The sequence below is a fragment of the Temnothorax nylanderi genome, unplaced genomic scaffold (assembly GCF_030848795.1).
Source record: "Temnothorax nylanderi isolate EJ_2023f unplaced genomic scaffold, tnyl_v1.0 TNYL_tig0419_pilon, whole genome shotgun sequence".
In the NCBI taxonomy this organism is placed as follows: Eukaryota; Metazoa; Arthropoda; class Insecta; order Hymenoptera; family Formicidae; genus Temnothorax; species Temnothorax nylanderi.
The window spans coordinates 3,485-147,663 of NW_027249481.1; the positions used below are offsets into that span (position 1 = coordinate 3,485).

General features: G+C 35.7%; 7 protein-coding genes and 3 long non-coding RNA genes across 22 annotated transcripts; 4 read left to right on the forward strand and 6 right to left on the reverse strand.

Annotated features, from left to right (window-relative positions):
- Positions 1–6,003: 6,003 nt before the first annotated feature.
- Positions 6,004–19,254, reverse strand: LOC139782514 (uncharacterized). The gene is made up of 2 exons (XR_011720909.1): positions 17,366–19,254; positions 6,004–14,410 (listed from the first exon to the last, which is right to left on the reverse strand). It is a non-coding gene; the product is annotated as an uncharacterized lncRNA (long non-coding RNA).
- Positions 10,308–14,433, forward strand: LOC139782513 (uncharacterized). Of its 5 annotated transcripts, none has more exons than XR_011720906.1 (10): positions 10,308–10,725; positions 10,982–11,104; positions 11,361–11,481; positions 11,792–12,156; positions 12,256–12,380; positions 12,636–12,756; positions 13,067–13,429; positions 13,529–13,653; positions 13,909–14,030; positions 14,309–14,433. It is a non-coding gene; the product is annotated as an uncharacterized lncRNA (long non-coding RNA). The 5 variants fall into 5 exon arrangements; XR_011720905.1 differs by lacking the exon at positions 10,308–10,725 and having other exon boundaries at positions 10,774–11,104; positions 13,067–13,118; positions 13,186–13,429; XR_011720907.1 differs by lacking the exon at positions 10,308–10,725 and having other exon boundaries at positions 10,774–11,104; positions 13,067–13,118; positions 13,210–13,429.
- An 8-nt stretch (positions 19,255–19,262) lies between the features above and the next one.
- On the reverse strand, positions 19,263–22,844 carry LOC139782512 (aminopeptidase N-like). The gene is made up of 5 exons (XM_071721544.1): positions 22,685–22,844; positions 21,462–21,979; positions 20,845–21,306; positions 19,837–20,020; positions 19,263–19,473 (listed from the first exon to the last, which is right to left on the reverse strand). The coding sequence occupies exons 2-5, from the start codon at positions 21,809–21,811 to the stop codon at positions 19,294–19,296; spliced, it is 1,176 nt and encodes a 391-aa protein (XP_071577645.1). The 5' UTR covers positions 21,812–21,979; positions 22,685–22,844; the 3' UTR covers positions 19,263–19,293.
- A 2,179-nt stretch (positions 22,845–25,023) lies between these two features.
- LOC139782504 (probable G-protein coupled receptor No18) lies at positions 25,024–70,768 on the reverse strand. Of its 5 annotated transcripts, XM_071721535.1 has the most exons (9): positions 70,321–70,768; positions 69,481–69,870; positions 33,058–33,168; positions 31,399–31,648; positions 30,973–31,110; positions 30,510–30,622; positions 29,039–29,375; positions 26,948–27,248; positions 25,024–26,589 (listed from the first exon to the last, which is right to left on the reverse strand). In XM_071721535.1, the coding sequence occupies exons 3-9, from the start codon at positions 33,063–33,065 to the stop codon at positions 26,414–26,416; spliced, it is 1,323 nt and encodes a 440-aa protein (XP_071577636.1). In that variant the 5' UTR covers positions 33,066–33,168; positions 69,481–69,870; positions 70,321–70,768; the 3' UTR covers positions 25,024–26,413. The 5 variants fall into 5 exon arrangements, with proteins under 5 accessions (XP_071577636.1, XP_071577638.1, XP_071577635.1 ...); XM_071721537.1 differs by lacking the exon at positions 33,058–33,168 and having other exon boundaries at positions 69,481–69,509; XM_071721534.1 differs by having other exon boundaries at positions 69,481–70,768.
- Positions 70,769–74,862: 4,094 nt separating this feature from the next.
- LOC139782510 (uncharacterized) lies at positions 74,863–77,910 on the forward strand. 4 transcript variants are annotated; one of them, XR_011720901.1, is made up of 3 exons: positions 74,863–75,156; positions 76,336–76,835; positions 76,982–77,910. It is a non-coding gene; the product is annotated as an uncharacterized lncRNA (long non-coding RNA). The 4 variants fall into 4 exon arrangements; XR_011720900.1 differs by lacking the exon at positions 74,863–75,156 and adding an exon at positions 75,164–75,370; XR_011720902.1 differs by lacking the exon at positions 74,863–75,156 and adding an exon at positions 75,378–76,187.
- A 185-nt stretch (positions 77,911–78,095) lies between these two features.
- Positions 78,096–81,152, reverse strand: Gen (XPG-like endonuclease). The gene is made up of 6 exons (XM_071721539.1): positions 80,814–81,152; positions 80,344–80,620; positions 79,982–80,262; positions 79,736–79,897; positions 79,493–79,658; positions 78,096–79,410 (listed from the first exon to the last, which is right to left on the reverse strand). Exons 1-6 carry the CDS (start codon positions 80,969–80,971, stop codon positions 78,181–78,183), a joined length of 2,274 nt encoding a protein of 757 aa, XP_071577640.1. The 5' UTR covers positions 80,972–81,152; the 3' UTR covers positions 78,096–78,180.
- Positions 81,153–81,268: 116 nt separating this feature from the next.
- Positions 81,269–85,642, forward strand: LOC139782507 (ELMO domain-containing protein 2). The gene is made up of 2 exons (XM_071721540.1): positions 81,269–81,500; positions 81,566–85,642. Exon 2 carries the CDS (start codon positions 81,697–81,699, stop codon positions 82,633–82,635), a length of 939 nt encoding a protein of 312 aa, XP_071577641.1. The 5' UTR covers positions 81,269–81,500; positions 81,566–81,696; the 3' UTR covers positions 82,636–85,642.
- LOC139782509 (uncharacterized) lies at positions 83,387–86,645 on the reverse strand. Its single transcript, XM_071721543.1, has 6 exons — positions 86,299–86,645; positions 85,673–85,858; positions 85,346–85,484; positions 85,090–85,251; positions 84,844–84,969; positions 83,387–84,753 (listed from the first exon to the last, which is right to left on the reverse strand). Exons 1-6 carry the CDS (start codon positions 86,420–86,422, stop codon positions 84,603–84,605), a joined length of 888 nt encoding a protein of 295 aa, XP_071577644.1. The 5' UTR covers positions 86,423–86,645; the 3' UTR covers positions 83,387–84,602.
- A 4,253-nt stretch (positions 86,646–90,898) lies between these two features.
- Positions 90,899–116,759, forward strand: LOC139782508 (uncharacterized). Of its 2 annotated transcripts, XM_071721541.1 has the most exons (8): positions 90,899–91,014; positions 92,731–93,183; positions 95,345–95,476; positions 101,183–101,275; positions 106,011–106,113; positions 106,197–106,383; positions 109,625–109,706; positions 110,440–116,759. In XM_071721541.1, the coding sequence occupies exons 2-8, from the start codon at positions 93,031–93,033 to the stop codon at positions 110,584–110,586; spliced, it is 897 nt and encodes a 298-aa protein (XP_071577642.1). In that variant the 5' UTR covers positions 90,899–91,014; positions 92,731–93,030; the 3' UTR covers positions 110,587–116,759. The 2 variants fall into 2 exon arrangements, with proteins under 2 accessions (XP_071577642.1, XP_071577643.1); XM_071721542.1 differs by lacking the exon at positions 90,899–91,014 and having other exon boundaries at positions 92,026–93,183.
- Positions 116,760–128,857: 12,098 nt separating this feature from the next.
- Positions 128,858–138,142, reverse strand: LOC139782503 (uncharacterized). The gene is made up of 4 exons (XM_071721533.1): positions 137,711–138,142; positions 133,862–136,954; positions 132,715–133,052; positions 128,858–132,060 (listed from the first exon to the last, which is right to left on the reverse strand). The coding sequence occupies exons 1-4, from the start codon at positions 138,012–138,014 to the stop codon at positions 131,500–131,502; spliced, it is 4,296 nt and encodes a 1,431-aa protein (XP_071577634.1). The 5' UTR covers positions 138,015–138,142; the 3' UTR covers positions 128,858–131,499.
- Between the last annotated feature and the right edge of the window lie 6,037 nt (positions 138,143–144,179).

Sequence of the window (144,179 nt, forward strand, 5' to 3'; positions counted from 1 at the left end):
TGTATATAACGTTACGCCATAAAAATTTTTTTGCTTTTTTATTTATGCTGTACGTTTGCATATACTTTTAGATATTGTATTTGTATTATACACAGATTAAATTTAAAGTAACACAATGTACTTACTTTATTATATTTATAAATCCTAGCTTCCAAGCGTAGACAATCTTTTAAAACGCTTTCTTTGTTAATATTTATAAACAAATGTTATAAATATTTATAAATATTAGCAAAGAAAACGTTTTAAAAAATTGTCTTACACGATTGATGATGATAATCGTAAATTGGAAGCTAGGACTATTAATAAAATAAATTGTGTACACAAACAATGTGTTACTTTAACTTCAATCTGTGAATAATACAAATATTTAATACATAAAAGTATATGCAAACGTAGAGGATATATAAAGAAGAAAAAAGTTTTCATCAACAAAGTAAAGTCACATTTGTGTTTGACTCCTTCAATGTAACGACAAAAAGCTGGACCTGCCAGGTAAACTATTATACATTTCAATTTATTTTTAACAAAATTTTTGCTTTTTCTGGGCATACCAATTGTATTATATAAATTAATGCGTTTAACAGTTCCTCATAGACTAATTAAATATTACTGAAGACATAACGTTATACACAATCATCTATGCTTAGGAGCTAGGATTCATATATATAATGAAATAGTGAACATATAAAATTGTATTATTTTAATCTCAATATTTGCGTAATACGAATACTATTTCTAAAATAATATGTCAGAAATACATCATAAATACGAAACAAGAAATTAATTCAGAAATTTCCATCAATAACGTAACGTCACATACGGGGTCCAATTTCTTCAATGTAATAACAAAAATCAGGACCGGGCAATTGAATTATTGCTTTATTAAATTTGACCGAGTTTTAAGCCCCTTGCACAATGCCAGGAAATAGGCAATAGGAACAGGAAATAACCAAAAAATCGTTAATTACAACCTAAAAAATTTGAATGCTATGATTGGTTGGCAACCGGCAATAGGCACAGAATTTTCAACGTGTCGGAAACTCTGTGTCTCTATTGCCTGTGTCACTGTTTATTCTGCATTTATACATGATTTCTGATTTCTATTCCCTGTTCCTATTGCCTGTTGCCTGGCATTGTGCAAGGGGCTTTATAGGTACGTCTCATGAACATGTCGCTCTCATTGTCAAAATTGGAGCGTTTATCATCTGTTCGTAGGCTAGCTAAAAATTTTGCAGAGTCAACATTTTTCGTGCAAATTTTTAAAATCTTTTCTTCATATTTTCAACAAGCCTACGAACAGATAATAAACTCTTTAATTTATATAATGAGAACGATATGCTCACGAAACTCATAAATCTTGGTAAGATTTAATAATAGTAATAGTTTAATTGGCCGGTCCTGATTTTTGTCATTACATCGAAGAAATTGGACCCTATATGTGACGTTACGTCGTTGATGAAAATTTCTGAATTAATTTCTTGCTTCTATATGTATGATGTATTCTGACATATATTTTTAAACATAGTATTTATAGTTATTAGATATGGAGATTAAAATAACACAATGCTCATATATACATTGTTTTAATATATTTATGAATCCTTGCTTCCAAGCATAGATATAATCATTTGAAACGTTGTCTTCGATATTATTTAATTAGCCTAAAAGGAGCTGATAAATGCTTTAATTAACAAACATATATTTGTGAATCCTAGCTTCTGCAAAGGTATATAGCATATGTAAAAGAAGAAAAACGTTTTTATCAATCACATAATGTCAAATATGGGGTCCGATTTCTTTGATGTAACGACAAAAAACAGATCCGGCAGATTAAACTATTATGTTTAGATAATTTTTAATAAAATTTATAAGTTTCATTGGCATATCATTTTTATTACGTAAATTAAAGCATTTATCAGCTCTTCGTAGGCTAATTAAATATTATCGAAGACAACGTTTCAAATGATTATCTATGCTTGGAAGCAAGGATTCATAAATCTATTAAAACAATAAATATATGAGAATTGTGTTATTTTAATCTCCATATCTAATGACTTCAAATACTATGTCTAAAAATATATGTCAGAAATACATCTAAATACGAAACAAGAAATTAATTCAGAATTTTCCATCAATAACGTAACGTCAAATACGCGGTCCAATTTCTTCAATGTAATGACAAAAATCGGGACCGGCAAATTTAATTATTGCTTTTATTAAATTTGACCGAGATTTCACCTACCCCGTATGTGACGTTATTGATGGAATCCCCCGGATGTTACGTTATTGATGGAAATTTCTGAATTAATTTCTTGTTTCGTATTTATGATGTATTTCTGACATATTATTTTAGAAATAGTATTCGTATTACGCAAATATTGAGATTAAAATAATACAATTTTATATATTCACTATTTCATTATATATATGAATCCTAGCTCCTAAGCATAGATGATTGTGTATAACGTTATGTCTTCAGTAATATTTAATTAGTCTATGAGGAACTGTTAAACGCATTAATTTATATAATACAATTGGTATGCCCAGAAAAAGCAAATATTTTGTTAAAAATAAATTGAAATGTATAATAGTTTACCTGGCAGGTCCAGCTTTTTGTCGTTACATTGAAGGAGTCAAACACAAATGTGACTTTACTTTGTTGATGAAAACTTTTTTCTTCTTTATATATCCTCTACGTTTGCATATACTTTTATGTATTAAATATTTGTATTATTCACAGATTGAAGTTAAAGTAACACATTGTTTGTGTACACAATTTATTTTATTAATAGTCCTAGCTTCCAATTTACGATTATCATCATCAATCGTATAAGACAATCTTTTAAAACGTTTTCTTTGTTAATATTTATAAATATTTATAACATTTGTTTATAAATATTAACAAAGAAAGCGTTTTAAAAGATTGTCTACGCTTGGAAGCTAGGATTTATAAATATAATAAAGTAAGTACATTGTGTTACTTTAAATTCAATCTGTGTATAATACAAATACAATATCTAAAAGTATATGCAAACGTACAGCATAAATAAAAAAGCAAAAAAATTTTCATGACGTAACGTTACATACAGAGTCCGACTCCTTCGACGTAATGATAAAAAGCAGGACCGGCCAGTTTAACTATTACTTTTAGATAATTTTCAACAAAATTCATGCTTTTTCTGGGTATACCATTTTCATTATATAAATTAAAGCGTTTATTAGCTTCTCGCGTAGGCTAATATTGTCGAAAATATTGTCGAAAACAACATTTTAAAAGACGATTAATCTATGCTTGAAAGAGCATGCTAAGATTCACAAATAATAACGAAATAATAAACATATAAAACAGTGTGTTATTTTAATCTCGATATTTGTGTAATACGAATACTATTTCTTAAGTAATATATCAGAATTACGTCATAAATACGAAGTAAGAAATTAATTCAGAAATTTCCATCAACGACGTCACATGTGGGGTCCAATTTCTTCGATATAATGACAAAAATCAGGAACGGCCAATTAAATTATTACTATTATTAAATGTTGCCATGATTTATGCGTTTCATGAGCATATCGTTGTCATTATATAAATTAAACTATTCATTATCTGGTTCATAGGTTAGATAAAAATTTGCGAAGACAACATTTTTCGTACGAACTTTTAAAATGTTATCTTCAAATTTTTAAGTAGTCTACGAATAGGTAATGAACTCTTCAATTTATATAATGAGAAAGATATGCTCATGAAACGCATAAATCTTGGTAATATTTAATAATAGTAATAGTTCAATTGGCTGATCTCGATTTTTGTCATTACAGCGAAGAAATTGGACCCCATATGTGTCGTTACGTAGTTGATATTTCTAAATTAAGTTCATGCTTCCATATTTATGCTATATTTTTACTTTTTCTTTAAAAATAATGTTTGTATTATTTATAAATTGCGATTAAAGAAGTAACAATATATTTATTAATGATATAGCTACATTTTTTATTTATATAGTATCTAATTATAAATATAATCCAATAGTAACTGTCCTCATGTTAATTGTATGAAAACAAGAATAGATCATGCAAGAATAGATCATTATTAATCTGAGACAGAGATTAGTCTAATGAGAAATGTACAAATTAACAGAAATTGTATGATTTAATGCAATGAAGCAAATTATATAGAGAGGACCCTTTTTCTTACAAAGCATATATTTAAAATACTGGTACCGGTCCTCCTAATGTGTAATATATAAAAAGAAATTTGGTTCTCTGGTTTTATACATTACATATCTTTAAACAAATTGGTACCGGTCTCGGCAAATATAAAAAAATACCGGGTCGGACCCAATATGTGACAAATGTCCCGATATGTATCACTACGTCTCCGAAATGGTACTGACATCTACCGAACCATAAAGATATATATATATATATATATATATCGCATAATATATTTCATTAAATTTATTGATCTAGCTTTTTCATAAAGGTACATGCTTACATTAACTATTATTACTTATTTTAACGCATTTACTTTAGCCTAAACTGTTGTAGCTTATTCATATATAGTGATTGATAACTGGATTTTATACCAGTTAAAGTAGTAATGTAATTGGCGTGAGATCCAATATATATGTTGTTATAAAATAGAAGATTTTTTTTAGTAATAATTTTTGAGTCAATCAGTTCATATCACTTAAAATAATTGTAAAATAATATATTATACGAAAAATAATTTTAATAATTTACAAACTATATGATATTTTTATCAATTCTAATTGTGTAGGGAAATTTATTACCCTTTCCGGATCTTACGTCATTTATCTAAATTTCTCATCTCTGCATGCTTTTGAGATGAGATTCAGCAACGAATCGTTCGAATCGATGAAAATCTCTGTTGAATGGCGCGTCTAGCAATTTTCATTCATTTATTTTTAAATTAAAATTTTATTGTTCTTATTATACAGTTTATATAGTTAAAAGTTTAATATACATATATTTTATAATCGCGATCGAATTAAAACATTGTGGACGTAAAAAATTTTTTCAAATTTAAATTTGTTTCCAATCAGATACTTATTTTAATTACCGGATATATATTTATAAATGCAAAAATTAATTCATGTGCTAATGAAATTATTATTGTTGTTGTTAATTGTTAATTTCGTATTTAATTGATTTAATTATTGTGATGGCCTCTTCGCGACGCGTTCGTGTTTCGCGCATCGTACAAAAGCGTAAATCCTTACGCTTATAGTGCCGGCGATGATTAGCCGGCAGCAGAATTAAGGAGTATTCCTCCTTGCGATATCTGACTGTATGAAGTCAAAATACGGCCAAGTGCTACAAAAGGTGAGTCCACTCTGGCCAGAAGAAAGAAGACGAAGAGGATCAAGGTAGGTTGGTGTATAACACCAATCAATTTGTAAAAGGTACATGGTAATGGTAAGGTTTTCTTGTATACGTGCGATTGCGCGTAATCAGAGACGGAAAAATGCCGTCTAGAACTAAATCTGACTTAAATCCGAATTAATTTCGCGTAAATTAAAAATTAAACTCCCCATAAAAACTCCTAAACGGTTCTGATTTAAAACGATATTCGCGCGCACTTTTCTAATTTTCGATAATCGCGATCGTGATTATAGGAATACTAGATAAAGACACGGGTAGGTAGGAATATTATTCATGTAGGTAGGTAGAAATACTGGTAAAAACTAGATAAAAATCGGGTAGGTAAGGATATGGATAGGTAAGGATGCGGGAGGGATGATTTGACGACAAAAAGAAATTAATGTATTTTATAATTTTAAGAAATTTAAATTTATTTCTATAAAAGTGCAATAATATAAACTTAAGACATATGTACAAAGCATTACATTTTATTGTATATAAAATTGTATAAAATGTAATTGTATACAAAATTGTAAGTCTAATTTGTGTAATCTGGGTTACACGAAATGGAAACGCGTATATAACACAAATTTTTCTAAATTAAAACGTTATTAAATATATATTTTTAAAATTTTTTATTTTATTCTTCTTTAATAGCGAAATTATCGCCAATTTTTTATAATGTACAATAAGAATTATTTATCTAAATAAAAATACAAAGATTTGATTGAAAGATGCTAAGCTAGTGATCGAATATTAACTTTCTACTCGTGAAATTTGACATCTGCGTTTTACTGAGTCGCGAATGTATTCGAGAAAATAGTTCCGATTTAGGAGTTATATCCTCAAGAGCATTATATCGTCAGCTACGAGTCAAAAGTCGCGAAATTGCTTGTTCCTAAATTTAGGAAATTAATTTAGAACTAAATTAATTTCCAAAATTTCTTTCCGCGGTAAATATTTGTGAAAGGCTATGCGAACACCGTGTTTTTTCCACGTTCGTGATCGCGATTGCTGCCTCGGCGATGGGCCTTATCGCTGTCCCTCACGTCAGATGATTGTGATGAGTAATTTCTCGTCGGTTTTCGTGAGATCTGTCCGCGACGTCTAATTCGGCGTCTAGTTGAAAGTTGGGAGCTACCGTTGCAGGAACGAAATTAATCCCAGGTTTTCTTAGCAGTTTCCGGAACCAGTGGTTTTGGCAGTAAGTCCATAACGATTACCACATGTTTCATATATAACCGCCGAATTAATTACTATATTCTTAGAGAAGATTTTATTTTTCTCATTAAATATGTTCTCTCATTAATAGTAATACTAATATTATTTTTCTATTAATGAAACTTGTTAATAGTAAAATGTGCATGGATACAACGATAAATTTATAGTATTTATAATTTAAGAAAATAAATTCAAATCAAGAAACAGTTTGCATGCTCTTGTCGCACTGAGAAAAAGGATTTGCTGTATTAGCAAATATTTGTCATTATAGTGACAACAAACATTTTGATTAGCTGCGGGTAGCGAACTTTTTGCTATTGCAACAAAAGGTTTGCTACCCGCAGCAAATCAAAATGTTTGTTGTCACTAATTTCTCTCAGTGCGATATATTCGAATCATGCTTAAGAATGTAGTTACAAACGTGTATTCTTTTCTTTAATTTTTGGTCTCTTTAGAGATCATTTCCAGGTACGTGGGAGTTAGCTGATTCAAAGATTAATTTTTAAGCATTTAAATAATATAGATACATTTTCATAATGAAATACATGCATAAACACATGGTGACATTTTATTCGATAAATTTTAATTTTTATTAAAATTTTGAGAAAAGATTTTAATTTTTCTTTGTCGTACATTCATGAATGTAATAAAAAATGTGCGGATACTTAAAAAATTCGATGCAAGTCGAATGGGTACCCTGATATTAGATTATGAAATATCGATAACTTGAATTTAAACGTAATTGGTAAATGATAAGATATATATTGTAAAATATTCCTATATAAAATTTTTCAGAATCTATTATTGGGTTCGACTTGTCTCGGATTAAGTTGGTACCCCAGAATTATTTGTACCCGCATATATTAAAATTAAGATAAAGGCGCATGTACTTCATTATTCTTAAATGTACTCGTTTGTAATCACATTTTCAGTAAAAACTGTTCTATCCATGTATTTTTAACTAGAAAGTTGTTTACATATATATCTTGTAATAATGGGAGAACATTATATTTTCTCGCACGAATTTTGATTTCGCATAAAACAGAATGATGAATATCGATTAAAATAAATATTCAGAAATTGTATAATTGTATAAGTCAATAAGCTCATACGATTAAATCAGTCAGGAAGAAAAGAGCAATTGAGCCGCAACAGGATGTAAGTGTTGAAAACTATATTATAAATAATTGGCAAACGTTTCGGCCCTTCATGGGACCATCTTCAGTGTCGGTACATATTCTTAAAAACTAACGCGACAGAACTTAACGTAACTAATCCGCAACAGTGTTGATTGCAAAGAGGACCACTGCAAAGATAGTGATATATATGTGAAAAAAATTACAAAAGGTATTATAGAGAGAGTATCAAAAACGTACATTAGGAATATGTTTCCTTATATTGCGGAGTCATTTCGATGCTGATGTGTTACAATAGAGTTAAACCGACAAATTACTCAGCGACGAGAAATCGGGCTCGTATATATATACAAAAGGAAGGAGCGGGAGGGAAAAACGGAAAGGAAGGGGAAGTACGAAATTACCTGGGCGGGAACATATCTCCGAGATGTTATATATAAAACGACAGACATCTCCTTTGAATAAACAGAAGGACACGGAATCTATATCGGCAGAATATCTCCCTGTTCTTAGTTTGTCCAATCGCGCACGTTAAAACTCTCAATTCTACGTTTCCCAAATCTCAAGTGATCACTTTGAGGTATGGATTAACAAATACTAAATTGTAATACGGGTAGGTAGGACAACGGATAAAGTTAAGCGTGTAAAAAATGTCCCTCTCGTGGTGTGCCACCTTGCCCGTGGTGAGAGGGCTCCCTGTATCAACGATCCACTGGGGCAGTACCTTCGGCTTTACCGAAGGGAGGGCCCGGTGGGGAGGTACAGGGTCTAAGAGCACACCGTACCCTCCTCCCAGTTCGCTGGGAGTGAAGGGTACAATGGGGTCCGGCGCTCCCGTCGCGTTGTCTGCGTAGCGACACCCCACGCTTAGAAAGTTAGGCGTGTAAGTAATCGCGTCGCGTCGTGTCTGCTTATGCCCGTATCAGACTACGGATTGGGATTGAGATTGGATTGAAATTTGACCAATCAGAGCAAAGTTTACTAAACTTGAGATTAGTTTTCTCTGTTCTGATTGATTAAATTTCAATCCAATCTCAATCCCAATCCATAGTCTGATACGGGCTTTAGCGACACCCACGGGCTAGTTAGGCTAATATTAAGTAATCGCGTCGCGTCGCATCGTGTCTGCTTAGCGACACCCACGGGCTAGTTAGGCTAATATTAAGTAATCGCGTCGCGTCGCATCGTGTCTGCTTAGCGACACCCACGGGCTAGTTAGGCTAATATTAAGTAATCGCGTCGCGTCGCATCGTGTCTGCTTAGCGACACCCACGGGCTAGTTAGGCTAATATTAAGTAATCGCGTCGCGTCGCATCGTGTCTGCTTAGCGACACCCACGGGCTAGTTAGGCTAATATTAAGTAATCGCGTCGCGTCGCATCGTGTCTGCTTAGCGACACCCACGGGCTAGTTAGGCTAATATTAAGTAATCGCGTCGCGTCGCATCGTGTCTGCTTAGCGACACCCACGGGCTAGTTAGGCTAATATTAAGTAATCGCGTCGCGTCGCATCGTGTCTGCTTAGCGACACCCACGGGCTAGTTAGGCTAATATTAAGTAATCGCGTCGCGTCGCATCGTGTCTGCTTAGCGACACCCACGGGCTAGTTAGGCTAATATTAAGTAATCGCGTCGCGTCGCATCGTGTCTGCTTAGCGACACCCACGGGCTAGTTAGGCTAATATTAAGTAATCGCGTCGCGTCGCATCGTGTCTGCTTAGCGACACCCACGGGCTAGTTAGGCTAATATTAAGTAATCGCGTCGCGTCGCATCGTGTCTGCTTAGCGACACCCACGGGCTAGTTAGGCTAATATTAAGTAATCGCGTCGCGTCGCATCGTGTCTGCTTAGCGACACCCACGGGCTAGTTAGGCTAATATTAAGTAATCGCGTCGCGTCGCATCGTGTCTGCTTAGCGACACCCACGGGCTAGTTAGGCTAATATTAAGTAATCGCGTCGCGTCGCATCGTGTCTGCTTAGCGACACCCACGGGCTAGTTAGGCTAATATTAAGTAATCGCGTCGCGTCGCATCGTGTCTGCTTAGCGACACCCACGGGCTAGTTAGGCTAATATTAAGTAATCGCGTCGCGTCGCATCGTGTCTGCTTAGCGACACCCACGGGCTAGTTAGGCTAATATTAAGTAATCGCGTCGCGTCGCATCGTGTCTGCTTAGCGACACCCACGGGCTAGTTAGGCTAATATTAAGTAATCGCGTCGCGTCGCATCGTGTCTGCTTAGCGACACCCACGGGCTAGTTAGGCTAATATTAAGTAATCGCGTCGCGTCGCATCGTGTCTGCTTAGCGACACCCACGGGCTAGTTAGGCTAATATTAAGTAATCGCGTCGCGTCGCATCGTGTCTGCTTAGCGACACCCACGGGCTAGTTAGGCTAATATTAAGTAATCGCGTCGCGTCGCATCGTGTCTGCTTAGCGACACCCACGGGCTAGTTAGGCTAATATTAAGTAATCGCGTCGCGTCGCATCGTGTCTGCTTAGCGACACCCACGGGCTAGTTAGGCTAATATTAAGTAATCGCGTCGCGTCGCATCGTGTCTGCTTAGCGACACCCACGGGCTTCGAAAGTTAGTTAGGCTACAAACTTATCGCGTCGCGTTATTGTCTGCTTAGCGACACCCCCGGCTTCGAAAGTTAGTTAGGCTACAAACTTATCGCGTCGCGTTGTCTGCGGAACGACACCACGCTTACAAAGTTACTTACGGGGAGCGCGCTTTTAGCGCTATAAGCGTGCTCTGTCTTTGTTCAACTTTCAGTAAGTAACAGAGATAGAATGACGTTGTCAGCGCTGATAGCGTCTCCCCGAACGCTTTAATCGAATCGTTCATTTGAATGTTTCAGAAAATAACGACGCAGAAGATGACATCGGAGCAGCGAGGGAATCCTGCGAAGCTGACATCCCAAGCAGCCTGAGAGGAGGAGGAGGCCTAGGATAGGCATCGGGCATCAGCGTACCAACACTTCTGGTAAGTGTTACTTTTTATTTTTTTTTTAAGATATTATAGAATCCCTCTTTGTGCTTATTCAGTTCCTACATTAAACCATGTTTTAAAATATAAATTAGTAAAAAGAAATATTTTGAAAAATTTGATTCAAGTTGATTCTAACGTAGAAACCTTTTTCGAAGGTGTAATTTAAAATATAATATTAATCTGAATAACGAATAAGATGTTCGATGCGCGTGACACGTATTTAATCGATTCGATTATTTTTATGTTACAGAAAATATCCGCGCTGGAAGGAGCATCATCTTCGCATCGAGGAACCACGAGTGACATCCCGAGCAGCCTGAGAGGAGGAGGAGGCCTAGGATAGGCATCGGGCATCAGCGTACCAACACTTCTGGTAAGTGTTACTTTTTATTTTTTTTTTAAGATATTATAGAATCCCTCTTTGTGCTTATTCAGTTCCTACATTAAACCATGTTTTAAAATATAAATTAGTAAAAAGAAATATTTTGAAAAATTTGATTCAAGTTGATTCTAACGTAGAAACCTTTTTCGAAGGTGTAATTTAAAATATAATATTAATCTGAATAACGAATAAGATGTTCGATGCGCGTGACACGTATTTAATCGATTCGATTATTTTTATGTTACAGAAAATATCCGCGCTGGAAGGAGCATCATCTTCGCATCGAGGAACCACGAGTGACATCCCGAGCAGCCTGAGAGGAGGTGGAGGCCTGGAAGAGGCATCAGGCGCCGGCGGAACAACATGCGGTAAATATAATTGGTTTATACATATTGTGTCTTTCGCGGAAAGTTTAACCAATCGGTTTTTCAATCGAATAGTAAAGATAGTCAGAGAGTAGAAATTAAAAAAGAGTTTAATTTTTTAAATTCTATTTTGAATTCTTGTGTTCAATAAATAGAGTATACTTTCAAGAAATTAAACGTTATATTTTTATTAAATTGATTTAACGAAATAAAATATAGAATTCCGTGTTTTACGTTCGGTAATTATTTTTTAAATACAGACTGTCTCTTTTCTTCCCTGCTCTAATCTGGATTATATGTTTGATTGTTACAGAATCATCGTAGCGACGTTGCAGATACAGCTCCGCTGCTGCGCATCGGTGTCGGTGAGTTTTAGCGTAGGGAAGTGTGGAGAAATAAGCGTAGGTAGGGACTTAGTTAAAACGTAGGTAGGGAATAATTTTTAATTATTTTCAGTAATTACATTCCCATTAAGCGAGAAAGGTCAAGAAACATTTCGACTATATTGCAACAACGTCGTAAAATTAATGCAATATAGCCGAAATGGTTTCTTGATTTTTCTTGCTTAATGGCAATGAAATCACACTGCATTGCCACGAGTCTCAATGTGGCTCGAGACTCCTAGCTGACCCGGAGATGGAAGTGGATTTTGTGGCCTGAAGCGCTTAAAAGAAAGTGGTGAGTGTAATTCATTTTCACGTACTATGTCACTTATGTCATAAAATTTTCTATCTCTTCTGTCTTTACTTAATCGAATCCTTCATTTGAATGTTTCAGAAAATAACGACGCAGAAGATGACATCGGAGCAGCGAGGGAATCCTGCGAAGCTGACATCCCGAGCAGCCTGAGAGGAGGAGGAGGCCTAGGATAGGCATCGGGCATCGGCGTACCAACACTTCTGGTAAGTGTTACTTTTCATTTTTTTTAAAGATATTATAGAATCCCTCTTTGTGCTTATTCAGTTCCTACATTAAACCGTGTTTCGGAATTTAAATTAGTAAAAAAAGATATTTTGAAAAATTTGATTCAAGTTGATTCTAACGTAGAAACCTTTTTCGAAGAAGTAATTTAAAATATAATATTAATCTGAATAACGAATAAGATGTTCGATGCGCGTGACACGTATTTAATCGATTCGATTATTTTTATGTTACAGAAAATATCCGCGCTGGAAGGAGCATCATCTTTGCATCGAGGGAACACGAGTGACATCCCGAGCAGCCTGAGAGGAGGTGGAGGCCTGGAAGAGGCATCAGGCGCCGGCGGAACAACATGCGGTAAATATAATTGGTTTATACATTTTGTGTCTTTCGCGGAAAGTTTAACCAATCGGTTTTTCAATCGAATAGTAAAGATAGTCAGAGAGTAGAAATTAAAAAAAAGTTTAATTTTTTAAATTCTATTTTGAATTCTTGTGTTCAGTAAATAGATTATACTTTCAAGAAATTAAACGTGTTTTTTTATTAAATTTATTTAATTAAAAGAAATATAGAATTCCGTGTTTTACCTTCGGTAATTATTTTTCGAAATACAAACTGTCTCTTTTCTTCCCTGCTCTAATCTGGATTATATGTTTGATTGTTACAGAATCATCGTAGCGACGTTGCAGATACAGCTCCGCTGCTGCGCATTGGTGTCGGTGAGTTTTAGCGTAGGGAAGTGTGGAGAAATAAGCGTAGGTAGGGACATAGTTAAAACGTAGGTAGGGAATAATTTTTAATTATTTTCAGTAATTACATTCCCATTAAGCGAGAAAGGTCAAGAAACATTTCGACTATATTGCAACAACGTCGTAAAATTAATGCAATATAGCCGAAATGGCTTCTTGATTTTTCTTGCTTAATGGATGAAGTCACACTGCATTGCCACGAGTCTCAATGTGGCTCGAGACTCCTATCTGACCCGGAGGTGGAGGTGGATTTTGCGGCCGGAACAGCAGGAAAGAAAGTGGTGAGTGTAATTGATTTTTACGTACTATGTTACTTATGTCCAAAAATGTTCTATCTCTTCTGTCTTTACTTAATCGAATCGTTCATTTGAATATTTCAGAAAATAACGACGTAGAAGGTGACATCGGAGCAGCGAGGGAATCCTGCGAAGCTGACATCCCGAGCAGCCTGAGAGGAGGAGGAGGCCTAGGATAGGCATCGGGCATCGGCGTACCAACACTTCTGGTAAGTGTTACTTTTCATTTTTTTTAAAGATATTATAGAATCCCTCTTTGTGCTTATTCAGTTCCTACATTAAACCGTGTTTCGGAATTTAAATTAGTAAAAAAAGATATTTTGAAAAATTTGATTCAAGTTGATTCTAACGTAGAAACCTTTTTCGAAGAAGTAATTTAAAATATAATATTAATCTGAATAACGAATAAGATGTTCGATGCGCGTGACACGTATTTAATCGATTCGATTATTTTTATGTTACAGAAAATATCCGCGCTGGAAGGAGCATCATCTTTGCATCGAGGGAACACGAGTGACATCCCGAGCAGCCTGAGAGGAGGAGGAGGCCTGGGAGAGGCATCGGGCGCCAGCGGAACAACTTTGCGGTAAATATTATTTTTTATTTCGTGTAAAAGTAAATTTTTCCTGTTTATTCTCGAGTTGTTTTATTTCCCCGTGATTTAGAAATAATAATTAGAAGAAAAGAAGTAATTTAATATTGTAGAAATTTATCCTTGTAAAGATCCTTTTCGTAAAATGTTTCCTTATTTAAATTAATATCTAATTGAATAATAAAAAGTTTGATCCACATAGGAATTATGTTTCAAAACATTAGGTTTTTTGAACACCATTTTAATATGAATTTTATGTTTGTATATTACAGATACAACGTAGCTACGTGGCAGATGTAATTCCGCTGTTGCGCATCGGGGTCGGTGAGTAATGAATTAACATATTTTTTGAGGTAACGGGGATGTGTGGCAACCTATGAAATATATACCACGAAAAATGTATTCCACATAAATGTATACCTTAAATGTATACCACATATCTAGATAAACGTATGCAATTTGATGATAACATAAGTTTATAGCATTCCATACATCTGTTGCCTTAAAATGAATCAGTTAAAACAGATTAGGATAAGTTTAATCTTGGATGTCTTTTTATTATTATATTTATTGATTAATTTAGGATGTATACGAGAATGTACTCGTATGCATACACTGTGTATAAAGACAGAATTTTTCGGAAAATTGTGAATACCATGAGGATCAAATATTATTTATTAATAATTATATTAATTAATAATGTTATTTGGTTAATATTTAGAATCAAATAATATAATTTTTAATTATATATATATGTACATAACATAATTTTTTTAACAAATATAAAAAATAAAGAAAGTAAAGTAGAATACAAATAAAGATTTAAAAATTAAAATCTTTTTAATTTAATGCTCTTATTTAAGTTTACTCATGATATTCATATCTCGGGATCAACAAATAGAAAGAATAAAATATTTATATTGTTTCATACATGCAATAAGAAAAATGAAAAAATATAATAAAATAAAAAATAATTAAAGTAAACAATATTGTAATCATAATACTGAAAAATATTTATTACAAATATTGTATTATAAAAGTGTAATATTGTATTATTCCTTTTCTCATCTACCTCTTTCCTATTATATCCTATTAAATATTTATCCAAGATTAAACTTTATATAAGTTAGTGCAAAGGAGCGATACATATATGTATACATATCACGTAACATTTTATATAAGTTATTAATCTCGCTTTTTTATATAAAAGACATGCTTCCAGTTATTAATTATTATTACCTTTTTTTATGCATTGACTTTAGCCTAATCTGGTTATAGCTTATTCATATGTAGTGATTGATAACTGGATTTTATACCAGTTAAAGTAGTAAAGTGACGTGAGATCCGATATCTTTTTTATTATAAAATAAAAGATTTTTAAAATAATTATCTTATGTATAGAATCTATCAGTTTCATCTCGCTTAAAAATTATTTTGAAACAATATATTGTATAAAAAGTAATTTTAATAATTTACAAAGTACAAAGTGATTATTATTATCAACAATAGAAATATTAATCGACTCTACTGGCCATTATAATCGCCAAGACAATACGACCACAATTTGGTTCGATTATCGTCAAGACGCTCTTTTAACCAATATAAGCTGCTCTAATCTTTGATACTTATATATAAGCATCTCATTTAAATAATTAAATTTATTGCGAAAGATATATATTACCTCAGCCAGAGTTCGAATCTGGTGTCGTCACCCATCACGGAATGAGGGAGGTTCCAGGTTCGAACCCTGGCTGAGGTAATATTTTTCGCAATAAATTTAATTATTTAAATGAGATGCTTATATATAAGTATCAAAGATTAGAGCAGCTTATATTGGTTAAAAGAGCGTCTTGACGATAATAATCGAACCAAATTGTGGTCGTATTGTCTTGGCGATTATAATGGCCAGTAGAGTCGATTAATATTTCCTTAGGTAGCAAGGTGACGTCTATTTAACGTCATTTTTTGGTCATGTTCTGACGATTGCGACGTTATGAAATGACGTCAAAGTGCCGTAAAAATGACGTACTTTTGTCTCATCTCCGTGACGTCATATATTGACGTCACTAATACGTAATTAATGACGTCGCCGGGACGAAATAAAAGTACGTCAGATTTTGAACATTTGGACGTCATCTTGGAGTGGCAGTCACAAGACTGACCATAAAATGTCGTCAAATAGACGACAACTTTTTAATCTACATTATTTTTTATGAAATTAAAATGTTAAAATGTCCACTTGATAAACGTTTATAAAAAAACGTTTTTCTTCTTTATCTATGAAAAAAAAACGCTTTTTTAACTGTTTCTTTACGTATCATGTGCATATAGCCCCGCTCTCTCAAGGCGGTCACCCATCCTAGTACAGTACCGCGCCCGTGTTGCTTGACTTCGATGATCCAGTGAACAGTGACGATCTTCTGACCCTGATGCTTCCTTAGTAACTGTACTTGTCTATAACAAGTACATTTTTAAAGTGTTCAAAAATCTTGTAATGATATCTTCTTGATAGCTATAACACTGCATGAAATAGTTATCATTGTCTTATAAACGTCCATTATTAGTCGCCGACGTCATAGACCAAAAATGACTAAAAATAGACGTTATTATGTCGATGTCGTCTTCTGACGTCACTTTGCTCCTTGTGTTGGGTACTGGTCTACAAACTGACGAACCAGATACGTCGTGTTAAAGTCAGTCAACTAACATCATTTATTGGTCTATAATCTGACGAACCAGGAACGTCGTATTAAAGCGATTTAACTAACGTCTTTTATTGGTCGAAATTCTGATGTCTCAGGTACGTCGTGTTAACGTCAGTTAAAACTAACATCTTTTATTAGTCTAAAGTCTGACGTCTCAGGTACGGCGTATTAACGTCAGTTAACTAACATCTTTTATTAGTCTAAAGTCTTACGTCTCAGGTACGTCGTATTAACGTCAGTTAACTAACATCATTTATTGGTATACAATCTGACGAACCAGGAACGTTGTATTAAAGTGATTTAACTAACGTCTTTTATTGGTCGAAATTCTGACGTCTCAGATACGTCGTACAATTGATAAATAACTAACGTCATTAAATGGGCACTAATCTAACGTTACTTGGACGTTATAGTTTGGTTAAATTGTCGAAGTGTTTTTATGGTTATACAAATGACGTCAATGGTACGTTATAATGAGGTCATTCTACGATTAGTTATTATTTCGTCAAAAAAGTCACGACATTTATACGTCTTAAGTTGGTAAAATGACGTCGTACCCAAACAATGACGAATTATTGACGTCATATTAACGTCACCTTGCTACCTGGGTCTATTATTACTTACTACGCCTTTAAATGTGACTTGACACCATACCAAAACACATCATCGGTAAGCACATGCTGCAGCATGCGCAATATTGAAGACGCTACAACAATTTATATCATAACATCCCGGGAAAAAATGGAAGAGATCTGAACAGACTTGAGCAGATCTCATCAGATCCAATCCACTCAGATCTGGTTTGATCAAAATATTGGCCCTATCTGATCAGATCCAATCAGACATGAGTAGATCTGATCCGATCCTAGCGGATAGAGTCAGATATGTAACGAGAATAATCTATTATATCTGCTCAGATCCAATCAGACATGAGTAGATCTGATCCGATCCGGTGTCCATCCACTGCAGAAAATTGTTGTTTTCAAATGTTATTTTTTAAATGTGTCACTTTATTATAAAAGTGGACTCCACGATACAAAAGTTGTGCCGTTCCACGATTTACATAACTTGGCGCAACTTAGCACGACACTGCTGTGTCTGATACCGTTCTTATACCATTGTTCATCAATTTTTAAATACGAGAATCAGATTCCGTCGGATGCCATCTATCGGATACTTTGAGATGCAACATTATGATCTGATCATATATAATCTTATATGACTATATAAGTTTATATGTGATTATATTATTTTATCAGTTTAAATTATAAGGTATATATGTTTGCAAAATAATTTAAAAAATTTATGTTTTATATATACATATACACATTAATCTTTTATATTTATCTATTATTAATTAATTTTGCACGGTACTTTTTTAATGGAATATTTATGATAAATTCTAAATATGGTGTCGAAATTAACAATTATTATCAAATTGGCAGAGACTATATTTATTATATATGTTAATGTTTCAAAATTCAGAAAACTGTTTTTAATATAAAAATTAATTGATTTTTTGACCAAAAATCATTTAAGCTTCCCCTTTACAGAGTTAATATTATATTTGATATAATGTCCAACATTGGGTGTAAAAATTAATAATGGACGATTTGAGAACGAAATTTTTATAAGTTCTATACTGGCGAGATCTGCTCAGATCCGGCAAGATCGGAAGAGATCTGATTGGATCAGCAACACAACTTTGTAAGCCAAGATTGGACTTATCTGGTGAGATCAAGATATGTCTGACTAGGTCTGCTCAGATCCGGCAAGATCGGAAGAGATCTGATTGAATCAGCAACACAACTTTGTAAGCCAAGATTGGTCTTATCTGGTGAGATCAAGATATGTCTGACTAGGTCTGCTTAGATCCAGCAAGATCGGAAGAGATCTGATTGGATCAGCAACACAACTTTGTAAGCCAAGATTGGTCTTATCTGGTGAGATCGAGATATGTCTGGCTAGGTCTGCTCAGATCCGACAAGATCTGAGGCATAATGTCTGCTCGTACTTCAGGAGATCTGAAGCAATCAGATAATGTCCGATTAGATCGGAAGAGATCCGATTGGATCTGCGATTCAATATCGAACGGCAGCAATGGTCAGATCTGGTGAGATCGGATTATAGTTCAGCATATCTGGCTGCATGTGATCAGATATGGCCATGCAGATCTGGCGAGATAAAATTGTATCCAATCAGATCTGACTTTACTTGAATTTCAGATCTCGTTGTATCTCATTTTATCAAATCAGACATGGTCAGATCTCCTCCATTTTTTCCCGGGATATAATTTAATATATTTAAAATAAATTAATTTTTCTTTATTCTTATTCGTAAGTTTATAAACATAACTTTTTGTTGAGAAAGAATAAAGATTAATTTAAAAAAGATCCTAACTTTATATTTAATTTAAATGTGATCCTAACATTTATTTTCTTCTTGTTGTAATAAAATTTATACATAAATAAACCACAGATATAAATTTAGCGCTAAATTTCCTTATTTGATTTATGTTCAGAAATTTATAGATAATAATTGTTTAATTATATTTATACCATTTTAATCTTACCTTTGATGTAACGGGAAAAAGAGAAGAGTGAATTAATTTCTGTGGGACTCTCAATATTTAATTTATAGTAGAGAGGTTGCATAGCAAAAGAATCTAAATGGAGAGATTCATGTAGAATCTGAACTACGAACAAATCCAATATTCGAAAATTTGGATAGATCTAGAAAAGATTTAATAAAATCGAATAAATATTCAATTAAGAGAGATGTTCATATTATATGCACCAGCGCTACTGTTTATTATTAAAAATTGCTTTAGCATTTCTTATCATTAATTATAAAAATATAAAATAACATTTGATTAAATTAAGCTTAGATGTGTAAATTTAAAATGATTAAAAACAATCTAAAAATGATTAGGTTTAAAATTTTTTAAAAATTGAAAAGAATTATTTGATTAGCATTTTGATTTTAACAGACACAAGAGATGTACATAAATTATAACATTATTATAATAATAACAGGTTTTTTTTACTGCGTAAGAAAATTAGCTTTAAAAAGATTTAAAAATATAAGAAAACAACCTTATCAATAGCATGCATTCCAAGCAGCATAGCAATACCATCGTTTAGCCAAAAATTATTCCACCAGGATGGGCTAATATAATTGCCATACCAATGATGTGCCATTTCACGCGCTACTAAGCTCGCCACTCTTATTTTTTGCATAGCAGGATCTAATCCTTTATCATAAACAATATCTGTTTCCCTGAAAATTCATTATATGAGTATGTAATGCGATTATGCTGAATCCTTATTATACAATATACAGTATATAATCATGCCTACTAAATTATTTAATTATTTTTTACACATAAACTATGTTGTATGTACTATACGTATTAGATTCAACTATTAACTGAAAAATATGCAAATAAAAGTAATAAACAATTTATTATTAAGTAAACTAGCTCTTGTCTTTAATAAATATGAATACAAAATTTGATATACTAGACACCACAGACGCGCGCTTCGCGCGCGCTATTTAGCTTTAACATTATGCTATTACTATTACACTATTAACTTCTTGATACACAACTGTCAAAATATACGATGACAGCTGCAAATGAAGTAAGCGCAGCGAGAGAACCAATTGGCATCGCGGAAAAGCGGCAACAATAAACTTCGAGATATGCGAGTATCGACTTAACATGCCTTTTTTTAGAAAGGATCTCAGTAATAAAAGATATAAATATTTAAGCAGTTTTTTTTCTAAAACATATCATATAATACATAAATCTTATTGTTAATTATTTCGTAAAGATTATGTGCAAAGGTAAAAATAATATACCATGTTGTATATATGTTTAACTTATTGTTTAAATATTTTTACGTATCTATATGAAAACAATGTGAAAGAAAAATGTATTTTCAACAAATACAGATGACATGATAAAATGTAAATTCTTCTATAAATCTATTGGAGTAAATCAACCTAGCCAAAAGATAAATTTATCTTCTGTCCCAAAATATATAAGACTTAAAGTTACACTTGATTATAAATTAATGTATTTTTCTGATTAGATATATTACCTATACAAAATGAGTCCCCAATTCGCGATGCCATTGTCTGGAAGAGCTGGAATTACAACAATATCTAACGATTGTGGATTCATTTTTACGATTTCAAATTTCTCATGAAAATATTCTGCGACTTGTGCAGCAAACGTTTCTGTGAAGTTACTGATATATGACACAATACGTCTGCGCCATATGTTGCCGACTTTATTATCAATTTTGAGTTGGAAATTGGGTTCGATATTAATTGTAATTGCTACGAGATAAGTAGGTATCGCAGGAGTTGTACTGAATCGCGACCACACTTTTTCCACATCTTTATCCAGAACTGTCATTAGTTTCGGCATGTTTGATAAAACCGTGTGTTCTTTGTGGTGTTTTATGGAGATGTTAAAGGTAGCTCTTATTCCCGGCTCGTCCCAACATGGAAATATTTTTCGAGCTCCAATCCCCAGGAAATGCGTTCCGGAAACGAATCTGATACATATCAACGATATATTTAATAACAGAAAACTGCATATTTAAATAATATTTTATTTTGTTAGTGTTATTGGAAATTATTTATGGCAAAACATAATAAACAGTATTTATAGAATCGTATAACATTGCAGTTTGTTTTAATATTTACTCACGTTATCATTCCTTTCGTATCGCGATAAAGTGTCTTGAAAAAACTGTTTGCTTTATCATTTGCATCATACATAGTATAAAAATGTATTATTAAATTGTAATTGCCTGGTAATATCTCAGTATTAAAATAAAAAGTCCTAGTGTTCGATATATTATGATAGCCATATTCCACCGCTTGTACACTTGTTTTTTTTTCCATATGTTCTTTAACCAGCATAGACTTTAGTATAAGTACGTAAGGTTTTTCTGCGTGCAGACTTATACTATATGTTTTCCGAACAACACTAATATTGACAACCATTTTGCCATAGAAATCAGAAACGGTACTGTTGACTTCTTCTTGTATATACATGTATAGCTCAAGTTCAATGTCATAGTGCTGCGGTATTACGTGGTTCGGTAAACGAAAATCATCTGTAATGCTGCTAGAATCGATTTCTTAAGTTGTAGCGCCGACGAATAGTAAGCCACTATTTAATAATAGCGTTAGAAATGCCATACCAATTTTCATACTGAGTCTCTGTAAGAATATCTTTTTGAGATATATGAATTTGAATTTACAGCATAAACAGTCTACAGTAAATCATAATAAAACCAGAATAAATTTATCTCGAAGAAAAGGAGTAAAAGAAGAGAGAATAAATTTTCTTGATGAATAAATGTTCTTGAGATAAATAAATTTGAATATAAAAATAAAGTTGCATTTAATACAGACATTGCACAAGACATTTTACCAGAAATAAAACGCTTGAATATCTTTCTTGGAGTTAAAAATCGAACATATGTGGAACATAATTTAAATGAGTTCAAGCGACGAATATAACGCACATAATAAGTGTTATTTGTTTAAGCTCGTTTTTCACTGCCTTATTTTTAATTATTTTAATGTTAAATATATGTTTCTGTAATGTTTAATATAAATTAAATATAATAACTTTAATCTTTTCAAAGAGAGTTCTTTATTTAATTAAAACTTTCTAAGTTTAAGTTTACACTTCAACACGATGTATATCATAATACCCGAGATTGTTAAATTATAATACTCTGAATTGTCTATATTAAAGTCGTTTATGTTACTTTAACGATTTTAATAATTCCAAAAAGAACAGAGTAGGTGAAATGGAATTAATCTCATCATACTCGTACTTCAAAACCATTTAAATTATATTCTACAGATATTTTCTGTTTTCAAAGAGAGATATGTAAGTATTTTCTAGTGACTCACTGTATGCATTTAAATTGCGTGCCGATTAAAATTAAACTCTTTGTTACAATTAATTGTACTTGTAGCACATAATCACTATAAATCGAAAATATATTTTGCACAGTAACGACTTAATCTGTCGAGAGATCCTCGAAGACTAACGGCTGAGACTAACGAATGTGACCGGTAAAAGCAGAAAGTATGTGATGTAAACAGTTCTTAAGATCACACATGATAAATATTCCGTTAGATTATTGAACACTCTTTGTGATATTAAATACAATCTGAAACTAATATAATTTTCTTTTCTTATATCATATTACATCAAAATTATCAAACTACACAGTTTTAAATATAAAGGTTTTTAAAACATTTATGATCACCAAATAATTATTTGAGCTTTTAGTAATTGAATTAGAAAAACATTAAGCTTTAATTTGATATAACATAAGTATTTAAATTCTAATAAAATCAACAAAAAAATAATTATTTTTAAAAATTAAAATAAACTCCCATTATCCCAGGCATCGGGCAATGAGAACCACCTTATGAGTAATCAGATCTATTGCCTACGCAGAACATTTAAGTGAGTAACAAAGTATTTATTTGTGAAAACAGTAATTACATAGATAAAACTAGGTTTTTTCTTATATAAAATGTTTCTTAAAATCTGAAGAGAGATTGTGTAAATTGTATTCCTCTTTTTATTTACGCGCGTAGTCGTTCGCATGCCAATGTACTTGCGTAGCTGTAATAATTACATACAAATATCAATTTACTATATGAGTGATTTGTATTTTATAAATAAAATCATTGATTAATTAAAAAGTATTGATTAATTTTTCTGCACATTGTTTTACACGTAATAAAAGTATGTCAATGATTAAAATCATTGACATACTTTATTATGTGAAACAAACTCATACTTGATTTTATGGAAACAGCTCTTGTACACGTCAATGTCCGTTAATGATATTTCGATTATAATAAACGTAAATTAATTACAGTCACTTCAACAGCAGGAACAAGTTTGAAATTATATAAAGAGAATTTTGCGTCCTATATTTTTTTCTTTTTGTTAATCGTTACGGTTAATATCTGATTCGTGCCAAATATGTTCGTCAAACATTTCCGACATTGCCAAAAAATAGTGTCAGAGTTTAAGTAAAATATGTAAAGACAAATCATATTAATTTAATTTATGTAACTTTTGATAAATATGTATAATATAAATATTAAAAATATAAATAATAAGATATAATCAGAGCACAAATATTGCATATGCAGACACATAATTACGAAGAAATATGTAAAAAAATTCCATTAATATGTTTTTATACATTCGAACAACTCGTATCTGTAACAGTAAGTCTAATAAATATTAGTAACTTATCATTATATAATCTCACATCTGCATGACATTTTTACACCATTCTTGACCTCACAACTCTAATCTACGTACATAGTTGCTGCTGATAGAAATACATTTATTTGCTTTTGTAAAGTTCTCTAATGCATTTACAAAAAAATGATATAATTATATAGAAATTTATAATTAAAAAATAAAGACATTCATGTTCTATGTTTGCGCTCTCACTCTTGTTGTATTTTTGAAAAACTTAAACGCGTATAGATATTAAGTTTAATTTCGATGATATAATTTCGTGTTTTTAATTTAGAGTAGATATGAACTGTATGAGTAATTTAACATGTTTTGCATAGACTGCCGTTCTTATCATTTACGTAATCGTTTTTATCGTGTTGCTTGTGTAGCAAAACATTTCCATCATTACAAATGCACAGCTTGCATAATAATGAAATTTTTCTTAAACTTAATTATGCACTTTATCTTGTAAACATCGCATCCTTAATTTGAACATTTTTAAAAATAAAATATTGTAATGTACCTATAAATATAAATTTTTGGTAATATGATATATTCTATACATATAACAAACTACAAGTATTTTTATTTTAGTAAAGAATAACAAATAATATCTATAATAGAGTAGTAAACAACCGAAGGTTGGCAGCAGTCGGGAGAAAAAGCTTTATATATTTTGATATTAACACATCATAAAGCATACATAACATATTTTAATAAATAATAAACGCGAAATTTGTTGATTTCGGCTCGTTTATATATTTATAGTTCTCCAATTTATAGCACAATCGTTTATTGATTAAAATCAGTAATATATATTAAGTAGTGATATATAAGAATTTATATACATCCGGTAAATCAGATCGTATATATGTATGTATCTGTTGTGTGTACACACACACGTGTGTGTTTGACAAAATAATTGATAAGATACATTGATAGTTTAAAATTAGATATATTAATAACGAATTAAAAATGGACATCACACATCAGCTTTTTATTTTCCAGCAAAACTATTATGTACAATATCTACACAGTCTTTTCAACAATTGATAAAGTTACATAATGTATGAAATTTATGCAGCAGTGTCTACCATCTCAATTAACTAATATCTATTTGAATAATAGTATCTATAGTATATATAAGTTTGTTCTAGATCTATTATATATAAGTTATTCTAGATTATAATAATTTTTTACTTAATATTCTTGAAATATAATTGGATATTTTCTAAAATATATTTATAAATTTCTATTCTACACTCACATTTATATAAATCCGCATAACTAAGTATGTATTACGTTTTGCTATTATTTTACGCTGTCTATAAATAATCATAAATAAATTATTATATTAGAATAATATCACATATTAACGATACTAAAGTGTTAGTATGAAGCATTCGATGCATGTAGCAAGTTTTCCTCGAAGACATAAAATATAAAAGATAAAGTACATGCGTAAAGTTTCATATTCACATTATTCGCATAATATTTATAAATAGATAAATATTATAAGGAGATATAGAATATCCTTATAAGGAGATATAGAAAGAGAGTGTACGTACATCAACACGATTAAGCATAGATATTTTTAATCTTTTATTTCTCGTATACAAATATCACGAATGAATGCAATAATGAAATTTCGATATTGATCACAGATTAAATGTCAGTCATACATTATTTTTCCTACGACTAACTACTAATTGTAATACTATTCGTAAACTGTTCATAAATTTTCTATTTTTATTTTTATTTTTTAATTGTTATATATGCTTATCAGAAGAGTTCGCTACATGCTTCGTTCATTTCTTCAGTCAGTTATTTACACATTTTTATATAAACGTAAATACTCAACCTGAATGTAATGTTAAATTACTTTTAATATTGCTTTGACGAACTGCATTATACTCACGTAAAAAACGCATAAAAATATATATCATTGTAATATATTTATTCTACGATGAAATTTATTGGAAAAGTTGCAAAAGCTTGTAAAATTTTGTAAAATACAATTTAATTGAGCATAATTCCAAAACTGATAAGCATTTAACGCGAAACCATAATGTCCAATTGTATTGCACGTCATATACAAAGAGAATGACTATTTATGTGAATCTCGAATTTGCGCGTATCCGAAAGTAGATATTGTGCGTATATGCATAGTGAAATATTTATATCTTATAAAACCGCATAAGAACTATTGATTGGTTATAAGCTCGTACTAAGAACATACGTATATAGTTCTCACACATGTCATTCTTCATTAATAAACTGCGATTGCGAATGAACTCGAGTCAACCGCACTCATTCTAATACCGGACGTCACATAATTGGATAAGTTCGTAACTGTACGGAGAACTTCACGTCCTCGACGTATCTTTCTTCCAGTTAACCGAAGCAGGTAATTTCCGATTCGTGCCATCCAAGTTTGGTCTACTCTTCGAACATTTCCTACATGTTAGTCGCCAGAAAGCGAGTCTGAAGTCTGCCGAATAGAAAGCGTAAATGAACGGGTTGATGGCCGAATTAATCCATCCTAAACACATAAAATCACTTTTGATCAGTTTCGTAAAAAGTATTTAATAATAATATATCATGCAACTGTAATTTTGAAAGACATTATAATGACATAAATTGAAAACTATAAATATTGATACAAGATAAATAAATTTGTCACATTTTTTAATTTAATTTATTAATATTTATTCTCTATTGTACAACAATAAAAAATAAACTTCTGCATTTAATCAATGCAGCATAGCATTTAATCATATCAAATATATTTTAAATATTCGTTACAGTTCGCATAAATTCATCAATCAATAAAAAAAGGCAAGCATATTTGGAAACATTATGTAATTGGGAACATCATATGTAAAAGAGACTACACACACCTAGCCATGTCAAGGCTGGCATGAGAACATCCGGCGGTTGCACGGGCACGAAGGGTGTTACCAGATACAGAATGAAAAATGGCAGCCAGCATGCGACGAAACCACCTACAACCACCGCCAGGGTACCCGCAGTTTTCGTCTCCCTGGCGACTCTGTTGATGCAGCTTTGCTGATTACCCCGAATTGTGCCCAACTTTTTGCACATATTCGTTAGTTCGGTATCCTCGGAGGGCCTGTCGCACGTCATACCGCTCTCAGCATAATCTGTACGTTGCGCCTTGATACTCCTGCCACGCTCAATCTGCAGAAAAATGGTTTCATATATTTCGTACATTGATATCGCGATACATTGGCAATTACATATTTGTTAAATCAATTTCAGCTCTTTTTTTTGCCAATTTAAGTTTTGTCAAGCTTAAACAGTTCGAAAGTTAATAACGTCGCCAAGAAAGTTACCTAATTAAATTATAGAGCTTTGTAACTTTTCAGAATTTTCAATATCCCCAATGTAAGAAAAGCGTGTTAGTAATGAGATTTTCTTTTACAAACAGCAACGTTTGTTTCTCCTGGCTCTTTCAAAGCGTTTCTTATTCTGTCACCGTAATAAATTGCTCAATGTCTCCTTGTATTGTTCTTATTTGTAACCGAAAGAATCAATTTCTAAACTACTTTTATTCAGTTTCTTAGTATAAAACAGTGTTACTTTTATAGGCCAATAAAAAACGTGTTACTTAAAAAAATCATATTTATTGTAAATAAAATTATATAATCCGCATGGCGTACTTTTAATTATTGAGTTTTATTATTGATAGATAACAAAAAGAAAATTCTTTGAGTGATTTCCGCTACTTTTCTTTGTTTTTTATTAAAATCATTTTTACGGCTACGTAGCTAAACCAAATCCGACAAAGCTCACAAGACATATTGCGCAAAATGATTGATAATATAAAGTAAATGATTGATTATATAAAGTCGGATAATGTGGATTATGATGAGAAATCCATGTCTCTCATCATGGTGCTAATACCTATGCTATTCTACGTCCGTCGTTTACGAGAGAGCCGTTGATTTCACTAATCTCCTTTCCATTGAAACTACGAGAACAGTTTCGTTATCTTTAATCGATGGTGCCATTGGAATTACGGTAGAGTTTGCATTACAGCATTAGTTTGTTTCTGTCCAATTGGACAGAAACAAACTAATGCTGTGTGCGCGCTTGCTTTAAACTCGGAATAGGTCGTAGTCATATATTTTTATTAACTGCTGCTTTGTTGTTATGAACAATTTCCCTGATTATTCTTTGTGCTTGTGCTTTTTCATCATGTCCCTGTACGCATTGGAATGTCAGTTTTATAATTATAGAAATGGACATTATATTCTGTCTGTGAAATTAATTTCGTGGGGAAACATTTCGTCCAACGAAACTCTATCTGAAAATGTCTATTTCGAAGAAAGTTTTTTGAAGAAATGAAGAGATGGTTTCCGATTCTTTATTATAAATCTGCAGATTTCAATGTTACGCACATTTTTACAAATTTTGATAATTATCTATTATTAACGAGATATAATCGCAAATCAGAGTATTGATCGAGTAGACTTTCAACAACGAGTCATTAATAATCGAGTCATTAATCTCGTTAGAACTATAGTTCACAATATCATCTATACCGGAATAAACAAAGCATAAAATAGAAGATTAATGTATAGGTAGTTGTAAGCAATAGAAAAAAGTGACATGTAATCGTAATAAATCATATTAAAATTTTACTTTTATAATACAGAGCTTAAAGCTTATTTAAATAAATGAAATTATAAAGCATACAAACAACAACACAAGATAAATGTAATTTAAAACGCGCGAACTTTCGTATAATATTAATGTTTAGAATCTTTAAATGCATTTTTTTATGTAAAAAATCTTGTTTATTTATAACAAACACGATACAGTTGTATTATTAGATTTTATCGAATTACGTAGCAAGGTAAATATCTAATAAAAGCGAATTGTGTAACAAGGAAGACAACTGCACCGGTCGCAGCGGAGATAAACGTGTCGTGTGTCTGGGGAAAGCTAAATCAAATAATTCTCACCGTGATTTTACGACGTGATCGGACGTTCTCTCCCTCGTTGGTCTTCTCCAGATTTCTGTGCCTGCTCGCTATGACGCACGAAATTCTGCCGTACACGTACAGCATTACCAGCATGGGCAGGAAGAAGCTGCCCATCGCCGAGAATATTACATAAGAAGAATCCATATTGTAGGAGCACTTTTTGATATCGCGGTTCGTCGCACGCGGGAAACAGCCCAGTAAAGGCGGGCTCGTTATAGCGCCGGCCATCACCCATACCGCGACGATCATCAACCCAGCCAGTCGTTTGCTTCTGCGTCGACGGCTGTATATCAGCGGCTGAGTTACGGCCAGATACCTTGAACAAGGAATACCGACAACGACGCGATAAATTCCGCACGATTTTACCTCTGTACGTGCTGAATCGCCGCAAAGCGTAGGATGTCGAATGCTTCTGTGGAATGGGTGGGATCCCTTACAGAAATTTAATACTGTAAGTGATTATTTGGCTAGTGATTAATTACTTATTTTGAGTATTAAAAGTACTGTTTTTAATGATTTTAATACTCAAAATAAGTAATTAATTACTAGCCAAATAATCACTTACAGTATTAAATTTCTATAAGGGATATCGGAAAAATAGATAGACAACAGCATGCTGAACGAATTGTATCAGGATTTTCGGAGTACCCTTATCTCGAAAGTTAACTACATTGAATAAGACGGTGTACGTGTTACCAAAATTTCTGAAATGCAAGGAATCGCGTAACTTTAACCTATTTACGAAACAAGTTCGCGCGTCTGTGCATAGTCAATGTGATAAGTTAGAAGATTTTCACTGCAGTGTAAAGAAAACATTTTCTTTTAACTGAAATGAAAATTGGACTTGTATATGTATTACAGACTACAGTAAAAACCAAGAACTACCATTGTTAGGCAGTTTCTTTGCTTTCAGAATTCTCTATTAAATTATAAACCTTTATTTTGTACAACTGCTTTCTTACCAAGTTAAAATAACAATAAATATAATTAAATAATAATTTTAAAAAATAATTATTTTATATTATAATAATATTTTAAATATTTATTATATGTGTAACTTACAAAAAATAAAAGAAAGATTATACACGATACAAGAAAGAACTGCTTTTATATTAAATAATAACTGATTTATGTTGATTTATTTAATCATAATAAAATCAACACAATAGAATTTACAATTAGATTTTTATTTCCTCCGATTACAATTGGCAAACTACAATAGAATTTTACTGAAATGAACTTTCTAATTGGAAAATTCACCCGCTTTTGCTGCTATTTTTCATCAAAAATCTGTAAAACCCGTATGTTGAAAATTTTACGTCGCACGAAATCTCTTTTTTAATAATGGAATAATCTATCATTTTACGAAAGATTAAACGGATGGCGGGACGACTTCCCGCTAATTTCGTTATCTACGTGACGAGATTTGGAATTGCGTGATCGGATTTACCTGTCTATAGAAATGGCGCATAACGAGAGAATGCTAGCTGTGCAAAGTAGAATGTCGAGGGAGACCCAGAAATCGCACAGCATTTCGCCCAACTCCCAAGTTCCTCCTGTAAGCTTCAATGAATATCCCATTTGATAAGACGCATGAAAATGCAGTTTATACGAGGTAGGAAGGAACATCTCTCTTTGCATAACGATGTTGACTAGAACTCATGACTTACGATATCTACTATACGAGTCCGTCTGCAAGACTATTAAATGCCGGCACTAATTAAATGCCGCTTTAAATATCGTCCCGCAATTTATTTTTCCAGGCGTGAAAAACGCATGATAATTAAATAAGATTCTACTGATTCTCTCTCTATAACGTGCTTACGCGAAAGCTCGTAACTTAGTACGAAGGATGAATTGAACATTTCGCGCTCGTTTATTGCATTTTATCCCCTTGACGAACATATGCATACCTGTAACAGCACAGCTGGTGGCATCACCGCTAGACCGACTAGTAAATCCGCAGCAGCCAAGCTAGACACGAAACAATTAGTCACGGACCGTAATCTCCTTGTAGTAATTACAGCCGCGATCACTAGGGTATTGCCGACCTGTAATAATAATGCGAGGAAGGAGTTACAATCGTAGAAAATATATACGAACGTACGAACTTAGACGGGCACATTAAAATTAATCTTACAATTAGATGTTATGTATTATGAGAAAGTACTTTTTTTGAATATGTGAGACTGCTGTTTTTTATATTTAAAAATGCAATACTAATACCACTTAAGGCATCGTGCTTTTGTAAGATATTTATGCGCTCAGAGCGCCATTAAAGCGGATAGTCTGATATAAAAAAATGCTGGAAATTGCAGTTACCGGATGCTATTGCTTACTATAGTAACAATAATCAGCATCGTGAACAATCCTGCTAGAATAAGATCGGTCCAATTAGGTAGATAATATTCCGTCTCTGTATCTCCTTCATCCGCCGATACCGTATGGTTCCATTGGTAAATGTCCTCATGGTGATCAGCCGTTTGATTAGCCATGTCGCTTACCCTCGATCCATAAATGATAATTTCTGTTTCGCCGTCCGCGGTATGTTGTAAGACATTGTGATGATTTCTAAGAGGAGTCCATATCCTAAATGATACACATAAGATAATTTGTGCAACCTTGCTATTTGATCAAGTTTACAATTTAATTTCGCATCTCTGTAAATTATTCAACCTACTCTACCACATTTTTCTCTTACTTTAATTGCCATAGTAATAAAAAATAATTAAGGATTTTACTTTTTATTTAATTTACATTGTCACAACGTATGAATAATAATTACAAATGCACATAATGTAAAATGGTTATATATTATATATGTATATAAATCTTTATATATAAAGCCATTACGTACTCATACACAAGTGCCATAACTCCTAACAATACATCATTCATTACGACATGACAGATAAAATTCTAAAAAAAAAAGATTTTAAATACTTATTTATCTCAGTTATAATTTTTTTTTTCATATATATATAAACAGCTTAATTACAAAGACACAAATGCCTAGATTTTTTTATTTAAATTGTCATGAAAAGTGCGGAGAATATGCAAAACGTTTGTAGGACATATTAAATCGAGGTGCGAATCCTGCGGACGATGAAGCGCATATGAATTGAATTTGAAATTGATTAAAAATCACGACATGTGCACGTGGAAATATGAATATAGATAAAAATGATCGGGGGTGGAACGTTTAAAACTTTCTATGGTCATGCGAATATGCGGGCGAAATTGTCCAACGCCTAACATTTCTGCGAAATATGGAAATGGAAAGAGAGGCAAACGCGAGAGTTTGCTAAAATTGGATGAGAAAAGTCAGACTATGGAAATAAGACAGTGCAGGAGAGATCGATCGTGCTATTAAAAAGAGAAATCATATACCGAAGTATATGAAAAGAGACGCGCATCGAACGAGACAAATCCTTCGAGTTGATATTTTATCACTGCCAAGAGTGCCAAGTATATAAGAAGGTATAATAAAGGATTTTATCGAACAAGCCTATGTTTTCAGCAGACTATTTATTTTAATGGTATTAAATATATTTTATACACACACACACACACACACACATTTTATATATTTTGTAAGATAAAATGTTTTGACTTATTATTAAAGTCTTTATAAATTATGTAGTAATATACAAACAATAAATTACCAGTATTACATAGTTATTCTGCAATGTAAAGAACGAATTTACAGAATTATATATAATAAAGCACATAATATTAACATAAATATATTTCTGCATCAATTAAATATTTCAAAGAATTAAAGATAATATTTATTTGTAGAAATAAGGAGCAAGCAAATTATAATTTCGTTTATGATGAGACTGTTAACATAAAATAGAACTTAAACATATTGCGATTACAGTCAAAATATAGATACAGTAATAAAAAATATTAAATATTTTATTCGTTACGATAATTTGATCATTTAATTCGCGGTTCCCCTAACTTGCATGGTGACTTTTTACAACCAACCGTACCAGTCCATTATCGGTTTCAGCAGCAAATGGATTTTCCTCCGGCTCGCCGAATTAAGTGAATTACGGCGTTGTTTCCGCTTTCACTGCGCGACTGAATAATGGCAACCTGAACTGAGAAGTAGTTTAAAGAGAGCGGAATTCCGAGCACGTACTTAATTCTAATAACTATCAGCAATGAACATAATGTCAGATTATAAGGTGTCGTCTAAACGAGCATTGACTGTAATTTCCCTTTATTAAGATTGTAACTCTTAACTGCACTTCTCAACTTTAAGCACAAGCTCCCACTTTCTTTATCTTTCTCTAGTATTTCGAATTATCAAACACTTTTTGAACGTTTTTTAAAAAAATCATAGAAAGCGTACAAAAAAAACTTTCTTATGCATCAATATAAAGCGGATTGTGAGACCGTATATTTTCTTCTTAGAGAATATATTTTCTTCTTAAATAACGATAATTTACAGTCTTTCTATTCTCATCATAAAAATTAAATAGCGATTCAAAAAGATGTAATGTTAGAAAGAAACATGTTGAATTCATATCTTTTATTTGCATTTTAATGATCTTTTTATGCCAATTTTACTTTGTTATATGCATATAAACAAATTCTTAAATATAACAAAAATTTTTCATATGAGAATGCCATTACTTGCGATAAATTTAAATCAGTTATCTCGAGTATGAAACAAAGTTTTAATTAATTTTGATTGATATGCAATTTTACGTTTTATGCGTGCTTCTAATATCGCTACATTTATCCACGTATTCCACACAGTATTCGACTCACACTGCAAGAAGCGCATTCCACGTAGAAAGATATTGGATTCTTTTTAATGGCTTCGTGAAAATCAGGGGTTACATTATCCCACGGGAAACTCGTATCTATAGTGAGAAACTGTATGTGTGAGAATCAAACCATATATGTATTAAGGAAACAGTTAAAAACAGTAGTGGGTCGATCGATAAACATTTGATAAAGATATTCCCACTTGGAACCACGGTAGACTCCCCCGATCAGCTATAAATAATCACCAGTAGCGCACCAGGAGACTGGTTTATAATGTATAAAAACTGGGCGGATACTACCGTGAGGTATGAATGTCGGATAAGACGAATGGACCAACGAGATCGCGCGCGATCGTTATCGACTCTGCAGGATGAAATAGAACGGATTGTGGCGAGAGAGTTGCTGGGTCCATCCTGTTATCTTGGGTAATAAAATATTTGGAAAACCGGGATTATGCATAGCGCAAAGAAGAACAAAGACAAAATGCATTGTTTTTATAAAAAGAAGGTAACAATTTTGAACAAAATTTATTTTTTTAATATTACTTTTTATTCTATATTACAATTCTATATATTACACACATTAAAAATTTCTCTCTCAGATCTATTTATAGTATAGTTTTACTTTATTATCTTAATAAAATATTAAATATTATACAATAATAATTAATAGAACTATGTACGATAATGAAACAGTGCGAGATTGTATCTAAAAAATTAGAAATTAGCATAAAAAACATTTCACGTGATGTAAATAAAGTAAAAATTAAATCTTTACTTTAATATATTTTACTATTCTCAATTATTATTAAAAAGATAATGCACAAATATTACAAACGTTTCTTTAAATTGTCATATCTTTTGTAGAATACCAGCTTTAATATTTCAACATGTTGCGATCAGACGCGTTTATCCTTTCAATAAAAGGGAATTGATTTCTGAGTATCACGAGTACATTTTATTTCTCTACTTTTTCCCTCCTAAAAAGATATATATACTACATATATATATATATATATATATATATATATATATATATATATATATGGTTGAAAGCATTACTTTTTTAATCCTATTCATACACGCGCTCGTTCAAAAAAAGATATTCGATATTCATTGCTGCGATTAAAACTTACACCGTATTAATTGCGAATAGAATCATTTCAAACGGTTTTAATTAATCACAATTGCACAATCTGCACGCGAATCGTCCGAATCGGTTACTCTCAGGCTTCACTCTGGCAGCTTACACATAGATAACGTACAAAAATGCGCAGTGAAAAGATAGAATGTAACGTAGCAACGAAAATAAATGTGTCCACAAATTTCCGAACCGTAGGTTCAAGTAGAGCATCCATGAGCATAATAATTCACGTACACTCTACCGGCAGGAATGCCTGGACATAATACATATATATATATACATGTACATATATGTCATATACATATCAAATGTCCAGGCATTCCTGCCGGTCAGGGTACCAGTAACATTTAAATGTGTCCTATAAATGAATAATCATAGATGTAAAAATGTAGTGCTATATTTCGTGTAAAAATTTCTGACGAAAGAAGTAAATTTGACTGCTTCGACAGAGTTTACCGCAACTTTTTTGCTCAACAGGATTCAGAAGGTATAATAAAAGCAAAAAATTTCCATCCAGTTTTCGCTGCAACGATTTTCATGTATAAATAGAGTTCTCCGAGAATTTTGTTTATTAAAAAGGAAGCATAAAAATATATACAGAAAAATGCTGAAAATACTGCTTATTATCTATATACTTAAGATCCCCATCGTAAATATATTTCTCTTTATTTATAAATGCAAATGTGTAATAATATTAACTAATGGTATTCCGATTATGGACATATTTGATTGAATCTTATTTGATTAAATATTTAGCGAATAATTTTCTTTTTCTCTTAGGTTATTATTTGATTTAAATGGCAGTTGCTCAAAGTTTTTATCTTTTATCTTTGAGTATGCCTGCATTAAAAAAAAAACATATTTAAGAATGTGTGAATATAGATAGATTCAACAATATAAATATTAATTTTCTTGTTATATTATTTTAACATATATTTACTGATTCTAAATATTTCAATTTTATGAATTTCTAAAAGATTTAAAATACCGTCATTTTAAAACGGAAAGAGATAAGGATCCGTAATTGTTTCAGCGCAATCCGTTCGTTCTGGTGTTTGATTTCTTTTTTAGATATGGGTCGCTATAATCGATTTCGCCATATCTGTGTCTACATCTGCCATGCTCATGCATACATGTAGAAAATAATTACGTTCAAAATAAGCATATTGGTTGGGACAGAACTATAAATTCTTTTAAAACTTTGTTACATTAATTTTAACACGGAGAAAATTGCTACGGTTGTTACAACAACATTCTCTATGATTGCAAAAGAAATGTATGTGAATTCAAGTTATATTAATATTACATTAAATGTAGCTGTTAAGATATGCTCATCTGTCCCTTTTGTATTGATGAGCGAAAAATAACATTATTATTCTGTTGTAGCAACCTTAACTTTTTCTCCGAGAAATAATTTTTTAACTAGACTCCATAACATTAATTTAATAGTGTTGAAAAGTATATAATATGCAAAAATCACATTTCTCTCTATTAAATATATTTAAAACGTAAACCGTCTAAAATGTTCAAAACTCAATGACAATTTGAATTATTAATGTAAATTAATGTAAATTAATATACTTAAAATAATATAACATATACATATGTACGTATAAAACTTTAGAGAATAAAATATCATAAACGTTATTTTTTGATAGTTATTTACACGGTTGCTGCAAAAAAGCGGGACCTTTTCCACTAGATATACAAACAAATATAGGAAATTCTTTGAATAACAGTCGAGCCATCAAATAAAGCAGATAGAGTCCTCGTGTACAAGTTGAAATAGATATCGCGAAAACGGAATTTTCAATATATTTCTCACGTTACAGATAAGCAAAACGTATTTTGTACCATTAATACAATTTCCTTGTTATTAATAAAGATAAATATATAAATACAGATAAAATCCTTTTTCCTTCGCCAGTGAGTAATAAATGAATAAAGTCCTTTACTTCGACCGAACTGACAGTCTTTATTTAAAAAGCACAACGCGTTTCAACCGAGATTCCGGTCCTTATTAAGTGCGTATATTACATTTAAAAGCTTGCAAAACACTTCATTGTACACAGTGTGGCAGCAATGAGTCTACGAACTAAACCAAAAAGAGTATAATAATGAGTTTACGAACTAAAGTATAATACAAAAAGGGCATGATAAAAAGAATTATAATAAAGGAGCAAAGAGAACACCGCTTACGTGTTTTGTGTGTCGAATGGTAATAAACGATTGAAGAGTCATATTCATGTGGTGTTCGGTGGTGCGATCATCTCAGATTACAACGGACGACTGAGTGAAAAACAAAGGCAGAGGTAACCGAAAGCGCTTACATTAAATTTATTATTTTGTCATATATCACCGGTCATATATTATATATTTTGTCATATATAAACACGTAAGCGGTGTTCTCTTTGCTCCTTTATTATAATTCTTTTTATCATACCCTTTCTGTATTATACTTTAGTTCGTAAACTCATTATTATACTCTTTTTGGTTTAGTTCGTAGACTCATTGCTGCCACACTGTGTACAATGAAGTGTTTTGCAAGCGTTTAAATGTAATATACGCACTTGATAAGGACCGGAATCTCGGTTGAAACGCGTTGTGCTTTTTAAATAAAGACTGCCAGTTCGGTCGAAGTAAAGGACTTTATTCATAAATATATAAATATTCATCGAAATCACATCCAGCTTTTGAATTAAAATAAATAAATACAAATATGATATCTAAACATTCATCGAAATTACACATATCCATCAACTTTCGAGTTAAAAATAGATAAATATAATAAACGACAAAGTTTCTCTTTGACATTACCTTTAAGCGAGAAACATTTAAACTCTCTAATTACTTCTTCTTCAGTAAATACATATATTTATAAATATCTTGTATTTGCAAAAAGTTACCGTTTTTATTATAAAATAACAAGCTAAACTAAAAGCAGGCACACATGCAGATACTTATTTTATACTATTGTGGTAATTATTATATTATTTATTATCTAATTCAAATCAATTGCGCGATGCTCAAGAGCAAAAAAAAATTTTATTATAATCACATCAAGATATATTGATCCTTTAACCAAAACTGATAACATACAGCATCGTGTAAAATTTTACACACGGAAAGAACGGTTTTGCTGAAGTATCTAAAAATTTAGCTAGATATACAGATCTAAAAATAATTGTGTTGCACCATCAAAATAATTATAGTAAGTCGCTGAAATATGATGATAATGCTGTAAAAATTTTTGAAATTTTAGCAATCAGTTTAAGTGTTCTACATTATAATAATTATTTTGATGGTCCAACAAAATTATTTTCAGATCTGTATCCAGCTAAATTTTTAAATACTTCAGCAAAACCATTCTTTCTGTGCAGTCATATGAATGCATGAGCAGCGTTCCTAGGATACATTTCGAAGATTTGTTTTTAGATTCTGGATAATATCGAACAGCGTTAATAACAAAAATGGTAGCTGCATTGTGCGCATGTGATAACGATCGGACGCAGCTACGTGGAATCGAACTCGACAACGAATTTTCCGTAAATGTGCAAGACTGAAGGGTTCTCGTCAAGACTCTTTGTTTTGAGAAAACTGCTTTTGAAAACATGGCAGCGAGTATAATGAGTATTGTACCCTCAAATAATAGTCGTCCTTCGTAGCTGCGCTTTGAGATCATTAGGATTTATTGGATTTCTCTGAATGAGCAAATTCAATACACACTTATAATTCTATCTCAAGTCGTTCAATCCGCGTAGAGACAAAGATATTCCGAACAGTTATAAGTAATATAACGGCGACTTTTATTTACAATCAACTATATATTTTTATGTTTCATTGCGACATATTTAAGCTGATTTTACTTTTATAATTATAATAAATTGTAATTGATTACATATTTATAATTAATGTATGGAAATTACATTATCTTCAAGTGCATTTACAGAAAAAAACTGTATTTTTTTCTTAATGTGTTACATTTTTGAAATGTAACAATTCAATTAATATTAAGGATTACAGTTTCTTTCAATTGGATAACGTTTCTTACGATATTGTAGATCGTTTGTTTAAGAGACAAAGAAATATGCGCATATGGGCTACAGGCTATTTATATACGTAGTTTTCTACTTTGACGGCATGGTATTATAAAATTCAGTATTACGATATAACTCTCTTCTAGAATATCACACTGTCGCTACAATATATATATTCTGGTATATTTTCAGTATGCAACAAAGAGTGAGACATCTCAGCATTGCTAACGGAAATTTTTTTGACTAGATGAGAATAATATACAGTATAGCAAAATAAATCTTTTTTAGTTAAGACTATGTTGTTGCCAGTTGCAACCGGCGAAACAAAAACAAGATAAAAAGTACCATGACATTTTCCCAACGAAGATGTTCATGTGCTTCGCAAACAATATATGAAATGATTTGCGTAACTAAAGAATTGGAATCTTAAAGTTCATATGTTATATATGAGCATTCATTATCCATGAAATTTCATACACTGTCTGTATGAAGCGTTAACTCAAATCCGAGATCAGTTTTAAACATATGTAAATTTAATCAGATTTGATAAGACCCTGCTACGTCTTAAGATAATAACATGGCTTTAGATTCCAACACCAAACTACGACAAATTCTCGGCATGCACCCCGAATCCCCGATATACTATTGTAGCTTGGAGAATTCTAAACCCGTCGGCGTCGTCACTTCACGTACGCGAGCTACCTTTACAGTAAATCTATACATATACTATTCAGTTAATATGAAATGTGAGAAATTTTGCTTCTCACGTTTGTGTATCTTCAAAAGCGTCTATTTGATTGACGTTATTTTTCTGCAATTTTACAAATAATAAATCTAAAAATAATAGTTTATTAAAATTAAAGCAATATATAATTAATTTAATTTTAAATATAAAAACTACTGCTATCGCTCTCTTCAAAAACAAACTATCACCATAAATCACTAAATAAGACCAGTCAAAGTAAAATTCAACATCAACTATTAAGAACTGTCTCCTAACTGCAAGCTTCCGAGGGTATATAGCAACAAAATTAACATAACAAAACATAAACAGAATAAATTAGAGAGAAAAACTCCATTTACGGTCCGTATCCTGGAAAGTTGATAATAATATTGTGTGTATGAATTTTGTATACTTTTTCCAAACTTAATAAACTGTGCGCCGATTTTTTGTCGGCCTTTAAAACACAGCTCTTTGTTGGAACAGTAAATCTATATACTTAAATTGATAATCGATTTAAATTTTGATGTTAATAAGCATCCTTATTAAATCACTGTAAAGAATTTATTACGAAAAATATCACCCCAGTCAGGATTCGAACTTTTGGATCTTCCTACATTCCGCGACGGGCGTTTTTATTCGTAGAATAAATTGATTTAGACGAAGTCTCACAGAAATTGGATGATAGATCAGTGAAGTAGAATTCTTTGGAATGGCAAATCCAAATTCCAAATATTTAATTCAAACAGAGGAATATTTGTCCAATGTTCGAAAAATAGGAGAGCATTGAAGGAGTGCACAGTCAAACATGGAACAAGAAACATAATGGTTTGGTGATGTTTTAGAAATAATAAACTAGAAAACTTATATGATCAAAATTGAAGGAAAACTCAATAAAGAAGCTTATTTTAGATCCTATAGAAGCATGTCCTACGGAACCAACCTAACTTTATTTTTCAGCGAGATAATAATTCAAAGCACTTCTCTAAATTTTATCAATATTATTTAAACAAAAAAAATAAGATAAAGTGAGAGAAAATTATGGCTTGACCATCTCAATATCTAGATCTTTCTCTCATTAAATTGTGATGTAGGACGAATTAAACAAGAGTCAAAAATCGCTCACTAAACTATGTTAGTCAGTTGTGAGCATATCTCCAAGAAGAACGGAGTACTTTAAATAATAAATATATGTTAAGAAATTAATAAATAAAATACCTGTTTGTATAATTGTAATTAAAAATAAAAATGGATATTTTAATAAATCAAAAATATAATTAAAATTTAGATACTAAAAATTAATTTTAGTAGTTAAAAGTTATAAAATGCAATTTTATGATAAATAAAGCTTTGTAATTGTCTTTTTACTGTATTTTCTTGTCAATTTTCAATTGTTTCCAAACTTTTGAACGATAGTGTTTAGTATAAGGAATGTAAAAGCAAGAATATATGTAGTAACATACATGTGATGCATTCTGCCTGTTACTCGAGAAGTTACAATATAAAAGCCAAATGCTTTAATCGGCTTTGGCATTTCTCGTGCTATCATTTCTAAACTTTACACCACGATGCTCCGGTCGTTTCGATATCGTAGAGAACGAAACTTGTTGAAAGCACATACAACTGATACCGCTGCACTTTGTTCCGCCGCAAATCGGACCATAGATAACGTAACTTTGACTGCGGCTTTGACCGCAACGGGAAAGTAATAACTCGTGTCGATAGATATCACATAGTTAGTAAATTTCATACAAATTTTATTTACACCTTGTCCAGTTTTAACAACGAACGCTGTAAAAACGTGTTAAAAATTTTAATTTTTATACGCGTTGTGTAAATAGTTTTATATTTTAAAACGCGAAGTTTAGTTCAAAACAAGGCAAATACATCCACACAATTAAAACCTCAAATGAATATAGTGCCATTACAACAATAATATTGCAAGAACGAGTTATTGTAGAAAAAATTATTTGCTTATATGGTTAAATGGCAGCAAGATAATTGTAAGTCAGCAGAAATAATTCTTAACCCAATTCTTTAAGTACCAGGTGAATTATCTCGCTGGCGCTGGCTTTTAAAGTCCGCAATTCTCACTGCAACCCGTAATTTTTCCGCAAGGTGGGCGGCGGAGTGGGAGATTAATCTAAAACGAATATTTCTCGTTAAGCGATTCTGCTTCCAGTCAGTGCCGGCAGCAAACCGGATATTAGTTAGATGGTTATTAGTTTCTCCGATCGAAAAGTCATAACCGCCTGGAATGTTGCTATTAAATGAGCTTTAATCCATTTAATAAATTCTCCGCACGTGCAATTCATATTATTTAGTTTACGCACGAGAAATTTTATCGACACCGTACCAAACGTTTTCAATAATGTTATCGAATCCGCTGACCCATTACTGCCAATAAATTCTACAATAGAGTGCTACCTTTAGTATTTAGAGCCATATTGTAAAACGAGTTTACGAAATAAAGTGCAATGTAATAATATAAATTAAAATAAGAAAAGTTCAAGCAGAGATAACATATGTAAAACGGCAATATAGTGATAGCGTGAGTGATAAGCATAAGCCAATAATACGAACTAATTAATGGTGAAACTGTATTACCTGCATTGCTAATAATAATTTATTATAAATAACAACAGTGATTAGTATTGTGACTATGGTTAGCCTTTGTCTATATAGTCTCTGACACATGCTGCTCTATACGTTGTCAACTCTGCTCAACCACTACAATTATTATCTCTATTAACTAGGAAGTAGTTGTTTTACGAGGAAGGATGTATAGCATCCTGCAAAGATATAAACTTATTCTATACATATAACAGGCGTTAACACAAATTCGAGAGAGACGTGTTAAGTTTGTCTGTCGTCTTTTAGAGAAAAATGTTGTAAAAATAATTAAAATGATACATATAAAAAATTAATAAATACTAGTTCTTAACGTTTACTAACATCTATTAATAAATTTAGGCACTATAATTGAATACGAATAAATACGACTTTTTGCATGCCTTTTTTAAGAGTCGGCATGTTATTTTCATCCTTAACACAATATAACAATACTTGAAATCTGAAGCGCGTGATTACCTACTTGCGACGACTTCCGTGACTTGGAGAGAGAAATTTCAATATTTTAAAATTGCGACTGTGCAACCCATATTTTCCTGGTATTTGATACAAATGGAAACATGATATCATATATTCCAAAATTTAATCTGTAGATATATATGGCATTTCATTCAATGTTTAAGAATAGCTTCTTTATTGTAAAATGAGTAGCTATATTAATGTATTAATAATAAATAGTGTAGCTGTATTAATAACAAATAATTTATATGCTCCAATAATATTATACGATTGTAAAACTCTACTACGCTATCTGCACGTAGTAGAAAAAAAATGTAATTTGGATAAACCCAGGGAGTCAGATATATGTTGTATGGAATGGGGGAAGCAGGTGCAATGCCACTCTTGAATATTGGGCTAGCTCCGCAGTTAAGTAATACATCCTCGCGTGGGTTATGAATATATGATCTGGCTAAACACCATTTAAGGTGGCAGTCTAATCTCCCATATTCGAGCAAAATTATAACTGTCTCATAGCTCAGGTTGTCAAATCACGCATTGTTAAAGAAATAATACAAATAGTATCGAGCAAAGTAGATAAATTTTTAATAGATATTTTTAAAATTTTTTACTGTTGCATTTATTCAAATGTTTGATAACCGCTTTAATTCAGTCTTCTTTGTGTGCGGAAATTCTTTTCTTTAGAAAAATCGTGTAATCCTACCATAGCGTCAAGAATAATAGGCTCATAAATTTCAGTGATTTACAAAGTACATAGGATGTGATACATGAGCGATATACAATACAATCAAGGTTCTATAGAATTATTTATGAAATTTTGATAGTGCGCATTACTCTGCGTGCACAGTATAAAACGTTATGTGTGTATCTAAGCATAAAAAACTGTATACTGCTTATATTTATATTATTAAGTACCTGAAGCATGTACTTAATAGAAAAACTTTAATCCCAAGTCTAAAAGATTGAAATAGAAATAAAAATTGAACAATTTAATACCTAAAAACTGAAAAAGCTTGGAATACAGACCAGGACAATTCTCAATTATTTATGCTTTAATATAACACTGTTCAACAAAAAATTACTTTTTTTCGAGCACAAGAACGAGAATAATCTTACAGATTTTTAGACGCTAAAAACAATCTTGTTTGCCAAACTGCTCTATCACGTTACAATTTTAAGAAATTTGCAATTAAAGTTGCAAAAAAGAACTATTTTAATGTATTTTGGCATATTATAATTACTATATGTGACGTGTTATAGAAATTTTATTGCAATCAAGATTAAATATGTTGTTAATAGACTTTCCGCCCTTAAAAGGAATTTATTTTGTCGATTATGGTCACATATTATAGTTGTAATATGCCAAAATATATTTAAAAAATAGCTCTTTCTTGCAACTGTAACTACAAATTTCTCAAAATTGTGACGTGATAGAACTATTTGGCAAACGGGATCGTTTTCTGCGTCCAAAGAGCTATAAGAAACGCTCATTCTCCTTCTTGTACATTCTTTTTTGTTGAACAGTGTTAATCAATCTTTATGTCTAATCTGACAGTATTCTTAGAATTCAACGATGAAAATCGTGCCAAATAGTCCATGCAATATGATACTCGTGTGTCGTGTGTGGGTTACGTTAGTTTACGTCCAGCCATGGGAATAATTTCATGGCCGGCATAATCTCCCAAGCGTATAAGTGTCAAGTGGCTGGCATCCCCAAGCTTTACAGTCGTTAAGGGTAGCGTTCATCACAAACGTAATTGGACATACGCTGCAAAACGCATTTACATATACCGCCGGAGGATGTTTCGTAGACGTTACAGCGACGCAACTGCTCGGAATAGATATGAAATACCAAGGAAATACCAAGGAAATACAGTCTACTATACCGAGGTCGCATTGCATTGCTAAATCGTCTGTCGTTTCTGCATGTCGCGTGTTCACGGATATGCAATATGCACGTGTATATGAGAAAGCAATAGACTTGTATGTAATCGGTGAGGGTGCCAACGAATATTACTGGTGTTAGCGTATACATTATCTTTTAGAAAGAACAAGTTATTTGTATATTTATCAGATTGGACATGTCAGTCGTGGCCCAGAATGGATAAAGATGTTTAAAACTACCTCTCAGATTTTTCTGTCAAGACAATTTTGAGATATCATGAAAATAAAACGATAATAATATCGCGCGTATCTTTAAAGACCAATCTATATGCAACTATGCAAAGTGATATAAGTATTTTTAATTCTATCTCCAATTCTTATTTTGGTGGTTTATTTTTATCAATTGCTTTTTAATAACTGCAATTTTTTGCACCTATAAGTAAGAATTTACTTTAAAATGTGTTGTAATATTGATTCATACTACGTTTAAATATAAATCATTTATAATACAAAAGTTCGGTGCACAATGACACCGTTATTGGACGTTATTGGAAGATCAAATAAATCGATGCAAAACTGTCGAAAATGGGGCAGTAGGTGAAGCGATAGTATATCGTGCCTGTATTCTGCATACATGCATTTATTATGAGATGAGATCGGTGGTATGCTAGGAAGAGAAAGTGATGAAGAATTTTCTGCTGCCATTGAATGAGAAATCGATATTTCTTCCTAAAGGAGACCTCGACTTTTCAGATCTAATCGAAAATATGTACGGAGAGTTTATAGTCAGGCTAAAGTATAAAGTGTTAATTCAAAACAAGTGCACTTTTATACGCTAGCAAATTTACACATAGGTATTGTACGTGCTAGCCGTGTAATAAATTCTGTGCCGTTTTTATAAAACAATTCTTTTTATAAAATCATTATTTATAAAACAATCATTATAATATTGCATCGTATTTCGTCATATTTATTTGGCATCATTACAATTCACTGCTGACCTGTAAAATAATATTTTGAATAAAAAACATATCGAATATAAAATAAATATTTTGTTCAGTAAAATATATTGCATAAAAAGAACAAAAAAATTATATAAAGAATTATATAAAAAATATTATATAAAAAATATATATTGTGCAATATATGTACAGTACCTATGTATTTAATGACAGAAGAATTTAACGAAAACGAACTTTGTGCAACACCAAGTATTAAATATGAATCGCAAAGGTCGACTTGTAGTTCTTCTAACAATATATGCGCATACGTAAAAAGAATTAATATTCGAGCTTTAATATCAAAAGTTTCGAGTAAAATGCTTTATTATATTATCTACGCGGAAACATTGTTACATTATAATATTACTGTCACTGTTATACAAAAGAAGTTCTACAAAAGAAGAAGATTCTTTAATTTCAGTTTCTATGTTGAAATGCAGCGCATTTAGCTAATCAGAAATAAAAATTAGGAGAACCTAATACGACATAACGGGACCACAGGGCATAATGGGATATGATCAATATCTCTTTTAGAGATGCTGCCACGTAATGAAATGTTTTGAAATTATTACTGTTATAGATGTCTCTAACCGCGCGCTGTTATCAGTTTTCATATTATTTTTAGCTGAAAGATGCTATAAATTGTTTAATGCGTATTCGCTGTGCTCTCCGCGACTGAGTTGCAGTTTCTTTGACACATTTGCATAAGTAAATGTAGTAGTACAAAGTAAAACAATGATAAAATTCTACTTTTTATTACTGTAAGTATATTTACGTACATTAAACGATCTCTTCTTGTCAATTTAGTAAAGTATTTTTGTGTAAATATCGATTGTCTGTGATGATTTATATTACCTAAAGTAAATTTATACTTTTCGGGGCATAAAGGGGCATTAATCCACGAGGCATAATGCCATGTGTTTTTAAAATGTTTTATTTTTTTCATACGCTATCAGTAAATATCTTTGTTATGTTGCGCAATATTGATGACAAAGATTATTAAGTCAAATTTTGATCTTTATTTATATTTTAATAAGAAAAATGTATACTGTAATAAGAAAAGTGTTATTAGTAAATAATTATTATTAATTAAAAATGTAATAATACATTCCTACATATATTGCGTGTTCTAATAAATCACTTTTAAGAAGACTAATATAAAAGACTTGAACATTAATAAACAAGTTTTGTGAGGTATCCCGAAATGCCCCGCATAAAATGCATAATAAAGAAAAAAACTCACGCTTTCAATAAAACAATAATTTCGCCCTTTTAAACTATTCTTTCGCAGTAAAACTCGTGTTTTTCTTGTAGTAGATATTTCAAAGAATATTTTTGTGCAAGACCAAAATCATTTATTTATTTTTAATATATGTTTTAAACTTGTTTAAACCTTAACGTTCTCATTGCGCTCCGGGTTCCCCTACTTACATTTCAGATATTTATAAATAGAATATTCGTTAAGAAGAACGGTATGCAAATTGCGGTCGCAATTAAAGTTGCGTTCTCTTACAATAAGAGCTGCATATTTTCTTTGTTCGGTTTCAGTCAGATTGAATGCGTACATTCAAAATATACAGAACTAATATTATAGCTACGCTTTTCTATAAGAGTTTTTAATATAAAATCTAAAGTTCAATTCACTCTGGTTGATTAACATCTGTTGATGGAGCAGTATGAGAAAACTTTTTCTCTAGGAAAGTTGCGGTATTTCCAACCAAATAAAGCTGCTCATATACAAACTCTCTCAGTATTGATATTTTTTTAAAAATCCAATAACATGCTCAGATGATGAAAACTCACACACAAATTCTAAATAACAATATAATATTATACGTAGGCGATGAATAATTTAATTCAATAATTTTAATTAAGTTATTCATGAAAATATTACAATATATTAATTAAGAATATTATATTAATTTGCTTATATTAATGCTTGTAGAATATGCATTAAAATCATACTACATATTCTTAGACATGTATGTACATAAATCATCCACAAGAGTTATGTATAATCGCTTGAAAGTCGATTATAAGCCGGGTCACTACGGCGAATGGAACCTGAAGACTGACAAGCGCATGAAATGTCAGACGTGATCTATATATTTCTGGTAGGTACCATCATTGTCGGGTACTAACTCGACGCATATTCTCGCATATGCAGCAGCGATACGCGATGCTGGGACGCACGTTCAACCGATAGTGCCAGGTACGAAGTAGTATGCGAGTATTGAAGTCTGATCACCGCATGATTGACGCATGGCAGGCTGCAAATGAATAGCAGTTAACTGCCAGGTTCGCATAGGATGCGGAGACTCTCTGCCTGCATAACTGCACAAAAGGAGACGCGTACCATTTCAGCCTCTGCAGAGAGTTGTAACAAATCTGCGGCTTCATATAGTGAGATTCCTTGAATAATTCAGAGCGTTTGCTTGCACTCGCTGACCGCGCTTAACATCTAATACAAAGTCCATTCTTCTTACAATTAAACAAGCCATGCGTAATATCCGTACAATGACTCATATTATAATACTATATATAGTTTGTTTTAATGACCCTTTTTTATTAATTACACTATTATTAATTTTAATTAATATTGTATCGGATATTTTAATTATAATATTTTTACAATATTATAAATTTTATTATATTATAGAAAACATTTTGCTAACGATAATTTAACTGAAAGCGCTTTATTATTTTTACATCTCTTTATATTAAATTAATAGATATTAAAATTACATTAAATTAATATTAATATTAAATTTCTATATATCAGTAACTAAACATACATTATTATTTAAGAAAAATTTAACTTAAAATTAACTTAATAATATTGTAGTATTTATTTTGACTTTAAACCATTCTCTCTCAAAAAATATTTTTCTTATAAAGTTTGAATGCTCTCTTGGATATTTATTGTGATGCTACACTTTTTTTCGTATAAAATACGAGGTAAAGTCAAAAACATTTTATCTGCTTTAGAGACTCACAAGATCGGATAATATAATTCCATCTTAATCTATATCGTTAGATAGAGAAATAGAACACGGAATAGAACGTAAACAAGATGATACATGATTATTTGTCACCATCGACATAGAAAATCTCGTACAAAACTGATCAATAATCGAGTTTATCGAGTGCATCGATTTAACGAATGCCATGCATTTAATGTTAAAGGGAAAAAAATACTCTTAAAAGTATTATAAATTCACTGCCACAAAAACAAATAAGCTTTATAGACATCACATGTTTGTATATTTGTATATTATATATATAATAATTATTGTAATTAATAATTGTAGTTACATATTTGTATATATAATAATTGTTATAATAAATTATTAATTGTTATTAATTGCATTTTAGATCTTTACTACTTTAAATTGATTTTAAATTGTACTCTATTTTTAATTGTTTAGAATGTTTAGATGTAATTAAACTTTTATTAGCTTTTTGGATAAGAGAATAACTTCTTATAAGAGTTATCTCTCTTCAACTATAGTTTAAATAAATCCGCATGTATCACGACACTTACTACGCTTTCGTCTTCAATCTGACGCTCATTTAATATTCCTTCCTCGTCGCGAGTTGTATTTGCACAATTTCCGACGTGAAGATAGATTGCCACCTTTTACTCTGCACGCTATAGTATTTCCTTTTCTTTTTTAGTTTGAAAGTTTGTTCGGTTTACATTCTATTGTGTATGCTACTACCACACTCATCATATGTCACAGAATATATACAATTTTTTCAACAATTATAATCCTTGGTAATTATCACCATATTATTAATATGGTTCATTCCCATTACGCAACAACTTATATATGTTATAAATATTAAATGTTTACGAAAAGAAATAAGAAAAGGGGAAGCTTTTAAAAAGAAGTAAATAATAAACTAAGGTCTGACTCGTATTTGCAAAGCAAAGTAGAAAGATCGTGGGACAATAAACCTCTGCTCGGGAAGCTTCTATCGGAGTTCCTGATCCGGATGCGCTTCTCGCGTCGAATCGATTCTTTCGTACAGAATCTTTGTCAGCCAAAAAAAATACAAGTAATAATATAAAAAGAGATTAGCTCATGACTAATAGAATATATAAAAATAAATAACGTACGTAATGACTTTATTTGCCCGTTTATTGTTCGACGATTTTTACAAAAAGAACTAAGCAGAACTTTAATATAAAAAATATAGTTATCTGGATAATACCTTGTTAGTTAATGCTCTCATAACTTTGTACTGCGAAAAGAATGATAGTATATGCACGCGATGAAACTAATATTCCTTTTTTCCTACAAAAAAGAAGGACTACTGAAGACCTTGGTCTTACATTCTTTTTTATCTGCTTATTAACAAAGTCAGCATTTTTACTTCAAAGGGATGCCTTGTTTTAAAACACTAGAATGAGTTATGTATGCAAAGACTTTTAAAGAGATATTTCGAAGATGTTTTAGAGAAATAGTTAATATAACGTTATTTCATAAATTACTCTGAAACTATGGTGGTTTTTTTTAAACTTGATCATGTCTAGATGTTTTATCGGCACACTACAATTTAAGCAATTTTTTTACTTTTGTCACGTAATATCGTATATTTTGCAAGCCGCTAGAAAATAATAATATTTTTAAGTTTTCGCAAACGGCAAATTTCTCAGGAAAGAAACGCTTGTTAAGCTTATTTTTCAGAACATTATAGAGAAAAGAGAGAGCCTGTAATATACAAAATATGAAACGTCGTACAACATAAAAAGATCGTAATGAAGGGTCCATAATAATGTCACGCCATTCATTTGTGATTTTATGCCATAAACAGCAAAGGCGCATAATATACACCATGCAAGATTAAAATTCCTTCCTTACAGCAATGAGGAATATCTTCAGTAATTACACAGTTTCGCGTTTTTTTTATTCACAGGCCATTTTTTAAGATATCGAAGAGATATTTAATTCGAGAATGTTAAAATGCGCTGTGTAGAAGAAAGTAAATGGGGATAGAAAATAGAATGGATATCTCAAAAACCGTAGGAAGGCGTTTTTTTACAAGAGTATGAAAGTAGAAAATTGCTGTTCTATACGAGTCGCAAGGGCCGTAGCTTTCAGAAACCGATCGGACGTTCTACGCGTTGCGAGTTAATTAGTTTTTCACTTTTGTCACGTATCGCATCTGTTCGCGTAGCGAAGCGAGTTTGAATTTCACTTAACTCGAATTCACGCCCGCGCCGAGGAAAAGGTTTAAATTACGTCGTACGTGATACTGTTGCAAGATAACTTCCAGCAACGCTAAATTACATACTCATGACAAGTACCGCATATTTCTTTACGCCGGCCGTCCGAAATACCACCGTTACGAAATTATAAAGACCGTTGAATTATAGGAACCATCCCGAAGATTGCTTTCCAAACTACCGAAGTTCAGTGCCAAAAAATCCATGGATCTGTTTCAAAAGACTCCGAATGGAACTCGGCGGTTTGTACCACTAAACTTTTTGTTCGTGAGAGTCTCTCTTCATGTGAAGTTAGCGGAGTGTCTAATTGACCGACTTTTAGACTAGCCACGATTCACAAGATCTTGCACCTACAAAGAACCATGTATAATCTCTTCCTTGCTGTGGGAATGACTAATTATACAGAACATCTTGTCACTATCTTATCATTTATATTTTGTATATATAATGTTTAACAAATCTAAAATCAATTTTATCTTACAATTAAATCATTAGCAATTAAAATTGGAATAAATAATATTCTTCGCTAAATATATCAATTTTATTCCAGTTTTACATAAATTCTAATTTTAAAATAATTAGATTGTATAATATTAAAAAATTGCGATAAAAGTGGTATTTAATTCAACAAAATCTATTAATTTGCAATAAAAGGAAATTGAATAAAAATTAGTGAAAGAAGTTGTAGCTTAAAAAATATATTTAACGAAAACATTCTATAGGTATGACATGTAATTCACATCACGTTTGAAACCGAATAACGCTATTCTCTGCCATTTTATTTACCGTTGTAGCATGTAAACTCGCATGATAGCCAATGCATACCAGACTATATCTCTTCTATACACACATAGTCGGATCTATTGCCAGCTTACTCGACAAAGCTTTATACGTGCGCAAGGTAAAAACGTTCGTTTACCACGATCCCTACACATATGCATTTTAAAAAAAGATAGAAATAAATAAAAATGAAAAGAAAGAGAATGTCCGTATATCTTTAAATAAGATTAAGATTTTAATAAGTAGAATATTATCCGTAAAGAATATCCATTATTTATATATTTTCAGACTAATTTTGATGTGAAATTATTACATTAAAATTTATCATCAATGATAACAGATATTTTATACAAATTTACGTATATTCGTGTACCTATTCGTGAAAGAGAGACGATTATGAATACATCACATTATTACGTAGTTAATGTAATGATAGCGTAATATTGACAAATTATGAACTTTGCTAATATGCTAATACATTGCAATTAAATTGACGCATGGTACGAGGAATTCATAAATTATGTAAATTTTCCGTAACAACAAATCCAATATAAAGCAGTGGTAGTTTTGGATTTGCGGATTTGCCGTATCGGGATATGTGTATATAAGTTCGTGTTGGCGGATGTACAAATAGATTACTATGGAGCATACTTATACGAACACGTATAATGGGTGATAACAGCTATCTATGCTTTAACGTTGTAACATCATCTAAATTAGCATATAGAGTAAAATGCAAAACTGCTTTCTTCACATGGAATCAAATTTATGGCGGATACGGTAATACGTAAGCTTCCGTAAGTGAAATATTACAGATGCAAAATGAATGTGGGATGTCAATTTTCGAAAAGCGCATGGAAGCTGACATTTATTTTTTATCAATACGGAAACAATTGCAATATTGCAATCTTAATATTGTTTTTCAATTTTGACGACCTATAGCTGTATTATATATAAACAGTAAAAGATTAATATAAAGAAATTGTAAGTGTTTTAACGTTTTAATAATACATTTGTTAATTTAAAAGATAAACATTTTTGCCACTTTAAAATTTACTGATACAACATTTCAAATCGTATTTATAGATATTGAACATACTTGTCAGTAATTGATCGTTGCTTCTATATTCCCTATTTAGCATTACTTACTATTCTCGGTATAAGATGTTTAATGCATATGACAACACTCCACTTAAACAATACAAGGTATGCCACGTGTAATCGACGGAAACTGGTTTGTAGCGAATTGGAGGCGACGAAAGAGGTAAGGCAAAATGGTTACGGCGAAACGGAAGCGACGAAGGGGCCGCATTGACTCAAATGTTATTTCTAGGTAACACGTGTCTTGAGGAAGTGTCTTCATGTTATCGTCATAGGATAGTGCATATAAATTTAAATTATTTCTTTATTCCTGACTCTATCGTGTCGTCATCTACGAAGTGTTTTAAGGATAACAAATTTTACAAGAAGTTTGTGAATGACCAATGATAATAAACTTAAAACTTTCCGAGATGATGGAAGTGATATAAGCTTTAATAATCCCTCCTCATTTATCAAACTATATATGCCTTTTTACAGTGCTTCGCACGAAGAATATAATATATTGTTCTTTCATTTTTATACAATTATTTCCATTCTTTATTTTGTTCAATCAATCATTTCTTCTTTCATATACATATATGATGTTATTAATATTGAAACTTTTTATCGATCAAAACTTGTAAACAAGATTATACAAATTATATGATTGGCAATCAATTAAAATAGAGAGAAAGCAAATTAAGTATTTATAAGATTTATGAATATCTTATTTTTAATTTCTTTTATCGTTTTTTTGTAACCGGATTTGGATTTATATTTAGCCATTGAATATTAAACTGTCAATATCAATTTGGTAGACTCAATATCAATTTGGGATTCAGTGCTGACACTAATTATATTCGCAATACGTGATAGGATTAACAAACGGCAAATCAGCCAATCACCAAATTACCAATCAACGTAAAATATTACTTGACAGATATATCCGAATAATTCCTTTTCAATTGAATATGTTATTCTCTTATCTTTTAGTTGCTGTTTTCTGACATTACATTTACATTTTCTTTTTCCACGTTTTGTTTTTTAATTTCTCTTCTATATCAATCATTTTTTTAAATGCACGTCAAACCGATAAATATCAAACTGCCAATACAAAATCTATCATTAATTCAAAGTCGATTCATCACACGATAAAGCTCAACAACAATGCTCATGAGATATCTTGGTCGTGTTCCTTCAAAATACGATTAGTCTTTGCATTCTAAAATATATCGTTATATAACATTTCGATTATTTCTTAATTATTAACAAATTTGCTTTTGTAATATACATTCATGTTACTCTCACTTGTAAAATATAACAATCACTTAATATATATATTCAGTAATGAATAAACTTTCTTGACTATATCTGGCATATATATTCAGATTCCTTTAAATCTCTTTTAAAACTTTTAAAAATAATTAATGTACCCAACATTTAGAAGGATTGTATTCTAAATAAAATTCTAACAATAAGTAACTTCTTCACTTCTCGTTGTCAGGTATCCGCAAACATTTTAATATATCTTACCGCGCTGCCAGAGTTTCTTAGCAGAAAATTACTTCTTTGAGGGTATTAACTAAAGAAACTCTCAGGGACGAGGAAAATTTGCGCGAAAATCTAATAACGAGCAATCTTTCGCGCTTACCCTTTGTGTGTGAAACGGTCGATGTAGTTATAATTTTTAAAACTTTTGAACGTCCTACAGTAGCCTCTCCTAGATTTCGATGGAAGCGACGCAATCAGAATTCGAAATATGGGAAAACACCAGTAGAAGCATTTTACGTCCTTTCCGCCGCTAAATGAATATTCGTTCACATTCGCGAAATATCTTCTCTTTTAATTCAAAAAGTATATATACGCGACATATACGGGTTTATGTATTTCACCGTGAAATTCGTCGAATTTTTACACATCGCATTATAATTTGTCGCTGGACAGAATAACTAGACTTATATTTAATCTGAAAGTTACCTCCTTTGCGCATCCAGTCAAACATGGTATATGAACCGCATAGCGCGGGGACATTTTGGTGAAAAGACTGATATACCGAAAGCGTCAAATGCAACGTTTGGTTGCCGCACGTTCCTGCAGATCAGCATATAAAAATTGCGCAGAGGAAAACTACAAAATCCCCGCAGGCTTTCGTTCACGTCCGGTGATAGAAATTCTGACTGCGCGATGTCACCGTGCGATTATTTTCATATAGGAAACGATTTAAAAGAATGGTTATTTATACTATAGCAATTCTTATATATATATATATATGGTAAACGCGCAACTAATTCTTTGTCATACTTTAGATTTATGCCTACAGTTATTTTTAGTTTTAATATGTTTATCACTGTTGTTACTATTTAATATGTAATCATAAGGTTTTGTCATAAAGGTTACAAAAAAGATATCTAAAGAGACTTTTAGGTACGTGGATCTTTATAATACATCATGAGTTGCCTTATGCATTCAAATAGCTTGTTTCTTTTTTGTATCAACTGATATCTTTTAACCTTTAATAAAGATTTGATAACATCAAAGAAAGATAATATAGTAATATAATATTTTAGATATAGATAATTAAGAATAAGTTTCTGTACTACTTACAGTGTTAATAATCTTTCGATTTTTTAATATACTTTCTAATATAATTTTTTAAATACTTAATATTTTTAAATATAAATTAAAATATTATTATATAAACAATGTCGCCTTTTCAATTATTAGTTTATTATTAAATTAAACATATTATACGCATTGAATAATTGTTAATTAAAATGTTATTCTTTTAAAATCAGTAAAATGATACGGCTTCACAAATCGATATTTTTATTTAAAATCTTTGAGTGTCGCGGCCGATAATTTAATTAAAAAGAAAATGATAGATATATTACCATCCCTCTCTCAAATAATTAATTAAAATGTTATCCATTCAAACAATGGCTTCGCAAAACGATCTTTGTCATTAAAAAGAAACCCTTGAATGTCTCACGTTCGACAGCGAAACAAAATACAGGTAACGTCGATAATGGGTATCACGTATGCAGGGTGAGTCCGTACGTACATGTATAAATTTACTATATAAATCCTATATACCCAATTACGACATGAATAAAGCATAGAAACGTGCGAGAACGGCAATTCTGCATTCAACAGTAAGACAATTATTATGCTTTTTATATGCGATCTTCTTCGTGTCTTCCTTTAAAGTAAAATACAACCATATCAAAGATTAATACCATAAATTGTTCCACAATCAGTATACTTATACAGTATAGTAAAGATTATATAGCATAACGATAGTTATGATTCATAGCTGCATTATTATTGACATTTTTCGTACAATATATGGGCTATAGGTAATAAAATTTTCTTATCTCGTTATTTTGAAATTTTTATTAATGTTTCTTTCTAAAAAAAGGCATGTATTATAAAAAAGCCAATAACTGATAACCTGTTTTTTATGTTATACGCAACTTTTTAAAAAATCGAAAAATATTATATGAAAGACTATAAACTCTATAATTTTATTAAAATAAAAATGAAAATATTTGATGCATAATTAATAGAAAAGTATTAATTACAATAAAAAGATATAAACAAAAATAGAAATATAATTTTAATATATGCCTCCTTATATGATAAAAGTCAGAGTTATGTTAGAAAACAACTTAAATTAAATAAAGCATACTTTGTTAAGGCACTATCATTAAATTACAATTTATCTGTATCATATAACTAATTACATTAATATATATCACAAACTGGTGTAGTCACATATTTTCAATTGATTATAAATATAGCAAACTTTTTAAAGATGCTAATCAAAACAACATTATTTCAATCTTTTCAATTAGGCAATCACATAATGTTTGCAAGAACATAAACTGATTCTCTCTTATTGCAACACTATATCAAAATTAGTACGCGCAATCGCGTTTATAATTACAACTTTAATTTGTAAAATAGATATTTGTTAGCCTTTAATCCAAAAGTATCGTAGAGCTAAACGACTAATTTCCGGAAATATTACAACATGTGTGAGCTTCGTAATTAACAATTTTAATTAGTAATTACTTATTTGCTAAAACGCGGCAAGTTATACATCACGCTTTTGTACGCCGCAACAGCTATCAGTAGTCACAATTAACTTGCCGAAAATGTCTGTTATCGCGGCAAATACATGATTATGTAATTGTACGTGGTCATTGCACATTGTGCCTAAATACGTACAATGCCAGGAAAATTTGTAAGGGAACACTGGTAAAGCGACATTTTTAATGCTGTACTTTGGTCCATAAATGAGGACAATTACATTCGTCCGCCAACGTTTCTAGAATTTTTATGAGAGTTTCATTAACGCTCGTTTCTCATTGGCATTTTTGTTCCGCAATGCAGACGCAAGTAAAAAAAGAAAGAGCCTGCTTAAAGAATTACAAAGCGCTGCATTCGATTTAATCTTCGAGCCACAATTAAGCGCGCTAAAATCAGAGCATTTACTGCATATCGAAGTCGAGGGATTAAGAAATGCTTCGCCCATTCTCGATCAAGTTTTCAGCTAACTCTGCGAAAAGTCAGCGCAATATATATATATATATATATATAATATATTATATATAAAACATTTTATTGATTTTATTCTTATTACTTCCACTAGTATTTTCTACGCAAATAGAAATAGTAAAAAGACACTGCAATATATTGTCAAAAAGTAAATGGCAAAAATATACATAGAGTTTATAATTTATCGTAATTTTGTGATTACATATATGCATACGTATATCAGATACGTTTTATAGAAGAAATAAAGTAAAGTTTATAATCATACTGATGTTTTTTAAAATTATAAAATTATATTGTAATGTTGTATTTGTAGGAGAATATCATCTCATTACGACAAACACTTTTACTCTGTTTTCACTTTATAATATCAAACGTATTTTAATTTAATACTAAAAACATCAGAATAAATGGAAACATTCAGAAACGAGAAGATGTTACATTTTAATTGATAGGAAAAGCAACTGGTATAAATACGACGTATATTAAATGCGAAGTACGATTCAATAGCAGAAAATTGCATAATTTATAGGCAAAACAGAAATTTTTAAAATTTGTGTGCGAATATAGGACAAGAGGCGCAAGAAATTCAACAATAAATAACTTAAAAATATTAAAATATGTTTACATATGACACGATCGCATCTGTCCATAAATGTATTAATAATTCGTCATCTCTAAACTTTAGTCAAGCATATCCAAAGTAATAAATGTCAAATAGTCACTTGTGCTTATAAATAATACGGTACAATTTCGACTAAAATTTTACAATTTGAAATAAACTTGGATGTACTCTCTTTCGAGAAAAATTGTTTTTTATAATTTATAAATTAAAAGAATTTGTCTCAAATTAAACATAAAAGCGGATAATAAATGCAAATTTTTATTATTTTGTACAGTAAACATTTAATACATAGATATAAATATTCATATAATATTAATTTTTTTATTTAATTTTATTTTAAAACCACATTTATCGGATGCACGAAAGAACTGTGTGAAAAAGTTTACAATTAATTTTATATTGTGCTTGTGTAAAATTTGATATTAAACACACATATTTTCACTAATACTTTCAGTGAATCAAAAGTTATTGAAGAAATCTCATTTTCTATTTTTTACTCTTTGTTATTTTATACTAACAAAATTTCATATTATAATAAATTTCATATTATATTTCATGTTTTATGGAATCTGTGATTTTAAATTTCCTCTTTTTAGACATTTTTCCCCAGAAAACATATTTCGCGGTTTTCCTTTTTTTCACCTTATATCTGATAGAACTTTTTTCTTTACGTATGTTACCCCATTTTCTCCATCTCATCAACTCGCGGTGCGGTTGGAACGAGATAAAAAATTGGGTGCAAGCTATTTTACGAAAAATGAAAGAAGATTTATTATTCATCAGATAATTGCTTCTTTCATCAGATTGGATATATAGTCTCAAATATTATCGAAGCAAACAATTTGATGATTCAGTATCGTATATTCATCATGCTCTCCTTACATATAATAAAATGAGGATTAATAGGTAAAACAACTATTGATAGTAAATAGGAAAGAATAGTATACAATAAAATACGAGGAAGAGTCAATAATTATCCGCACTCTATTTCTATAATTCATTAGAACAACAGTAGAGAACATACATATACATCATTTTTTAACATAGTCTCTTTGCTTTTCAATGCAATTATTCCAGCGTTCCACAAGCTTGTACGTACCTTCGGGAAAAAATTTTTTTGATTTATCCCTCAGCCATGTATGCATCGCTTCTTGCACATGTTGGTTGTTGTTGCATGACAATGCATGCCCAAATACTGTTGTCCGCGCTGTTCAAATGCTATACATATAGTCCAGATCTCGCTCTCTCGGATTACCATTTGTTTAGTCCAGCTATTATAAATTCATTAAGACTTAAGAGATCGTTAATTTTCCACAGATCAACATTTGCAAGATGCTATGCATACATGCCTGAGAGACAAACCAAAAACTTTCTTTTTCGAGGGTATATGCAATAAGTTGAAAAATAATGTAATTGTACGTTCTCTATTATACTGTTGTTCTAATAAATTATAGAAATAAAATGAGAATAATTTATTGACTCACCCTCGTATAATGTATACAATAAGTAAATTATTAAATTTTGATTTGCAAAAAAATTATTCACAAAAAATGAGTTTTCTGTTTTACTATACCGCTATAATTCTTTATAAAAAATTGTAATACATACAATGAGACTTTTTGGGCGGTATTCATAGTCGGATCTTATATTTAAGATCGTCTTAAGTACGATCTTAAGATGTTATGAACCAATCACAGAGCCGTATTAGCATCTTAAGATATTACTTAAGCCGATCTTGAAATAAGATCCGACTATGAATACCGGCCTTTATTTCAAGACATAAACCACATAGAATGTATGCAAGTGACTATAGGTGGCATATACATATCCGTAGGTGTATTCATGCCGTATAACTTCGTAAACTCTTCTTTATGCCGTATTAAACTTGCTATCGACAAAGCAATTGTCACGCACAACACATTAATTCACAGCACCTAAACGATGCAGAGAAATGATTTCCACGTACACAATACACCGCGCGACGAAACTTGGTGCGCATGTGTTACGTCAAACTTATCTAATTTGCATGTGCTTTTCAAAGTTACGATGGAAATTATGTGTTAAGCGAAAATTGAATGGGAAGGCGCATAACTTCCGCGCGCTCGTAAGCATGTGTACAATCAATTGATGCATAATTGTTGATAATGTGACCTTTTAGCTCTCCGCCGAACTTACGATCATGTCATAATTTCATATAAATATTCAACTCAAGGAATACATATCGTTCATTTACTACAGCAACGACATAACTCAAAAATTGTCATTTTTGAACTGTTTGCAAAAGAAATTTGAAAATTCAATACACTGATCGAATAAAGAGCTAATATATAGCTAGATATTTTTGTTCCTCTACAATCAGTTATTGCACCAAAATCGTATTTAAAAGTAATATTACCAAATTTTAATGATTCAAAATATTTAAACTTATTTTTTGGAAAAATTTGTTTTCTGAGTTATGTCATTGTTATAGTAAATGATATGTTATTTCAATTGCGACCAGCAAAGCAATGGACGTTATTTTAGCGAAGAATAAACATTTAGTATTAAAATTTATGAAATACCTCGGCACATACTTATAAAAAGCGAACGAGATTTTCCGATACATATACAACATGATCATGTATCAATAATTCAGTATAGATACGATGGAAATTACGTTTGCTGCAGCAAAACTCGCTGCCTGTCGATTTCTATCGAGAGAAATGATGTCATGTGGTGTTGAATTATAAATTATATTATCCGACAAGGGACTAAAAAATTGACATAAGAAGAAGCGTCTGCAAATTTTTTGGAAGTTATAATAAGAAAATCACAATTTCTTTCTTTTTAGTGACACTTTTTCGAATTATTAATTAGGATTATATACCAGTTCTTTACTGTGTTGACTTTGAAGGACAGTTTTTGAAGTTATTAAAGTTGAGCTTTTCAACAATTAAAGAAAATAATAATATAAAAATCTATAAGAATAAAATAAAAATAGTAAGTTTGTAAAAATAATACTTTATTATATTTTCACATTTCTATTAATCATCATATATAATTTTTTTTGCATTGCATAAAATTTCCACCTTTTTTTGGATACAATTATAAAAAAATGGTGCAATAAAGTTATCACTTTTTACATCAAGTATTTCTACAAATTTTTTAGGTGTGTCAAAAAAATGCTTCATATCTATATATGATATCTATACATGATTGATAAACCGTCAACCTGGATATAGAAAGATGGAGATACGAATAGAGAAGATATAATAAAATCTTATATTTTACATAATTTTATATCATTTTTAATTTGGAATAAATATATTTTTGAGGAGATATTTTCAGATACGCAATATTACAAATTAAAGTTACGAAAACAGATGGGATTTAATTCATCCCGCCACTAGGGGAAATTTACCTTTACTCTTGCCAAAAGCTTTTTAATCAAGAGATGATGCCCTTTTAGCTCAATGGAAAACGAGATATTTTAAATATCGTATTCCTTGAAGTTCTTCATTCTATGAGTGCCTGACTTTGTATGCCACTTGATAATCTTTGAATATGAAAGACCTCAATATATTTATGAAATATATTAGTTGCAACGTGCTCGGAATTTTGTGGATTCTGACACAAAAGCCTACTTTTTTAAGCAAAGGTATACATTATTAGTATTTTCTACACTCTCTAAATCTGAATCAGTAAATAGTACTGCTGAATCAGTGAATAGTCACTGATGTCAGTGACTATTCACTAATTCAGATTTAGAGAGCAGCATGTGCCTCTGCAATATCTGGCGCAGGAAGCGAAACGTAAAACGCACACGTTCTACATCAAAATGTACTTTAGCTCTTTAGTACGAGTGACGTATACGCATAGACGACACCGATCATAATATAAAATAAATATAACATTGCAATGTATTTTTATTCTATTTGAAAGAAAAACACTTGCTGTATCGCGTAATTTGCTGAATAACATTAAAGATTGACCTGTTTCAATTCAATAAAGCTTATTATTATTTAACACCATGTAGCATGTCAATTATCATGTAAACACATGTTATGACGCATCGTAAATTTTCATTATAATCATATAGCGATCGATTAAATCCTAACTTTACGTTCTCATGGAAAGTAAATCGATACATAAATTATTAAACAGCTAATCAAAATGAAAATCAAAATATTACAGTCATGATAGTACTCCTCATTATAATGCCAAACGTTTGTCACATAATTACGAAACTCATTCTATTACGTTAAATTATATCATAGTTCAGAATTAAAATAGTAAGATAAGGTGAATTAATTAAGTGTGAAGATAACACGCTTTATTTCTTATAACCGTACATTTTCTTCCCTCCTTCACACGGCTAACTTACTTTCATAAAGATACACATAACTATGCAAAATTGCAATTTTTTATTCCGGTGCATAATAACTCTATCACACTATTTTTATTAATATTAATTATAAATCTCATTCATAAATGCAAAAAGGTATTTAAAAATGCAAAAGATTTCGGATTTTTTTTACATTAGTATCGAGTGTTGAATGATTAAATATAAAGCATTTAATTGTTTATTACTTGTAATAAAATGCTCTACGAATTAAATAATTATTACCATCGAATAACGTATATACAATAATCTTGATTCTGATGATCTAAAGAACAATAATGACAATGATGACTTAATTTCCCATAATTGCGATTACTTGATCAAAGTCAATCAAGAAGATTTTTCGAGTATTTTTATATAATTTTTAGTTTTCTGAGAAAAGATGTTCTACTACTTCTAGTATTATATTTCTTATTGCTAGCTCTTGACGAGTTATACGAGCGACTCGTATGAAATTCTAGGACTTCGCTTCTAGTTACTTCTTTTTCTGTAACTTTTCACGTGCACTTGTAACTTTATATACCAATATATGGTACGTATAGTACATACCCGCACCGCTTCAAATATCGAACTAATTTTTCTGCACTTTAATCATTTTATTTTACCTACTCAACTGTAAAGTGAAGTCTGTATAATATTGAATCTTTTTTAAATAATTAATTCTTTACTATTTTAATCATTTTAATAATTTTTTGAATCTAAATAGAAAATAAAATATCCAAGTTGATAAAGCATTATGTGTACAATTTTATACTTACATTGTATATATTAATTATATGTATATATGTTATTATATGTATACGTAATCTATATAATAAAATAATAGACATAAATAAATATCTCTTTTAATAAGTACACATTTGTATTGTGTATATATATTTCCATATACAAAATACGAAGTATTTCTTATTTTCCCGATTTCGTTTATGACAAAAAATAAAAAGAAATTTTATTAATAATTCATGAGTCATGCAGAAAAGGTCGATGCGATATCGACGATGCGTATAATAATTTGCGATGAGTCAGATAGAGAATTGTTAAAGAATTTTAATGAACAGTCAAAGCTTCTTATTTGTCTCTTTTGTGACAAGCGCTATTTTCATTTAAGTCGACTTTTCTACTACCGCAAAGTACATAGTTTACACTTGAGTGAAAAGAACTCCTTCTATTGTCTATTGTCCTCATTTATTTGTCTTTATTCTTCGCTTGTTGCATTCTCCACTGTATCATATCGTTTTATCTTATCGTCCTTCCGATTCAGCTACGATAATGAATATCTTGCTATTCTTGCTTGCTTTACAATGAATATATATATATGTCGTTCGTAAGTCACTGTTATTTTTATTTATAGATCGTATTTTATCCGCAATGTTACAGATTGTTATAGATTGTAATCAGCTTGGACATTTCGTAGCTGCTATTATTTTTCTCATTTTCTAGAAACATAAATATTGTTAAAACTTGTTAAAAACAAGTTCTTGTATAAAATGTTATGAACATTATATATTTGGGTGTGAATATCAGCTGCTCTTTTTAATATATTGTAATTAAATGCAAGCAACAATCGTTGTTTGCATGGAAAATTTTGTTTATTAAACTTCTTTCACAAGTATTATCAAAAGTCGGGCCATGACCGCACATAAAATTAATTTAATTTAAAAAATGACAGATTTATCTGGCTTTAATAATTGGCAAACAACTACTGTATATAGAATTTTCGCATTGTAATCATTAATTTCGATTGATAATAATGTATTCTTTGTTTAAGTTATTTATTATACAATTTAGTAAATAATTATGTAACGTATATTTTAAAACAAAATCTTGTTGCTACGTACCTATAATGTCTCTTATTAGCTTTAGAAAGTAAAAATTTAATACAAAGTAAATAGGAAGAGTACGATTTACGATACATTCAAAAATATGTATTGAAATTACTACTAATTATTTTATGCTTCTTGAACAATGCATACAAATTATCAAAATCTTGAACGTGTCGACTTTATGTGCGTGTGTATTAAAACTTTCACCAAGACTTCGCGCAATTAAAACTATATTGATTGTTGATAAAGTACCCGAACCAACCATCAATAACTTTCCAGCAAATTGCCACCTACACCAGCATTTCATGTACTTATCACAGGAAATCGATTGAAGAGCTTTATCGACAGAATAATTGCACTTAGCAACATTCCGTTCCTGGCACAGCACCATCTCTATCAATTTTCTAATTTCTATTACAATGATTACAGCCGAGCCTTTCAAACTTATCGAGTCTATTGTCGTAAAGTTAATAAGATGTGGATAGCATTTTTGATCCCGATTGAGTTCATATAAAAACTTTAGAAATTACTGGATGATATTTAAGGAGCATCCGCAATTAATACTCATTTAATGTTATCGAATTTCCTTTGTAACTTTTTTTATTTAAGACATTTAAAATTGTAGTAAACCTTAATTGGTAGAAGATTGTGTGAAATTATTTAACTTTGCGATTATGAGAAGCACAGAGCGCCCCCGACAAAATACCGAAATGTTTCTAAATCTCTGAGAAATCAATACTGTTTTTATAAAATTTGTTATTTTATTAAAAGCTTTTATATTTCGTTTTGACACAGATTGAATTTCTCAATCAAGAATTTATTGTTTTATTTAGTTGTCTAATTGCGAATGTATTTTAATTAATTGGCGTTTAATTTTACCAAAAAAGAACCCAATGTTATTATATTTACATGAACCAAAATAGATTAATAACGTAATGTCTTAATTAAATTATTATCATATTTCTTTAAATATAATTTAAATAAAATTTCTTTAAATCTAATTACTGACATTTTGTCGGAGAATAGTATAGATAACAACAATACAAATGTCAAATTTTTTATATTGTTTCGATCAACTTTAAATTATTTTTATATTAAAATGAATCAAGTATCATCCTATTGATAAAAAATTTATTATAAAATTGATTTTGCTCTAAAATGCCAGAGGAGCACATCTTCAATGCTTCAGAATAATAAATCACAAAACCCTTCTTAAGGATAAGGAACTTCTTGCTTATTCTTATCACACGTCAACTTTGTACTTTAATATATTCGAAAAAAGTAATGCTTTTTAGAAAACTTATAAATGCATTAGAAGCATGCACATATCTGCCATGTGTCAAACGAGATAACGGGGTACTTCGAAAGAATATCGTCACCGGATCTTAAAGTAAGATTTTTCTTAAAACAATGTACAGCGCGAACCGCATGCGCCCTGCGAGACACGAGATTCTCTTCTTGTGCAGTGAGAAATGTGCAACGGCCGCGCGAATAAAAACCAGTGTCACAATATAAAAAAAACCAGGCATCAGCATTAAAATGTCAAAGAGCGAATAAGTATGCTCTGCGAGATTACTTCGGTATAACAAAAGATCAGCACGGCGAAGTGGAACCTATAATGCAACTGCTCTTGACTGTGAAACGAAGCTGAACGTGTTTAATCAATTAACATCTACTAATACAGCAATACTTCGACATGTCCTTATTCTGCTTACTCGATCCTCACGTAAGCTTACATTCACTAGAACATCAAAAAAAAATCGTCGCTATAACAAATATGTACATATGTACATATCATAAAAATTTGAGATCTACTTGAATTGGAAAAGAATAATTGGAGAAGAATAATAATCGTAACAAATAGATCACTACAAGAGACATGAGAGATAAAAATCGTCACCCTATTCCAGAGTGCAAGAGTATCCGAAGTTCTTGTTCTTGAAATCGATATCTGATAGAGTTGACGTAAAACTCGTGTCGATTTATAACTCATACTTCATACAAAGTCGATTTTTCCTTGACAAAGAACAAACAACTTTTAAAGTATAAACTATTAACAAAGAAGAATTCTTCAGAAAATTCAAATATCAAACCCATGCGTTAGTTCTTCATCTTTACAATTTTAACAGAAACAGATAGTTCACTACATACTTTATCTTTATTGATGTAAGATTAATTATAACAAAATTTTTAATCTTATAATTAAGCTAGCTTTTTATTATTGCAAACTCTAATTATTATATTTCTCTTATACAATTTTATTGGTTCATTTCTCTCTCAACAGTAATTTAATTTGCTGGTACAAAAATATTAATTTTAACTTCATAAAAAAAAACGAAAAGTTACTCTTTTTTATCCAGCTTTTATTAGAAAATTAAATTTATAAATAAAAAGGAATATAACGTAATATGCACGAGATACTTGATATAATGTTAAAATATTTAATAAAATAATATTTAAATATTAAATACTGGACATCTTATGCTCCGCATCGAATACTTCCACGTGATTTAAAAGAATGATATGCAATGTGCGCTTCGTTGTCTTATGTTACACGAAAAAAATAACAACAAAAATTCTTAACATAGAGTATCTTTCCGTGTCAACTATTCAAGCTTGTATCTGGCATGTGTTATGCGCCAACACGCAAGCTAAAAATGCATGACAACTATAAAAACATGACATGGTCTCGTATAACAAAAAACAACGCAAACCCGATGCGTAAAATCATTTCTTTTTACTTCGCGTTTTTAAGTATTTATTATAGCGTTACTAGGTATATATGTGTATAAGAAAACACTCTTTTTAAATTATGCTCTGTGAAGACTGTGCTCCATGAAAGATAAACTTTTTCGTAACGGAAAAAAAATATACTGGAAAATGTATATTATATAATACGAGGTGAGAGATACTCAAATGAGTATGATGCAAATGAGTATGATGTCTAATGAGTACGATGCTGTGTCTGGAAATAAAAACCAGCCCAGCGTGAAAGTAATACTTATTACGTACGGTCGGCTCATATTTTTACCGAATATATCTTTCTTCCGATTTCAAATTATCAAACACATTATTTCTATAAAAATTAAATTTTATGAAAAAATATTTGTTAAAAACTTTTTTACAACTTAAATATTTTTAGAGATTGTAAGACAGTTGGTTCTCAAAGAGATAAATTACAAGTCTAATGAGAGTAATAACCAGAGCGCACAAATTACCTTACAATTAATAGTGTAATTTAAACAGATAAAATTAGTAATCAAATCGAACATATTTCTTTCTTACTATCTCTAACAGAGAAAATGATATGCCATATAATTTAACGAAGTCAAAGCGATAAGAATCCTAGTTTCTGAGCAGAAGAAAAATTCTTGTGAGTTGAATACTTATAAAGTAACTTTCACTTTTTTTTAAATTGCATTTCTTATATTTTGACAAAACATTAGCGATCAAGATTTCGTATATATTGCATTATCTTTCTAAAATTATATGTTATATTATTTTTAATCGATTTTCGCTTGAGGAGAGTTCAAAATTACAAATTAAAACGATTCGATTGGCATAAAATGTAATTAATTCATTTAAACCATGCTGTCAGTTACAACGTTGTTTACGCGCACCATTATTTGCGCTTTGGCTTTATTTTAGCACAATAATTTATTTCATTAAAACTGTCTCAAATCAAATAATTTAATAGTTTTAGCAAATTTGATCGTATTTTTTCTGTTAAAAAATATTTTTTTATTTATTTCCATTCGTTATTATAGTCTCTGTTCTTCTACTTTAATTTTTTTATTAACATATATAATTATATAACACATGTTCCGCAACGTAATTATTGAATAATATTTAATTTCTGCTAGCACAAGTTTTTAGTCAATTACTGGCCAAGATCTGCACTGAGATTTTCTGTAAATAAAACGAAGATAAATAAGGACGACGGGATTAAATAGTGGAGAAACAAGGCAAATTTAGGAGCACGAAGAAGCGAAGAATAGAAGTAACAAATTTAGTTGTTTGCGCGGTTGTGGTCCAAGTTCGTGAAAACACTCTGTTCAAACAGCGTCGGACATTATGGAGGTGACGGTAATAAATTTACAGTAATTCTTCAAAAACCCGATGAGCATGCGATGAGCGATTTTGCATAAAAGTACGCGCAATTCATGTAAATGCGTCGGTCTTTCGCGCTCAAGTTTCTTGCATATTGATTTTAATTCAAAACTCGCTCGCAAAATTGTGTCATTAATGATAAATTGTTCGCGAGACTGATGATCTCTCGTAGAATTTTGAATGCATTTTATAATTAAACCGATTATTCTAAGAATAATTGTAATTAATAATTATTGTAATTGTGCGATTCGCTCACAGCAGATGAATCATTGATTCACGAAACACATTCATTTATTACATTCATTGATTATACGCACTTGTGAATAATGACTGAGCCAATTTGTAACAGCAATTATTTTTGCGAAACAATTTTGCTTGAAGTCTGTTTACTGTACAGCACCGACGCGCCTCGACTACTAGTATTCCGATTCTTCTTAAGTAAACGGAATGCCAGCGCCAGGGCCTCTGATAATAGATTAGGGATTCCTCGAATACTAGAATGCAATCTCATTTCAAAATCGCGTAAAAGCAATCGAGATTACAACACTCAATTTCATTTCGCGACACCTGTTACACTCCAGCCATAAAATTGTTTATTATAGACTTAAATCTCCTAGTCGCGCTGTGCTTTTGATGCTAGGACAGTGAAATTTGCATTTACAATCTGTCAGCGTAGCAACTGCTAACACAGAAAATATGAAAATTGCATTACGGCATAATATTCTAACATGATAATTTTCCCACGGGTTACTCGGGTTATCCGATTAATTACACACAAGCCGTAACTAATTCAATTTATGTAGTAATAAAGGGCACGTGCAAACTGTATAACCGGAACACATCAATGTTCGTTATATGTGTTTAGTTTGAGTCGATATATTTCAATTTTTTTTAGTAGAAAGCAAAAGGACTTAAACATTTTAATGTTATCTAGAAAGCGATAAGAAAGTATCAGCATCTTTTGTATGTCAAACTGACTTTTTAATCTGTGTAAGATTTTTTAATATCTCTCTTTCAAAATTTTAAAACAATTTATACACACATATTATTGTTTTAAAAACTTTTAAACATATAAAAGCCTGACAATATAGTACTAAACTAGATACAGATTTCAACTATATAGCTTATGAATATTATAATAATATTAAATATGTATACGTATACAACTTACCAGATGATAGAGAGCCAGATTCACATATACTGATCACAATTCATTAAATATGATAACTCAATTTGAAATTAATTAATTACGTTATTGACATTAAATGAATAGCTTCATGTGATTAAATAATCTATTCAATATGTGTCATAACATTTATTGCCGCAATAAATGACGCGTGAATATTATAGATATTACAACATAAACGTCAACGTGTACCGCCGCGTTAATTGTCCGTATGCTTTCGCCTTACAAGACTTCATTAATTAAAGTGTTCGCGATATATCATGGTGATGAGTCGACATCAAACGCACCGTATGTCGTCCGTAAAATATAGTCTCATACAATATCGCATATTTCGCAACATAAGCACGTAATATGTAATATCCGAGGCGCCGGCACCTTCAATGCGAGAATCAGTGCGGAAAGATAAGTGCACATTTAAACGTAAGCATTATATAATTGTGATTAACATAACTTTGTGATTTATAAAAAATTAATTTTGCACGAAAAATATTTAATTTTTAATTAGCGCGATACATTTTTACGTGTTATTAAATTTTTTATACAAACTAAACATTAATTTGCGTTTGCGCGCGCATTAAAAATTAAGTTAAATATCATTTAGATCTTTGACGCACTTTCTATCCACCGTTTATTATCAACTTTACGTCCTATGTAAAATACTCAATGTTTATCTCAATGTAAAATATTATTCTTATTTGTAACGTATACCGTCTTTAATATTACAAAATATTATCTAATGATTCATTTTATTATTAATTTATCAGGCATTTATCCTTAATTATCTGCGATAAATTTATCTATTTATGTGTTATCTATTTACGTTACCATTATCTTATCATCTGCTAGCGAATAGTTGAATTAATAACAGCGTTTAAACAGATACTGTCGGCATAATTAATTCACTAGCATGTAGATATGCGGCTAATTGTCTTCTGATGAGCATTCGAAATTCACAATCCGTCGTTTGCATTACATCCCGGTTGAGCATACATTTGTCGCGATACGAGTGAAAATTAACATAAATATTTATTGCCGAATTCTTATTTTAACTCGCCGTCTTCGTCTTACGTTTTAATTTAGAACAATTATTAAAATTATCTTTGTTTTGATTTAGACTTTTTTGCACTTTTGCAACAATAAATTGTTAAATGTATCATGTAATCATCAATAGTGATTTTCTGTATAATTTTACAGTGACTGATTTCTCATGGAAGATCGCACGAACTTGAAATTTATATTCGGGACATTCGGAAGAAACGTGTTTTCGGCACGGAGATCGCGCGCGTACTGAAAATCCCAGCAACCACCCCATCGACCCTCACTATCTGCCCTCGTTCCAATACAGACAACGACGTACATGTAATGCGCGTACGTATAAAACGCATAAGCTATATATTTGGTGTTGATAAAAGTAAGAATCTAAGAATGCATTTGCAAAGTCGAATGTATCCCCCTTACAAATTTATATTATTTATTATTCTCTTATTTATATCGTTTCTCTCGATTGTAATAACGAACGGGAAACATTATCTTTGTACCATACAAACAATAAATATATGATTACAATAATAACCACGTACAAAATGACCGATTATCCGATTGCAATTATTAAAATCATTAATTATATATCAAGTATGTAATCCAACTTATAAAAATTTCATATTTTCACAATCAAATAATTTGTATATATTATATAAAAAGAATTAAAATAATAAAATAATTTTGCTATTATAATAATATAACTCTCTCTTCTATTTATTATTACAATAATAGAATTAATCATGCTATATTTTCAGTTAAACATACAAGTTTATGATATACAATTCGAATCATTTTTCTAGAGTCGATTGTTCAATTAAATGTGAGACACTTTGGAAACTTACTCGTGCTGTGCATTTAGTTATCAACCGCGACTGTAACAATTTTGTATTCGCTTTACGACAATTATATTATCTGTTGCCTATTCAAAAGATCGTGTTACCCATGTTAGTTTAACTACGTTGATTAAGTTGAAGAAATAATTCGAATATCAATGCATCAAAACAAACACTAATACATAGATAGACAGATAGATTGACATTATAAACTACAGATAACAAAAACAAATTATTTTGTGTAATTTGATTTGATAATAAATGAAAGAAAACGGAGAAATATTACTAAATTTAACAACCATTAATCTCATAGCATTTTATGCAAAACATTACAATAGTTAAGGAAATAAAGACTCTCTTTATTTTTAGTTTACAAGAATCTCTGCATTATATAATAGCTATTTTATTTTCTAAACTAAGTTCTACAGTGCAATCATGATATTACTAATATAAAGTACAAACGAGAGAAATATAATATCATCTTAGCCTCAATAAGACGGTTAATGTATTTTAAACGATGATCGGAGCCAGATATAGCGCAGGTAGTCGAATAGTCGGAAATCAATACGAAGTCTACTTAAGGACTTCGTAAAATCCGATTACCACATTGGATGTTCCATACTTTCTTATAAATGAATTATATTAAGGTCCATCTCTCTGAGTGATCTTATAAACGTTTTGGAATCGTATTTCAGGCTCACTTGAACCGTTCAGTCCGCTTTAGTGTGATCTTTCTTCGTTATTTCGTTACTCTCTCAAACGGTCATTGTCGCGTCCACATTTAATAACGCTTTGGGTCGAGAATAAAAAGGATATGATATCGGAAAAGTGTCATGTTATCACTCGTAATTCTTCAGATCGGATTATCGTTTAACAGCATGTGTACCAACAAGTAATACTGATCGAGACTTAATTTCACCTTTGCTATCTTTTTCAGTCTATGCAAATGTAAAACGTTTTGTCGAGATTCCGAATCCATTTGCTTGACCCTTTCAATGCTAAATTAGGATGCGGCCATCGCTGTGTGCTGACTTAAGAAAGGCAATTTCAAGCACTTCAGAGCGATTGGTCCACAAATAGATATAGACACGGAAGAATATTAAAAGTTTAATAATGCCTTCCAGATATCATATATAATCAACTTTTCAGTCAGATCAATGTTCTTTTACATACTAACTCAAAGATAATAATTTCCTCGTAATAAAGTTTCGTTGTTTGTACGGTACATAAAAAATAGATTTATGATCACTGTCACATGAAAGTTTCAAATGGCGATAACTAAAACAACAAAAACTTTAATAGAATTGTTGAAACAGTAAATCACGAAGAATCCAGTAGACTATATACACGAAGCACGATATTAGCAAACACTGAAGTAAAATTTGTTTGTAGTATAGTACGATCGATAAACTTCTCAGCAGTCTGACATCAACTGATTTTGTATACTGACAGCCCCATTTCCTTTCTTAATACGCGAAACATGAAATTTGTATATAAATGTATACAGCAGGAGGAAATTCATAATTGACTGTCGAACTGTCGAAAGAATTGATAAATTGATAGAAATTCCATTAATATTATTATTACAGTCGACTTAAGAATTCAGTCTCATTCGAGGTCTCATTAGACAGTCTCATTAATATCTATCACTATAAGAAATCACCCACAAAATGAAGCTCTAACATACCTATCAAATCAGGATTAGAAAATTGCACAGCACTATTATAAGTTGTAGGATGTAGAAAGTGATTTGCGAGATTTGTACCTCCTGGTACTTGCTATTGATCCACGGTTTTTCAATAATTCGCACTTCGTATAAAATATATTAACAACACATATAAATATCACGTATTTAAAACGAGGTATAAACTAATAATAAATATTTTATTTCCCTGTTTATCATTTAATTCACGTAGATTCAAAGAAGTTTATGAAGAATCAATTTACTTGTTCGTATTATAGCAATCAGTATTAATATTCTGTATCTTTTACATATTCTGTATGCTATTAAATATATTCGTGATATAGATATGTGAGTTTTATTACGAAAAAATTGCATACATATATGAAAACGATATAATCTTTTATATTTTGCTTTAATTGCATTTGCAGCTAAAAGAGATTTTGTATAATTATGTTGGAACAAATGTTGAGTAAAAAAGTACCACATGTATGCACTGCCGACAATATCGCTTTTAATGAAATATTTTTTTTTATTACACGATATTGTCCTGTGTGCTGTGCACTGATACTTGAAAATTACATCAAATTTTATATTCATAGTTTTTCCGACTTAAAGAAATTGTGCTAAAACAATTTTCTTTGCATATATGTATGTATATACAGGGCATAACTTTAAACAATCTGTTAAATTCAAAATTCAATAATATTCACTAAACTTGCAAATCCGTCTCAATAACAACTATCTTTCTCTTTCATTTGTTATAAGAAGAACAAATTCTACAATACATACAAATAAAATTCGAAATTCAGTAATTTCTATGTGGAATCGCTTTTGATATATCGATGCTCGAGATTACCATTTTGAATACTTGCGAGAACATTGTATATTTATGATAATAAATAAACGTTCAATCTTTTTGTCAATCCATCAACGTTGACTCCACAATCCTGGGTGGGTTTTGGCCTGTTCTAAAGATTCGATCTTCTTTGTGAAGATTCACAACAATAAATGTTTCACGTGAAGTGGTTGTTAGCCACTCCTAATTAGGAGAATCACAGAGATTTCTGTCAGAGTCTCTTAGTCTTTGTTTGTGTGAATTAAAATAAATTTAAAAATCCTATAAATTGAGGAATCGAATCCGAAACCGCCACAATTACAAATCTGCCACTTTTACACATAGCCAAGCGGCATCCCGTTTGATCTCTTTGTTAAAATACATTTTTTTCCTGACTTTTAACTGACTTTGAATGGTCTTGAACGATGCATAATTGTATACGTCTTAAAATACTATATTAACAAGTAAATAAAAATATATAATTCCAATTTTTAAAAAAGTTGATCTTAAAATGTTCTTGTCCTTATAAACAAAATTATATCTTCTCTAAGATGTTTCTCTTAAAATCAAACAAGTTTAAAGCTTTTTTTTCTGTTACTAAAAATGAAAGAGTTATTCAGGTGACTTATTTTAAAAATGGGGCCCGATTCTCTAACGAGAAACGCATACGCAAACTCTGCTCTAACAGAAAGGCTGCAAATTGATTGGCTATCGCACAGTTTTTAGCCAATAAGCTTGCAGCTTTTCTGTTAGTGCAGATTTTAAGCCTTGTGTACACGATACTAGAAATCGGTCCGAGTTTCGGTTTAAGCCAATCAACTTGCAGCTCTTACAGAAAAGCAGCAGTTTCATTGGCTTAAACCGAAACTCGGACCGATTTCTAGTATCGTGTACACAAGGCTTAAGCCAATGAAACTGCTGCTTTTCTGTAAGAGCTGCAAGTTGATTGGCTTAAACCGAAACTCGGACCGATTTCTAGTATCGTGTACACAAGGCTTTACGCATACGTTTGTCGTTAGAGAATCGGGCCCGTATCCACGATGCTAGAAATTGCTCCGAGATCTCGGACGGAGAAAGAATTAAGCAATGACATTTGAACAATTCGGCCAATTGACCAATGCGATTGGTCAATTCTTTTTCCGTCTGAGATCTCGGAGCGATTTCTAGCATCGTGGACACGAGGCTTTAAGGTGCTTTTTCATGCTGACGCTCGACCGGACCGGTGGTCCCGGTTTGTCGATACGGAACGTCAGATATGAGTTTTCTCGGTACTTTTTTTTCTTTCTCTTATTTCGTTCGCGTTAATATCAAATATATCAGGCGAGCGGCAAGTGGTGTTTTCCACACAGGAAAAAATAGCGTCGCTAAGAATAACAGTTAAAATTCATTCTTACATATTTTTTGCTCGCTAATACACCACGCGCTTGTCGACATTGTATTCGACAAGTACTTACCGCACACACATTTGTGCAGTTTCATCCGGTAAACAAAAAGCTACTGTCCGTAGTGTCCACAGTATGTCAGCAAACTCGATCGGAAATATTCGGAAATCTCTGGAAAATTGGCGTCAATTGTATCTATATAACGGCTCTTGCCACGTGCGCCTCACGTGGCCTCACGCATGAATCCGCCATGATCCCACGTTGAACTTTCCATTCAGGCTATTTGATATCTTCGTTACTACGTGTAATATCATAAAATATTTCATAAAAATCATTACCATACAATATTTTATAAAAATATTTCAAAATTATGTATTAATGTTTAAATATTATGTATAATGTAGGTACCATTGTCGTGGAAACATTGTTACACCTTTTTCTCAAGTATTATTTTCTATGATAATAAATTTATAGTCTTGTGTATATATATATATATATATATATATATGTTGTAAGCAAAATTATTAGTTTCGACGATATGAGGCGGTCCACGCAGCCTGTACCGAAAGTTTAACGTAGGACAGGCGACGTTAAGTATTTTGCCAACATAATCTGATTATTGGCAGACGCAAACGCAGATTCTACTCAATTTTTGCTGCCACTCTGCGTCAAATAGTATAACAAGTGTATGTCAGTCTGTTTGATTTTTGCCATCATATTTGGTTGACAAACTTTGCTATATATCTGCCAGCGTGTATTACCATCAATATCATATATGTCAGATTCTGTTTCAAATTTGTGGCCATTCTGCTGACAAAATTTGTAGCAAAGACTTTACAGGAATCTGTTCCTGACAAGCTACCTGGCTCTGTCCAGACATGTTTGTTAAAACAAGATACTCCGATATTGCCTAATATGTATGCTGGATATTGAATTAAATATTAATTAAATGATAATGTATTTATTATTTATATCGTTTGTTAAGTATACATTGAGTAAAATTGTTGACAAATTGTTATTTCATTTAAATTTAAGCATCTATTGATATTTATTTCTTCTTTACAGGTTTATAATGGAATCTTTATAAAAACATATTAAGAGAGAAAATGACTGAATGCAACGAACACTTAAACTGCGCGAGAGGAGTGGATGTATGTGGAATATATACAGAGGCTTACTTAAAAGAAAGAGTGAATTGTAAATTAAGAGGGATAGCCTCAAGACCGAAGCATCCCGAACATGTCAGTTTTGCTGCGAGAATAGCGAGAGGGATGGCCTCAGACCCGAAGCATCCCGAATATACCAGTTATGCTGCAAGATTAGCCTCGTTCGACAGATGGCCTAAAGCAATGACGCAAACTAAACAGACACTAGCAACTGCTGGTTTTTATTACACGGGCGATCAAACATTGTGCTATTACTGTGGTGGAGGATTAAGGTATTGGGAGCCAGAAGATGATCCGTGGGTAAAGCATGCTAAGTGGTTCGCATATTGTCCTTATGTGATTTTAACTAAAGGGACGGAATTTGTAAGCAGCATTGCTTCGAGAACGGATATCGGAGCAGTGAGTATTTAACCAAATATATTATTAGAATTGTACAACTTGTATATTCGTAATAAATATTCCCATCTATTTAAAAAATAATGAAATAATTGTGTTGAATATAATAACATTAATTTTAAGTTATTTATTTATTTATTTTTTTTTAGGAAAACATATTATTTGCAATTAAAAAATTGGACGAGAAAATTGGAGAAAAATATTGATGCTGAGAGTATTGCTAGCGGAAGCTCTCAAAACTCGATCTATTCTGAAGAAGCTAATACTGCAGAAGTGCCGTATCAGGAGAAGCTAGCAGCGAACAACAATCTGTTTAATAGCGAATTCGGGCGCTTGCACTAGTGCACACTGAGTGCGCACTAAGGCTTGTTTATAATCTATTCTTATATTTAAAGTCGCTTAAATACACATTTAAAAACTTTTTAGCCAATAAAACAATCTGTAATATCTATACGGATGCTGTACAAATCATTTTATAGACTAAGAAGTATTTAAGATGATCTGTAAATATAACAATTGATTAAGAACAAGCCTTAGTGCGCACTCAGTGTACACTAGTGCAAGCGCCCGAATTCGCTATAAGGTAACAAGCCATGCAACATGGAGCCATGCAAAATTTGCTACAGTAGAGAAGTACGGATCTTATTCATGCCGTACGGACATTTATTGGCGTGTGCGGAGTGTGCGAAAAATATGAAAATATGTAGCGTAATAATCATGTCATAAGCCTGTTGAACATACTATACAAGTGTACACATCTAATAGTGTCTTTATCCATGTGATAAATAATCCGCGGATTCTGCTATAAAATTTTTTACTTATTACCATTATAAAGACTGATAAAATTAAGATTTAAAAAAAAGACTGATAAAAGATTCCGCGTGTATGTATGTACGCTACGCGTCAACGATCTGTCCTTTCCTGAGATAAGGGGGGAACATAGAAGCCTAGAGACGCTGTTGATTACTTCTATTAAAATCACTAGAACTTTGGTGTGTTTCCCCCCTTACCTCAGGAAACACCAAAGGAAAACTTTTGTAAAATATGGGAAAGAACTGAATATAGAAAATTTCTATAAGTCATAAGATAATATTTATTATAAAAAAAATAGGAAATATAAGAAAATAGGTGGCATACCAACCTAAGATAATTTAATTTAAATATCAAATATAAAAAAAAATGTGTGTAATATTGAAGTATCCTATCTGTATTGAGAGACTGGAGTACACATTATATTTTAAAAACCAGAATTTAACATAGATATAATACGAAATAGTTATTTTTATATATTTAAAAACTTTCTTAAAAATTAAAAACTTTGATTAAAAAGTACATGCTTTATATAATATCACGTATCTAAACATATGCTTTCGTTTTCGGTTTGATCCATAATACTTTCAAAATCGTTATTAGTTTGGTCCATAATATTTTCAAAATCAAAGCTAAGTTTCTTTTTTATTTGATTGCTCGTCGATAAAAACCTTTGGCTTTGTCCTATCTGTATTCTTTGATTAATAGGAATATATGATTCATTAATATCGCCAAATTCATCATCAGAGCCTGATTTCTGTTTTTCATTCTGTGTATGAACATAATCTTCTCTAGTGTATGTCACAGGTTCAAATTCATCAATTTTTGTACATCCTTCTATAACGTTTTCTGTAGACTGGCTAGTAGATTCTATAGATTGGCAGTTTGTTATACTAAATTGGAAAGTTTGTTTGCCACATATATTTTCTATTACATGTGTTACATCTATATCATTATCTTCATTTTCGCTCATAAAGTCATCAGGAGAGAGTTCATTAAACATCTTGTCATATGTGTTATTTAGCTTTAAATTTAACTTTTCTACCTCTAGAACTCTTTTAAATTGTGGCCCACGTTTCATTTGTTTTATGTTCATGATTGCAGCATCTTCAGGTACATCACTTATTTTTAACTCGTTCACTCTGCTCGAAATATTTTCTCGCTTTGATCTTTTTGGTGTAATATTTGGTGTAATATTCATTTTTTCAAAGGACTCCTCTAGGGACATTGCATGGTTTCCAGGTATAAATTCATCAATCTTCCTATTATTTTTTTCTGATATTTTCTTCTTTACTTTCTTTTGCTTTAATTTTGTAGTATCTCTTGTTTCAATATCTTTATTATTATCAGTTGTTGTAACCTTTTTTCTCCGAGAGTTTGCAGGTTTTCTTTTCGTTTTTGCGTTCCTAGTATTTTCATATACCTCAACCAATTCTGGATAACACTTTAGAACCAAGTCTTGTGGTTCAATACTTGTTAGTAAACTATCATCTACAGCATCATCATCATTATTCTCTTTTGTTTGCTCTTTATATTCATTTAGCATTTCAATTACAGTATGCTCTTTCTTCCATATAATTTCATAACTGGCTGTAGATTTAATATTACGTATCTTTTTTATATTGTCAGGAATAAATAAATCTGTCATGGAGAAACGTTCATCAGGTGTAAGATCTGATAGATGTAAGAGCTGCCATCTAGTGGTTAATGTAAATATTTTTTCGAACGCATATTGTGGTTCCCAACAGACATATTTGTTCATAAAGTCCTGATAAAATAGAAAGTTTAGACAGATTGACAAAGTAATTTTTATAATTTTAACATTATAGCACGTGTAGTAATAAACTTACAATAAATTGTTTGGTTTGAGGTTGTTTCCATTTCATATCTAATTTAGTTGGAACTGAATCCTTCCTGATAAGAAATTCATCTATCAATTCCTGGTTTGGAAAATTTTCATCATGGAGTGCCTTCTTTCTTAACGATACCTCATTTAGTATCAATGCCCTCTTTTCCCTGTACATATAAAAAATTATAAATTATTATTCCTAAATATACGTAATACTTAAATCTTGTAATTATGTAATTTTTACCTGAAATCATCATTACATTTCCTAATAGTTCCACAATCAGCACAACCCGATTTTGTGTGCTTTTGCAATTTTCCTGGGTGACCACACGATGTACATAAATTTGGATTTAACAAATTTGACTCAGCTCTGTCCAAACTTCTGTCAGTTCTCCAATCTTGAATCCTGAAAACAAAAAGAAAAAAGAAAAATAGTTCACTTACAATCACAAAATTTGATAAATTCTATAAACATGCAATATACTCAAACCTTTGTAAGACATCTTTCTCTCTCACAGTCTTGAAAAATTTTAAAGCAGCTTCCTTTCCAACACCCTTTACTCCCTCATCATAGTCGCAGCCACATAGCAAAGCTAAAGCTATCATTTTACTTCGTCCTATGTTCAACGTATTCTCTATTTTTTCCATACTGTACACGTCTACAGAACCACCTGTACAATTTCCTTGGGCAGTCATACAAAATTGTCTGTACACTACTTTCGCCCCGTATAAGAAACAGTCACTGTCTTGACTTATACATCCATCCACGAGCTAAAAGTACATCTTTTCTTTATCTAATTTGTCTAATAATTTGTTTATAAAAAAAGTAGTATATAGTATATATAGACGTACCCCATCTTCATTTAAGTAAGCACACATAGCTTCCGCTTCCCCTTCGCTCTGTATACAAGCAATACCCATGTATCTTAACAATTCTTTGCACTCGTTTAGAACTCGATTAAACTGGGTTCTTCCTCCTTTCTTAATGGTCTTCTTCTCCTGAAATCCATTACGAACGTTGTTTCTTCGTGCAATAGTTTTGTGTTTTATGGTAGGTGCTTTTCCTTCTAATACAAATACTGGAAATATCCCATGCATAAGAAGGAACACCGTACGGAAGTACAAGTTCCTGCAACAAACAATTTTAATCATATAAATATTATAAATTATCAACAATGATATGTGCATTTAAAAAAAAATGTATATTGTATGTCGATAGAGTATTATCCACTGTACTAATCCATTATTTTGCTCTAACGTTATTTAATTAAATATATTTTAACAAATAGGAATAAATGAAATCAAGAGAAGAGCAGATTTACCTGAGATACATCCTCGGTTGAACCGCATTATCGGTGATCGTTTGGGTTTCCACGACCCATCCGCTTAAATCGATCGCGATGGTTTTTCCCTGCAGCTCGTACAGCGGCTTCCTCTCGCACAAAGGCGACAAAATATTCCACAGATCCTTGACGCCCATCTCGCGTCATTGTACTTATTTCAAATCAAATCCCCCAACGTTTACTTTCGCAATCACCTGCGAACGACAGCCATAAATTTTTATGATTATGGAAGATTCACACTGCGTCCGATGTCCGACGCCCAACGGCCCAATAGGAAAGTTTGTTTTCTAGAAATTCTACCTAGTGACATTTTTGTCTCTAGACAGTAAATTCGCTTATTGGATGTCGGACGACGTAACTACAAAGATCAAAAATGGACGCGAGCATGAAAATCCCAAATATTTATAATTTCAAGTGCTAAGTAAACAATTATACGTATATATTAGTTATAATTAATTCCATGAATTTTTTTCATTTTTTTTTTCTTTTTGATAAAGATAGAAAGCTTCTTTCATATATGTAGGAAGATATACAGTAATTATACACACATATATCGACGACAATCGACGTCAAGCGCATAATGCAATATTGATATAAATTACACTGCCTGTGCGTTTATTCGGAGGGTGAAACGTTCGGGACTCTCGGGAGGAGGAGAGAAAGAAGGTAGCGACACGTTGGCGAGGTTATTGGATTCTCTACCCGGTATTTGCATAACGTTATTTACACAGCGAGATGAAAACGAATCGTCGGGATGAGACGACGACCGGCCACGGTGGTACAGGTTAACACGGCGGTGATACGGCGCTTTTAGAGAGACGCTTCTTGACAGACAATCGTCGCGAACCTCGTCCGGGCAGGCATGTTCAGGTACTTCTGGGCTCTGGTGTGCTGGTACTTCAGGCCCCTGATAAAATGGTTCTTGCGCCACACCACGCAGATGTGCGAGCTGCAGAGGATCTGCTACGGACAGCCGTCCGGGGCGCCGCGCGCTTTTGCCGTCGAGGAGACCCTCGGGCAGTCGCGCGACGCGAACATCAGGACCCTCGTCGCGTACCTCAACGACATCGCTGATCACCGTGGAATAACGACGAGAACCGAGCGTAAGATTCTCGAGGATGCCATCAGGACCGTGCTGGTGACCAAGAAGATCAATCCCACGGCGCATCCGGACTTCGCCAAGTCGTTCGGCAAGTGCGTGGAGCTGATCTGGGGCTACCGTCAGCTCTGCGTCGAGTGCGAGGAGCTCAGGAAGATGCCGTACAGCGCGGATAATCCGGAGCACGAGCAGAAGCTGCTGAAACTGTGGAACCTCCTGATGCCGTACGAGCCCCTGGACGCGAGGGTGACCAAGCAGTGGCAGGAGATCGGCTTCCAGGGGGACGATCCCAAGACGGATTTTCGCGGGATGGGAATCCTGGGATTGGAGAATCTCGTTTATTTTGCTCAAGAGTATCCTAGCATGGCCACGCACGTATTGTCCCATTCGAATCATCCGCGTTACGGATACGCATTCGCTATAGTCGGTATAAATCTCACGAGCATGGCTTTGAAATTGCTGAGGGACGGCAGCGCTAAGACTCATATATATAATTCCTCCAAGACCCTGCCAACGATTCGTGCCTTTCATCAGTTTTACTGTTATCTATTTTATGAATTTGACGGATTTTGGATCGAGTCCAAGCCTAGTAATATGATGGAATTCTCGTCGATACAAGAAAAGTTTGAAAACAGTATCAGAATGGCGTTAGCTAATCCATCAACGGTTTTCAGGATAAATATGGCGGTTGACAATATTTAATACGAAATACAAATTGCCTTTTATTTGTAAGAAACAAGACCAAAATGGCTATATAAGGAATAAGTACAATTTTTAGACTAGCATATAGGGAACTTATTTTTCGTTGTATATTTTCACAATATTGGCTTTGTTGTGATAATTTAAGTAAACAATTGACTTCTACGTTATAGATATATTTGCTTTTTTTTTTTAAGTAATGTGAGTAGTATCTTGATGTAATATGTGTTTTATTATAGTTCCATTTAATAGATGGCTATACGTTCCTATACGTTTAGCTGTTTCCTTAAATTTTTGTGTATTTATATGTAGAGTACACGCTTGTCACATATGTGATGCGTTAAGTTGCTTAACGAAATTAGAGCTACTGTGTATAACATGTAATTTATATTGATTTGAATAATTTTATTTCAAATATTGTCAACTAAGAGAGAAAGAGAGCAAATCTACATTACACTAATGAAGTTTGAACTTCAGTCCCAAAAATAGATTTGCTATTGAATAATTTACGAGGTCATCAGGTCATCGCAATATCGTGCCTCATGAATTTTATTCTTTAAATAATTCGAAGCATATTTAGAATATTATAAAACTTAAAGAAAAGATATTGAGCTTGACAAGTCATTGTATCACGGAAGAACAATGATGCTTTTAGAAAGTCACAACACTAGAATTTATTATATACGCGCAAATTACATAGGTAAGGTTTAGAATATCACTTTTAAATAATTATGAAAGTAAATTGTCAGATGTGTTCGATATAGAATTGTGTTTTTAATTTATATCGTTATTGCACATTAAAAGTGGCTTATACAAAAATTGGAATCTGAAGATTAGTTTACAATTTTTAGCATCAAAGATATATTTATGTACAAAATTTGTAACAGATATTCTTGTACAATTTGATTATATGTTTTTCTCTCTTCTTTTTAATAAAACATAATCTAAAGATTGCTCATAAAAATTTGTATATGAAAAAAGCAATAAAATCCAAAGTAACAGATATAATAATGTACAATGGACATAACGTAATATCATACAATTAATGGAATGTGGCCGTCTTGACAATAAAAGTCTTTTCTTAACAAAACAGATATAGACTATGTTTACACGTCATCATTAATCGAGTTTAATAACATCAGTAATTATAACTGCTGACATAAAATGTATAGTTAAATCGCTAGTTAAATCCGGTTTTATAATATCAATTGTTATTACATCCGTTGACGAAGAGAAATGTGTAAACGTTGAGTTATGATTGCATTGCCAACTTAAGATAAAATTGCAAAAATGTATCTGCTGCATTTCGTTGACAAGATCAAAATTTCAAAATTTCTTTGAGTAGAAATAAAATAACATTTCTTCGTGTAAACTAGCACGCGTTTCAAAGTTATAATTACAGATGTTATTAAACTCGGTTAATAGTGACGTGTAAACGTAGTCATAAATCCGCTTAAAGCTAAATTCTTAAATTTAATGATATCGCTTTGCCTTTCTTAAATTTGCTGCTGTTATAGACATTGTCTCTGTACATTACATACTATATAACTTTTTGGATATATTTCTAGTAAAAAAATATATTTTTTGTGAATCAATGCAAATATTTGTGTACATTAGATTATTATGCAGAAAAACACATTTATCTTCTCTTAATCTTCAAGATAATTTCAATTATTAAATATATTCTTAATTTTATATCATTGCACGTATACTAAATGTTGTAATTATACTTTCGCGCGATGAGATAATCGAATTTCTCAATTATTTCACCAAATTTGCAATTTAATAAATATTTTTAAAATATTTTCGAAAAAGACATAGATTTATAAAAATATTATAAAACTTAAAATTATACTTTTCACATATGTGCAATAACTTAATGTACAATCAAAAATTATTTTCAGCACTAGACAATAGTCTGTACAGAGAAACATTCGTAATATATTTTTGGCAGATCAAATGCAATAGATTTAGTCTTCTTTTTCCTCTGGAGTTTCATCCGATTGCATACATTTAATAGCTGCTAGAACAATAACTAGTACCCCAATGCAAATGCTAGTTAGCTTGAGTATCCACGGGTTTTCGTAGAGAAAGGTTAGAATTATTTTTGTGTATTCATCACTGGAAAACAATATGATACATTAATGTGCAAACTTACAAATAAGTTAAAACAACAAATTTATAAGTAACTAAACGGGTCTTTAAACTTACAAGAAGCTTGGAAGTGGAGGTACTTCTTCTGGTCTTATATCTTTGTACCATTCTTTAGCAAATGCTATTAAGGAAGCAATATCGTATGTCGTCGAATCGTACCGATACATTTTGCCATGCCTAAATCTGTACAAGTAAAATGCATTAATCTATGTCATCTTTCAATTTGTGCTTATCCCACAATGCATTTATATAATATAAATATCGTTCAAGATATCAAACATTAATTTATATCTATATGCTTACAGCATAAATTGTGGAGTATTATAAACATTAAATCTCCTGGCTGTGGAAACCCCAGTTGTGGCTTTATTAACAAGTGCTACATTTAATCTGTGTTTAAGTTTGGCACCGACCGTTTCCCACTTTGCCATCATGCGCAAGCATTGTACACAGTCCGTGCTGTAACTGATATTATAAACCGTGATTAGAATGTACTGCCGTTAGTTATAAAATGAATGAAATAATTTCTGTAGATGTAGACATAAGGCCCGAGACTTACAACATAACGAACCAATCGCCAGTCGTGGCACCACTGCTTGCTTGAGTTAAATGCTCAAATGTGTCGTCCGTAAGTTCCTTTACTGTGGGTGCTTTATTGTCCGTAAACGTATTTATTATGTCCTCGTCCTCCAAAGGTCCTGTGGAAGAAGATGCAACATAAAAATCTATAGTGCAACTGCAGATTTACGAGCACAGAAATAAGAATATACGTAGCGACATATCATAAATGTATACGGGATAATAAAGCATGTACTATCACAGAGCACAATTAAATGATTAAAAAATCTAATTGTAATCCAAGTGTAATTTCTTGTTAAATCCGTACCATCGTATAACAAGGGAATCCCATGTCGGAAAAACAGTAGAACAGGTTCTCTAGCATTGCTATATAATTGAAGTAATTGACTATCAACAGTCTTAACAACCCATGCGGACATGGCATCGACGAGATCCTCCCGCAAGTGAGCCAGCTTTCTTTCATACGTATTGCAGTCTTCACAGTCATTGGTTGCTGCAAATAAAAGCATCGCCATTAGTAATTGTAAGATTTGTAATATTAAAGGCAAGTCAAAGTTGTTATCATGTATTCACGGTTAGGAGGATCGTAGCGTTTCGCGGCTTACATAATATTAATAAAATATAAATGATTGAGAAAATTGCGTGCCTTTTCGAGAGATTAACTATAGCAAACATTTTCTTTCAGGATCATTAGCTGAAGCGAAAATTACGAACTACAACATTCCTGAGGGATAAGATCATGGAGCCTTGTGTCAACTCCAATTTGCAACATAAGAATATAATAATTGGGAAGTAATATACATAAATAAAATACAAATGACATATAATTAGTATCTCGCCGAGCAATATTTTCCTCTTTTCGCCTGAAAAGCTGCTTGAGAACGACAACAAAGCAGAAAGCAAAGGGGAAAAAAAAGAAAGAAACAAACTTACTAAATAGAACGATCACGTATTTTTCGACTTTTATGAGATTCAGGAGTTCCTCGTCGTGCACCCGCTCGAGGTGCGCGGCGTGCGCGCCGGATAGGATGCATATCGCAATTAGGAGCACTAACATCGTTAGCTCGTGTGTGGAGCACGACGGTTTACGTATTTACGTACAGATGAGACACGTTCACGCCACGCCGGCGAACTCGTGGTTCCGTGTTCCGTGTGCCGTCTCCCGCAGTCTCCCGTCCCGCGTCCCGTGGCCGGCGCCTACGCTGGCCTACGCCGTCTACGGTCGTAGTCGTAAAACAAACGAGAGGGATGCTGGCAAAGAGGGAACGCCGATCCGTCGGTCTCTATCGGTCACGTGATACCCGCCGGCGGCCATATTGCGGATCCGATTGGAGAGAGTTGGGGACGTTGCCGAATGTGTCTCGGATGGAAACCGGTGACCGACGGCGACGGCGACGCGGTAAGCGTCTTATATCGAATATAATAGCGATGTATAATAACCTCACGATACAATTTTCGACTTTACTCTATTTAATTATAACTTTCACAACTTTTACCTCATTACAAGATGCTTCTAAACGGCGTTTTTATCAGCTTTGTGTCACAAATCTGTAAGTACGGTATAATTAACGAACGTAGGTATATGGTAGCGTGCGATACAAAAAATCGCCCTGTAGACGATATTTGTTGCAAATAAAACATGTCCCGTGTACGCGTCATTCTTTAGTTAACGAAAAGGTAGGATAGTCACATAACGACAGAATTATTTTCACGTTCGTATCGTGGTCGTAACAAATCGGTGGCGAGATACGGTTATTTATACCCGGGGGAAAAATAAAATGAAAAAATATACCGTAGCGGCAGATTGAAGAGATTAATAAAATTGGAAATAGAGGTTTCGTTGGGCGCGAGCGGCGTATAACGTTTTGTATGCTGATGAATCAATAGTCCGCTGAACTTTGGCATGGGGAGAGAAAAAAGGGCGCCGCGCCAATGATATGTAGTCGATAGATTTTGATAACCATCTCCCGTGCAGAATCCTATGGACCGTCCGAGAAGAGAGGGGGAGGGAGATGTAAAAATAAAAACAAATGTTTGCTACAGCACTAACAGCACCGAGAATCTTATACGGTTGACTCATGTAATATCAGTTTCGCAATTTTTAATATTACCTCGTTTCATGGATATATGTACATATATCTGCGGCATATTTGATTTTTATAAAAAAATTGCACTTCTATTGTTATCCCTCATGTTCCATGTATGAATAATAACTATGAAAAAAATGCAGTATTGCAGTAACATACTGGATATTTTCATATTTCTTTGACAAATCTTTGGAGTAAATAAAAAATTTTATAAAGCTATGTTTGAAAATGTGTGAGAAGTTGTCATTTAAAGATTAGATTCAATAACAAAATTTTTAATTGATTAATATCAAGTTGTAATTCTCAAGAAATGTTCAAAGTGTCCTACATCTGGTTGAATGTACACATCGAACTCACTACACGATTCAGCGACAAGAGACATTTTATGTATAAAATTATTCCATATTATACTTAAAATTTGAGGAACGTAATTGATAAGTACGTAATTTTCAACTTGGAATATTGACGAAATAATTCAAATTGCAGGCTGTTCGGCGCCAGTTTTTATAATAGCCGGATCGCGCCTCACTCTTACTCCGCTTCACTCATCGAGGAGTGCTTCCGACATCTTCGGATTATGGACTGCCTTACCCTTTCGAAAGTTCTAAGAAAGTTACAGAATGGTTTCATAAGTATGAAAAATATGTTGATGCAGCATTTCTTCCCTTTTGAATTATACATACAATTGTATAATATAATTAAATATACAAGAAATTTTAAGTATTCCTGCAGATAAAAGTCTAAAGGATTTAATTAGATGGAAGACACATCTCTTGTTAATTGTGACTTAATCTGATTTTGTTACTTCAAAATTTTGTTGGTAAATTTAATTTTCTATAAATGATAACTTTTCACACATTTTTTGACATAAATTTAGGAACTTCTTTGCTCATTGCAATATTGTTCTTTGCATATGAAAAATTTACTCTAGAAGTTTGTCAAAGGAATTAAAAAACATCTTATTTTTTAGTATATTGACATTATTACATCGTAAACATATATATCCTTTATAAAGCGTCTGTAAAATAATAGCACAATTAATAAATTTAATTACTACATACATAAGATATTTATATCAAATAATGTCGATAATGTATACATATACTCTTCAATTATTCCGGGTTTACCGCTCGATAGTCACGAAAAATTCAAATCTGACTATCTTTAACAGTATCTCATCGATAACAGCAGTAACATTTATCTTTTCGGTGTAAAGTTTCATTTTACGACTCATGAAACTTTTAAAAAGGAAACATGTAATCGCTCGAGTCATTGAACAGGTAATTTTTTACACATAATATAATAGGTATTCGAGAGCGGCGCTTGAATGGGTTTCGACAAAAAAATTTTCGACAGTAAACAACATGAGAGAATTTATGTTTCTCTCACGTCTCTTTTTTTATAATTGATTTTTCTGAAGATACATGCGTCACCGGCGTGATAAATGCAAAATCAGATAGTTCGCTATCAGTGGAAGTTTTGTACGTTGCTTTCGTATCTTTTTCCAAGCATTTTTGCTCGTTTTATTTTATGCATGTGTACGCATGTACATATAGTAACTGCGAGTGTCGACATCAATCGCATACAATATCGAGGAAAAGTTTCTTGACAGAAATGTGTACTTGTTAAAAGTACGGAGTTGGTAGTAATCGATAATGTTAGAAATTATTGATACAATTATCTCGTGCACTCGTGCAATAGATTACGTAAAGTCGCTTGGAATATATATCGTTCTCGAGGAACTACCAACGATCACAGCACAATATTATGTAAGGATGATAACAGAAAATTCATCTGCATATACAGGATGTCTGCTAATTACCGGGGCATTTCTCGTGAACAAGTAGCCTGGGTTAAACTGAATAAAAAAGTTCTTTACTGAATTACTCAATTGTTAATGAGAAATTAATTAATATAAATCTGCGAGTAAGAGTGCATCCGCACGATTCAGCGACAAGAGATTTTGTACATAAAATTATTTCATATTATACTTAAAATTTGAAGAACATAGTCGATAAATACATAATTTTAAACTTGGAATATTAGGGAAATAATTCAAATTGCAGGTTGTGGATCAGCGTCAGTCCTTAATAGCCGGTGATTACGCCTCACCCCTCGCTCCGCTTCGCGCATCGAGGAGCACTTCCGGCATCCTCGCGCGTCGATTGTTCGCGGGCGAGTCCGCGGCCGCTACGCTCCTGATTAAGGGGGGTCGGAAGTCGAAGGTTGAAAGGTAAGCGTAGATAACAACGGCGGCACACGGCAACGCGTGCATGTCCGTAGCGAAAATCGTGCGCCGGTATGCCGGCGAACGTCGGGACGTCGGCGACTACCGCAACTCCCCTTGGATCGCACGAGGGTAGTCGGCAGTCGCGTGTACCCGTAGTCGCGAGGGGATGGCCGACCGCGTTTGAAGCGCCCGTATACGTAAGAATGTAATCGGCTTGGCGAGAACTACTCCGGCCGACGCTCGCACGTCCCGTGGAATTCATCGTTTCTGCCGCGGTGGCACGCGAGAAATCGTAATAATCATAGTCGCGGGAGGGGGGCACACGTCGCCACCGATTCGCGCGCGAGAAGTACGTCTCCGTCTCACCCCTTAAACGAGGGGAAAGAGTGCCGTCGAGGACGAAGACGGTACCGCCGAACCCCGAGATCGATCCCCCTCGTTTACGCGCATCCCGGACCGCATTTACAGTACAATCGTGCTGTCAGCTTCGGTTATTATTGACCGTAAGACGAGGTATTGATCGGCTTGTTCCCTTGAGTGACGTGCAACGTGGTATCGAATCGGTGCTCGACAGCGAATTCGGCACTAAAATCGATAGTCTACGCGAGCCTGTCTGTCTCTCCGATTTCGCCACCCGCGTCTGCCGCGAGCAGCGGTATAAAATTTATATTTGATCGCTACGTGACTTGGTGACTGGAATCCGCCTATCTCTCCCCGCTGCTTGTTCGATTGAATAGTATTACTGCAATGGTATTACTTGCGCGCCGAGCTTATATCGGGCTCTAATGGCAGGCGATCGGCTCCACGGAACGAAACCGGGTATTCATTGATGTCGGTAATGCACGCGGCTCGACTGTACGAGCCACGGTAACGCTTTTAGCGATCTTGCACTTCTTCACTTGACACCTTGCATGTTTAATTCCACTACGTGCCATCGCGCGTTTGCACGTGCAAGCGAAAAGGGAAAAGCGATTTGCAAAGCTTAAGTAGAACTTCTGGCTTTTAACTCGATCCTAATCGTAAAACTCAGACGTCTTTTTTTTCATCGCTGCCAGAGAAAATAGCGTTATACCATGTCGCCTTGTACGACGGAAATGCTTCTCGCTAATAGAAGGCTGATAAGAGCAAGGTGCGATAAGCAGAAACGTTACAAACTCGCGTCGCGATATGCGATCCGGAATAGTTTTAATCGGTACGATATGTAGGATAATGTGTCGCATCGTCAGTATAAGTACTGCTATTTGCGGAGAAACACTCGCCCTGGGTTTTTCCTCACTTCTGTGATTTTCCTTTTTGTATTTTGACCCCTCGGACACAATCAGCAACTCGGAGGTTCGCATCAGGGAGTCGGTTTTATGGTCAATTGTACCGTTGAGTACATTTGCGGCTTATTTATGGATCGCGGGAAGTGTTATTGTTTGTGGTGCATCGCATTTGTTCGTAAATCCGTATCTGAATGTAGAGATCAGAATAAAGCACGTTTATTTTCTCCATTCTGTATATACACAAGTACCCAGCTAGATCATTGAATATCTATTTAAACTGGATTTTAAGCAACTAAAAATAATTTTCGAGTATTTATAGTCAGCTGCATCAGAACTCTTCTGTATTTTACATAAAAAGAAGCAAAAACTCACATTTTGCTTATATTTAGGCTATATTTATTTATTGCTTATATTTAGAGCAATAGATCTTTTATTTTAAATTTTGTAACTTTGATCTCAGGTTCATATAATTATTTGAAAAACCTATAAATACTAAGTCTAATATAAATCGATGCAAAAATTATCTACTTGATGGTCGTCATATTGAATCCGCTTTTTGAATTTCATAATTTTAACCTCAGATTCGTAATCAGACCACAAAAACCTATAAATATACTATTTTTACCTAATTCAATAACATTCTACAAAATTCTATTCGTACAAAATCACGAGACGTCATAACATCTCGAAGTCATACATCTGGTTATGTGTTAAACATATATTTTAGAGCAAAATTTTCGTGATTTAAGAAAAAAAAACTATGCCTTCTAAGTGCTAAAGACTAGACAAGCTGATAAATATAGTTCTAATTATAATGGCAAAATATTAGATATTTCTTTTGAAGCATTCTGTTTAATAATATAGAATATAGATGACTTTCTCTTCGAGAAATTATATCTTTCTTATTAGAAAATGTTTATGTTTCACAAACCTTAAATATATAATTGAAAATAACTCTTTTATATGTCATATTATACGTACAATTATAGCCTGACCACAGTGTGTGTAACTCAATATTAATCTAAAATAATAATATAATTAGATTAACAATGAAGCACGAATATATTGTGTATGAATATTGATCGAAGTTTTCAGCATTTTAAGATTTTAGTATTTTTGCAGACGGCTAATCGTTATGATTTAATCTTAATTATGGTTGATTAAGTTTCTTCAGTTTTCATGACACACGAAATTCTAGGGGATGACGTCTTATTTAAAAAAATACAGAAGCAAGAGAAAATACAAAATATTTTGTTACAGTGTAGATACCAATCTGATGCACGACAAAGCAATAAAGTATACAATAGAAGTTATATAACAGTTGTTTTCGCGTGACAGATAAAAGTGATTTATTAAACGTGATCGGAATATAAAGTCGGCGACGCCATTATTTATAGCGGTCGAATTCAATAAGCCTGCGCTTTTCAATCGCATGTTCTACACATCTTCCTACACATTTTTCTCTCCTCTCTTTTCTAAATAATAAAAAAAATCTCAAAACGCGTAGGCATACCGTCGCATGCGGAAAAGTCCCGCGAGAAACATGAAATATAGCGCAATGCTCGTAATTTAAATGTCGGCATCCTAATCCAATTACGCAATTGTTTCGTGCACGCCGGGTTTGCAGTGTCGGGACACGTGGAATTAAATCGTAGCTCAAGCGTTCGAATGAATGAACAAAGCTTCGGGGGCTTCGTGCAGACGGAGAGCAGAGGGGTGGATTTGCACGACTCGTTTTTTATATCGAGAAACGATATATAAAACCCGGATGTCTCGATTACAGCGCGGTGTCCTGGCATCGGCACACCTATTACACCGTCGACTACGTACAACGGCATCGTATCTCCCGCGGGAAGAGCGATATTCTGTTAAATCGATAACGAATGATGACAGAACCACGTGCTGCGGCATGCGACTTGTACCAAGTCGCTCCTGGCCCTATTTTGGCATTCGATATTCGAAGCTGGCATGCCTGAAGAGTATACGCGTCACGTTGCGTCGGGATACAGCCGCGCTGTACGATCCTTTGTTTCTTTTTCCCTCCTCCCCCGCCCGTCGGGTGGCCGGGATAGGATATACGTAAATGGCGCAGGAAGTTCCTGAGACAACGTACGAGCCGGAAGTCGAAGAAGACGCGAGGAGAAAGCGCGAGCGCCGTGTTGTTCAGGAGGGCACGGCGTTATGGAGGCGACGGAAGGAGGAGCTGCAACGTCAAAAGCACCGCGAGCAACGTGAAGTATGTGTCACACAAATGGGCGTTTCTGGTTTGGCCACGTTGCTGCCGTTTATACCACTTGCCCTACGGCCTCGACCCCCCCCCCCCCCTTAACGTCATTGTCTCGCCTTGCTATTGTTACCGATCGGATAAGGGTCTACTGCGAGAGATACGGCCTCGGGATATATTCGTTGAACCGGAACGTCATTAGGGCGAAGACGGGCGCGGACTTTGGAAATTAATCCTTCGCCAGGGTCTGCAAACGGTCGGAGACATTAAAATTCAACAGCGTCACTTTGAATTCGGGGATGGTTAAAAATTCGAAATCATATATTTTTCTGATATCATATCACGGGATAAGTGGCACAAATCTTTATAATTTGTTCATAAATAAACTATATCTAGTCTATACTAACATTCAAGCGAATAAAAGAATTAGCAGCAAATGGGGACACTTGAAATGAGATCAATATTACTCGATGAGAATAATACTTCCGAAATGGAAAATTGAGAATACTCAATTATGACAGATATCAAATAAATCAAGTAACCTTTTCGCTTATTCCCATTATAGACGTGTTTTGAAAATGTCGCTGTAATTCCAGTACGTGTCTGACCCAGTTGCGTTTATTTCTACGTTTCACGGGGCGTGTCGTTGAATTCGGAGAGCGGGAAATTACGTGCGAGCGAACGGTAATAAAGCCATCCCATTAAAGTGGATTTGCATAATCTCCGTCTCTAACTGTCTTAAGAAACAAGCCGCGAAAGATAACCCAATAATCTATCACGGTCTCTCCTTTACACAAACTGCACGTCTCGTCCCGCGTGCTCGTTACAAACTTATAACAAACGCTGCACAGCGCTCGTTAAGTGTTGGGGTCGCGTTAATAGTAATCTACGAACTGATCGCCGGCGCAAACTGTAATTAGAAATAAAATCGATGCCTTACGTTGAATGTTCAGGGAAGCGTCCACGCAGGTCGCAGACTCCTGGAAAATCTACAAGCGCGATCGAGTTCGGGATAATTTATAAATTACGCCCCTTTAAATCGTTTTATCAATATTTGATTTTCTTCAATTCCGTAGAGGGACTGTAAAACTAACATTTCCGGATTGTTTCTTTCCGATAATTTTTTTATATTTTATACGCCAATTATATCCAGCGTTTAAAATCTCACGTTTTTATTCTCTTTCATTTTATTTTAGTATTGATGCAGCATAATGATGATGCGCAATCATCACCGGGGCGGTCCTAAATATTTGCAGAACACGCGCTCGTTACATTCATTACCATCCCCCTGTGAAAATAACAATCCGCACGGAATATATTGTAAAAATGCATACGCGTACACGCGCGCATACATATATATGAATATATGTATATGCGCACGGGTGTATCCAGTGTTCACCGTAATACCTGTCGCGTACACTTTGTCCGCCGTTTCAATCACTCAAAATACATGTCGAAATTATGCCGATGAAAATCCCAGCGTAATTATTGCTTCGGTGATTATTTCGTATCGTTAATGCAACACGTCGACCGTATTAAATTGTATTTACTGCATACGGAGGGAGGGGGAGGTGGTGGTCGGAATTTATCGTGTAACCGGTATGCTAATAAAGACAGGCCGAGGGATTACTCGCGGTCCCATCCCTCTTATTACTCGGGAATCTGGTGCGGCCGCGGTCTGGTGCAAGTGCACGCGGTCGAATGCAAGTGCGTTAGCAATGCTGCCGGGAAGGGCTGATACGCTCAGGGTTAATCCTATCTGCCCGCAGGGTTCTCCGTATGATCACACCGACGCCAAACGCTTCTAAGTTAAACCTCGAACGACTTCCCTTCCAAGCGCAGAAGCTGTCTTTAATTTGCGGCGTCGTGCTAGACGTTGCATTTCGATCTATTACGAGCGCGATAGCAGCTTATTTCACGCATACCGGTCACACGCGGTGCCCTATCGCGCATTTAAACGAATTTCCTGAGAACTAGTAAGAATTTAATTTAAAGAAATGCTTCGTTTTATTGCAGCTTTTATTTGTGCAACGGAAAAATTCAACAGACACGCGAAATGCGTGATTACCGCGCAAGATGTGACTGCAGTCGCGCCGGCTGACGTTCGCGTAGTTCAGCCGCGACGAGTTTACGTAATTAGAAATTAGATTCCTAATTTCTTTTTCCCTTGCAGCTACAGGAAATTCTGGCCAATTACTCGCCGTGGGGTAAACCAGGTGGCGGCGCGCCCTGCGCGGCCACTCTGAGAAAGAAAAACGTGCCTCTGGAGCCGCTCGAGCCGCCGGGATATCACAGTTTCGGTCAGGTAAAACTAGAGAGGCCCGTAGCTGTCATTTTTCTTTTCGCTCGCACCCTCGTCGCGAAACTTTCGTCTCCGTAAATCCGACCCGGCCGGCACGATCGCATGCACGTTACTCGTCTCTGAAAACTTTCGGGCTCGCTTACGCACGTCGTCACGCTGATGCACGCGAAAACGGCGTTACCCGCGCGAATAAGATTTGTCGTCGCGTTTTTAATGCTTCCGCGCATCGGTGTTCCCGAGCCGATAATTTCCTGGGGCAAATGAGAGTTGAATAACTCGCGAGAGAACTTGAAGTTGAAGTGGCCGGCCGTCATACTGTCGTAAACGAATGAATGTCGTATAAGTATGCGAATGAAAAGTCTCCACGGACCTCGATATGCGATTTGGGATATTGCAAGAAAATCGCGATGTAATTGTGAAAAAGAGAAGGAAGATCTCACTTTGCAGTGCAATTTTTTCGCAACATTTGAATCAATCAAATATACACGAAAAACTTGTGAAAAATGCACGAACTTGCTATTTCTTGCTTCAAGAAAATTATTATGGATGGTATAGTACGGGACTACGAAGATCATTCAAGTTTAATAATAAGCGTACGCGTTTTGATTGCGCGCGCCAAACAGCAGAGAGTTTACGTACAAATCGAGTTATTAAATCCGTACGCGGTGTACATGTATAAACACGTGTGGCCATGTATAAAACACAAGAGCCGGGAAGCAATATCACGCAACGTTGTGTGCCGTGTAAAGTTTTCAGGCAGTACTACTGGTAATACAACATCCTGTTGGTACACACATTAGAATATTCTGTCTGACATTTAAAGGATTGTCCACGGCGATGTCTCACTTTATCGATTTATTTTTGTTAGAAATATCAACAATTTCGTGACTCTTTGCGATAATTAACCTCTTCGGGACCGGAAGCCTATATAATATTAAGCGCTGGAGTGGCGCCATCTTTTTCGTAGTTTAACCCACTGACAAGGACAAAAATGTTCTAGCACTAAAACTAAAAAGGTCGTTCAAAAAAGGGGCCGGTCCTGTAGATTGTACTAAAAAATTGTGTACATTATATACAATTGAGCGTATCATTATTTCAGTAAAGCACTGTTGTAAAATGTGGATTTTGCTCTAATTTTGTTTTTTTCTAGAATATAAAAAATAGTTCACTTTTTTTCTAAAAACATTTACCAATATTTTAAATAATGTTTATAATAATTAAACTAAATTCTTCATTGTTCAAATTAATTGGCGATAGGTCTGTGAGTAAGGCATGGACTGTTTAATAAATCCAGGAAATCTCTCTCGAGAGTTGCGGAGCGTTCTCTCTCAAGTAGTATAATACAATTGCGTTATATTATCTATCCCGAACTCGTGTAAGTAATGATTACTGTGCAATCCTCTGAAGGCGCGGTGAGATTTTTTCTTGTTGTTTTCTTGATATTTTCGATATTCATCATCCGGATAAAAGCTTAATGCAGTCATACGCAGGATGATTAATGCATCAAATGATAAATTTTGGGATTATGTAATTAAATTTATTCTCTCTCTCAGCCAGAGACAGATGATGATACATCTGCTAGAATTAAAGTTTGCACGTTTACTTTTACTTATGTATAGTATTGTGAATCTTTATCCATCTTCTTCGCATCTTATGTGTATTACAGACTGTATATAAAGATTTATTAAGACTTATACAATATTATAAATCCCAATCTCGACTTCTTTTACGAGTGATGAGTTTCTAGCACACAATTATATAATAACATTTTGTTGTCTTTTTATAAATCTACATGCATTTTATCTTTTAAATCCTTTATTAAATATTTAACGTTTGTCGTTTAATGTACTTTTTAAATTTAATTTAGTCTTATTCGTTTATTTTACTTATTTTTATATTTTAGAGACAAAATTTTATAAAATTTCACGAAATTGAATTTTTTATAAAGAAATCGGTAGCTTATAAAGAATTTAGTTTTATCCTGAGATTATACTCTTTATGATTTTTTAATTGATATCTTGAAAATAAATGCTCCTTTATATGATACGTTAATATATTTCGTAGACGGACATATAGATATAGACAGAATTAATCTCTGGCAGTATGGAGTAAAAATGTCCATGGAATTTACCTCCCTTGTTGTTTTGATTAAACGAGCTTCGTATTTCCATACAAATTTCCATACGTTTTCTTTACCGCGACATAAATACGTACGACCGTACGTAATTTTTTACTCGGCATAAGTCATCAAAGAGAAAAAGAATACACACATTTTTCTGATTTCTTAAACATACATTAAGATAAAAAAAATGAGGACGCATATGGGACAAATGCATAAAATACTTTTATACTTTTTTAGCGACTATTTAAATGTTTCATGTATTTCATTTTTAAATATCCTTTTTATATCAGAAGGTCGAAGGAATAGTGGTAATACAATTTGTATGTGCATTTGTCGCATATATTAAGTGCTAGCTACTTTTTTATATCTCCAGCAAACCTTAGAAGTTGTCATTAATGTTTGGCGCATACAAAACTAGGTCACGAATGTAGTCACGAACCGCATTTTTATTGGAGCGACAAAACATATTTTACTATTTATATGTTTTCCATGACATTTGCTGTATGCGAATATGCTTTAAAATACTTTAAATGCCATACGATTATGCTTTTGAACATACATAAATGCACTTAATACTTATATTCATATATTTCGAGACACTTAACTTTTAGTATAAAGAGCAAGAATATTTGCTCTATTCTGGGCGTATAACTGCAAATACAAACAATGGCAGCGATCTGTTCTAGCTGATTATTATAGTTATAGTCGCAGTCGCTTAAAAAAAAAAAATTCGTTTTAAACGCATTTTCGCACATCTGGAGAAAATTTTCGCTTGCTTGCGTGTGCGTCGCCAATTAGATTTGCATCTTTGTGCGCTTGTGCGATCGTTATAACCGCGCAATATCGCCAGTATGCGAATTCATCGCTTCAAACGGCATCTCTCTCTCCGCTCTCCCATAAAATTTCATACAAAGGCAAATTACGACATACGACTACTCCTGATTCTCGACGACACGAACCGTCTGGCAGACGTCGCGCTTGGAATAGCATAATAGCTCCGGAAGTCGCCTATATTACTGCACCGAATATTGCAAAGGCAGCACGTAGGGGGATTCCGATTTCTACGTTGGAGAAATAGGATAAGGGGAAGAAGAACACGCCCGATGTTGATTCGATCCGGTCGTAATCAACGTTAAGGGTCGACTGCACCGACACGACCTAACTCTCAGAGGATTAGTTTTAGCTTGGATTAAATAAATTTCTTCGTCTTTAAACGAAGCGTTATTATCTGAGAAAAGAAAGAACAAGACGTTAAACGTAAATCTTGCTTAATTGATTCGAATTGTTTTACATAATACGAATAATTATCGGCCGTGTGTTAGCTATTCCGAAAGTTCTTGACGAAAAGTTTCAGAGGATATTATCCATAATGCAAATAAATGAAACAATTGTTTACATACGTATAATCAGTAACTGGAGTCAGTAATCAAAAATTATAAAAGTGTTCGCGTGAGTTTCCGTTTTTTGGTTTTAGAAGTTACAGATAAGTTTATAGCAAAATTAAAGTAACTGCGTTTACTATGCGCAATTGCAAACCGGTAATTAGCATGATGCTCACCCCCACGAGTGAATCCGCGATTTTATCGTCCTCGCGCGCGTGTGTCGATCAAACGCGACGATATCGCTGTCGCCTCGTCAGCGTAAGTTCCCATTAATATCTCATCTGACCTCGTACACACGATACCTTTCCGATACCGCAGACATGAAGTTTGTATTGCAATGTCATCATGTGATGCGGGACACGCGATGACGCGTGAAGTTTAGCAGGTCTCGCTTTATATAGAAAACTGGAAACTGGAAACTGCTAACTGTAGCTGGAAATTGCTTGCCGTAGCAGAGGTGGGTCAAAGGTTGTTATTTCGAGTGATATAATTTTAAATTTGTCAATGTAAGAGCTTTTTCACCAACTGCTATTTGAGATTGCGGGAGACGACAAGAAAATAAGAGAAAATTTGATCGTGTAATTTTAATCGGGTTAAATAAAACGTGATATTAATTAATTGATTTTTGCATGTTTGTTTTTATAAAATTAAAACTTATTCTACAAACGAACATCTCTATTCGATTAAATTCTATATATATTTTTGTAGTTATTTTAGTAAAATAGAATAAAGAACATTTTAGAGTAATGAAAGTAATTATACTTTTTTCTGGTATTCTATAAAGAAAGCATCATTAAAAGATGTTTTTTTAATTAAAAAAAAATATTAAAAGGTTTTTAACTTTAATATACATTATAAATATTTTCATTACCTTTTTTTCATTAATTATCAAAAGAGACGCCTGTAATTGTGCGAGATTTTCGGGACAGACGAATCCGGAAGAGGGTGCAGAGGTTGATTCTTTCACTTGTGGAGAGTCGCAGCTATACCCAAATGAGTTGAGCTTTATTGTCGAACATGGTATCGACTCGTCATGCCAGCAAATACGAGAAATCTCGTAATGGACTTTCCTTGTATGTTGGACACGAGGCATTTTTCTCGTGGCAATAATTTCGAGAGAGCGGCTGTGCCGCCGGGGCCGAACACGTCGTATCCGCTCCAACTCGAGACGTATAGTCGATTTCTCCGATCACGTAGAACTAGAAACGCTACTTCCACAAAGTCGATTCTCCCCTGCCTACGGGTCCGCTGTGAAATTTTTGACGCACCCATATATAGAATCGCGAAAAGGAAACGTTTTAACGACACCGTCCGGCGTCGTGTAAAAATGGTTTCTCTATTTGAACGAAAAAACCAGGACGCATGTCGAATTTTTTCCCGAGCTATGAAATAGGATAGCTTTGAATGCTTTAAGTGTTTCTCTCCTTTTCGTTTTTCGCTTCTTTTTCTACCGCGACGGCAGAATTTCAGGGTACATTTTTCTAAAACGCGGACACGTCGCAAAATTCACAAGCGTGTGATAAGTACATAAATATGTTATTTCGCCACTTCAATTTTCATAGTGCGCGCTTCATATATTACGACAAAAATCAACGTTGTTAGTTAGTTGGACTAAACCGATTTGCTCACATCTAAGCAGATTAAATAATAAACCGACTTGTTCTATTCAAGCTTAATCGAAGCGGAGTTCGAGAAGACGAGGACTTATAAAATATCTACTCGCATTATTGTTTCATCCAAGCTGAAACGGTTTACGCGGAAACAGGCTGGGAACAATCGATCCCACGGTCATTCCACGTACCGACGAGGAGACGAAAAGGATTCGCGAAATTGGCGCAGTAGCTACCGCGTGCACGAACATGTGCAAACATCGTATGATCGCCGCCGCTCCGTTCCTCGCTGCGCGGTGTAATTTTCGGGATTACGTGCCGGTTGTAGAAATTAGGCTGCGACCGCTAATCGGATGCAGATGAGGTTCTAACGCGAGCGCGGTGAGTTTCCTCGCATCCCCCTTCGCGTGGGGACGCGATGACGGCGCGAGTATAGTGCACGGGGGGTCGAGGATAAGCGCGCGGGCGCGCGAATAGACGCCGAGCACGTGTTCCAGTATCACGCGACGACGATCCCGTAACGCGTACGCACACGTAGGGGTAGAGGAAGCAAGCCTTGGAAACTGTTTAATATGCGATGGCGCCGTGTGCTTAGCTGGTGCATCCTTCGCCGTGGGGACGGCCTGGTCCTGGCGGAGCTCCTTGGAGGGATCCCAAGTCGCTGGGTGTGCGCTTCCTCGAATCCATGGTACGCATATCTATATCGTCGCGTTAATCGCACACGGGGACACCCAGAGATATACGCCGGTGTCTCGTTTCCGCATCCGCATCCGCTAATTACGGAAAGAGAATCCTTAATCATCGACGTCGCTTTGCACTTCTCAAAGCGCTGGCGGGTTCTTTGTGCGCGCGATACTTCAGGAACGTCGCTCCAAGTGTCGCGTCGGGTGTGCGTTACTTCAATTATACAGCGATGGCAGGCGCGAGACGTTAACTCGTGCGCGGGTCGGGAAAACGAGCACGTAATAGATGTATTTTCCAGGGGGAGCTGAGTTATGTTTCTCCTTTTTCAAAAACGAGATATTTTCAATACGCGAAGGGTAAGAAGATGTCGCACCGAAAAGAGGGAGTATCTCATATTTTTGCACGATACAGAAATAAGATATTCAAACGCGTCGCGTTTAAAGACACAGCTTTGAATCGATTGCCGTCGCTGTTTTTATTAATTACGTAAGATCTCTTTCTACATTTCCTTTATACAATTGGCAGATTAATAAGGCACGAAAATTCCATCTCGGATATATATGCACGATAATGTAGCGTAACGGTGATGCGTTCTATAGTGTTGACAATGCGTAATACATTACGGCACCGTTAGCGGCGTATAATGCAGTGCAATTTAGCGCATCGCCGCGCGACGTGCCGAACATACTTGTGATGCCGAAGCTGCGCCTCGAAAATTGTTAATTTAAGTTAATTTAAATATCACTCGTGTCAAAACCCTCTATCGATAAAATTATTTTATTTTTTGAAAACATACTTTACTCGTGAAATAAATATTAGTAAAATTGTATACAAGTACCAGAGATATTGTAATCAATGCAGAATACATAATAATTAATACAGAAAAGAGCGAGTCATTTTTGTACACAGACGCGGTATTTAAAAATGAATATTGCAGAATATTGGTAATGGAATATTGGTAAAGCCACTGTGAACACGTCGCTGTTTATGACGGTACAAAACCATTTGCTCTCAGTCGTCCCTCGATAAAATTTTCGAAGCGGGAAGGAGAGGGAAGGAAGGATAGATGCGACCCCACTGTACTTTCGAGAACCGATTCCTACGTAATTGCACGTTTAAACAACAACCTCCTGCTGAGAAACCAATTGAAACGATAACGAAATTACATTGTCACGGCGAATGGGAGTATCCCGCGTCAGCCTGTACTGGCAACTTTGCATCAAAACTTTCTACCGCTGCGCGAGAGTAACCCTGTTAGATTGACGAACATTGGCCCCGAGGGGTCGCAAACTATAGACGTCGCGGTAATTGAAGGGTTCGCTGCGAGAGAGAGATAAGTCCATTTTGATATATTTTTCACAAAGACGATAGTCCGGAAATCTTCTTATTACGCTAAACATCGTGCAGCGCAGCGAGTCTAAATTGCTTATCGCAGTTTTTAACATAGAGATGTAATATATTAATATGTTTCCCATCGTAATGCAGTTACACACAATGTTCAGGAATATAGGATGCACTTGGTGAATATGTAGACGGTATTTTTGCCGAAAGAGGAAATAATATTTCTACTTTTAAAATTAGCTTTTAAAAACATATTATTTGCGTTATCTTTTAGCTTAAAAAAGAAATTTCGTAAATATTTATGACTCAGCTTGCAACTCTTCTCTGTGTGACAGTTCATTTAAAATTAACTGAGAAATAACTTTCTAAAATTATCCATATTGTTTTTAAGAAAAGCACTTCAACTCTCATAGTAACAAATTTTATTACTTGCACTTTAAATTATTATGTAACTTGTATAATCGCATTTTCTTCTATGATTATATGAAAGAGAGACTTGCCGTTATCGTAAATCAAGAATTTAGCGCGGTATCGCACGAAACTTTTCAATTATTTCCCTCGCTCGGCCGTGATCTGTTTCCATCGTTGAGTCACGTATGCACCGGTAAATTATTTCACTTGGCAGAAAGATTATTGATTTTTTTTACATCATCAAGAATGAAAGTATCAATCGCGGGAGAGGAGAAGTGCTCTTCGACGGACGAAACCGAGCGGTAGGGAGGGGCATACAGGACTTCGATACGGGAACATGAACGAGTAAGCGATACAAATTTATGTGAGAGCGCGAGGCGCGATATCTGTTGTTCGATACGCGCCCTCGTTAAAAACGAGGAAGTTATCTACTCCCTCTCACACGGTGAATTGCTGTGCAATTAATCCCGAGGTGAAGCGCAAGTAAATCGCCGTTGGCCACTTTTTTTCTGCGCGCTGTAATTTACCACGTAAAGAGATACCACAGAAGGAGATACATAAAATAAAGAGGGAGGGGGGGGGAACGCGTTTTTGCTAAGAAATTAAATTGCGCTCGCATTAGTCGCACTTCGCGCGGAGATGCGCCGAATCATGGTTCATGAAATCTCTCCTCTTTCTTCCTTTTTTTTGCGCGCGCACGGCCGGTAAATGCAATAAACTGGCCGACGCGACGGGGAGAGAGAGAGAGAGAGAGAGGAGTCACGTATTTATTTGTACACCGCATGACGAATGCGGCTAATCTGACTGCGAAGCTCGGCCGGCGTTTTTCCGCGGGTGAAATTCTCGGGAAATCACTTTATCGTTCTGCGTTTTTCCGATGAAGGGAACCGTAGAAACGTTGTGACCTATCTCTTTCAATATTATACGAACCCGCGCGCGCGTGCGCGCACACGCCTTCGAACAGAAACGGAATTCACAATAGCGATTCTAATCGCCGATGCAGCGCGGCGATCTCGATTTTCCCGTATAATTTAATCAGTGATAAACAGCATTTGCAGATGGACGCTTTTGGAATTATGTATATGCCTAGTTTTGGACACTGACAGTTCCAGTTAAATGTAAGTTCGTCAAGGAGATTGGCGTTCGATTTCGCGCATGTAATTTCCATAATTCCGTTTTCATCGAAACGAGATGACTAATATATCGCCTGTAATGTTCGCCCGGTAAATTTACGGCTCGCTTGTGTACTCAATTAACTATCTTGGCGCGCGGAAACGGAAATGAGAATCGCGTATTACGCCCGTGTACAAGATCGAATAAGTCAATGTAAGACGGGGGAGCAAAGTGCGCGCGGTGACACACTCGCGTGAAACTGATACACGCGCCGCGCACACGCATGTAATTTCGAGCGTCGCGTCGTCGCGGGGGCTGCGCGTTAATTGCAAGGAGACGCTGAATTCTCAATTGCCCGTAATGCGCGCACATAAATCTAAAGTTACTCGACCCGGTAGGATTTCAGGCAGGGCGATTTGCAGGAATCGGTATAAGTTTTTGCCGGCAGTGACACCGCGCCGGACAGATCCGCTGCGCGATTCTCGTGGCAAGCGCGCCTACGACGGGTGGCGCGATCGATAGGCTGGCAACGATTTTCGCAACGGTGGATTTATCTCCGCGGAGCGTAACAATCGTGCGCGCCACTTGATACGAAAGAGCGTGGCGTTATCAATTAAACGCGATCGGCCGTGCGGTAATTCATTCGTTTCGCGAATATAAATCCGTCTCTCTTCGAGAACGCGCCGGGCGTTCGTGCCACCGAAAAAAGAGGAGGACATCGCAAGATTAGTCGCGCTCGTGATAACGGTTCGCGGCCGGGTGATGGAACTCCTTCCTCGGGCTTCCCCGGGCTCGTGGTTTCTGACGGCGGCCTCGAATGTCTCCTCGGAGAGAAGCATGCGGCTCTTAATTTTTAATTAACCGCTCCGCCGCCGTCTCTCGAACGTGCGCAACGCGCATAACTCCGGGCTAATTGAACGATCCTCCGGGCGCGCCTTCCTAAGCGCGACCGGAAAGTTTAGACGGAAATTTATTAGCGCATTCCACTTTGGAAGCCAAGTTACCCTCTTATTACGCGCGCAGGCTCCTTCATATTATGCTTATACCGATCAGATGTATATCTCTTAAGCCCGTGGCGCTTCTTCCCGAATGCGCGCGTGCGACCTCCCGTTTCTGTCTCGTCGCCGTGTACTTGTCTGCGGATATGGATTTATGGTGGGCGGATTTATAGCGTGGTTTTTTTCCTTATAATAAGCCGGCGAGCTTCGTTGTAACCAGCCTGCTGCTAACGAGACCGACATTGATGAATGAACGCGCAACTCGGGTCGGATCAAACCGCGAGTATACTACTGATTACGATGCCGGGGATTTTTTTTTAAACTGTTATTCTTTCTGCACTTCGATTTTACGTTTTCCCTAAGACTTATATGTATTCTGATGTGTTACATTACTATATTGAAATATCGGCGCCAATCATATTTCTACAAGCGTTTTGAAATTCCGTACAGTTTATAGCACATGATGATATAGAAAGTTTTGAAGAATTAAAATAAAAAATCTAGTTGAAAAGAAATTATCTTAAACAAGAATGAAGTAATGTTCAGAAAATGCTTTTTTATATTACAAAAATATTAGAATTTTATGTTATATAAAATTATGTAATATCTTTTTCAATATCTTTTTCTTCTCTTTTGTAAGGTGACATTTAAGGTGTAGGTTACATCACGAGATTTTCATAAGACAGTTTTTAAAATGTTGATAATTGAATAAAAACAGTGAAATAGAAATTTATTTAAATGAGTGCTAAAAGATAAATACGTATAAAATGAAGTATAAATAAAGTACAAAGTAGCAAATTGGCGAACGGAATTAAACGTAATAATAAAGAGAAGAGAGGAGAACGCTAACTGGTTAAAAGCTTCAACTTGCTTCAGGGTTGGACGAGCAACTCCACGATCGACAGACTATACAAGAGGAACACGGACCCTCCGGCTGTTGTGGACGTGAATAAATTCTACGATGACAGGGCGTCGCCAGGTAAATAGCAGAGGTTGCCGCTTGCTTCTCGCTGCTACCGGAGCTTGAATCTCGTCTCCGTGTCGGTCTTTTGCCCCCAATAGGTATCGCTTCGGAAACACAACCGGTGCAGGACCCGAGGAATTTCTACAAGGAGGAGGTTCAGGTGTACGAGCTTACGGGTGGTGTCGAATTGGTACCTTTGTTAACCAGCAGACGCCATCAGTCGTATCCGCAGACCAGGCGCTACCTCGCCACGGATGCCACTCGTCCGGGATACACGATAGAATCGTAAGTACGGGGGAGGTGGTGGCCGTGTTTGAATATTGGCTTGTTTGTCCCCAAAATGATCGATTCGTTGTCCGATGAATGCAAAACATTCCGTCGCTCTGCGTCGAATATCTAAATTTGCGAAAACGGTAAATTCCGGATTTCGATACGTTACAAAATTGCTTAAATATAACTCCTAAATAATTGTAAAGTGACAATTGAATGTTATGCCTGTTTTTGTGCTTTTATATTAATACATTCGAGAATATCATGTTATATAGCGTGTTAACACGCTGTCCAATCGGATTCATCGCGTCATGTGAAATTGCAAACGCTGAAGGTGACAGATGTTGAGATGATGGGATAATCAATAAACAGCATGCCTGGTATAAATACGTAACTGGCTGTAATCACGTACATTTACTCATTACCGTAATTGATATTAAAAGCCCTTATTGTTGTCCCGCAATTTACTTGATGAAAATTTTATTGATCACTCATTTAGCCAAAAGTGCATTTGATATTTCGCATCCCTTCGATGGGAAGATATGCATGCCAGAGTGTTAGAACTGCAATTAAATAAATCTAAATCGAACATCTCGCATATCAAAATATATCACTACATATATTTTAAATATATACATATATTTCAGGTATTAGATTTCTACTTTATATTTCGGAACATTTATACCTACGTAACATTCTCTCAGATATTTCCACCACTTTTTATTCTCTCGTCCACTTTTTTAATCCTTGACGTGCTTTCTTCTTTTTTTTTTTTTTTTAATTTTAACAATCTGACTTGAAAAGTCACCGGGGAGCTCTTCGTATAAAATGTAAAATGAAAAACAGGACGAGCAGAACGACGCGGGCATGACATCGCACGTTCGCATTTTGTCGCGTAGTAAATGTCAATTCTCGGTCATATAATGCCGGTGTATTTGCAATCAATTTTTCATCTGGCGTCCTCCTAAGTATGACAAACCCTACAAGACACGACGGTGACCGGAGAATTGATTAGTAGCGATACGACACTCGGGGGATATAACTACATTACAGGTAATCAGCCAATTGACCCGGATGCACTCGACCTCGACCATTTCACCTGTTCCTGCTCAATCTCACCCTCATTTTCCTCCCTTGTGCGCTAACGTCGCTCCAAATATTCATCAGCATAATTTTCCGTCGCCATCGTAAAAGAATATTTTTCCACGAAGAATTTACTCCTCGGAGAGATATAGTCGACTCTCTAGGAAATGCCTGGTATCGGAAGGTTTTACCGTAAGCTTCCTGCATAAATATATCATTATATAGCGCCGTTTCAGGCAAATATATTCTTATTCTAAAATTTCTCGGGAAAAGTTTTAAATGTGAATTTCTTATTTCTCGCGGAATTACGCGTTATACATGTACTGAAATATTTATTCTGAGATACATAATACAATTATGTTTGAATATATGACAATCTTTTATTTTTTAATAGAATTCTTCGAAACGTGTACTTATACGCAATCATCACGTGAAGCGGGAGAGGGGGAGAGAGAGAACTTTTGTTTTATTTTAGCTGGAAGCTAAATGTATATTGTGCAAATAGATTTTCTAAGATAGTTTAATGCAAATTACGAACAGCTTTATATGTACACTACAGTGCAATCGTAATGTTTGAAATTGGATGTATGATATATCGAAGAGGGAAAGAGAAAGAGAGAGAGTTGCTAACGTGACTGTTAATATCATTGTCCTATCATAAACATTTTTAATGTTCAAAGTTCTCCGTCCAGTTGATTGAGTAATTAATGTAACTTTTTTCTAGCATTGCATCCGATAGGGTAATGCTGATTTATCGTTCGATAAATCTGCGTGTAAACGGTCGCAGCGCCGGACGGGAACAGAAGCAGCACCAACCTGACATGTAACGAGACACTTTGATAACGTTTAATGGAATAGCGTATGAGAGAAAGTTGCGTTACCGGAGGTGTGCGACGTAGTTTATAACACAGTTGGCCGACATTCAAACGCTGCAACGCCTGTAGTAATTAATCACCCTCGATTATCTGTCACCGTGCGGCGATAACCCGGAGAAAAAACGGGGAGGCGCGAGCTCGGGGCGTTATTCACTTAAAAAAAAAGAGGCTTTTTACCGCGCTTCTATTTTATTTGCATGTGCCTCTCTTTTTTTACGACGGTAAAATCGCGAAGGTACCTCGGTACTGCGGGCGCAAGTATTTAATTTAGCGACACACGAGGAACGATATTGCGTTCGATTGGTTCGCGCGCGTTCCCGAGCGCGCTATGCGAGGTATTCGTGCGAGTTATGAGCGCGAAGTCGTTAAATACTATTCAAAGTGAGAAAATATCGATGACTGCAGCCGTTCGGATGAAACGGCTCTTTTTTCTCGCGCCAGTTGGCTTAATTTAGCGTTCGACTCCGAAACGAATCAGAGATGGACCGTCTGGGTCACATCACCTGCGATATTTATATACGGTTCACGACAGTGCAGAGATAACATCATTTACGGCCATTTATGGTATTTTCAAACTGCTCTTGGAAAATGTAATAGAGTCGAACACGGAAATAGAACTCTTCTAAAAAAAAATAAAAAAATAAAAAAAATAACGCGACAAGCCAACTTGAAAACAGGAAGAGTTTATACACAATATTTTTGATATTAACATTTAACAATCTTTTTCCTTCTTAATCCTCTTACAATTAGAGACGTGGAGACCCCTTCTGTATATATCTGTAGTGTGTGTCTTTTTATAGTTTTACGTAAATAGGATTTAACGCCAGTTCCGAATAGCCTATTAGACGAGTTTTCATGGCAAGATACTTTCGGTGGTTTGCAATTGCCTTCCGAGAACAATCATTTTACCGACATAGATATTATATTATTATTTTGAAGTAATTTTGTTACGCTCGCTCAAATATTGCATACTTTTCTTCGTTCGCCACAAAGATACCTCTTATTCTCGACTAAATTGAATATTTTATTTTCAACTATATTTGTCCGCGCACCCAAATCCTTCCGTCAGTCTCATTTGCATTCCATCTTCACGTTTTGGGTACGATGATATTAAATAGTTCGCTCAAGGAAACCCAATGTGGTTCGTCCTAGATAGCGCGGTGCTCCCCTCGAACCTTTATTTCCCGTAATCTGCGCCTCGGCGCACGTGCCCCCGTCATTTCCGCGGGGGTACCGTGCCCATCAAAGAAAGGATATGAAAGCTGAGTGTGACGGCTGTCTCTCCTTTTCTTTTATAGGTTTCGCGCGCTCGGTGTCGACAATCGAGAATACATCGCGGATCTCGCTGAGCAAATACGACGTAAGCGGGACAGGGCGCTGGTAAGTGCCGTATGATCGATGACGACTGCGCGACGTCGAACGGTAATTCGAAATGGGATTAATTGTACCGATCTCTCGGCAATCTCGTTACCGTCTGTTATATTGAATCATATTTATTATGCGTACCTCTACGTACCGACGCGACATTGCGGATGATGAAATCAAGCGGACGGTCCATAAGGATACTGTACTCGCTAAATCTGGATCGTGGATCGAAAATAAAACTGGATTTAAAAATACTTCATTTTTAATATCCGATCAATTTTATCTCTTTCATCTCGATAATCCGATTATTTTATATTATTCTAAATAACGAAAAAATTTCTATGATGTGACAGACGATTGAATAATGCCGTAAATATAACTTAGGTGTGACAATTCGAGTGAAAATGAATCTAAATCAAATATTAAATTAATATAGTTACCATAAAATTTTAAAATCTAAAATAAAAGAAGTATTTTAATGAAAATGGTATTTTTGAAATTCTATCGTAAATATTTCTTAGCAGTTTATCAATTCTTTTGTGCACGGTATTTAAAAAAAGAACTTTGCTTATTTTATATCTAAATTGAATATTTAAATCCGTCTTTTATTCACTATACTTTACAAAATGAGAAACTCCAAGCCGATATTGTATTTCGCAACTGTTCGACTACGTTTGCATGGAATATCTTCCTTTCCTTCAACATCGTCTAAGGTTACAAATCATTCTGTACTTGGATCTCGTTTCAGGAGGAACGGCTGATCGAACAGGAGAGTTGTCGTAGGCACTTCGATACTTGGAAAAGGCTATGGGGTAGACCGGGCCACGGTGCCCCCATAGATCACGCGCGGCGGAACAATCTCTACAACATCCTCCATCGACCGGCTATCTATTGAATTTCCCTGTAAAGCGTTTCGCCTTCGAGCGAGCGTAAAAGGCGGAGGTGACTCCGTCTCTCTACAAAATGCCGCCTTTTATTATACGAAACGAATAAGAAGTGGAGGCTATTAGATACTGGCGACGGAACGCGAGATAGGGAGTATCGTTTCCACAGGGGATGGTAGATGGGCATAATGCATAAATAGCTTTCAGTTCTTCTTCGCAGGATGATCGCGTGCCCGATGTGCATAATATCATCCCTCATTGAATGCAGATTAAAATCTCTTATGTGAACCGTTTATTTTCAAAGTCACGTAAATCAAGTTGTGTAACGTATGGGGTGTAACTAAAATCTGGGTGCGATGTTTGATTCATCGGTCTTAAATAAGATTTTAACGAAGATTATTTACATTATTTTCAAAATAAGCTGTTTATATCAGAAATATACATATTAAAAGAAAAACGTATAGTAATGAAAATTATAATTTCTATTCAAAGCATCTTTCAACGTTGCTAATATTCAATATGTAACTACGCTGCGTAATTATAAAATCAAATGTTGCGAAGGAAAAAGGTAGTCAAAGATTGTATAAGAGGCAGTAGAGTATTAGAAAAAAAATATGTTTTTTTTAGCGTCGGCGTCCTTTGTTTCTTATGAACCGACTTGACATGAAAAAGCGAAGAGTATATCGAACAACCTATTAAATTTCATGAAAGCCTTGCAAGAGAGTGAAGGGCAGCTTGATAAACCAGGACTATGAGTGCCGCCGCGATTGACCAGACCTCAAAGGAGCAATCTCGTGAGAATCTAGTTGCTGTATGCGGGTCGATAGGTTTTAAATTTCATGAACACCAAGGAACGGCCATTTGAATATATGTATGTATAGGTGCATGTGATAACGCGCGCAGTACCCGTGAAAGAAACGTTTCTCATCATCAGTCATCGTGTCGCTGAAATCTGGTTACATGTTACTTCACTTTTCTTATCTTTATCTAAAGGAAATTCATGTAATTTAAATCTCTTGACTTAGAAAACGCTTGTAAAACAACAGCTTGGAACGTTTAACATTTTAGAGTTAAGTAAAGTATACTAAAATGTCGTTTTAAAATGCGTACGTCAGTACTTATTTTTAAAAATTTAGACGCGAAAATTTAGTCGTTAATAAAAGCTTTTACTGAATTTATTAAAAATTTACACACGGAAATTTAATAACTAACAAAAGTTCACTTTTGTTTCACAATCAGTCGTCATATTTAAGCTGGTATTAAAGTTACGTTATTATAAAACGAAAGCAATATTTAAGAAAGAAAATTCCGTTATGATTAAATGAAGAAGAAAAATGTAACATTCTTTTGGCTTGGATTCTGACTCTATGTATAGAAGTATAGAATATCAGAGATAATTCTATTCTGGTCATTAATAACTTATAATTTTTTAATACGCTTTGTTCGTAGTTGTTGTAATTAATTAACGCTCATGCGTTTTAAGGCAATGTAATTTCGGATAAGCACGCTGTTGTGTTTGCGGCGGTGAGATGCATTTTTAACGATGCGGCTTGATGACGTATAAAAACGTATATAAAATGGTTTCAGCAATTGTTCGAATTTTTCTGAAAACATGTTTTATGATCTTAAATATTATATTCAAAAAGGCTAACATGTTAACGTGTTAAATAATTAACCATATTATCATATTTATTAATTTATTGTTTGATCTTTATTTAATTACTTTGGCGCTACTGAGTAATCATTTATTGTGAAAGCAAATTATAGTTTGCACTATTAAAAAGTTCAATACGATGCAGATATAAAGTGATGCAAAGCATTAACTTTGATAAGTTTTCCGAGATTAATGCTTATCCACGCAGCTTCGAAATAAGTGTAACTTAAATAGCACGATATCTCGAAGAGCATTCAGATTAATAAGATCTTTTTCGAGCTCATTGATAAGTGCGTTATAATTACTCTTACAACGAAGATGCGATTCACATCTTTAAGGACGACGGAACGATGTCGGCTGACGAAAATACCTTCATAAGAATCGACCGCGGAAATTATCTCCGCGACGCGTAAGATTCATCTGAAATTCGTCAAAGCAAATTTGATTCGTTATTGGCAAAAGTGGATTAATCCTCTTTTCTACTCAACGAGATCTACGGTTTGCAACTTGGACGCGAATAGCGTCCGTGAACGATGGAGGGGATTTTCGAGCGCAGACGAATCATAAATTATCGATCCGCGCGACGTTCGCTCTCGCGCACTTGCTCGGCTCTTATCAGGCGATTTGCGTAATACGTTAATTAGACATTAAGTGCTCGGTAACCAGGTACGAACCCGGAAGAGTAACGGCAACGCCTTTAATGGATGTGGGTTATTTAATTTACGCGGGGTGGAGTAGAGGAAAGGGGGGGGGGGATGATGTTTGGCGGTACGGCTCGGCGCGGTTTATACGCGGAAAGGCGCACCTTCATCCTGTTTCCGTCTGGAGAGCGCAGTTTCATCCCTCCATCCTTCCTCGTCCTCCCCCTCATCCTCGCCTTCGTTCTCATCGCCACCTGTATACGCTCCACACACGCAGGGGGAGAAGCGACCCACGAAATCTCCCACCTTCGCCGTGCGCATCTCCCCGAGCGCTCGCATCCCTCTGCTACTCCCCCCCCCCTTTCGTCCCCCCATGCCCCCGTCATCCAGTCCCTTTCGCTAGCTACCAGCCAGCAACCACCCGCGCTTTTGCTATTGTCTGACTATTGTGCCGCTGTTACCGCGGTGTGTCGGTTCGTTTGTATAAGGGTGATTCATTTTCTGAGAAATATCAGTTCCTGCACCGCATGAATTTCGACTCACGCGAACGCGTAAAACCGCTGTGCGCGGGGGAGGATGTCTCCCCTGTCTATATACCTCCTCTCTTCTCCTTCCTCTCTTTCTCCCCTCTCTTCTCTCTCTCTCTCTCTCTCTCTTTCTACATCTCTTCTCGTCCCGTCGGGCGAATTAAGCCTTTCGTGGACCTTTCTCCAGACAAACACATAAATGCATGTATATTCACTTCTCGGAGACGTTATTTCACTTGAGAACGGTGCTTTATTTCGGCGAGCATATTCCCGCGGGAGTAATTTTGTAAATTAAAATTGCGTCTTTTGCTACTTCGTTATCGTCTCGCGAGCTCGTAACTTTCGTGGCTTCCTCGAGAGTCGGTCGTCTTCTTCCGCGCGGTAATTAGAAATTGCGGAGTCTAATGGATTCCAATGGACAAATCGCGAACGGGCGGCGAAGCCGGGCTACCATTCGACGTGAGCGAAATACACGAGCGGGTCTTCTCCCCTTACGTTTAACGCGTAAGTATAAATAACGCGTCGTCGGGGCTCATAAACCAGTACCCTTCTAAATTGCGGAACCCCAGTGCTCGCCCGTGCCGCAGCCCGGTAGCGGTAAAACGGCCCGCCTCTCCCATCTCCATTTTCTCTACCCTGCCTCTGTTTGTTTGCGTCTCGTTTGCACTAACCCGCGCGCGCGGGCGCTCGCTGCCGGGGGTTGCATTGTTATGAAATTAGGTCGTCCGCTTACTGCAATGAGATACGCCGCTCGTCCCGGTGTCGAGCGCTATGAAAATTGGCCGCGCAACCAGCTCGTCTAGTCTTTCCCGTCGCGCAAGTAGGCCGGACGAGCTATGGAGGAATGGCGAGAATGATAGTCTTGCCCGGAAAAAAGTTCTGGTTCAAGCTGTCGCTCTCCCTTCCCTCCGTCGGAAGAATATGAATTAACAAATGACAAATAATCGGAAGCAAATATATTCGTGTAACTCTTGCCGGTAAATATAGCGATCAAGAATATTTTTCAATGCGTAAAAGAATTAGAAATTGTCTTAGAAATACGTCTTAGAAGTGATCTTGAAGCGTAAGCAAGAACGAAGATTATATCGATACATTTCTTTCCGAATTAGGAAACACTTTGTGTAATTGCTATTTGTAGATTGCAATTGCGTCCGATCGGTCACAATTGTCACAATATTGTAATTACTACAATCGAGTAGATTGTGATCGATCGGTTAACATTCATAAAATATTCACTGCAACCAGAATGCCCTGGGCTTTGTTTCGCGAGGTTAAAGCTCCGCTGCGTACATGTAATTATTAGACGCTATTTATTGTCGAAGAATAAAATTTAATAAATCTATTTGATAAGCCCGAATTAAATTTCTCTCAAAGGATCAACCTTATTCAATCGACGTTCAATTATGCGGTAATGTGTGAAATACGTATTGATCAAATTATTTATTCGTAATTATTTATACGTATTTAATTATGATAGAGTATATAATTATGATAAATCGCGATTTATCTATTCTGATATATATTCTTATCATCTAATGTCATTTCTTTAACGATCATTATTTGATGCTAATGTGTACCCGCTTGTATTAAAGCAACGAACAGGAAATCTCTCTTCCATCAAAAGAACAGCACTTTGTAAAAAAATTGCGTTCACAGAGCTTTGAACAACTGTACGAATGTGAATCCACGGGAAAAATGTCGCTCATGAGGGATGATTAACGAGCCAACTCTAATAGGCCACTTTAATCGTATTTAATTAGCAATCGCGTAATTTATTCGACAAACGTGCGGGACATGAGGTTGTCTATTCACCATCGTGCACCACCCTTTCATGCGATCTACGCATCCTGTACTTTCACATGCTAATTCCACCTGATAGCTCCTTTTGCGATCTTAACTTTCACGGCCGACTTCGTTAAATCATCCACTTTTTCTCGCTTGTAAGAACCACGTTACGCTACAGCGAGTAAGAAACGATCTAAATTTATTTATCGTTTAAGATCTTTATCATGCAGGATCTCAGCGTTTTCAATTATTCTAATGAAAGCAATGATTTTCAATAACGGTGAGAACCTTTCTCGCATATATCCGGAAGCTAGACTTGAAGCACTTCGTCTGATAGATCTTCGTCTTAAACAAAATAAATAGGTTCATTTTTCACGATTCCCGCGATTCCCGGTAAAAGCTCGTAGACTAAGAATACTAAGATTAATTCAATGAAGCGGCGCGGACGTTAGAATTTTAGCTATACCGCGATGAATCCATTGTGTACACTTTACTTATGTCGAAGCGCGCCCTTCGCTGCGATTCAGCGAGTAATTCCTGTAAAAGCTGCTGTAGTGACTTTACTCGCTAAAGTGGCCCCCAGCAGCCGACGCTATTTCCATGCTTGAAACTATACAAACCGTGGAATGAATCGCGCACATATCGCGCAAAGCATCACCATTTTATTCAATGAAGCAATTAAACTAGGATACCGTGGTTTATCTCAACGAGTTCGACAAGTTTTATCAAGTGTGAATTTCCATTATACGTATATTCTATCGTGTACAAATATTATATATATATATATATATATATATATATATGAGATTTTTCAACAAAATGTACGACACGCGTAATAGTATGTTCCGTTCTCAGAAGAATGGTTGATTAAAAATCGCAGACGTCGATTCAATAATATACCTTTACTACTGTGAACGGTTCAATGTTATACTTTTACTGCGTGTATTGAGAACGGTAGTAAAATAACCATTATTACCTGCACGGCTAATATTTCAGTATAATTTAATTCAATATAGTAATTTTTTATTAAATTTTGATTATTATTTTATTAAGCACAAAATATATCCACTGCAATTAAGTGCGTTTTCTCCATAATTACTTATGTAATGAGAGATTTATACATTTTCTATTTCGTAGGTTCCAACGAGTTAGCTTCACGCATTTCTCATTTAAAAGTTCTTACATTTTTAACATCCGCGCATGTTAGGATTTCTGTCTCTAATTCTCCTAAAGGAAAGTCTCTCAGCGCAGCAGATAATAATGTACCGTCGTACTTCCCACAAACTCGCGGCAGAAATTCACCGATAATAGATTAATATATTCCTGATATGTCACGATAAAGATACAGATCTATTAAATATTGTCCTCACGTGCTGTATATTAAATAATATTAAAAAATTATAGAACCTTTTATAATAGCGAATGACTCTCATTGTATAATAATACCACAAAAAAATTATACAAGATGCAAGCTTGCATCACACATAATTAATGCACTGATAACATATTCTCGAGTTACCCTATATTGTGTGTACCGTGTGTAAAGCGAAAATAAATTGACCGTATGTGGCCATCCATTTCTTTGTCGAAGTCTTTCAAGATCGGTTCGCCTAACTCAGAAACTCCGTCGAGGTCGATAATTTATTTCGTAACTTCGTCGTTCGTGACCTGTTTTCGATGTATTTGCAGATCAGGAACCCCATCTTATTGTTTGTGATACACCCTCATACATACGCGCGTTTGCACGCATATATCATATGAAATGTCAATATGTCATTCTCACGAACCTATAAATTTCATTGAAATACAACATTGCGTATACATTTACACTATCAAAGTTCAATTTTTAGAAACTTTTTCCTTCTTGGTGTAAAAAAGATTGCTGGTAATTATATCTTACTACGAAAGCTTTTGCTAAGGAAAACTTGATTACAAATTTGTCAAAGAGTTAAATTAGTATCTTGTAAATCTAGGACATCCTATATATTATTCTTGTTCTTTACAAATTTAATATATATTATTTACGATTAAAAATTTTAATTTAATAATAAACCGACTGTTTTTTTTCTATACTTATTACACTAATATACTAAATATTTATTACTTTTAAAGAACAGAGTAACGTTAGAAAAATATGTAGAGAGTTATTGCATACATATGTACCTATATGCAATAACGCGATTCAGTAATGTTAATAAAACAGATATCATAATGTAACCACTGCGAATATAATGTCAGTATCGATGCGTGTAATGTGTCATGACAATATATTACATTATTATTACTATGAGATTACTATGAGCTTGCTATCGATTATTAAACAGCTGCGACTGCGTTACATATTCATTGTAAAACAAATGTCGCTGTAAACGACTTGCATATATGTATATCATGGAATGTGCAATATTAATAGGTAATAATAGCAGTGATAATAGTTACTACTTCTCGTATAATTTCGCGAAAGATTTTTATCGCAGACACATATCGCGATAATAAAATTCCCTATCTTGAAAAAAAGAGTAACGCCATGTGTCGTTTAACGATGGCATTAAACGCTAACGCAGTCCGGCAGACTGCGAAGCTTATAACGCTATAATCGTAACGAGATATCGCATTAAAATATATGACCGGCCGAATTCTTGTATGGGGCATGGGAGGCGGGGAATAAATCTCGTTTCAACTTAAAGTTGGAGAGTAGATACGAGCGTCGTAGGTCGTGCACGAACAATCGGCCGGGAGAAGAGAGCACGGCGGGAGAGAGATGCTATAGCTGATAGCGCTCGATGCGCTGGACGTGGGAGCGTTCTCGCCGGTACGAGAAATAATATTTGTTCCTCGTTTCGTCACGATGCACGCGAGGACAATATATGCGTGTTCTTCAAGAACGGGACTGTTTTGCGAGCGAAATCTAAATTTCAGAGTCGAGCAAACGGTACGTTTATTTAACATTACGCTCGACAAAACTAAAGAAGCGAACTTCGAATAATATAACGATAAAATAAGTGAGAAAGGAAAAGAGGGAGAGAGAAAGAGAGAGAGAGAGAGTCAATAGTAAAAAGAGCCATAAGTAAAAAGGCATTCAAAATTACCCATCTATTCTCTGTAACTGAGCAAAATCGCGACACTGTTCCCTTTAGTGAACGCTGTCAAGATATAATTACAAATTGAACAACCGAGGTAAAATGAAAAATGAGGTTGACGCTGCTAAATAATAAAGTGCTTAATAAAGTTCTATCCATTCTTTTTAACGCTATAATAAGTACACATTTATGTGTAAATTAAATCGATATTTTCGCGTATTTTTAAGTATCCCTGCAGATTCTAACAGAATCAATTATATACGTATTTATTAGTATCGATTTTATATAAATATTTTATATAATAGAGGATACAAATGGATGGTAATACGTAATTTTTCGCGAAAAACGAGTTTTAAATGCTACTCTGTCTCATTTGGTATAATTTATTGGAAGCCATATACGCCGTACTTCACGCATACTGATAATTTAATGAATTTCTGCAATGTAAAAAAGGTTTAATAAATAATATCCCGCATCCGTGCGATAATATATATACATATTTCCACGCCAGTTTGAATCTCAGGAAAAATACCGGTTATTACCGAATCCGACGGACGGGTCACCTCCTGACTTTTCAATGGTGCCGACAATCTGACCGGTTAAATGATTAAATATTCGGCAATTAGCCGCATGTGCTGCGAGAACGAAATATTTTTTCGTTGTATCCCGATCGCGCTCGGTCCTTTCTCTGTAATCAACGGCCAGGCGCAGTCTCTCATTCCCCTTTTCACCTCCTCTCTCTCCCCTGCTTGCCCGCGTCCCCCACCCCCCGGTCTACTCGAAATACCGCTTTTAATCGGTCTCTCGTATATCGCGGCACTTTAACGCTACATCTGCTAATTGCGTCGGTAATGGCGTTTCTGGGATTCGACGCAAATTTGCTCGGTCGTCCGTGCGATTTTGCAAAATCGTCGCGTGAATACTTGATAAGCCATACTCCGCTTACATTATCGCGGGGCACACGAGCACGCGCGCCCACGTACGCACGCACGCACGCACGCACGCGAGCGCGTGGACGAATGGATATGTGATATAAACGTTGATCCGCTTGTAGTCCCAGCGATCCAGAAATCGTCGGATATTTTCAGCAGCCTCCGCGGGAATTAACGTCGAGAGCGAGAGATTAGTTCTCCCCCAAGGGTACGGCGCAAAAATGAATGGACCGCTATTATTTTGCGCATTAACGTACGGGTGTTCGGACGCGCCACGCTGCTGATCGACTGTTTATACCTGTCGAGGAGGACTGAAAATTATGCGAGTTGCCGCGCAAACTCGATACACATCTAATATCCGATTCGATTATCGAATATATTACGATCGCGAGCTCGTTATTTCGCAATTTGCTCCTCTCGATAATTAATTATCTGCACGAGGGACGTTACAATCGTTATCATTAGCGATTTCATTGCATCACCCTTGGCGCTATCGCACCTTCTCCTCGTTTATCGTGCCGCGTGTTGCAATTGCATTTCGAGAATTTTTAATCCTTTTTGTCTTCTTTTTACGGGAGGTCTTAACGAGACGTAGACAGAATTATGCAATGAAATGAACTTCCGCGCGAATCCTTTACGCGCAATGCTGGAGGGACGCGAACTTCCAAGCCTAGCAGAAACTTTTTTCATATCTCCGAAATTATTTTTTGGAGCATCATAGAGACTAGCGAGAGTGGCGAGTGTTATTACCGTATCTCGTATCTGCTCGTACTGTGCGATATAATATTAATTTAGTTTCAACCTCTGTGTGTTTCGACGTTTTATATAAATTTCTCTCGTAAAATGTTTTTCATGAAACGCGTATATTCGACAGTATTTTAATAAATTGTTTGTATGTATGATATATATTATGCGCATAGTGCTCAATTGGGGGATAATCGACACGACGTTTTACAATTCGGAATATCTTGTGCATCTACATTTGTTCTTAAATCACAGTCTTCATAACATGTGTACGCACTTTTTAGTGCGTAGAGACAGTTACATGTACATTTATGTTTCGTTAGAGCAGTTCCTAATATCCTTTCGAATTTACTCGATCAAAGTTCCCTTCGCTCTCTCTCCTTTTCCTCCTCGCATGTAATTCGGAGTTGCCCGATTCCGCTGCCGAAAGGAGGGAAAACAAATTATTCAGAGTTCGTTATATACCGACGTTGCGGATGTGGGACTCGCGTTTCCTCGATAATCTCGGCCGTAATAATCTCGGGGCGTCCGGGGTGTCCCCGGGCGTTAGGCTAGAATCGCGCGCTTCGAAATGCATGGAAATAGGAAATCTCACGATCCGCTCGCAATAAGGTCTGCACGTGATCGTTGCATCTCCCGATCGCGCTGCACCCTGCAGCCTCCGTAGAATTGGCCGGAGACCAAGCGGAGATGGGTGGTCTTATCGTATTTCGCTCGGCGTTTTTCTCCCGCCTTATTTACGTTCTCCCTTTTTTTCTCTCTTCTCGTTCTCTCTCTCTCACTTCTATACATATCCCTGTCGTTGTCGTCGGCATCGACAACGACGACGGCGACGGCGACGGCGACGGGACCCGTTGTGCGCAGACGACGCTGAATTATTTACAAACTTTAAAGCGCGGAGGTAAAACCGAGCCGACTACGTTACGCTGTCCCGGAGCCAATGTAGATGATCCCGCTCCATTTTCAGTAAATGTTCATAGTTCGTAGTTTCATAGCTCGCGACATCCCCGAGGGCGAATTTACATTCGCGACGCCATCATACACGATCGCGTCATGAAAGATGGACAGAGATATACAAGATTTATCTACCTTACACAATTTTCTTAGCTACACCCACACACACGATCTTATAAAAATTATTTATGTGTCCGCAACATTATAATATACAATATTTAAATGTAAATGAATTTGACCAAGTGAGTACCGATTTTTAAGTGACACGTTGAGTGTCTCTAAGACGTTCAACGTGTAGGGAGGTATTTCAAATTATCTCGTTGCCGAGAATCATGAGAATTAAGAGATATTATCGCGGAAGCGTCAACGAGAACCGTCGTCGCTATTTGCGCCTGCAAGTCCAGACAATTCTCGGCGTGTGGCAATTCCCCCGTAATTTTCCTTCTATCATCGACGCGCGTTAGGCACCTGCATTATGAAGCACTCGTACGGTCGTTCTCGTAACTCACTCTGGCGCGTCATTAATACCCGGGCATTCGCCGTACACGCCTATATCACGCGGCATTATGACGGTAGATCGATTCCATTTAGATCCCGGGGTCCGGCCAGCGAACTTGCTAGAGTTGCTATAGCCCCGCACTCGGGTTACAACGGGATTTTTGTCGGTGGGCCGCTAAGCTCGGAAGATGAGCTCTCGCCTATTCTCAGCGCCTTCGTCTTCTTCCTTCCGATTCTTTTCGCGAACAATGGGCGCGTATGCCGAATTTCCCCGGGGGGAATCCGTCGGACTTGGCGTATATGTATTACCCGCGTGATTTTATGCGGAACGATAGATTCGATTCGACGGCGCGACCGCGAGATATTATGCTGAATATTAATAAGAAAGCGTGGACGCGCCTGTTAAAAAACCGAATGGAGAGCAAGTGGACCGACATGGCATTTCTCGTTGTTGCGTCATTCGATATTTTAGAGTACATTATCGTGACGTGACGGGGACATGTTATTTGAATAATTTTAATTTTATACCAAATATTTTACATATTCAGGCTGTGAACATTATCCCGAGTGACATATAATATCCGTTTAACGAATTCACGGAAATAATCGAGAATTTAGTTAAAAGTTCTTTTAACCAAATTAAAATGTATAAAAAACGTAACTATCTATTACATAAGAATGTTGTCGTGATACACATTAAATAAACAAGTTTTTAACTAGTCCCTTAAGGCACTTGGAGAAGATAATCTCTTTGAAGGATCTTCTTGGAAGCGTGCCACATTTTTTCCCGGAACATTCTGTATTCCTCGAGCATCACGTGTTTCTTGCGGAAGGGCTTTGAGCGGCAACTCGCCTCCTCGTCGCGCGAGAGGAAATCAACGCCGAACGCTCACCCAGCTTTCTCCTCACGGACCGGTAAATCTTATTTTCTTAAAAGTCAAAGATGCAGGCGAGGCAACGCCTCAGACGGCATCGGAAGCTCTTTGATCTTTAGAATCTTTGACTGCTTGCAAGTTTCCGATATTACGGCATTTTTGCGGCGTATAATGACTCGGGACTACTGAAATTTATGGCGCGACGAATTATCGTAATTACATTTATAACTATTATTTGCGCGAATGTGACGGGACATGTTCACTTTGTCCGGTGATTTGTCCTGGTGACGCGGATTTTTCGAGAGGAAGCTCCGGAGGAAGAGGAAGAAGTCCGGAAAAAGCGTAGAAAACGTCAGCCGAGATTTTTGGATGTGGATAATGCGGGATTGATGTCGCGGCCTGGCTCGACTCCCCGGTGTAAACTTTCGGCGACCGAACTTCGCGGATTCGACCGGAATCGAGTTAGAAATGCGGATGTCGTGTCAGGAGCCACAAAGTCGACGTGCTGAAAGAATGAGATTCTCGTCGCGAGTTCGATCTCCCCGCAACGACCCGGCATGAGTAACCGGAGTACGTAACGTCGCGATTTCGCGTACTTGGTTTCCTCGCGAGCGAGCGCGTCTCGAGGGACAGCGTTATAGAAATATTCCGTGATTTCACCGCTCCGCTCCTCGAGTCCCAATTACGGTAACTTTGCTTGCCGCAAGTTCGCGCGATCCCCGCCGTGCGCTCGGAATTAAGCATCTTGCGGGGCCCGTCCAGGATTTCTGCTGCGCGAAACGTATTATCGATGTTACAAAACCCGTTCTCTTCTCCTTTGCTCTCTCTCCCTCTTGCGCGCGCGCGCGCGCAAGTTTCCTTTACCAACCATCTTCTGCTACAAGCTTTGCCATATACACCGCAAAACCGCTTACCGCGAATTGCAGTCTCGGCGTTACTCAACAAAAGCTTCGCGCGGTGCACGGGCCGCGAGTCGGGCGATATGCATACTTCATAAAGCGCCGGGGTACATTGATTCGTTTGTGCGTTGTCGCCGCAGCCGCCGGCGCAAGACTTGCGAGGTTCCCTCTTGGTACGGCGCAGCCGCCGCGTGAACTTAAGCGAAACGGACGATTGAACAGGGCGGAACGGAAGGCAAGACGGAGAGTTTTTCTCCTCGCGGCGTAAGAAGAAAAGACCGGGGTAATAACGACGAGCGCGAAATTATTTAAACGCGAACAAGTCGGATTGAGAGACTCTAGGGGAGGCATAAATCAGGAATGAAGTTCCCTAAAAAGATCACGATGTAGCCTTAGAAGGGATGCCCGACAATTGCAAGATTTAATTTTTTATCAGTCACTCCACATTGACATTGTGGAGGAGAGCTTCGGAAATGTAAAACCGAATTCTCTCCCTTTTCTCTCCCGGTCAGACGATTGTAAAGACTCGACAATAATTTGAGTTATCTAAATCTAATATTCGTTAATTCGCACGTAAAGTCCGAAGTATGAATTTTGTAGGAAAAATATCTTTTTCTCGCGACGCTTTCAGATTTCCTCGAAATACACTTGGCATTATCATCGACGTGCCTGATTCAGCTCTGCTAAAGCAAACAAAGTTTTTCTGGGCACACAGACCCAGTAATCAAATAAGCCCGACGCGAGATTTTCCGGGGGAAAAGCAGAAAAACGTCGCGTCAACATCTCGACTGTCCCAGTTGTGCAGTATTTGCTTGTGCTCTGACTTCGTATACGCTCCACGCCTATATGCGCGATAGAAAATACAGGCGTTCTACTCGCCGACACAGATCCCGTATTAACCTTATTACGAAATTTTCGTAGCGCTTATTTTTTGCACGTCGCTCCGGATCTTTCTCGCTTGACTTTTTCCCCAAAAGTTTCCGACCGAAACTTTCGCGCGAAGGTTTATATGCGTGACCGATTTATATAGCAGCAGAACTTCCCGAGCTTATAATAAACGCGTTTTACCGCCTACTAAACGTCCAGTTTGACTTATTCCCATAATATCGCGCGAGCACCGCGAAATCCGTGTTGCCCGTGTATCGAAGTTGTGACAAGGCAGATATAGATTATGCTCACGAAAACCTTTCCTTTAACTTACAGTTACACGTCTCATGATTTACAGTTTTCTGCAGCCTCCATATTTTTGCAGACCACGCGTGTCTAGATGAAGCTTGATGATGAATCATTCTTTTCCGAAATTTTGAAAGCGTCAGACCTTGTACTGCCAACATTGCGAATGAATAATAAAGCCTTATTTTTTATCTAACTTCGTACAAATTTATAAACTTCTTATTGAAAAAGTCACTTATCGAAATACTTAATATAGAAATGTAGGAAGCTGATAATAGAACGAGAAATCTTTTTTCTGGAACACATCAAAGTTTTGATACAAAGAAATTGCTCGGTAGTGGAATGATAAAAAATGACAGTATTAGGACATTTTGTTTTAAAAATATAATAAACGTTTACGTTAATATAATAATCGCAACATCGAAAACATCGAGACAACATAGAAAATAATTACACGGAAAGAACGGTTTTGTTGTATCTAAACTATCTAAAAATTTAATTAGATACAAATCTGAAAATAATTTTGTTGCACCATCAAAATAATTAAGTAAAACACTCAAACTGATTGCTAAAATATCAAATTTTTTTACAGCATTATTATCACACTTCAGCGACCTACTACAATTATTTTAATGGTGCAACAAAATTATTTTCAGATTTGTATCTAGCTAAATTTTTAGAGATACTTTAACAAAATCGTTCTTTCCGTGTTAAAGAAAATATGGTTAAATCTTGAATCATGGGTTTGCATTGAAGAAATGAAAAGAGACCGTTTGTTTTTACTTCCGTCACGAATCCGTTTCTTCTTCACCCCGATAAAAATCAAGTGATTAAATACATTAATCACTAGCTAAAAGATAATACCTGGATATCGCTGAACGACGTACACGCTCGTTCTTCTTCGCGTTCCAGAGGAATCTCGGATTTCTGAAGATGTACATGTATATATGTGCCGGCATATAGGTGTGAGCCCCGTCGGGGAATCGATCGATGCAATTATATGCTTGAGTTGTTCGCGATACAATAAGAACGTCCAAAAAAGTAACGGATGGAGCAGATTTTAAAACAGAATATTATGAATGTCTGACTTTTAATCGATTTAATCTCCTTGTATCGCTTACGATAACAATAATAATTAAGAATTCATCTGTGCGCCGCGTTCATTTGAGTTTTTACTTAATGGAACCACTACTAAGGCGACATGACTGTCTTCTAACATGATAATCAGAATATTTTGCAATTACTCCGTGAACCATCACGCCAACGTTCAACGTTGCGCATAACGAAAGTTGGACACAGAATAGGCTCTTAAAAATGCAGAACAATTAACTTTTTTATTATAACTCCCGTTAAACAGGATGAAGTAAACACAAACAAGTTATTTTAATTACGAAATAATGCAAATAATTTATATGACGAATAAATAATAAATATGATAAACAACATACGAATGAACGTATTCTTCTCCCGCGCGTAATTGAGCAGGTAGCGCGTATCATGAATATCGAGAATAGCGTGAAAAATGCAATAAAGGTACGAAATTTTAGTTAAATGTACCGCGTGCGTGATAATGTCACGTATTAAATTTGGAATGTAATAAGCTCACTTTTAGTAATTTTGAAGTATTCATTTAAATGAAAACTGTATATAACGCATTTGTATTCTCTCGCAAAATTTCCGTGTCAGATAAATCCTGTCAAACGTCGTATAACACTTCTCACTTTCTTTGTAATCTTTCCTTTAATATTTCTCGTTGTTGTTTAAACATTTATTTTTATAACTGAATTAATGTGATGAAATATAAAAAGTGTATAAGAGTAAAAGAAAGTGTTATATTTTGTAATTTTGTACCTGTTTGCGAAATTGCTTAGACACTGTTCATTAAACGAAGCGTGGGAAACGGAAAAATTGATAGCGACTCGAGGGTATTTTTTGTTTTAGTCCATGTCATCTTCTTTTTACGGTCAGCAATTTGCAGACAGGTGGCACGAGAGCGTGCGATAACTCACAGTCTTTAATCATTAAACATCCTGTACTCCTCCTTAAGTATTAATGTCCCTTTTTGGGTACCCTGACAGCAATAAATAACGTCCGAAGACATACAAGAAGACATGGGTCCCGTAGAAAAGGTTAAATTACGAAAAAAATATATCCTTGTCTGTTGCATACGATGCAGTGGAAGACGCGATAAAAAAATTAAAAAATCAATGATATTTACACACGATAAAATTGCGATTGCTTTCTTAGCCAATCGATCCTGAGGCAATACCGGTGCTTGACCGAAACCCCCCCCGCGAATAGCCCCCTGTCTCCCTCGCGCTCAACCAGACTAATTACGAATTTCCTCCGCTTTGCCGGAGAGTTAATTAATTAGCTCACATTAATTACAGTTATACGAGAATAATTGCTTTCTTTTTACCGGCAACGTAGTAGCGCTCAATCGTCCGGGTGTTGTTCACCGCGTAATGTTCCTCGCGCAGCTTCCGTCCTCGCGCCCGACCGGCCGGAACCGCCATCGGCGGCATATACGCGTGTTCTTAACGGTGAGTTTCAATTTCCTGGCCACGGGTCACCGCCCTTGCAATTCCGGAAGAACGAAACCGGGACGCGCTCAGCCTCCCGGAGCGCACCCAGGAACAAATGAAATATGCAGAACGCTTCTACCTCGCGATCCAACGCGGGCTGGTAGGCGGTAGTCGCGCGGGGCGCGGCAAGCGGCGGGGAGGGGTTAATTGCAAGGAAATACGATAAAGCAGACGGGAAGCGTTTCGTCGAGACGCTGGAAAATTTATACGAGACGTAGGGTACGAGTTTAAAGAGGCAACCGCCCCCGTCGTCGGTGGCGCGGACGCCGAAATAAACGAGAGCAGGCCGCATACTTTACGAATTCCGATTGCGCCTCTCGGGAGCCACAAGGCTTCCCGTTCCCGCGGACCTCGTTATTCTCAGAAATGTCTTGGCATTTCATCCCGTGGTGTTCCGACGTTGATAAGACCGGAATATCGGTTTTATTGGCACATGTACGAGCGATAGGCATTCGATGTTGTCGCTATTTAGGTTTCGTGTTCGAATATGACGAATAGCTTTGGTGTCCGTTATTACGATCTTTTCCTGCGTCGAGCATCGCATTCTAGGCGATAAATTAAAACGCGATCTTAATCTATAACATAAAATAACACAAAATTTTAAGGTAATTATTTAATAGAGGGGACTCTCTCATCTCTGCCCCTCCCCCTCTCAGACATTTACTTAATGTGCAAATATGTAAAAAATGTAGCATTCGTGCCAATTACAGTTCAATTCAACATTAAATACACGTTTATATGATTTATTTTATTTATTAATAACTCATTCATAAACAATAAACGACAGTTAAAATCTTGTGTCGAAGTCAAGATTACTAGAGCTGGGCCCCTTATACTAAATAATTACCAATTATAATAAAAAAATAAACGCTTAATTCTTTACAGTTCACTATTTCTCGCAAATAAGCAGGTCAAATATTTCATTTTCATTTTCATCTAATCGACTGGTCTAACATAAATCAAAGAATTTGGAGAATTTCTATTTGGAGAAATTTATGCAGATATAGTTTGCCAATTATATATAATCGCGTAAAAATGCTTAAAGAACTATTACGATATGCTACCGTAACGGATTATACCAAGTCAACTCGAAATAGGAAATTTAAAAAAACTAAAATGTTTAATTATGAAAAATGTTTAGATTTTTGAATCGCTTTTCAATTTAATTTTAATTTGTAATTTTAATAGAAATTATATTGAAAATCGATTTGAAAATATAATCCTTAATCCTTATTCAAATAATTCTCTCTAGATGTTTTTGCATTATACCGCGAAGTTTTCATATCACTGACTTATCAACTTGATATTATCCTTTGAAGGTGCGCCGATCGAGAAAATCGATAGGAAAGCAATAAAGAATTCTGTGCAGCTTACCGTTAATAAGTTATCTTCATCCTGTTCTTTGTGACGGCAGGTCCGCGATGGAGATTGCCTCATATTCGTATTCCGTCTGCCGAAAAGTTGTCAATTTATATCCACCGATACATCGGCGGGTCCATTTGTGATTGCGAATTCGATGAAACTCGTCAAATCGGCCGATATCGCCGATGGAAATTAATATATTCTATGAATCAATCTCGCTTTTCCATAAGCCATACTCTATTGGAAGTCTATATAGGTATAAGGCATAACGCGATAGAGAAAATGTAATCCCCGCCGTGCGTTTGGAATATACCTTCGTAAAATCGGGGGCATTTACGCGCGATCGGTAGTAAGGGTCCGCGAGATAGAAGACGACGGGATAGAACTGCCGCGTCGTTCCTCTTCGCCGTATACACGGAGGGGCATGTAAGTAAGAAAAATCTCGGCCGGTTATGATTCAATCTCGTCGCTCGGCGATATCGGCCCCGGACGGATTAACACGTCTCTCCTCGTTCGCTCGCACTCGCGCGCGCGCGCGGAGCAGCAGCCACACGGGAGATGAAAAACACCTGCTTACAAAAGAATTTGCATTTTTATTACAGTGACGTACGTATATATTACAGTACACAGTGTGTAACGAGAACGCGCATACATCGTAGATCTCGCGCTGCGCTGATTTCGCAAATCTGCGCGCGAGATTTCGCTCTCCTTCTCCCTGGACTCTTCTCCTCTCTTCACGGCCGGGAAATGGAGGCCTTTCCCGCCGGCCGATACCGAAACGATCCGGTAACGTGATAACGAATTACCGTTGAACGCGTCCGTCGAGCAGCTACGTTTTTTTCTCGCAGCGCTGCATTTCGTATAACGACTTTTCATAACGAGCTCGCTGGATATCGCATGTCACCTCGATAATCATTTCGTCGTCTCGTCGAAACGCCGATACGGGATTCGTGTCGACACTAAAAATTGTCCCGCGCTAAACGCGATGTTTCGTTGCATTTGCGGCTTTAATACTCGACACGACGATTATACTAACCGGTTAACGCCGATATCGAGCGGGTCAATCTGTTAATCTAAATCGAATCCTGAAAAACCGTACCACATCTGGGCGCGTCATTCATTCCTAATGCAAAATGCATTACATCGGTCTATCGCGATAAAAGTTCTGATGGATCTGGCCTCGTTGGCCTCCTGAAAAATCGGGGGTGGATCGACGCGCCGACGCTAATTCGACTACTATTGTTGTTTCGCTATTTAAGAGATCATCAGAATTTTTATGATAATAATCTCGGTGATATCGACATCCTTAACCATTGAATACATAGTTTTCCCGATACGTATGTATCTATATACAATCATTTCACGTATATTTATAGATTCTAAACACGATCCATAGAACGTCACCTTTAATCGCCGATTCTCCAGCAACGGCTAGCGTTTAGATGCGAATAATTTGACCCAGAAGGAAAAGACGAAAACCTAAAACAGATTCGTGTATAATTTTATATCTGACCTATCGCACCTTTATTAACCTTCTGTAGACTTTAGCAGAATATTTTATCTATTTATTGACAAATCAATATTGTTTTCGCGTTGAAAGACTTCATCCTCTATAAATATAGGCAATAAAAGAAATTATTTATATCTTGTGTTCGCTGTGAAGAAAGTTCACTTAGCATCGGATGCTCTGGCATCTTATTCTACAGAATCCCGCTGGAACGCTAACCGAGTGTGGGATATATTTTCTTTTAAATTTTATACCCCCTCCCGTTTTTTTTGCATCTCTTACTCTTTCATCGCCGGAGGATCCGGAATCCGTCGTGCAATCGATCGCTCGCAGGGATGAGCAATTTTTCCCGTCCCGCCGCCCTGATGATCCGCGCGCGGCCCAATCGGAAATTGATGGTACCGTCGTACCGCGGGCGTTCACCGCAAAATGGCGCGCCATTTCGCGAGATCGGCGCGTGGATGACGTTCTAAACCACGCGGTTTGCCGAGCCATTAAGAAAACACAATAGCCACTTCACACCCGTCCGATCTCATCCGCGAGCGGCGGCCCCCGGGATGACACGTAATAACGCGGTGTTTAGTCGTAAATCGTTCGGCAAAGTGCGCGTCGTGTGTTACACGGAAGCAACGTCTATCTATCGTCTATTTCCCCCCGTTGTCGTTTACAGTCGTCCGGGAGCACGCGCGACCCTTCGAGATCTTCATACACTCCTCAAAATTTCATATTTCTTGAAGAAGACTGAGCGTTATATTTTACACAAAGATGCGAGGGAGCCTTCTCCTCCAAAGCACCGTTCGGCATCCGCGAATTCGACCGATTTCTCGCGGATAAAATGACACTCATTATGTTCAGAGAAGGCTTCTTGTATCTGCCCAACTTTATGTTCTATGTATATCGCGCGGCTTTAGTCTTTCAGACCGCGCGTATTAATTTTTATACTCCGCATTACTAAATTCGAAGATCCAATAAAGACCCAAAGCAAAATCCGACAGCGATCTGGTCGATTTTTTTTTAATTTTCTTGATTGCAGAGTTGGAGAGTACGATATCTCTCGTCTTGTTCAAAACTTATAAGATTTTTTTTAGAGTATACGAGAAACTGCACCGTGTGGCTCACATTGCTCGTACATTACCGAAATCAATTTCCTGTTCTGTACAACTCTTACGAGACATTTCATCCGTTCGATCGCGTTCGTTCGATACGATGCCACGTGAAGTGATTAAACCTACTTGGAACCGAATTCAGACTCGTAGAAAATCCCTTATAAAATGCTCCGTTACTTTAATAAAGATTCCCATTCGCCCGCGCATTCTTTCACATTCTTTTACACGCATACTCACTCGCTTAAACTCTTCGTTGCCATTAACGCAGAGGTCTGGCATGGCCAGTTTTTTTGGTAGTGATGCTTCTCGAGAACGACGTATCTTGGTCGAGCATTCATCGAGTCAATGATACGCACTCTCAGTGCGTATTACTTGAGCGCACAGCACTGCTAATTGCGATAATTTCTCAGTTCGTAAAACAGTTCGGCGGTCGTTGCCGAAAATACGACAGTCGGCATTGTCTGTTTGTGGCTCTGTGGCGCGTAAACTCGAAACTCCCGCGAGTCGGGGAGACCTTCGAACCGGTTAACAACACACTCGAATCGCTCGAGCCTTGCTCACACGTTCGAAACCTCCACGAGTCGGGAGTTCCGCGGCTTTTCTCATACATTCAGCGTGGTGTTGTTGATGAAATTTGAGTTCTGACCGTCCTGGCTGGTCTGCCTGGTAGCGGTGTGGCCGGCTTCACCGCTCTGTATGCTAAAGTGCCTATACGATATGTACTCCGGCGGTAACGGCTGCTGCTCCCTCTTGACCGCCTCCCGCTGCTTCTTCACTTTGAGGTAACCCAAGACGGACACCAGAAGGAGGAAGACGATGAAGCCCATGCAGCAGCCGACTATCAAGCCCAGCCGCCTCGTCAGGAAGCTGCTGACACTGCCAACGTCGCCCATCGCCGAGCCATCGCTGCTGATTATCGCGTCCGGCGCGTCGAGCGTCTTCACATCGGTGCAACGGCTGGTCGCGGAGTCCGTCATCTGCGAGCTCGGCGTAGACGCGAGTATCTCGACCTGCGTGAAATTGAGCTGCTCCATCGGGCCGTCCTCCATCCGCGACGTCATCCAATTACCGAGACCGAATACACAGATCAGGTAGCGAGTGTTCGGCGATAGTTTCGACAGTTTCACCGAGCGCGCGTTCGGCTCGAGTATTTTGGCACGTACCTGAAATTCAGAGCGATAAAAGTGACGCCACGTTTACGGGGTTTCCGAATAAATTTAGAAAAAAAAAATATATTAAAGTGTTCTCATAAAAAAATTCAACTTTTTATAAATATACCCGAGAAATAGCTCTTTATTTATTTGTACTATCTAAGAAAAGAGCATAAATGTTTCCTATAAAAATATATATATTATTATTAAAAAATATTCTTTTATTTATTCTTTTTTCAGTTACTGGAATAATACAAAATTCTCTCTCGCGGAATAATAAGCGCACAGCGATTGCACGTGCGAGCATACCACCATTATCTAGCGGGTAATTACTAAAAATGGGTAAATTTGATTTCTTTCGGGGAGTGGCGAAAATACTTAATCCGACCGAAACGCCGCGTCGCTTTTTTGCGCGTTCGCGCCGATCGATCAGCGAGGACGGTGTCGGATGTGACGACACGTTTTTGCGAAGGATGAGCTAGAGCCTCGTCGAGAGAGACAGAGATAGACAACGGAGATTCTCGGCTATATCGATTGAATCAAACGCCATTTACACTTTACATTTTATCCGCCCGTTCGATTTATACCCCATGTTGTACCCGTGTTCGCTTTTTAGGAACGACATGTAACGCTATACACAATTAGAGTGCCTGTTTTTTTCGGTACCTCGTCGACATTGTCCAGGGCGTGATAGGCCACCTGGTAGCCGCGCAGGCCGGAATGATTCCTGCTCTGCCACGACACCAGGACGGAAAACGGCTGGATGTCCTGGATCGCCAGTTTCAGGACCAGCGGTGCGGTGCAGAAGGCGTGCGGGTCCAGATCCAGGAAGACCAGTCCGCGCAGCTCCGGCGGCTGGTCGCATCTCAACAGGCCGCCGTCCACGTCGTTCATCCTGAGTCCGCCCCCGCGATTCCGGCTCATTCCGCCGCCGACCAACTTCTGGTGGTCGCGCAGCCATTCCCAGAGCTCCTGGGACTCGCAGTCGCAGTGCAGCGGATTTTCTACGCGGATTTTTAATGTCCGTGATTATCTTATGGAAGAGCTTAGTCTCGACATTTACAAGCGTATTATTATCATCGGCGTTTGTTCCGGTTAGTCTTCGAAAAGTTTTTATCGTACCACAATGTAATTGTCGTGAGAGTCTCGCGTAAGCCCGGAATGTTTGGATTTGCCGTAAGCGCTGCGACGTTTACGGCAACCTAAATTACCGTGACGTTATAGCCGCGCAGGCCGCGCTTCCCGCGTTGAATAGCACCGTGATGTTTTGTAACGTAGCTCGCGATTGTGTGCTCTACGTTCATATCGTTCACTCGACGTCGAGGAGCTCCGAGTGTAACTACCCGACGGGGTTATTTTCGACTGTTCCGCTCGCATGCGAAGATACGCCGGCGGTGAGTTTTGCATGCGACCAATCATCTCACCGGCTGAGATTGCTATTGTCGAACATAACGCGATACGATCCGTGTGAATGGCGTCACGTGTGCTTATACGTGCAAGCAATATCGTCGTAAGAGATTTTTTTTTCGTGCTAACTCGCAATAAACGGTAAAATAACAGTTTCAAAACGTAAAAATACTTTATACAGGAAATGACTTGCGGTTCTCAAAAATAAAAGGATGGAAATTGAAAAGAGAAACGGTCATTTTATTACAATTTAACGAATAATAACGAATTGTAATAAAAAGGTGTCGCACGATTTCTTTATATAATTACTCTTGTAATTTCGTGTAAATCGCAAGCAAATGAACTTTCGTAAATACGTAACGTAATAAAATCGAGACTTGTGAATAAAGTAATAAATTGTACCTACCCTCGGCCCGTAAACTCCGTATTTGCGTTTCGAGTGGTCGAAAGGCATTCAGCGGTAAGTTCGCTAAGTAGTTCCTACTTAGATCTAAAATCCTGAGCTTCTTCAGCGGCTTGAACGCGTCCGGCGAGATCGACGATATCCAGTTGCCGTAGAGGTGCAGCTCGGCTAAATTCTCCAAATGCTGGAACGTGCCCTTTCCCACTCCGCTTATCTGATTGTACGAGAGATCGAGTACCTGCAAAGCTTTAAGGTCAGGTGGAAAGTCCTCGAGCTCTTTCAAACGGTTGTGCGTGAGATTCAGCAGTCTGAGGTGTTCCAATCCCTTCAGTCTTTCCTGTGGCAGTAACTCCAATTCATTAACACTGAGATCCAACGTGAGTAAATTCGAAAGGCTACGAAACGCGCTGGGCGACACTCTCGATATCATATTGCTGCTCATGAAGAGATGCATCAGCGCGGGAAACGCCTCAAAGTCTTGGCTGGTAACTATCGTTAAGTTCGTCCCGGAGATGTGAATTTCCTGAAGAGCCGGATACCTCGCCTCCGAGCTGATCTCGTGTATTCTCACGAGGGGATTAGCCGTGACGTTTAGCCAGGCCAGACCGGGTATATTTTGTGCCGTGAGTGCAACGGCGGGTATTTGCCGGAACTTATTAGCCGCGAGCTCGATTTTCCGCAGCATATTCGAGCGAGCGAAGAAATTCGCCGGAAGAGCGGTTAAGTGATTATGGCTCAGATCCACGGATATCAGGCGGGAGAAATTGACGGAGGCGAAGCCGGTGAGAGACATGATGTAGTTGCCGCGTAGATCGAGCTCCCGTAAACTGGTCAATCCATTCAGTCGCGACATGTCCACGCGGTGAAGAACGTTGTTGGCCAACGAGAGGAATTCCACTGTGGTGGCGTTTGCGAACACATCGTATGGGATCTCCTGGAACCTGTTGCCGTCGAGCTTGACCTCCTTGAGAGCCTCCAGGCCCAGGAACAGCGTCGCCGGCAGTACCTTGAGTAAATTGTAGCTGAGCAATAGCTTCCCTAGATTCTTATTCTTCGAGAATATCTCGGCCGGCATTCTATAGATTTGTGACGAATCCATCGCCAGATGTTGAAGAGATGGCAGGCCGTCCAAGGAGTTCGCGTTAATCTGACTAAAGTTGTTGTACGATATTCTTAAGACTCTTAATCCCGGTATGTCTAGGCGGTCCAACGCCGTGGCAGTGAAATGATTGTGCTCGAGATTTAACTCGTAGAGATTGTTTAGTCCGCGAAAGGCACCGTTCTCGATCACGCTGACGGTGCAGTTTTTCAGGTTGAGCGTTCTGATCGGCAGCCCTTCCTGAAAGATCTTATCGTGCAGCACATTCAAATGATTGTTGGCCAGATCGAGGACACGCAGTCTTTTGAGAGCCGTCAAGGCGTAAGGATCTAAACGGCGTAAACCGTTGTCCTGCAAATAAAGTTCTTCTAGCTCGTGGAGCTCCGAGAAGGTCTTAACGGTCACGTGGCTCAGTCGGTTCATACTGAGCTCCAGGAACTTGAGCGCCTGCATCGGTTTAAAGGCGGTGTCCTCTATCCGCGAGATAGAATTATTCGTGAGATACAGACGTTCCACCAGCAACAGGTCACGGAACAATGGAGCTTGAAGACGAGTCAGCCTATTATGTCCAAGCCACATGATCCTGACCGAGGCCTGGCCTCTTAATGAATCATTATGTAGGACGCCGAGTCCATTGTTATCTAGTTGAATGGAGACCAAAGAGCTACCGCTGTTTTCGGTCTGGCCGACGTCGTTCGACACTTGAAACACATCACCGAGCACGGCCAGAAGGTTACCTTGCAGATTCACATGTTGCAGACTGTGCAGAGATCTCAGCGCGCCGGTCTCCATGTCCGTGATAGCGTTGTTTTGCAGATGTAGCTCGAGGAGCGACGGTAGCGGTGCGAATACGCCACGTTTCACTTCGGTGATCTGATTATCCTGCAGCCGGAGCTCGCGCAGCTGTTTCGCCTTGGCGAACGTGCCCACTTCGAGCTCGCGGATGTTATTACCGTCCAATGACAGGGTCGAGAGATTTTCGCAGTGCTCGAGAAAGTCGCGCGGCACCTTCTCGATGTAATTTCCGCTCAGATGTAACTGCGCTAATTGACCGAGCGTCGCCAGGCCGCGCGCGTCAATCCTCCGGATGGCGTTTTGCTGGAGATACACAACCGAGAGACTCGTGCTATCGGCGAACGTTTCCGCCGGTATTTCGAGAATGTTATTCTCCGCCAGGAAGAGCTCCTTCAACTCGGGCAGCCTCGAGAACACGCCCCGAATATAGTGTATGTGATTGTGGCTGAGATCGATCGACCTGAGCTTTTGATTGGCACGGAAGGTGGCCACGTCAAGAAACACGATCTTGTTGTGGCTGAGGTCTATCGATTCGAGATCGATCAACGATATAAAGGCATCCTTGTCGACCGACTCGACCGCGTTGTAATAAAGCGAGAGGGTCTTTAGGGACGGACAGCAGCGAAAGCAATTGAGCGGAATGTCCTTGAAATTGTTGCTACTGAGATCGAGGAAGTTTAAAGCATCCAGTCTGGAATAGCCGTCCTCCGGGAGCTGCGATATCTCGTTCCAAGCGAGCCTCAAGGACGTGAGATGTTCTAATCTTCTTAAGGACGTCATGGGGAATACTCTGATCTTGTTTTCCGCCAGATCCAGGTCCTTTAAAGTGCCCTCGAGCCCGGCAAAGGCGTACTCCGAAATTTTCATGATTTGATTACCCTTTAGGTTCAGTTTAATTAACGCGAGCCCGAAGAAACTGAAGCTAGGCAGCTCGTAAACGAGGTTGGCCTCCAGGTCCAGCGCTTTGAGTAGGCTCAGCGAGGCCATAGCCTTTTGAGGTACGTGAGGTAGTCGACCGGATACGAGTGCCAAGGATTCCAGGCTTTTACTGAGCCGCGTAAAAGCATCCTCGCTTATTTCGCGTATCGCGGAATGCGATATTTGTAGATGCCTAATTTGCGAGCCCGCTGGGAAAGCGGCGGACCGAAGTTCCTCTACTTTCCGATCCAATTCGTACACGCTCAATGATTGAACGAGCGCTCCTGGAACAATCGCGAGATATTTCAGTCAAAGCCCTACTGACATGCTTTGTGAGTTACAATCGCGAAATTCAAAGTTAAATTCTTCTTTTTATTTTTCTTATTTTTTATAGGGTAAAGTATTACGCATAAAATATTTTATTGAATATTTATATACACAAATAAAAAGAACGAATTACGCTTTTCAATAAATAAACATTGAGAATTTTTACCATTGAAAACGAAATATCTGCGAAATATAGGATGTAATAAAAATAACACAGAATCTAAATTAATAGTATCAGAAGTTTTTTTTGAAATTTTATAAAAATATGTAAAATTAAAGAAGAGTATGAATTAATAAATTGTGCTATATTTTTATACATATGTATGATATGTATATAGTCAAATTAATTTATGTGAAATATCTTTTATTCAATTAGCAAAACTAAATGTTCTTATAAGAGAAATATTCCAGAAATACAGTTAAGATATTTCCGAGTTTAATGTCAAGCTACTTGACATTTGAAAACTGAAAGCTAAAAGAATAAAGAAAGTAAGATCTAAAAAATATATAGCTTATTAACTATTTGCACAGATACTGAAACGGTCTCTCGAGCTTTTCCTTTTTTTTTTATCTTGCACCAGCTGTTCCCGCCAGTATGACGTTACCACCGTTTTACGAACGTACACCGGCTGTTTCTACTTATGTATGCGAGCGGAGTACGTGTTCTCCCCGCTGATCTCCGCTTTTTGCGTGTTGTATCATGGACGGTTTACCTTCCTCGCCAGCGGCATGTATCACGCCGGACAAAGCGTTCCTGAGGGACTCCTCGGTTGCACCTGCGCACTCCAGGAACAGACCGCCGTTCTCGAAGTTGTAACACGGGCAGCCGGGTATTGTGTCCGGTGGCGGACACTTGGCGCCCCTCGCTTCCTGCGTCGCCATGCAGGCCGCCAGGATCACCGAGTAGATGATGCGGAAGCCGTCCCGATGGCGATACCACCGATTGTCACGTTCTCTGCACGACGGGGTCGACGGTTGTCGCCACTTTCGCCTGGTCCGTGGCCGCGTCGTCCACATATTATTATTATCGCACCGCTTCGTTCCCGGCTCGTCCCGATTCGTTCATCGTTTCTCGCGCCGACACTCGGATTTCGCACCGCCGCGGGTTCTGCGAACAATGAGAAACATCGCCTGGAATGAAATTGAACGTGAATACGAAGACGGGGGCTCGCTATTCTTCGCGAATACGCGGTTGAATACGTCGTTCAAATATAAAGACCTCTCAACTTTTCAAGATATTAAATGTTCAGAAGTGGCTAGAAATACTTGACGGGTTAAACAGTATCAGTATTTTATTTGCTTCTTCGTCGACATAAATGAGACTTCAGATTTAGACTATATCGGATTTAATATCGAAATTTAATATCGAGATATTCTGCACAGTTGTCAATAGCGAGCTGAAATTGGAAAATTTCTAACAATAAGAATGTATAAAGAGATTTCGTAAAGCGAAAGAAGTTTTACATATTTTACATATTTTATCGCGTGAAGTACGTTTTACCCCCTCCCCCCCCCCATATCTTCCATATCTCTTTCATATCTCAATTTTCATTGTTCTCTTTGATGATTTACAATGAAATAATGTTCCATATATCTTCTAGATAAAGATAAGTGCAAAAGTTTTTCTTTAATTGTGAAATTTGTGTCGCGTTCAATCAATGAATAGTTATTTGTGTAACAAGTGCGGGAAGTTGAAAATTGGACACGGGTGCGGAGTGGACGCACGAGCCGAAGGCGAGTGCGATCACCCGCACGCGTGTCCAATTTTCAACCCGCACGTGTTACACACACTATTTTATATCACACGTGCGTGGAAAGTGGCTACGCGCGTGTTCTTTGTGCGACAAATAGCATAGCCAATTCCACACACCACTCGAAACAGTGCGGTAATGAGATATTATGTCACACGTGCATGGAAAGTGACACATTCCGCACGCGACGCGTGCGGGATTTACCACTTTCCACGCACTTGCAACATAAAATAGGGTGTGCAACACGTGCGTGAAGTTGAAAATTCCCGTGTGCGGTGACCGCACTCGCCTTCGGCTCGTGCGTCAACTCCGCACCCGTGAATTTTCATCTTCCAGCACTTGTTGCACAATGTACTATTACCGCACTGTTTCGATCGAAACAGTGCGGTAATATCTCAGTACCGCACTGTTTCGAGTGGTGTGTGGAATTGGCTATTTGTCGCACAAAAAACACGCGCGTAATGGGCCACTTTCCACGCACGTGTGATATAAAAGAATTTAGTAAATTTTTAAGGCTGCGATGTATTTTACACCCCACGCGGGTAATGCAGGATTAATCGTTTCCTGTACTAGAAGGATGTAATATTTAAATTGTGTTTCAGAAGAAACCGCTATTTTTAAATCGTTAAGTACATGTTCAAATTTATCTTTTCCCCCTTTTTCCGGTTACGATAACAAGAGAGATTACGAATCCCAACTCCGTGTGTTTTCTTCTCAGAAATTGTCGTTGCTTGTCTCGCCTATGGCTCAAATCGTCTACAGAAAAATATGGTTATCCCCTGTTTTCGACGAACCACGAAACATGTACGCACATATACTTCCTGAACAAACCTCAATTTTCAACAAAACAAAGTTGGATCTCGGGGGACCGAAAATCCGACGGGTAACGTCCTTAAAAAATATATATATAAAAGAGAGAGAGAGAGAGAGAGAGAGTGAGAGAGAGAGAGAGAGAGAGAGAGAGAGAGAGAGAGAGAGAGAGAGAGAGAGAGAGAGAGAGAGAGAGAGAGAGAGAGAGAGAGAGAGAGAGAGAGAGAGAGAGAGAGAGAGAGAGAGAGAGAGAGAGAGAGAGAGAGAGAGAGAGAGAGAGAGAGAGAGAGAGAGAGAGAGAGAGAGAGAGAGAGAGAGAGAGAGAGAGAGAGAGAGAGAGAAAAAAGAAGTCAACAGCGTCGTTGGTCATTGGGCTCCTGTCTCGTTCAAAAGATACCGATCCCGAAGATCAGCCGACCGACGGTCGTAATTTAATGCCCGCAGTAAATCACCGTGGCTCGGGGATGCTGTCACATACCCGCGTGACCCGTTACGATCGGAAAAATATGACCGGATTGGGCGGTTGCCAGATGGTGTCTTAAGACGGCGCCCGGGTCGCGGCGCGGGGCGGTTTGGGGTCACGTGTGGGGACATGATCGAGAATACGAAGTGGTAAATGGGCGTCGATTTCCGTCGTGCTACATCGTGTACGGCACGTCATTCTTCGGATAACTTTGTTAGGGCCGTGCTTACAGCCGGGGGTAACGTTAGGTCATTGGCTGCAGCAGCGCCGGAGTAGAAAAATCAATATGCCCTCGCGACTCTTACGCCAGGGGATTTTATTTTTTAATTCGCTCGCGCTTATCGCAGTTTCTCTGCTTAGGCCCCTCCCCCCTTCCTTCTCCACCCCCGTCCCCCGTGGAAATTCCGTATTCCAGAGTGACCGTTTCAGACATTCTCTCGTTCGCATCCCCATTAATTAATTCGCTTTTCAGATATCTGATTCATTATTTCTGCTAAAATTAAAGCAGTTAATTAAATTTCATCCTAATTAGGTGACAAGCTAATTATGTAGTTTAAATTACACGGTTGAATTATATTAATCTGCATCTACTTCTCGATTGTTACAAATAAAAATTAAAAAAGAACAGCAGGTACGAGAAAATAATAAAATTGTAAAATATTGTTTGATTGTTTTTAAGAATATACTGCCGTGATGTTAGGTAAATACACGCAGGACGAGCTGTGATTTATACCACAAGTTTGCAATCTGATTCTTGTGAAGTGATGCAGGATTCTGCAAACGTTATATAAATATGATTGATAAAAAAACCTTTACAAAAGTAACAATAATATACTTAAGAATAATATAATCATAATCGATAATTCGTTGAACATTTTTTCATCTTTTAATGATACATTTTTCTTCGAATCAATACGTAATTCTATAATTATTTTAATTCAGACTACATCGCGCGTCATATAATACACTTAACTGAGAATTAATTTAGGGATTTTATTTTAGATTTTTAAAGTTGTGATACCTATTATAATAATCTATAAATATATAATAATAGTATTCAGGTTGATAAAGGTAACCAAGTACGTCTCATTGCGCGGAAATAGACTGGAATTCAGTTATACGTTATACGAGTCTCTAATTTACGAAAACTAGCAACAGATAAGAAAAGCACGAAACGAGATGAAATGCTTGTTGCCTCGGAAGTAAGTGAGCTTGTGTATCATTATAAATTCTAAGAGATACGCATATCTTTGTAATATATTGGATCGAATTGTAAGGTCGAACTTCGTCGTTTGTAAGCATGAAAGTTGTTGCGCGCTATAACTTCCGGAAGCTTCGCCCGTTGCTCTTGTTTCCGAACCGAGAAATCTTCCGTGTACTCGACGTTTTACTCCCGAAGGACTTGGCGCAATATTTGCATAGCGTTACGTAATGTCGCGGCATTCGGCAGGTTTGTGAATCTAGAAACGAGTGCAATCACTTCCCTTCCGCGTTAAAAATATTTTCGTCAATATAATATAGAGACGTTTTGTTAGCTTCTCTTATTACAATTCAACTTTATCAATTGCAAGCAAAAGTTTCTATATATGCATATTTAATTTTTATATTCTAAAAATATTTATATTGGGTAAGATAGCACAATTTTCATACAAGACCAGTTTATGAGATTCAAATATATCACAATTAATATTGCCGCCTTTGGCATGATATTGCTAGTCACTTGATTTGCCTGCGTTAAATCAAGATGGTGATAAATTAAATACAGATAACTGTATTTCGAATAATTAAATTTATAGTGGAAAATGAAAAAGTGAATTAAAACCAAATGAAAGTTTGAATAAGATTGAATAAAAGGTATATAATAAGATATATTTATAGAGTTTAAAAGGTAACTTATAATAAAATGAACTTATTATTTTTGCATGTAATCAATGTCGTAATATCTCTCAAGAACGAAAAGTTCTCTGTATCAAATTTAGAGTTCTCTGATTTAGAAGAAAAGTTAAAATATTAAGTTAAGAAATTCAGAATAACATAAAGATAAATTTTCAGTAATTCCAAATTTTCATTGAGATCAGATCGTTTCTATTTGTTAAACAATTTCGGAAAATCTACACGGTTCGTATTCGTGTCGTGATCACGTAATTAAAAATCCCCGATCAATTGTGCCGAATTTTCGGGAGAGTTGCCGGATTTGTATTCGATATTTCACATGCGTATCCCCCGACGCTCTTTCCCATCGAAAAGTTTGTCGGCTAGACATTCCTGTCGATGCCGTTTGTGTCGTTCGTGTCGTACTCGCGCGCGATTAACTATCGAACGCCGCGAGCGTTTAGAAGCGAATCCGGCCGCGCCACCCGGCATCCGCGTTACGTTCGAACGGATTTCGCTTTCGGCGGGATACACCGAGAGTCGATCGGCGTTTCCAAGAGTCGGCTTGACTCTCCGGTCGGAAACGTTCTGGTCCATTACCGCCGTAGCGAAATTGAATTTCCTCGGGATGGCGGGCGCAGCTTGACGCCGCGCGCAAGCTCGGATTAAATCGTTGCGGCCGCCGAGCAAACCACAGCCACTAATGAAGCGTACCGCGTTGAATTTAAAAGATTCCCCCCCTTGCCTTCCCCCCTCTCCACCGCACTGCGCGAGGTCAGAGACCACGAGGATTCGCGTCCTCGCGCGAAATTGCAGTCATCCGGCTCCCTCTTTCTCTTTCTTTCCTTCTTCGCTAGACTGCGTCTTAAAGGGAGGGGGTTGAAAGCAGCATGGTCTGCGGAGAGTCGAGGTGAGTGGTGCGTCGGAAGAGCGCAGGGTGCAACGGATGTACCTGTGCATACGGCCACCCTCTCCTTCTCTCACCTTGGGAAGGGCTCGCCTAACGAGCTCTCCCGACCACCGGAGTGCTTTGCAGTTGTTCACCTATTTAAATAAGAACCGCCGATGGTAATGAGAATGCAAATTGCGCGACACGCCCTACGCGAGCTTCGTCTCACACGCCATGGAATAATAAAAAAGTGCGCGTCGCGGCGAGGCGGGTACTTGTGTATACCGTGAGCTTTTCAACCACCGGAGATCGTACGGAAGGGATTAGAAACGGGACGACGGTGGTGGCTCGCGACGGTCGCGAGCGCCGGTTTTCTTTGCTCGCCTTTCCTATCCAGATCTGGGTTTTGGATTAAAACACTGAGATTGAGAATTTAATAAGACCGATCGAGTGTTGCAGATATAGATATGGATATAGGCGGCTTCGTGCCGCATGTTGAATGAAACTACAGAGCTGCGCGTTGTAAGCCGTGGTACGGTTTACGATTCCAATCGTAAAGAAACAATATCGTACCGCGTATTCGATAAACGCATCCGACTTTACGATCTCGGTTTCTTGAGAAGAACACTCTGTGGGACGACTCTGGGAACACTCTGGTTAAAAAATAAGCGAAGAAACGCTTATTTGTAGATAGGACTGGATTTTACGGTCGAGCTTGGCGCGATGGCAACGTAAAGGTCTTAAAACTGAGTCATAAGAAACCGCAAATTTCGCAAAATGACTTATGCATTTATGACATACACTGAGAATGGACTTTGATCTCTTACGATAAGGGAGATTTTACGACTTTGTTTTTTTTCTCCCCGTGATTGAGAGATGATCGTTTCCTCCTAATAATTTGATGCATTATTCTATCAACTGTTGTTTGTGCTTGAAATCTCCGTTAATTCCTTTTCTTTGTATAAGGTCAGATTTTATTTCTTTCCTTTTATATGAAAAAAAAATTTCAATTTTATAACTACCCGATGTAACCTTGCTAGATTGTAGAATATTTTTAATTAATTTCTTTCTTAGCCTTCGTTAATTGGATGGCAAACAATGCTCAAGAACGCGTAATCGCGGTTTTGTTGTCACGTTGTCAGCAGGAATTATCTCGTCTGATAATGGCAACGTGGAAATAAACTTACATGGCTGAGAAAACGAGTAGCCGTGATACACCGACGACGAAGCGGGTTCCTTGCTTTATGAGTTCTAGGGCCATCGTGAAGTAACGTCGTTGAGATCGTTTAATAACTTGTACTTCACCGAGTGAGTTCGGTTCCTCCTGCAGCATCGAGGCAATATCGCGTAATTTCTGCTCGGAAATAAAACGCTTCCCTTCCGCGAGTTTACCGGCT

What these genes read in the sequence shown, in the direction of transcription:
- LOC139782512 (XM_071721544.1), bottom strand. Translation starts at nt 21,811, where the DNA reads ATGTATATACAAGAAGAAGTCAACAGTACCGTTTCTGATTTCTATGGC. An exon ending in GATACGAAAGGAATGATAAC is followed by an intron (nt 21,307 to 21,461) that starts GTGAGTAAATAT and finishes GATATGTATCAG; the next exon opens with ATTCGTTTCCGGAACGCATT. An exon ending in TGGGGACTCATTTTGTATAG is followed by an intron (nt 20,021 to 20,844) that starts GTAATATATCTA and finishes ATGAATTTTCAG; the next exon opens with GGAAACAGATATTGTTTATG.
- LOC139782504 (XM_071721535.1), bottom strand. An exon ending in CACCAGCTGTGCTGTTACAG is followed by an intron (nt 30,623 to 30,972) that starts GTATGCATATGT and finishes TATTCATTGAAG; the next exon opens with CTTACAGGAGGAACTTGGGA. An exon ending in GATCACGTCGTAAAATCACG is followed by an intron (nt 27,249 to 29,038) that starts GTGAGAATTATT and finishes ATTTTTCTGCAG; the next exon opens with ATTGAGCGTGGCAGGAGTAT.
- Gen (XM_071721539.1), bottom strand. Translation starts at nt 80,971, where the DNA reads ATGGGCGTCAAGGATCTGTGGAATATTTTGTCGCCTTTGTGCGAGAGG. An exon ending in GAGAAAGATGTCTTACAAAG is followed by an intron (nt 79,898 to 79,981) that starts GTTTGAGTATAT and finishes TTTTGTTTTCAG; the next exon opens with GATTCAAGATTGGAGAACTG. An exon ending in AAATGTAATGATGATTTCAG is followed by an intron (nt 79,659 to 79,735) that starts GTAAAAATTACA and finishes TTATATGTACAG; the next exon opens with GGAAAAGAGGGCATTGATAC.
- LOC139782507 (XM_071721540.1), top strand. Translation starts at nt 81,697, where the DNA reads ATGTTCAGGTACTTCTGGGCTCTGGTGTGCTGGTACTTCAGGCCCCTG.
- LOC139782509 (XM_071721543.1), bottom strand. Translation starts at nt 86,422, where the DNA reads ATGTTAGTGCTCCTAATTGCGATATGCATCCTATCCGGCGCGCACGCC. An exon ending in GATTCCCTTGTTATACGATG is followed by an intron (nt 85,485 to 85,672) that starts GTACGGATTTAA and finishes CTTCTTCCACAG; the next exon opens with GACCTTTGGAGGACGAGGAC. An exon ending in GGCGATTGGTTCGTTATGTT is followed by an intron (nt 85,252 to 85,345) that starts GTAAGTCTCGGG and finishes TTATAATATCAG; the next exon opens with TTACAGCACGGACTGTGTAC.
- LOC139782508 (XM_071721541.1), top strand. Translation starts at nt 93,031, where the DNA reads ATGGCGCAGGAAGTTCCTGAGACAACGTACGAGCCGGAAGTCGAAGAA. An exon ending in TGCGCTTCCTCGAATCCATG is followed by an intron (nt 101,276 to 106,010) that starts GTACGCATATCT and finishes AACTTGCTTCAG; the next exon opens with GGTTGGACGAGCAACTCCAC. An exon ending in CGATGACAGGGCGTCGCCAG is followed by an intron (nt 106,114 to 106,196) that starts GTAAATAGCAGA and finishes TGCCCCCAATAG; the next exon opens with GTATCGCTTCGGAAACACAA.
- LOC139782503 (XM_071721533.1), bottom strand. Translation starts at nt 138,014, where the DNA reads ATGTGGACGACGCGGCCACGGACCAGGCGAAAGTGGCGACAACCGTCG. An exon ending in ACATGCCGCTGGCGAGGAAG is followed by an intron (nt 136,955 to 137,710) that starts GTAAACCGTCCA and finishes CGATTGTTCCAG; the next exon opens with GAGCGCTCGTTCAATCATTG. An exon ending in ACGGAGTTTACGGGCCGAGG is followed by an intron (nt 133,053 to 133,861) that starts GTAGGTACAATT and finishes AAATCCGCGTAG; the next exon opens with AAAATCCGCTGCACTGCGAC.